This window comes from Jatropha curcas, chromosome 3 (assembly GCF_041381405.1).
Source record: "Jatropha curcas cultivar XTBG-Jc1 chromosome 3, XTBG_Jcur_1.0, whole genome shotgun sequence".
Classification (NCBI taxonomy): domain Eukaryota; kingdom Viridiplantae; phylum Streptophyta; class Magnoliopsida; order Malpighiales; family Euphorbiaceae; genus Jatropha; species Jatropha curcas.
The window spans coordinates 8,093,732-8,213,599 of record NC_143153.1 but is presented as its reverse complement, the minus strand read 5'-3'; the positions used below and the strand labels follow the sequence as shown (position 1 = coordinate 8,213,599).

Below are 119,868 nucleotides of genomic sequence, written 5' to 3'. Positions count from 1 at the left end.
AATTTTAATTCTGTACAGTAGTTTTACCCAGAAAAGAAAACCAATCAAACAAGAATGAAGAAATAAAAAAAAAAAAAAATGGTTAGAAATCGTAAATATCTATATATCTATATAAAAACTGAAACAAAAAGAAAATTTAAGGCTCTTACTCTATTTAGCATCCTATTTTTTCTTTTCTTATAAATTTTTGAAATTTTTCTTTATTTTATTATATCGTGATTGGCCAACTTAATTAGTTTTTTCAATTAGCGATAACTTTTAAAACCTAATTTATTTTAATCATATAACCTAATCCAATTAAAACTTTACCTAATCTATTTTAATCATCATCTAACCTAATCAAACAAAAACTTTAAATTTATATTTTTTTTTCTTATCTATATCGGTAAACCTGTCTATCTATATATACACATTTTGTATTTAAGCGAACAATTAGATTTTCACGGGTTCTAGGTATATATTGTGTTTTACTATCTTCTGCTTTCATAATTCAATTTTTTTTTTTTTTTCACTTTGATGAGTTATTTGTTACATTTCCTTTCTTTACGTGATTTCCTCTATTAGTTTTGCCTATTATTTTTCTTAATATGCGATTGATTTTTTAACAACAATAATCAATAATGTTGATAATGTCATCATCTATATAAGGGCACACCAAGTTTTTCTTTCCTAAGCTAATTTGTCTTGCGTGTATGGATAGTGCTAATTGGGTCCTGATTATATCTTTAACTCATTACTCATTAGTGTATTTTAATGGTTTCTTGCATATGATAATTGGATTGCAGGTGGTTGGTTTAACTGAGAAGCTGCAAGCCAAAGAATTGACAGGTCCACGCTGCCGGGACAGAAGACCGACTACTCACTTCAGATGACTACACCCAATGCACCTGGTTTGGGCAGAGCAGTTCATGGGCAAACAACGATGTCTGTTTTTGGTTCATATAACTATATGCAGAATTCGTCACTGGCAATGTATATCAATTGTGGGGAGATGGAGACGACAAAGAAAGTTTTTGGTTTTGTGAGGGAGAGGTCTGCGGTTTCTTGGAATACTTTGATTATGGCTATTTCAAAAATGGGTTTGCCCAATTAGCTTTGATGGTTTTAACCAAATGATTATTTTGGAGTGTTAGATTGATTGTGCTAGCGTAGTTTGTGTTGCCAGATTGTGGGTATTTGAGGGAATTGGAGATGGGAAAAAGGGCTCATGCATTAATAGAAGAGAAGGGTTTGGGTAAGAAAATATAAGTTAGAGTTTATTCATGTAAAAGAAATGAAATTTGCAACATCTACGGAATATCTTATGGAATTTAAATTTGATCTTTTTCATTCCAATTGAGATTATTAATGAACTGATAAATAGAATGAGAAATGTGTGGCAATTACCTCTTTATATAATTCAAACTAATTAGACTAATAAGAAACTATGTAATTGCCTCAAATAATTCATCTTATGACAATGATTTAAATAGTCTGTTCAAGAAAATTAATTAGGAATGAAATAATTTTATTTTTCCTTATATACACATACATATAGTTAATAATTAATTAATTAATTAATTTTATTATTAATTTTTTTAATAAGGAATGGACAAACCCCCTCCAAAAAAAAAAAAAAAAAAAAAAGCAATAGAAATTGCAACTTGATTGGTTCTCTATAATAATGACATTAATGAAAATAGAATAAAAGTGACAAAAGGTATCAAAAATATTGATGGATATGTATATAACGTTTAGAACTAATTAAATTATCTTCAGCTTATATTTACTGTTTTTGAAAACAAAAAGGCACAAAAAAAAAAAAAAAAAATCTAAGTCTTTTGCCTATTAGTATTTCTTTTTTTTTTTTTTTAATTTTAATTTATCAATTTACGAATAAATTATATAAAATTTTAATAAATACATCAATCATCAACTTAAATTCTCAACACTTATACAATGCTTAATTTTACATTCAAATTTTCAGTATAATTAAGTTTCAAATTAAATTCGCAATCTAGGAAAAAAAGTATTAATTTGACTTTTGAAATCATTAATTAAATCAATAATTTTCTAAATTCAAATAATCATTAACTTACGATTAAAAATAGGTTAATAATTGTTATTAATAAAAACTTTTTCAATACAAAATTGCAAATTGATGAATTTTCATAGTAATTCAATAATAATCATCAAATAATAATATTTAAATACCGTGCGAAGCGTGAAATCACGACTATTCTAAATATATTTGGCACTCAAATGTCGAATAAGCAAACCCTAAGCACATAATCATTTGAAAAAGTATTTGTATCACTGTAAACTCCTTTTTTTAAAAAAAAAAAAAAAAAAACCTTTCTCTAATTTAATCTCTCTTTTCTAAGTATTTGAAGTTAGGGGTACTCTAGGTTGAACTCATGTGCAACAAGAATAAGTCTCTTTCTCACACAGTTTTAAGGATTCATTTTTTTTTTATGAGCTCGTTGCATTTAGAAATAATATTTATAACATTTCTGAAATTCTCTCCAATTAATTGAATTCTAATTAATAACAAAGAACTCTTATATTTACCAAGTCGAGCTAAGCTTATGAAAAAAAAAAAAAAAAAAAAGAAGAAGCCAAAGATAGTCCTTTTCAAAGATGGGTTGATAAGGAGATGAGTAAAACATGTATGCTTGTCATGAACTGAGCTAGCCTTTATTAACAAAATGATTTAATCTTTTATATACGGAATAAACTCTACATAAAATCATCAACTTGTGCAAAATAAAGGACAATAATTATAAACATACCATAAATAATTTATTAAATGTAATCTCAGTTTCAATAATAAATAATTATCAAAAAGCTATAATATTGCAAACACATGATTGATAGTATAAACTGTGCTTTCATTAAAAATACTTATTTATTTATTATTCTATTCATTTTTTTCATTACGAGTCAACTTTCACGTTATGTAATTGATTATTCTTTAATAAGATAGAAAAATTTATCATTTAGGTTAACATTAAAATAATATGTTCACATTGAGATTAAAAAATAATTGTTCAGATTAAGACAAAAATAATACTTTTTTTTTTTGTTTGATTTAAAACAATAATGTTCAAACTGTGGTAACACATCTAATCCTGATCATCTTATTTTGCCTCTGGTAATTTCTTTCATATTTTTATTTTCATAAAAAAGAAAGGAATATTAAATCTTTTTTCTTCAATTAATTATTCGAAGTCAGCTCTTAAGTTATTGACCTTATCATAATTCATAATTAATTGAGTGACAGTTTGTTAATGACACTGTCAATGGTCTCTAAGTACTATAAAAATCTGGGTTTTTATGCAATCTAAATCATAAGCAGTTATATAATTTCCAACAATAATTCTTTTTTCTCTTTAAGAGACAATTAATGGCTATGCAAAAGCTTCTCTGGCTTCTCCTTCTCTTGTTCTTAGATCCCACCAAGGCATGGGGTTTGCAGAACAGGTTCTATAGGAGGAGTTGCCCTGGTTTAGAGGTTATTGTCCATAGAATTGTTGCTAAGTACATTTCTAGAGACCCCACTCTTGCTGCCCCTTTGTTGAGAATGCATTTCCATGATTGTTTTGTTAGGGTAAGTCTCTTCTATCCGAATTGCCAATTTTTTTTGGCTATTATAATGTAAAAATCATTCTATCTTTATGGTATGACCAATTATAGGTTTTTTTTTTTTTTAGCATTGGATAAGGGGATTTAAACCTAAATCTATTGTCAGGTCGTATATGCACTTACCACTAGATTATATTCTTGGTGTGCTTAATTTGATTTCACTGTGTATTTTTAATTTTGATTTAAATTATATCTTTTAACTTTTAAGTTAAGTTTGAAATAATCAATTAAATGTTTGATAAAACTGCATGAAAGTAATTTTTAAATAATTTAACTATTTGGTTAACAGATATAAAGTCAAAGATTTTGCTTTTTAAATTTATCAGGATAATACGATCTTTCTTTTTGTGTAGGAGTAATTTGAAAATAAACAGATAATTAGAAGTACCTTACTTATTTTTTTTATCAACAAATAAATTTTATTTTATTAAATAAATATATTCAAAAAAAATTTAGTAAAATCAAGGAACCCAAATGTAACCAAACCTAACTGAAAGTACTAAGTGAAAAAACCGGAAGAAACTCGACAACAAAATACAAATTTCTCTTGCGATAAGAAAAAATGAATTTAAAACCAAAACTAAATCAAATGAAAGTATCCATGAAAGTGAAAAATTAATTATGACCCAATCTTCATATATCTTTAAACCAATTTCCTAATTTTTTTGTACTTCTCTCCTCTCCACTCTTTCACGGATCTATCTATCTCTCACTCAAACTACATTAAAATGGAAATAAGAAATGCATGTTCTTATATAGAGTCTAACAAATTGTAGTGTTTTTGCAGGGATGTGATGGTTCTATACTATTAAGTTCTACAAAGAATAACCAAGCCGAGAAAGAAGCAATCCCAAATCAAACCTTAAGAGGCTTTCAAGTAATTGACGCAGTAAAATATGAATTAGAAAAATGTTGTCCTGGTGTTGTTTCCTGTGCTGATATATTGGCCTTAGTAGCTCGAGATGCAGTTTTAATGGCACGTATTCATGCAATCAATTTTTCCTGCCTTAAATTGATTATTTATATAAAAATAACTAATTAAACAAATTTTATTTTAGATTGGAGGACCATTTTGGGATGTTCCAACTGGACGCAGAGATGGAACAGTGTCAGTTTCTACAGAGGCTTTAACACAGTTACCATCTCCTTTCGCTAATATAACTCAACTTAAACAAAATTTTGCTGCTAAGGGTTTAAGCGTAAAGGACCTTGTTGTTTTATCAGGTGAGTGCTAAAACAATCAGGCTCGATTTGGTCGACCCTAATAGAATATACTACAAACGTAATTAAATGCATGTTAGTGTAATGTTTATATTAGAAATGCATTTATCACGTTTTGCATTATGTTCATTACATCTTACCAAATAAAGTGTTAATATTTAAATCCGAATGGGGTAGCTCAGCGGTAAAAAGCACTTACGAGATTGATCAGTATGGTTTAGGTCATGAGTTTAACTCTTCACAATGTAAACTCTCCCGTTCATTTACTTTCGAAGGCGAGCGAGGATTAATCAAGTTTATTATTTACCGTAGAAACGGACATGCGCCTGGACACCTCATGGAAGTATAAAAAAAAAGTGTTAACATTCGAGATTCAATAGAGAAACTGCAATAAACTCATAAAGCCAAGATGGTTTTGTCCAAGTATGAGAAATATATAATTATGTTATCAACTATAATTAACGTATGAAGTAATATTTTTCATTGACAGGAGGACACACCATTGGAATAGGGCATTGCTTTATAATCTCAAACCGGTTATACAATTTCACTGGCAAAGGGGACACAGACCCATCATTAGATCCAAAATATGCAGCTCAGTTAAAGAAAAAGTGCAAGCCAGGAAACACCAAGACAATAGTAGAAATGGATCCTGGAAGCTTTAAAACCTTTGATGAAGATTACTACACTATTGTCTCTAAAAGAAGAGGGCTCTTCCAATCTGATGCAGCTCTTCTTGATGACTTTGAAACTAGAGCTTATGTTAAACTCCAATCTCTTACTCATGGATTGTTTTTTGCTCGCGATTTCTCTGAGTCAATGATGAAACTAGGTCAAATCGGAGTTCTCACTGGTAAGCGAGGTGAAATCAGGAAACGTTGTGCTTTTGTAAATTAGTGACTCGAAATCCTTTCAGAATAGAATAAAATTGTCCTCATATAATCAGGTGATGGATTTAAAGAATTATCAATTTCATTTTGTATTTTTTTTTTCAAATTACGTGTGAATTTCATTGTATTGATAATGTACATCTGCAAATTAAAGTGGTTGCCTCTGGTTGGCTACGAGGTCATTGAGAGAGGAAATTATTTGTTTTACTTTTTCCCTCAATCATTTCTATAATCTATCTATCTATACTTTTATATCTATATCTATGTATCTATAATATTAATTAATTTACTTATTTATACTATATATAAAAGTAGAAATAGGAGAAATAATGAAATTTCCGATAGCACCCTTAATTAAATTTAAGATATCATAAAATAAACTTAGTCATAGCCTATTAAAAAATTACATTTTATTAGAATACATTTGTAAAAATTATTTTTAAGCCAATCATTTGTGGCCTAATAGTCTTCTCACTTATGTAAGAAGTGAGAGGTCTCGAGTTCAGATCCTCTCAACCACAAGTGCTTTTATCAATTTGGTGAGTGGAGGATTATTTCTCGATGTAAATTTTTTTCTATATATATATTTTTTTAGTTTGTAAAATTTCACTGGATATATTTTTTAAAAAGTAAATTTTCAAATAAAATTTACATAATTAAACCTCATAAACAGTTGAAAATTTTAATTTAAAAATATATATAATATTTTATTGATATATTTATATATCTATATATATTGAAATATTTTTTTTGTTAGGTGAGTTTTGAAAGAGTTTTATTCTTAATAATAATTTTTTGTTTTCTTTTTCGTTACTAAATAATTTGTAACTACAATTGTTTTAATTTAGTAAGAGATTTATATCCCCTTGCAATAAATAGATGGTCTATTGATGATTAATCATTTTTAATTTGTCTTGATATTTTTTCTCTTATATCCTAAATTTATTTGATTTAAAAGAAAATAGTGTTTAGGAAACTGGAAAAAAAAATTAGAACTATATAGCTCTGTTTGGATCACTTTTTGGGGTTTCAACAATTTGTGTGTATATACATATATTCCTTTCTCTAATACACTAGGTAAATACCGTAGCAAAAATGATTTCGATTATTAATTCAAATCATCATCTCATTTCTTTTCTTTTACCTAGCAGTAAAAAATAATTTATTATTATTTTTCATTATAGTTGTATATAGATATTAATTTGGGGTTGAGGGCAGGAGTTGAAAATTGAGTGGTAGCTTGATTTTATTTTTGGGCATCTATTAGGATTTTAAAATCTGCATTTATAAATTAGGAATTAAGGATTAAGTCTAGAGATTGGGTTGAACTTTATTCTAAGACCACTTCATTATATAAAAATAGAATTAAGTACATAAGAAGTAGTATTGCAAGTAATTGTACAGCAAAGTGCAATAAAAATTAACCATTTAGTATTTATTTTAATCTAAACAAAACTTATGCTTTAATATTATATAGATAAAAAAATAAGTATATAACGAGCATAGTCAACGTGCAACGCACGTCACATAAAAGACTAGTACATATAAAAGTACGAATGAGGGGGACCTTGGATTTCTAAAATGCTCCAGCTAAGTTTATGAATTGACAAAAATATCATTACTAATCCTATTCTAATTATGATATCAATTTATTATTTTTATTATATTAATATTATAAATTTAATCTCATTCTAATTAAAAATTTGTCTTATCATACCACTAAATATATGTTTAGTTTTAATTAATTTTGGCTATCAAGAATTTGTTCCTTTTGACTATCAAAAATTTGTTGCTTTTGAATATCAAGAAATGTTACATCAAGCTTTTGCTAATTTGAAATTATTGAGTTTCTAATCAAGTCTTTTTATTACAGTAAGTATAACCTTAACTCTTTCTCTATTTATAAATTAATAGAATAGATTTTATTTATAGTTCTTATAATTTAGATTTATAGATTTATAGATTTTTGCAATTGTTTAGTAATCGTGAATAATTACAAGCTTACAAGTTTTTCCTCTTGAATAGCATTATCATAAAATATCTTAAAGAGATGCACCCTCTTAAGGATGCGTGATTTTCTCAAAAAGTTTGATTTGAAAAGAGTCAAATCAACGGGCTTTGTTCATTTTATTAAAAATTGGTTTTCCTTATTAACCCATTCGTTTAATCCTCGAAAAAAGATTTTCTTACTTTGGTAATAGTTTTATTTTTGGAGTCGCCATCCTTATCAGGAAAAATACTCGAATTAGTCGATTCTTTGGAATCGATTAACTCGGTTTTAAATCAAAGATGGAGTTCGAAAGTTAGGTACGATAGGGGAAGATGTTAGGCATGTCTATCGACCGGGCTCCTCGTTGTCCAAAGATTCACAATTGGTAATAATGTAATTAACTAAAATTGAGATGTAAATCTTTTTTATGCAGTTTTTTGGAAAACTATGTCAACATTTAATTGAGATACAAAGCATAAAGACGTAAAGTAAAGCAACCACAAAGAAAGAGAGAGAAGAAAAAAGTTATAAACCATCCCTAATTCTTACAGTCTACCCATTACCCTCCAAAATTTTCAATTCTCCAAACTAATTATCATATAAGCATTTAATGAGATCCATTAAGATCTCTTTACATTTTGCAATAACAAACACTAAAACACAAGAATAAAGATAAAGGATTCATACAAACAACATAAACATAAGGATAGATATTATGCTCAGAACTAAACATCATACATCGTAAACATCATCACTCACACATTCACAAAATGAAGATATGATGCATGTAAAATATACAAGATTGACGAACAAGGGGTTAGCACAATAATAAACTAAAATATTAAATTTAAAGGCATAAAATTAAATGGACAGAATAATAAAATCCTAAAAAAGTAAATTGCAATAATTTAAAGACATGAATTTAAATGGTTAATTAAGATTTAAGCTCATGGTCTTGATATTCATCAATCATGGCTCTCAATCTTGTTTTATTGTTTATTTGATCCATTTGTGACCAAATACACATCCCAAACCTTTTAAGGTTGGAGCTTGATCATTGGATCTCCGAAAAAGGGGCGTTTATTGATTTTTAACCATTCTAGATCTCTGAAATGAAGGGCCTAGCACCACAATGGGCTATGGCGTGCACCCATATAATAACGCAAGGCCCTTTCCGGATCAGGAAGGTTCAGATGAAGAATATGTCAAGAACAGAGGATCTAGGCGCTCATGTGGCGCAAGCCACAGGCCTGTGGTGCACGCCATATGCAGTGGCTTGTGCCATTGGCTCAGGCTATTTGCCATAAAGGCACAGAGATCCTTTATTGATTGATCCTCAATTTCCCTCTCAAACAGACCCAAAGGAGGTGTTCAAAGCACCGAAAAGAAAAAGAAAAAGATTAAGGAATAAGATTAAGGTCCTCAGAAACTACCTTGGATGCTTTCTTTCAAGATTTGTTAATAAAATGGATGAAGAAATCCAAGCATTTGGTTCTTGATCCAATAGTCTGAGATTCAAGATTAACGAATGTGTTTTTATGATTTTTGATTGATTAAGCAATAAAATCTCAACTTAGATAAAAGGTAAACACTAGTTGCCTTTGAATCTTTAGATTGAGTTTTAAAAATGCAAGAATTTTCCTTTAGTCCCAAAAATCCTCCCTTTGGGCTCACCCCCAATGTCTATTTATAGGCATTTGAGGGTGAGTGGCCCCATTTAGGGCTGACATGGCAAACAATGCCACTGTTTGGCCCTATAACGGGATTAGCCCACTTTTACTAAAGTGTGCCCGAAAGTGTGCTAGGCGGGCCTCACACACTTCTCGGGCCCAACTTTGTTGCATAATTCCTGGTAACCGGAAAAGTAAAAATGGTTAAACACCTAAATAATATCAGCCACAGACCATTGATCCGAAAATCGGGGCGATCGAGAATCCTGATCCAATTTTATACAAAAAACAGTTTATCATCATTGAACCTTTTAGGGGAAATATTTGAGCATCTACAGTTTGCCTCCACTTTGATAATATTTTACTTTTTAAGTAAAATGTCAATAAAGTGTAAAGTAGACGCGTAAGTAAGAAAATACTTACTTGATTTGTGTTAAATGACTTTGATGGATGAAGTGTGCCATTTTGACGGCTTTATTAATGTGAATTTCCATTACGGCGATTTTTAGGTGGGCAAATTATGCCGTGGTAATTGTTGGAGACTGACTGCGCCAATCAGCGGCTTTGATAAAATACAATGGTTATCCTTCGGAAGTGAGATTCTCCACATGGGACGACTTCTGGGGTGCGCCACTTGGGATGACTTCAACGGATGAATGAGTACGCCACTGAGGATGACCCGGTTCTTGAAATGCTCCTTTCGGAGGTTGTCATTTGGACATTGAAAGACTAAATGAGATGCGCAACTTGGGACGGCTTCAGGGGTGTGCCACTTTGGACAGCTTTAATGGATGAATGAGTGCGCCACTTTGGACGGCTTTAATGGATGAATGAGTGCGCCACGTTGGATGACCCGGTTCTAAAATGCTCCTTTCGGAGGTTGTCCTTTGGACGATGAGAGGAAAATGAGATGCGCCATATGGGACGGCTTCAAGGGTGTGCCATTTTGGACAGCTTTAACGGATGAATGAGTGCGCACTTTGGACAATCTGGTTTCTGAAATGCTCCTTTCAGAGATTATCCTTTGGAACCTGAAGCCCACTATTTTGATCATTTGGATGATGTGGCGATGAGGGACTTAATTAATCAGTGGTTATTTCACGTTATCAATGCAAATAGTGCAAACTTCACTCCGATAACTAGGCTGAAAGGGGTTACACTAAGATGAAAGTGAAGAAAAATGAAATGGAGGATAGCTCAAAGCATGCTGAGGTTACTATGAGGGAGTAAGAGGGTCAATATAAGGTGGACATTGATGTTGGGAATGCCGAGCTTGAAAAGCTGAATGAAAAAAAATGTTCGTAACTTTTTGTTCAAGTATTATGCATTTTCCTTCTAAGTTTTATTTAAGATAGAATTTTCCTTTATCATGCCGAAATACACACTTAGTCGTTCCATCGGGTGAACTATATATGTCCGAGCTAATGGACTTAGTTATAGGACCGCTTAGGTTAAATGGGTGAACGACATATGTCCGAGCTAATGGACTTGCTTATAGGACCGCATAGTTTACCTAGGTGAATTACATATGTTCGAGCGAATGGACATGCTTATAGGACCACTTAGCTCCGAACTGCGCAAACGACATATGTCCATGCTAATGGACTTGCTTATAGGACCACTTAGGTCACCTGGGCGAACTACATATGTTCGAGCGAATGGACTTGCTTATAGGACCACTTAGGTCCATTAGGCGAAACATACATTAGGTGAAAAAATCTCTAAGTAAGATCCTTCAAGAAAAACTTAATGCATCATGCCCCCTTTATCTTTGAAAGGCATGACACATTAAGTGAAAAAACCTGAGTCTTATTATTATTCAAATATAAAGTTACTTTACATATTATTGAGTGGAGATACAATATGCTTTTTTTAGATTATCAGCATTCCATGTCCAAGGTAACTCAGCCCCTTCAATCTTCCTTAGCTTGTATGTACTCGGGCTTAACTGCTTTGAAACTTCATAGGAACCTTCCCAGTTCTGTCCTAGTTTGCGCATGCCCACTGAGCCTTTTTTTATCTCTGCCTTTCACCATACTCTTTCTCCTTCTCTGAACTGTCTGTTTTGAACTTGTCTGCTAAAGTATCTTCTTACCCTTTGCCTGTATGCCTCATTATTCACAATGTGTGCTTTGGTGCACGACAGTAGTATACTTTTGGTTTTTGTCATATGCACGTCATTTACTAAAATTCTCTTTGGTTGATCATATGAAAGATCTATTAGTAGAGAAGGTTACAACAATTGGGCATGATGAAGTTTTTGAGTAAGTCTTTCATAACTATCGATGACATCTGATTCCTTCTTTCGTCTTTACTTTTTAGGTTGTGTTGTGTGGACTATTTTCTTCATATCCATTATCTTTATTTATTCCATTTATTTTTGGATATGAAGAAGTTATTTGACATGAATTCTTGTGTTCTTACCCATTTATTAATCTGTTATCTTATGTTTTTCTATCTTAAAAAAACTAAAAAAAAAAAAGAGATATGATATATAAATCTTATGATAGCTAAAGTTTTGTGGTTAATTGACTTCTTTATTATGACACTTTTTGAACTGCTAGTTGGTAATCCCATGGGTATTCCTGCCTTATAATCAGCAAATGATGTATGTTTCCATCAGACATAGTTGAAAGGGAAGTAGGATTCCATGCTTTTGGGACTTCCACTAAGATGCAAGGTTTGTTTCGCAAGCTATATAAATGCGGTTAGATGTTATTACTTTTTAGATTGTGTTCCATTTCTTAAATATTTTACCTTTCTTAGGTAAATGCTAGAAAATCTAGAAGACAAATGACCACTAATATCGATATGAATAATTTCTAAAGAGTTTGACTGAGTGGATCCCTTTCTTTTAGATAGTAAGTTTACCTATAAAACAATCAACACAATCTTCAAAATATTTAAGAAACCTTTATTGATGATTTTTCTCAATTTGGATATATCTACCTCATTAAAGAAAATCTAAGGCACTTGTTATGTTTAAAATTTTTAAAAGTAAAGTTGAGAATCAACTGGATAAAAGAACCAAAATTGTGAGATCTGATTGTGGTGGTATATTATTATCATTTTCAAGTCTTTCAACTCTTTTTTTAGAAATATGGCCTAAACATTTATGCCACACAATGAAAGACTTTTCTTTGGTCAAAGGTCATTTACAAATCGCTTTATCAACATGCATGAAAAAATTTTCAATTTGCCATAAAAACACTTTATAAAGATCATTATAAAGATATGCATGCCCCACAATAGAAGAATTAAAAGACAAATCGATTTTTCAAAACCAATAATTAGAAAATAACCTTCCAAATCAAGTTTCTTAACTGAAATCAAATTTCGTCGCATAGATGGTACACAGAAAATATATTTTGAAAAAAGACTGAAACCAAAATCTAAAACTAAGGCAACTTCTCCTACGAATTCAACTTTGACTCTATACCTTTTTTCTATGACAAAAAATCTTCCAAGTTCACTTGGCTTCCATTTATTTTTGAACCCCTGCAAGGTATTACAAATCTGAATATATACTCCAGTATCAATCCACTAGGAATTAAAAGGAACATTGCCAAAATGGGATTTAAAATAAACGCAAGCAAAAGTGTTACCTTCTATATTTTTTAAGTGGATCTTATATTTTGTGCATTCATTTCCTTATTCTTGCAAAATCAGCACTTCTCTTCTTTCTTTACATTAGCTTTAGGATCAAGATTGTGAGACTAATCATATTTTTCTTTGGGACCTTTATTATAGTTACGAACCCTCCTTTTCCTCCTATGGATATTTTGGGTAGAAGGTTTAGGTTGTAAAACAACGAAAACACTTGCTTCTTTCACAGCATTATAAGCAGTTTTTGTCAAACTAAATTTAGAGGGTAGAATATTAAAAAATTGGTGAACATTGAACTCATCAGGGAGGACAATTTTCCTGGCAATAAGTCATTTTTGATAAGCAAAAAATATGCTTTCGGAAACAAAATTTTTGCTCTTACAACTTTCTAATAGTCTCCTCCTTATCCATTGCAAGATAGGACTCATGTGCCTTTTTGCATATATAATAAACTGTATCTGGATTAACCATAAATTGAAAAAAATCAACTATGGATGTCTTGTTGTCATTTTTGAGCAGAGGCTTGATTGCATTTGAGTGAGATCTAATAATCCCCTTGTTTATTTTTTTTCTGCACGCATGAAGCGGATGTGCCAAGTTCAGCAGCCAAAGAATAGATTATCATTCTACATCGTAAGGGGATTTGCTTTATTCTCTCTAATGTTATTTCAACACATTTACTACCTCTATTCCAAGGGCGTTTCATGACATTTATGTTTTTCTCTGAAAATAGCATCGTATTTCGCCAAATTTTGTAGATTGTCTTCACGGAGATGTTAATGTGGACGCTGCTTTTTCATATGTTGTCACATTTAGTATCTGTTCTTTCATCTCAGCTAATAATATTGCGCTTACATATATTTTAATGTAATCAAGTCTATTTTTCCTTTTGTTTCCTCTTTTGTTCTTGTTAGGAGCAACACTTTTAGCTTGGATTGAGTGTAAATCAGTATCAACACGTTCTTCTTGTGGTGCAGAGTTCAAGTCTGGAAGTACATGAGTTGTAGCCACTTCTACAACAAAGTTTCTAGAATAAAAGGAGTTCCATTTAGCTTGATTAGTTCTGATGGGTTTATGATTGATAGGGGAAGGTTCATGTGTAAAGTACTGCCTAAGTTAGGAAAGAATAAATTTCAATGTAAAGAACAACCCATTCCTTACATGTTTATATATGGCCAATTTTGTGGAAGTTTAAGAGATAATTGCATTGCTCATAAAATTGGCTCCAAAAAAATTTTTATAATTGCGCACATATATACTAAAACGACTACTAGTTTCATGTAAAGGGAAAATGAAAATTTTCATACTGAAAACTTTTACCAAAGTAAAGTTTAAATTTTGCATTAAATTTGCATAATGTGAATATTTCCCTCCCATAGTTTTACCGAGAAACAATAGTAATTAATGCATTCTTGAATAAATAAAAATGTCAATTATAGTTTCTAATACCAATAAAATGTATCTAATGTAAATCAAGGGCAATTTACGCATATTTTGAGGCTATTATTTAAGTTAAATTGTTTTATTAATCTAATCAAATTTTCTATTTCCTCTAAAGTAAGAGAACAGATGAAGTATTTTTTTTTAATTTTTAAAGTGAAAATATTATTCTTTTTATTATATTACATTATATAAATAAAATAAATAAATTACTTGTCTGAGCCCCAAAATTTAGAGTGGGAAGCTAATCACTGTATACCAAAATCGGTATGAATAAAAAAATAAAAGAGGACTAGGCTTACTATTTTTAAATAATATTTAATAAAAAATTAATATTTTAAAATAATTATAAATAAACTGATTATAAAAATATTAATTTAAAAGAAACAATTTAATTAGTAGTTTTTTTTAGGTTAATGGAGTCTAAATAAATATAATTTCAAATCAGCTAGAAGCTAATAGGAAAAAAACTTCAAAACATAGTTGATGGAATTAACAGCTATTAGGAACTTCTATTAGTTATAAGTTACAAAACGCTTACATCCTAATTGTTTAGTACAAATCAACTATTAGGTGCATGAATTAATTGAACCAAATGTCTGCTTAATCAGTTAATAGCTAAACTAATTCCATTAGCTATATTTTGGAGCACTTCGTATTAGACTTTATAACCTTAAAAAAAATTACTAATAAAATAATGGTATTAATTTAATATTTTTTATCATTTCATTCATAGTTATTTAAAATAATAAATTTTTATTAATATTATTCAAAAATTTTAAATTATTCTTTATTTATGTACATTAAAATAAGAAATAATATATACTTAAAAATTTTAGAAATATATATTTATACTTGATGGTGATTTTCCATTTTAATAGCAACCACTACAAAAACTTTACCAAACATTAAAATTCATCTTCTAACTGCTAACAACTACTAGCTATCAACTATCAACAATAGGTATTAGTAGGGTGTGCATATCAACTGACCAAACCAAACAGACTCATTTTGGTTCGGTCAACCTACTTGATAGGAGTTGACTTGATCAGTTTACTCAATTTGAAATAAACCTACTATTTGGTTCAACTCTATTTAATAGGAATTAATTGGTTAGGCTTAAAATTGAGCTGATATGCCAAAAAAGATTGGACCGACTTGTTCAGTTCCAGTCGATTCGATTTAAATACCAACTTGCTTTTAGTTTGGTTTCACTTTTGAAAATTTAGGTTCTGCATTTTCTACTTTGATTCTGTTTAGTTTGAACAAAATCGACAATTTGCTCACCCTTATGTTATCAACTAGTATAAACGACTAAGTTAAACGGGTCAGAACAACTAGTAAGCCTACATATTATTGTAGGTAAACATTTAGAAATCATTGTATACATGACTCACCCTATACTTTTTACAAAAAAACACCTTTTACCATCTTCAACTTTTACTTTGACCTATTAAATGTTGAAGAATTAGTCAAGTTTAGTTATTGGGATTTCCTATTCGTTAGGCCATTTGTTGCTATTATTTTGCAATTTCAGTTGTTTTGTATGCCTATTTAAGATTGCTTCTTGTTGAATAACATCTAATGGAGCATTAATTTCACTTCTATTTTACTCTGTGCCTAGTTTGTAACAGTGGTATTAGAGCTTATGCGATATAATTATGAGTATTTTGAAAAGAGAGAGAGACAAACACTTGTGAGAAAGAGGGGAAATAATTTAGAGTGAAATTTAGCAGCATTTTCACTAATGGCATCCAAAAATTTTTGTTCAGCCAGCTATTCCTCATTTCTATGGTCACTATGATCATTGGAGCATGCTAATGGAAAACTTCCTCAAATCTAAAGAATGTTGGCAGATTGTTAGTATTAGAATAGAAGAACCAGCAGGTGGTGAGGTGTTGACAGTAGTAAAAAGAGTTGAATTGGAAGGGCTGAAGCTAAAAGATTTGAAAGCAAATAATTTTCTCTTTCAGTCAATTGATCACAGCATCCTAGAAATAATTCTGAAAAAGAAACTTCCAAACAAATTTAGGACTCAATGAAAGACAATTACAAAGGTTCCTCAAGAGTGATACGAGCACAATTTCATGCCTTAAGAAGAGATTTTGAAGTTCTACAAATGAAAGATGGAGAGTCTATTGCCAGCTACTTTGGCAAAACCATGGGGATAGCAAACATAATGCGTTTCCATGGCAAAAGGATGGAAGATGTCAATGTTGTAAAGAAAATATTATGCTTACTAAAACCAAAGTATGATTATGTTATTTGCTCAATCGAAGAATCCAAAGACATAGACAGGCTCTCACTTGATGAACTCCAAAATTCTTTATTGGTCCATGAACAAAAGGTGCACGAAGCTCAACAACATATGAGCAAGGAACAAAGGCGTCAACTCTTCCTCCATCCTCAAATTCTAGAAGAAGAAGTAGAGGTAGAGGCAGAGGGAGAAGTTATAGAGATGGGAATTGGTAAAACCACAATTCCAAAGGTGACCAATTGCAAAGCAAAAAAGGACAAGATGAGCCACATGATAAATCTCATATTGAATGCTACATATGTCATAAATCTTGTCATTGTCGCTTTGAATGTCATACTAAACTGCCTAATGACAAAGAGAAGGCGATGAAATCAAACTTTACAGAAAGTCAAGAGGTAGAAACACTATTGATGGATGTCCACTCTAATGAAGAAGCTGACTCTGATGTTTAGTATATGGATATTGGGTGCAGCAATCACATGTGTGGTAGTAAGTTCTTTTTCTCTCATTTAAATGGAAGTTTTCATACTACTATGAGATTTGGTGACAATTGTAAAGTAAATGTAATGAGAAAAGATAAAGTTAAAATTAAATCCAAGAATGGTTTTGTAGAAACTATCTCTAATGTATTTTATGTTCCTGACTTGAAAAATAATTTGTTAAGTGCTAGTTAGTTGCAAGAAAAGGATTATGTGATAACTCTTCAAAAGAATGCTTGTGAAAAGGGCCATTATGCAAATAAGTGCAAACAAGTGGTTCCCATTAAAAATTCAAGCTGTCCAATCTACCCAATCGTGCTTGTTAACAGAATTAACGAATCCTTCATGGCTTTGGTATTTTCGCAATTATGGCCATATAAATTTTGGTGGATTAAAAACTCTCCAATAAAAAAATATGATGATCGATCTTCCTCATATTGTCTTTCCCTCTCAGGTTTGTAAAGAGTGTGTTGTTAGCAAACAACCTCATTTACAATTTCCAAAAGGTCAGTCATGGAGAGCAAAGCACGTGCTAGACTTGGTTCATTCCGACATCTCGAACCAAGTAATCCAACTTCGAATAAAGATAAAAGATACTTAATGACCTCCACTGATGATTATACTAAAAAATTTTGGGTTTATTTTTTGCAGAAGAAATCAGAAACTTTTAATGCAATCAAAAATTTCAAAGCTCATGTGGAAAATGAAATAGAAAAGACCATTAAAACTCTCCAAACTGATCGAGGTGGAGAGTATTGCTCAAAAAAATTTGAAAGCTTTTGTGCATACCAAGGCTTTCAATGGGAGCTCACAGCTGCCTATACACCTTAGCGGAATGGTGTATCCGAATAGAAAAATAGAATAATCCTTAATGTGGTGCGAAGCTTGCTAACAAAAGGCAATGTGCCTAAATATGATGGAATAATCCTTGAAATCAAGCATACCTAAGATTGAGTTCAATGCTACTGTTAACCATAGAGGTCTTTAAAGCATTACACAAAAAAATAAAAAATAAAAAATAAAAAAAAGGATAAATGAATAACAAGTCAACAGAGATCGGGTTTTGTTTTTACTAATATATCTGTATCATATGATTTTGAGGAAATTTTATATCAATTAATTAAGCAGAACTATTTTTATTTAATTTTTTTTAATGCTATATATATGGAACACACAATATTTTGGGAGATGGTCAAATTAAATTTCTTATATACATTTTGTAATTCTTAATTGTTATATTGAAAACAATAATACTTTTATTTTCTAAAGTTATAGTTACTCATTTTTAATCAACTAGTTGAATTATTCACACTGATATAAATTTTTCTAAAAAAAAAAAAAAGAACAGTCATTAATCCATTTTCATCTTCAATCCGATTTTAGAAACATTAACCTCTATAATAAATTTTGTTTTTGTTCGAAATTTATATTAAGACATGTTTGTTGTGAAAGTACAACGCTTCAAAACTATGTTCAAGATGCAAATAATGGGAACGTGAGTTCCAAAATCTCATTAGTACTTTAAGTTTTTTTTTTTTTTTTTTTTTATTGGAGAGAGATTTTTATATTGGTGTTATTAAAATATTATTCACGAATACTATTCATAATGATAATCTTTCCATTAAAATATATTGGGGGTGTGAAAATTTATGAGAATAGTTGTGTAATTTAGAATCATTTAATGTGAAATTGGTCATGCATTAGATGATATATATGTTGTTTTCTAATACATATAATATAGCTGGAAGGCAATGACAGTGGATGAGAGAACAAAGCATAACAAGAAACACACTAGCGAGCTGTGTAAAATATCCGATTGAGCTGAACCAAAAATCGAATCGACTCATTTCATTCGATTCAATCAACAGCTCAAAAAAGATTCTATATTTTTAACTTACTCAGTTTAGATTGAAATTCTTGATGATTCGGCTCAGTTTGTAAAAACTAATCAATTAGTCTTAAAATCGATATGAAATAATAAAAATGTATTAAAATCGATCTGAAAAATATCTTAATGTGCAAGTAGGTGAGTTTTGTTTCGATTCTTAAATTGTGTATAACCCAAAATGTGGAAAGTTGAAACAAGAAAAGAAAAAAAATTTGCTTCATGATTGGAGGAAGAAAAAGAAGATAAAGGTGCAAAAAACATTAAAGCACAAGGCATGAGAGGATGGTTAGGCATAATAGAAATTAAAATAGGGAAAAGGTTTGTCAAAGCAAGGTTCTTTTAGGGGCTGCAAATAATTTTCGAAGAAAAGGAATTCCAATATTCAAAGGGAACCTTTGTATATTGTGTTGCTAAGCCATTTGGAGCTTTTTCTTGTTCTTGATGCGTGGCTTTAAGATAGCTTTCTTGTGCAAATGTTTTATTTGGTTAAAAAGGCATAGCTAAAGGTGTTTCTTAATTTAGTTTATTTTCTCATTGTTAGTATACAATTGTTATTGTGCTGGTGGGTTGGTTTGTGTAGAAAAATTAGCAATGCTTATGGCCCTTTTTATTTTTTTATTTTTGGTGGGTGATGTGAGGTTCTCTATGTAATGGTCAATGAATCAAATACCATTTTCACTTGCCAACCCCAATATTATTTTTCTAATAATTAAGATATTTGGGTAAGATCAAACCCTCATAAAACAAAGATATTTCTATTTCAACATAATTTAGTCATGATGCTCAACATTTCTTTTCTAAAAAATAGGGTAATTTTTCGTTGCTAACTTCTGACTTTTTCCTTTCCATCTTCTCTATGATTTGTTTTCAATAACAACTTTTTAATTACTATTTGATGAAGTAAATTTTTGAGCAATACTGTTTTACATATTTATGGAATTTTGAAAAATTCAAAAGAGATAGATAGAGAGATAAAGAATTTTCAAAATGTATAAACATAATGTTTATTTTTCAAATGTGTCTACTAGTTTTAGACATCAAAATTACATTATATTTTATGTAGTAATTAAATTTATTTCAATTATTTCTCCGTTACCTCTCGCTTTTCCAAATATAATTTTTAATTCAAATTCGAGAAACATCATCAATTCACAAATATGCATTTATAGAAAAATCATCAATCTAGTTAACATAAGTAAATTTAAACTTTAATAACTTTGAACAAGATAATCAAATAAATAGAGAATTAAAATCTATTTCTAATAATCAATAGATCATTTTTTTTTTCAATATATAAAAAAAAAGAAGTAAATTGATTAAACATGTAAGCAACTTAATGTAATAAAACTACATAAATGAAGACATGAAACACAATAATATAAATTTTTTTTTTTTTTTTTTTTTGATGATTTGAAGTATAAGAATCAACTCACTAACATGAACATCTTCTTTTTCTTCTCCTTCTTCTATGTATCAATCGATCGATCGATAGGACTATCAATCCAATTGAAGCTTCCAACATGAACAATTGTTTGAAACAATTGCGGTATTCCTTGTAATGAAAGATCCTTAAATTTTCCAAGATTTGGGTCATAAGAAACAAGAATTCGACTTTTATACTCCAACAAAACCTCTCCATTCTTTAAAACTCCTAAAACACTAACAACTCTTCCCTTCCATAAGTTTTTCCAAATCTTTAAAAATGGCCTTCCAAGATTTTGCTTCAACCCTTTTGGCATGTAACTTCCAATGCTATATTCTTCAACCCAAGATTCTTTCACATTATACTCTTTCATTACCCATATCTCTATTCTTTCATCATAACAATAAACCCCAGCTGAGAGGCACCCTTTTAACACCACAAGATTATAACTCCGCTCACCCAGGCGACCCCACTCCGGCTTTTGAACCTCCTCGAATTTCTCATCCGCTAAATCAAATGAGATTATCCTCCGAACTGGATTGTACCTTATAATTCTGCTTACCCAATGAAGTCTTCCACCAACTAAAGCCTCCGCTGGCCGAACAAGCTGATAAGCTATTTTACCTAAACTCCGCCACTCACGGTCGCCGAGAGTTAAAATTTGAACTTCTGATTGTGTGTAAACAAGTCTTCGAGCACGAGGATGACCGCCGCCGCCATGGCCATTTCTGTAGTAAATAATCTTTACTATTTTGTACTGATAGCTTTTGGGATCGAATCCGAACCCGAAAACCACTTCTTGGTCTAAATAGTTTAAAGATTTCGGTAACTCTAAGTAATTTCTTGAAAAAGGATTATAAATATACACAGAATCATGATACAACGAGTCAGCTAAACAAAGCAAACTATTACATGAGCCTACCACGTCGAATTCCGGCATTACAGGAGAAAACGGCGCGTTTAATCTCTTAACTTTGTCCTTCTCCTGGTCCGCAGCAAAATCTATAAAGTAAAGCTGGTTTCGGATAGGAAAATGGCCGTGAAGAACTAAACAAGGATCTTTCTTGATTGTACTAGAAAGATAATGAGAAACAAGATTAGGATCTTGGGTTAAGGTGCGCCAAGATTTGCATACGCATTTGAATTGTACTAACGAAGAGATGGGTAATCTAGAAAGAATATCATATACAATTTCATTTGGAAGATCTTCAAAATTGGCGTTGATCCTCCGTCGTTTTCCGCCGGACATGGTGGTGATGGAGGAGGAAAGAGAGAATTGAAATAAGGGTTAAGTTCAGAATTGGAGGAATATGTAGATAAACATAGTGGACTTGCTGTGGTGTGCCCACTCAAGTGGGACCCACAAATTCTTTGTTGGTAGTGTCCGTACCTACTCAAGTGGACTCACAAGCTTACCCACAAATTCTTTGGTTGGTGGTGTCGGTGCCTACTCGAGACTCACATGCTTAAAAAAAAAAAATTAGTAGAAAATGCGTTTTATACGCGTCTTCCTCTCCTATTTATAGGAGAGGATTTTCCTCATTTTATATATACCAACTGAGAGAATGGTAGAGTTTTCAATTTTAAGAGGGTTCTTTAGAAAATAGTAAAGATTATTAGGGTATTTTTTTTTGGGAAATACTTGTGAGTGCCACTATTTTGTATTACTCTCTAAGCCTACTATTTTTCATAGTGGAAGAAATATTTGGAGTTGGTCCCGTGGACGTAGCCCTAAACAGTTGAGGGTGAACCATGTAAATTTTTGTGTGTCCCAATTTTTATTTTTTCGCTGCGTAATTATTCTCGTAACTTTATTGCCGATATCCTAATAAGTGGTATCAGAGCTGAAGGTTTCGGTCGGTCCAACCAGATTGATAGCTGTACCAGATCTGTGGATATATTTTGAAAATAAATATACCACGAAAACGAGAAAATTACGACGAGTCCGTTGGTGCAGTCCGCTGGTGAAAATAAATAATCGACTTAGTGATGAATAGTAAAATAGTAACTCGTGGTTGATGGTGAATAGTTACTATTGGCGTTACTGTTGCTGAGCCCGTCACTGTTAAGCCCATCACTATTCACGTATAGTACTATTCACGTATAGTACTATTCACGCATACAGGTACTATTTACGTGCACAGTTACTATTTTTGTATACTAGTACTATTCATATATACGGTTACTATTCACTCAAAAGTCATGGAAGCTAGAACGAGCAAAATGATCAGTCTAAATGGCGCAAATTACCATATATGGAGAAATAAAATGAGAGATCTCCTTATGGTAACCAAGATGCATTTGACCGTGTTTGGTTCAAGCAAACCGGAAGACAAGACTGATGAAGAATGGGCTTTCGAGCATAAACAAGTTTGTGGTTATATTTGACAATTTGTCGATGATAATGTATACAACCACATTTGTAACAAGACTCATGCGAGAACATTATGGGATAAGCTTGAACAGCTATATGCCTCAAAATCCGGCAACAACCAATTATTTTATTTGACGAAGCTGATGAATTTCAAATACCAAGAAGGTACTTCTGTAGCAGATCACTTGAGTGAAATACAGGCAATTATTCACCAGCTGTCATCTATGGGCATAAAATTTGATGATAAAATCCTCGGCCTTATCGTGCTCCTTACCAGAGTCATGGGAGACTTTGAAGATATCAATAACAAACTCTACACCACATAGTGGAGTTAGCTGGGAATTTGTTAAAAATGTTGTTCTGAATGAAGAAATGAGACGTAAAGCACAGAATCCTTCTTCATCTCAGTCAGACATTTTTTTAGCAGATGCTAAAAGAAATAACCAGCCCAGAGGGAGGAGCCGATCTAGAAGTTCAACTACAAGAGATAAGAGCAGGGGTAAATCAAACAGATTTGCCAATATTGTGTGCCATCATTGTGGGAAGAAGGGGCACATTAAAAGGTATTGCCGAAAGTTCAAAAGTGATCAGGAGAAGATCAAGGGCAAAGCAAAGAAAGAAGAAAGCAGTGATGATGAAGCCAATGTCATTGCTGAGTTCCAACTATTCTATCAATCTTGCAACCCAGGAAACCAGTTGGGTAATTGTTAGTGGGGCTACACTTCATGCAACATCTCGGAGAGAAAATTTTTCATCTTACACACTAGACAATCTGGGTGTGGTCAAGATAGCAGACGGCAAACTGTTGAAAGTCGTCGGTAAGGGAGATATTTTCTTGGAGACAGAAAATGGTTCGAGATTAATTCTAAAAGATGTCGTGCATGTACCAGACATGCATTCTAATTTAATCTCGGTTGGCAGACTTGATTCTGAAAATTTCTGTAGCACCTTTAGAAATGGTCAGTGGAAACTCACAAAAGGTTCCATAGTGGTAGCTAATGGAAGGAAAGACCCAAAGTTGTATGTGATGCATGCGAAGCTCTCCCGAGATGCTTTTAATGCAGCAGAGGATGACAGTACAGTTGAATTGTGGCATAAACGGTTAGGCCACATGAGTGAAAAAGGAATGACAACTCTGGTAAAAAACAACGTGCTATCTGGATTGGATAAAGTCCATTTAGAGAAATGTTCTGATTGTATGGCAGGAAAGCAGAATAGAGTAGCCTTCAAGATTTCTCAGCCTTCCAGAATGAAGAATGTGTTAGATCTGGTACATTCAGATCTGTGTGGACCATTTCAAGGATGAATTTCTTTTAAGGGGGGAAGAACTGTAACAGACTGATTTTCTTTTAGTGTCGGTAATAATGAACTCAAAATCCACTAGGAATTAAAAGGAACATTGCCAAAATGGGATTTAAAATAAACGCAAGCAAAAGTGTTACCTTCTATATTTTTTAAGTGGATCTTATATTTTGTGCATTCATTTCCTTATTCTTGCAAAATCAGCACTTCTCTTCTTTCTTTACATTAGCTTTAGGATCAAGATTGTGAGACTAATCATATTTTTCTTTGGGACCTTTATTATAGTTACGAACCCTCCTTTTCCTCCTATGGATATTTTGGGTAGAAGGTTTAGGTTGTAAAACAACGAAAACACTTGCTTCTTTCACAGCATTATAAGCAGTTTTTGTCAAACTAAATTGAGAGGGTAGAATATTAAAAAATTGGTGAACATTGAACTCATCAAGAAGGACAATTTTCCTGGCATTAAGTCATTTTTGATAAGCAAAAAACATGATTTCGGAAACAAAATTTTTGCTCTTACAACTTTCTAATAGTCTCCTCCTCATCCATTGCAAGATAGGACTCATGTGCCTTTTTGCATATATAACAAACTGTATCTGGAAGCGATTGTGATTATCTCAAATAATGGAACTCCATCGATTTGAAAAATCTAAATGAAGCAACAACAAACGCGCATCTCATATCTAAAATCAGATATGTCGGAATCGATTTTTCAAATGATATTGTAGATATTGTTGTCAACTTTAGAGATCGCCATCAACCGTAGAGATTGCCATTAATAGATTTTTCAAATAATCTGTCGAAATCGATTTTTTAAATTTTTCGGCAAAAGCCTTAAATGTATAACAGTTCTGAGACGAAGGGAGAAGATCTCAAATGTATCTTTTGATATCGTGGCTAAGATTGTTTAGCAAGTAAGAGGTTTTCTAGAGTGAATTTTTTTGGATGGTTTCGAAGGAGTATAAGGAAGATGATGGTGGCAAATAAGATTCTACAGTAGCTGGGTTTGAGACTTTCTGACTCTTTTAGTTTGTTGCTTGAAGGAGATAGAGATAAAAAGGGCAAGTTAGTAATTTTAGACACCCAGATCATATGCTGTGCATTTGAGCCTACATGGCTTACTTATAATCAGCCTATTCAGCATATTTACTATTATTCTGTAGGTCCCAGCCATCCTAGTGGTAATTCTGATTGTCCATGTAGACAATAGACACTTAATTGAAAAATTTTAAGTGGTTTAACACTTGATTGCAAAACTTTTCTGATCAGGCACTAAAATAGAAAATTTTGAATAGTTCAGGCACCAAATTTATAATTATTTCTATTTTAATTGACCTATTAAACACCTTTAACTTGTAAAATTAGATCAATTAAAAGCTATAAAATAGTCAAAAAAAATGTGAAAATTATTGTGTCAACAATTATATTAATCACATACCAAATTAATATTTCGCATATAATATCCAAAAACCTTAAAATTTTATTGCTAGTATGACAAGGTGTGAAACAATTATAGAACATGAAGTTTATAGTGCTACAAAGTCAATTTTAAAATTTTGGGTGTTGATACAAGATTTTTTTTTTTTTTTTTCTACAGTTGAATGGTAAAACTATGTATTCCGCCAATTAAAAATTGACAAAAGGTAAGGGTTTTTAACTCAAATCTGTAACCGCATAACATTTATACATCTTAATTACCCACTAAATTTAGCACATCAAAGAGAAATAACAATTAAATTATGTATAATATTTTTATTAAATAGATGTCATTGCGTGAAAAGTGTAACCCCATTTTTTAAAAATATATTATATAATTTATCGCCGATAATTTCACATTTCACTTACAATTAGTAAGAAAAATCATGAATTGAACTAATGTTGAGCTTTCGATTTCATCAAATCGAAATATTGAATGATCAAAAAAATTGAAATTTTTTAAATGAAAATTGGGGAAGTGTTTTTCTCCAAATATTATATAAAATCAAAGTAAAAAAAAAAATCAAATCAACTCTATTCAGTTTATAATTTCAGGTAGATTTAAAATTTTTTTTGGTGCAACAAAAACCAAATTGATGAATAAAAAAATTTCTATTCTTTATTTGTCTTTTTTTTTTTATAATATTGCCGACCCAAATTCCACATCAAAATCAAAGGAAAATGTAAACAAAATTTAAAATTAACATTTAATCACAAATATCCCGAAAAATATTGATCACAAAAAGTCAAAGAAATCTTCATAATAGCACACCAAGGCATAGTCTGATAGTAAATGCATTACGACCTGATAATAGATCGGGGTTCGAATTATCTTCCCAATGCTCAAAAAAAGAAAAAAAGAAAAAAAGAAATCTTCGTAATATCAGAAGTTCAGAACATAAGAGGTTCCCCAACCCTAGTGAATTGCACATCTGAACCTTCTATGACATAGTACTTGAACAACTTGTGATGGTCTTGCATTTTCCTGGAAAGTCTCCAAAGAGTAATATCATTACTGTGAATTCCCCAAATTTTGCCAATCTTCTCCTTCAATTGGAAGACAGTTTCCTTATTAGGGTTAACCTTGACATTGATTTTGAAATTTGGACAAGTGACTGTGATATTAACATCACTTTGATCGCGAACCGGTGCGACCTCAAGAACAACCCCAGCTATGGAGCCAAACTTATAACGTTTAATGGTGCAGAAATCGAATAATCTAGAATTGTTGTGAAAAAGTGTTTGTCTACATACTGATATGCCTGTAAGTTCCTCTATCTTCTCTTTTAGCTGGCCTATTGTCGCGTTTCTGGACATTGAAATTAGAGGCTTCACTTCTGCTTCTTCTCCATCAATTAGGAATGTCACTTGTTCATCTTCCATGGTTAAAACTAGTGCTTATCTAATCACAAACTGAATTAATAAAATCTCATTTAGTCCATTTAAAAAAAATTAAAAAGCTTAATTAAACATAATTAAATTAGCTTTTGCTGACTATTTAGTTCATTTAGGCATAGCTTTATTAATTTTGTTTCACATTTGGCAAGAGAATGAACAAGTGAAACTTTTTACAATAGGATTCCAATTGTTTGAACAAGATTTCATTTGATTCAATTTTTTCCCCTTTTTTCTGTCATTTCTAATAATATAATATACAAATTTGTGTAGATTTTTAATTTTGAACAAATAATATAATAATTTAAAAATATTCTTGATACTTAAATATATGAGATTTGATTTCGATGAGTAAAAAAAAGGAAATTTTAAAAAAAATGGAATTTTATTCTTGTAAAAAATAAAGAAATTCATTTCTATTGAATTCCAAAAATAGAGTATATAGCACAAATAAGTAAAAATTAATAAAATATAAAATAAAGTCGGATCGGATCACATACCTCAAGCTTAATAGATAAAAGCATCAAGAACCTAAATTTTATTCAAAATAAAAAATATATATGTAAATGATTAGTCCATAAACAATATATATAATCTAGCCAAAAAAATGAAGAATAAAAAAAGAAACATACAATATGAAAATATATTAGGGAAGACCTGTGAAGGAATTTGAAGGTGAAGCTTTTTTTATCAGTATATGATCTGCAAGCCAATTTCTAATACTGAAATTAATGTTTAATTGTGGTAAAAAAATAATACTCCTTCCTTTTTTTACCCCACCTTGACATTTAGGTTGTTACACAATAAAACAGCCCATTCACAAGACAACTGTAAGGGCCCTACTACCAAATGTTATCGCTTGATTTTTCTTTTTCCGTTTAGATTTGCCAATAAATAATATGGAGTTATTTTTAATTAATTAGATTTTCAAATTAATTATTGATGCTAAAATTAGAAAAATCATAATTCTTAAATAAAAGTCTTAATGACTATCTGTTTCTTATTTTTCCTTTTTTTAATTTTTTAATTTTATCGATTAATATTTCGGATCTATACCCAATCGGACTCTAGAGAAGGTCAAAATTGACAAAAAAAAAAAGATAAATACAAAGTATTGATCGATAAAATTACAAATATTAGCTAAATTTGAAAAAAAAATTAAAAATTTAAACTCTTTTTTTTTATTAAGAAAAAAAAAATACATTCACCTTTGTTGCTAATATTGTTCTTGTCAATATGTCAGTGTCATTGGCAAGTTTGTGTAGGATTCTCGTATGATGGAGAAATAATGTAGAGAATACTTAAAGTGTGATGAGCATTTAGTAAATTTGCAACTAATATGATGTCCGAAAAATTAATGATGCATGTTCGATTCTCGTATATAGAATGAACTAACTAACAAAAATGAGTTAATTCAATTCATACCTTATGTATGGTTGCTTTTTTTTTTTTTTTTTTTTTTTTATCATATCATCCAAAAATCAAACTCTATTACAATATATGGTAAGTTACATTTATAAAAAGAATCTTATTCATTAGATAAAGTGATACGTAATTTTTAACATGGACATGGTTTTCAAAAAGAATTAATAGGTTTATTTAACCATCTCTCTAAAAAGAAAATTATAATTTGAAATATCAACTCAAACTATTAAATATTTAAAATATTTTTTTATTTTTGTTTTATGAAATAAAATATTTACTTTATCTTTTATATATAAATATATTGTTTTTATTATTTAATGTAAACTAAAATAATGATTCAAATAATACTAATTTTTCATTAAGCATCGATAGTTAAAATTTACCTTTTTCAATACTAAAAATTGTTTATACCATATTTAATTTTTATATATTATGGACTTGATTTGTAGGTTTATAATTTATCTAGACTTAAAATTAATTGATTAGGCCTTTCAATACTGAAAGCCCATAATTAATTAATTTTATGCAAGTATACGGAGTTTAGGTGGATGAATAAAACTGCTCCAAACACATAATCAATCCCCAACAATCAACTCCAAAAACTCAAACTCAAGATCAAACTCAACTATAATTTTTCAAGCAAATAGCAGTTTCAATTTCTTTTATGTTCAATATAATTTCATTTTCCAAGCATTCTCAAATTGTCTTTTATATTCCAATCATTATTAATACATTATTTCAATTTCAAAATAATTTTTATTTCCTGTATAATTTTTCTAGAATTTCTAGTTTCTTTACTGTCTATTAATTTCCAACAGTTAGTGAAGCATTTATCACGGAGCTAAAACCTTCAGTTTTTTTATTAAGAACTTCAGGTGGCGCAATTTATTCTATAGTTGGTAAACTTCAATACCTGGCACACTTAAGTTGTTAGTCAACCGTAATTGTTTTACAGTGCGAATAAAAATTAAAATAAAATTTTATCAAATTAACAAATTAAATTTGATTGAACACTCCATAGTGGCTCTCTTTACTTTTGAGAAAAAATCAAACTAGCAATTAAATTAACCGTTTACAGATATGGAACATAGATTAGTGTTAGAGATAATAGCAGTTCGGGTTCAAAATCAAAATCAACCACTTGAGTATATCTTCTGTTGTAACTAATTTTTTATTTTGATTGGTTAGTTTTGTATTGGTTGTTATAGGAGGTCAGTGTACATAGGACTCTCTTGTATCTATTTAAGCAACTCTCATATCAGAAATAAATAAAACTCTTTTATGGTATCAGAGCGTTGATCCAAATATTTTTTTTTCTCTTTTCTTTCTTTTCTTTTTCGTTTTCCTTCTTCTTTCAGTTCCTATGGCTTCGATAATGGCTTCTGGTAGTACTACAAATATTGTTCATACCTCAGGTCGTTCTCTTGTATCTATCAATGGAAATCAGTTTCCATTAAAACTTAATGCTACAAATTATCCAACATGGAGAGCTCAAATCTCTCCTTTACTCAAACGTCATAGCCTTATGGGTTATGTTCTTGGTATTGTACAGATACCCTCTGCGTTTATTACTCAAGAAGGGAAACAGGTACCCAATCCTGATTTTGAATTTTGGGAGTGGCAGGATCAATTGATTCTTACTGCTCTTCGGTCATCACTCTCATTCTCAGTTATGAATGTGGTTGTTGATGCTGAAACATCGGCTGAGGTGTGGAAGAAACTGCAGGTGGCCTATGCAAATAAATCGGCTACAAGAATCTTATCACTCCGTGATAAGTTATCTTATACAAAATGAGATTCTCGATCAGTTTCAGACTATCTTACTACTGTCAAACAGATTGCAAAGGAATTATCATTGTGTGGAAGTCCAGTTAGTGATTTGGATTTGGTTGTTCAGGTTCTGGGAGGTGTTGGACCAAAATTCTGCGATATCGCTACTGTAATTCATGCGCATGATATTGTGATATCATTTGATGAGCTATAAGATAAATTGTTGGCTCATGAACTATATCTTAAGCAGATGGATCCCTCTTATGATGCTGCTCCAATTACTGCAAATCATGTTCGAAAGTTGAATACAAATAAGTCTTCTTCTTCGTCGAAACATGGCTCATTGAATCGTATAGCAGATGGACCTATGGCAGGTGGACTGATGGCAGGTGGACCTATGGCAACTGGTTTTTCTGATGGCTTCTTTAGAAATAAGTTACAATCTGGTGGTTATCAAGGTTCCAAGATGAGGGTTCAATGTCAATTTTGTGAACGCTTTGGACATACAGTGAGACAGTGTTTCAAGGCTATAAATTACTTTTGGAATATGTTGAATCAACAGCCGCAACGTAATTTTTCTAGCACCCAAGCGAGTGGTGATTCACCATGGTTGTTGGATACTGCTGCTTCGCATCATGTTACAAATGACTTGCAAAATCTCTCACTTCATGCACCACATGAGGGGAATGATGAACTACAACTAACAGATGGTTCAAGTTTGTCTATTACTCATGTTGGTTCTGGTACAATTCCTTTATCTTACAAATTGTGTTATCTTTCCAATGTTTTGTATGTGCCAAAAGCCAAAACAAATCTTATATCTGTTCCTCAATTCTATGATTCTAACCAAGTTTCGGTTGAATTTTTTTCTTAGTTTTATCCTATTAAGGATCAATTCACGAGGGAGGTTCTAATCAGGGGTCTGCTTGATCAAACTTTTCATAAGCTTCATCCGTTTCGAAACTTGAAGTCTTCTGGCTGTCATCATGTTCGTCTTTCGTCTGTGTCGTGCCATCAACGTCTTGGTCATCCCAATTCAAGGATTTTCAATTTTGTTTTGTTGAAATTTTCCATTCCTGTGTCTATTGTTAAGGAAAGTGTGTGTGATCCTTGTCGTTATAATAAAAGCCAGAGGTTAACATTTGGTGATTCTTCCTTAAAAAGTAGTCCTCTTGAACTGATATATTCAGATTTATGGGGACCTACCCTGATTACTTCAATTGATGGCTTTAGGTATTATATCATTTTGTTGACCATTACACAAGGTACATTTGGTTATATCCTTTCAAAGCAAAGTCTGAAGTTTATGAACTTTTTCCTGTCTTTCAAAAGCTTGTCGAAAATACTTTCAATTCTACAATAAAGACCATTTATACATATGGGGGTGGTGAATATGTCATTCTTAAGAAATACTTTTAAAATTTTGGCATAAATCATTTACAAGCCCCCACCTCATACACCACAACATAATGGTGTTGCCGAACGTCGTCATCGGCACTTGGTTGAAACTGGTCTCAAACTGTTTCAAACGGTAAGTTTACCTTCCTCCTTTTGGACCTTTGCTTTTAAAATCGCTGCGTATTTGATAAACCGCATGCCTACACTAATTCTAAACTATTTGTCTCCCTATCAAAAATTATTTGGTCAGGTACCTAATTATTAGTCTCTTCATGTGTTTGGGTGTCTTTGTTATCCCTATTTGAGGCCTTACAAGAAGTCTAAGTTTCATACCAAGTCTGTTCCGTGTGTTTTTCTATGTTACTCTTCAAATACAAGTGCGTACGTTTGCTATAATCTCAGTCAGAATAAGTATATTGAGTCACGGCATGTTATATTTATAGAGAACACCTTTCCCTTCCAAGCTCCACAATCTCAAGAGTCCTTATCTTCGTCGAGTTTGTATAATGTTCCTTCTTTTGAACCTCTGTCCATGACTACTCAATTCGTTCCTACATCAGTTATGTCTGTCTCTTCTGCTGTTCCAAACACAATGCCCACCGTACCCATTCATAACCAACCTATTTCGTTATCTTCTCAAGCTTTATCGGGTTCAACTGCTTCTTCGTTACCACCTATACAAGTTTCTGCTCCTTCTACCATAACTCCAACCGGCATTGTTCCTTCTTTGAATACGACTATAGTTCTTCCGACCGTGAATAATCATCCAATGATTACGCGATCAAAGAATAATATTCGAAAACCAAAAATATTAAATCATGTAACCAAGCACTGTTTTCCTGAAGTACCAAAACCAACTACAGTAAAACAGGCTTTAGCCATTCCTAAGTGGCATACTGCTATGTCGGCTGAATTTAATGCTTTGATTGATAATAAAACTTGGGTACTTGTTCCATCTGAGTCTCCTCATAATCTGGTTGGTTGTAAGTGGATTTACAGGGTTAAAAGAAATGCAGATGGTTCTATACAGCGACATAAGGCCAAGTTGGTAGCTCACGGATACAATCAGAGACCAGGAGTTGATTATACTAATACTTTCAGTTCGGTGGTGAAGCCTGTTACAATTCGAATAGTGCTTACCTTGGCAGTTTCGATTTCATGGCCCTTGATATAGCTTGACATTAATAATGCGTTCTTGCATGGTCCCTTGCAGGAGAAGGTCTTTATGCAAAAATCGCCTAGGTTTAAAGATCTTTCCAAGCCCAATCATGTTAGTAAGTTGCTTAAGGCTCTTTATGGTTTAAAGCAGGCACCGAGAGCATGGTATCAAGCTCTTCGATCGTTCATAGTATAGTATGGGTTTCAGTTATCTCAGTGTGATCATTCATTGTTTCTTTATCGGCAAGGATCTACCTGTTGTTATTTTCTTGTGTATGTGGATGATTTGATTATAACAGGGAATGATTCAAAATTTATCTCTTGATTTGTACAAGCTTTAGGGAGCAGATTTCCGTTAAACCCTCAGACATTGTCATTATTCCTTGGTGTAGATGTTCATAAAACATCGGATGGCTTATTTCTCTCCCAGCATCATTACATTCGAACTCTTCTGGAAAGAGGGAATATGGATGGTGCTAAGGTAGTGTCTACTCCAATTGTCGCAGATAGTAATTTGAAGAAATCAAAATCTGGGTCTTCTGCAGTGGATCCTATTTCCTTTCGAAAGTTGATTGGCGAGTTGCAATACCTTACTTTCACACGACCGGATATTGCATTTACGATCAATAAGTTGTCACAGTTCATGCAACATCCAGACACCTCTCACTGGCTAGCTCTGAAATGATTGCTTCGATACCTTAAGTCCACCATGGATTTTAGTATTCATATAACTTCTCAGTCGAAGATAGTTTTTCATGCCTTTTCAGATGCAGATTGGCAAGAGATCCTTCGGATAAAACTTCAACTATGGGGTTCATTTTGTATTTTGGGAAAGTACCGATAAGTTGGAGTTCTAAAAAGCAACGTATAGTTGCTAGGTCTAGTACAGAAGCGGAATATAGGGCAGTGGCTTCAACCGCAGTTGAAGTTCAATAGGTTAAGTCGTTACTAACAGAACTTGGTTATACGGTACCATCACCAGTCATCTATTGTGATAACATATCCACAATGTATACATGTAAAAATCATGTCTTTCATTCCAAGGATCTTGAAATAGATATTCATTTTGTTCGTGATTTGGTTCAAAAAGGAGATCTTCGTGTGACTCATATATACAACAAATAACTCATATATATATATATATAATAAAAGACATAAATCGAAGTATTATTCAAAAAAATAGAAGAAAGATTAAAGAAAAATAGGCTAGATAGAAAGGGGGTGACCATTGGTGAAGTAAAACTGGAGAAATAGAAATTGGGATTTACGGGTTCTGTTTGTTGAGTGGAAATGGAATTAGAGTAATGAGCAAAGGATTCAAATGTAGTGTTTTTAGCAACAAAATTGGAGAAAATAAAACAAGAATAAGAGGGAAGCTTTCGTGAGATCATGATGGAAACCATGACTGATGGTTCTAGGTAAGAAGAGTAAACGAGATTGAAAATTAGTGTTTACGTACATGGCTTAGGGCTATAGTTTATAAGATAAAATTTGCATACACACGAACTATACATCTAGCTAATCAATAAATGATTTTTAAAATATTATTATTATTATTTTCCTCTCAGTAAATAGTTAGAAATATTTTTTTAATAAAAAAATTATTTTTGATTGATTTTGTATATGGATAAACTCTTATATCGGCTGCGAGTTTCTCTAATATAGAAGTGGTCCCAGTTATATTTAGTTCGATTCTAATTGATGGAATAGATTGTACAAATTCTGTCAATTATTAAATAAAAAAAAATCATCCTTTGAGTCATGCACGTATAAGTAGTTGTGAGCCTATTTTAACCTATAACAAAGCCCCTTAAGGGATGTCAAAATAATAATTCAATTTCATTTAAAATTACCTTTAAATAAGATACTCTAATGAGTCATGAACATAAAATTTAACGAAGTTTAATTATTTTTATCTTATAATTCCAATTTCAATTAGAATTACCTCTAAATAAAGTACTTTAATGTGTCATGGAAAGAGAAATTAAACAAATTTAATTACTTTCTCCTTGTAATTTAAATGTGAGCTTATATATAATTCCAATTTCAATACTTGCACTTACAGGGTGATGTTGTAGAAATTAGGATTGTAACTCAATTATATAAAAAACAATGTCAATTTTATACTTATAATTCTAATAAATTTCTAGTTCCAATTTTATTGGAATTAAAACTTAATTTTAATTATTATCACCTTATAATTCCAATTTCGTCTTGTAATTCTAACTTCAATTATTAGAATTACCTCTAAATTGCGAATCTAATGCTTCATGTACAAAGGAAAATCCAAGAAATTTAATTTTCACTTTATAATTTCAATTTCATCTTATAAATTTGATTTTAATACTTGCACTTATAGGGACTGTTATTCCACAAATTTTCTTGGATAAAAACCTCCAAATATGCAGGAGGAAACCAAAATTGTAACAAAAAAATCAAATCGTCACTTCTAAATAAAATATCCTAATGTGTCATGAAAAAAGGAATTAAAGAAATTTAATTACTATCATTTTAATATTGCAATTATAGGACTAATGATATCTTAATGCTACCAACTTTGTTATATTAGTGAGGATAATCATATTGTAGAATAAAAATCAAAATTGTGTCAATAATTGTAACTCAATTTTTCCTAATAATTCAAGCTCGGGACAAATTTAAAATTAGAGATATTGTAGTAAATGTCACTTTTTGAAACTTATTTTTACCGAATGTCAATTTGATTTTAAGATTTAAATTATTGTCATTTGTGATATACTTTTGCTATTGTCTCCTTTTTTTTATTAGTAGGCCATTAATTTATTAATATTTCATTGTTTTAATATGTTAGTGTTCCTTTTTATATTAATTTCCTATTCCAGTGTTTTAATCTATATTAGTGCTTTTTTTTATTAATTTCCTATTTTCACCATTATTTTCTTTTTTTTTTAATATGTTAATAATATTTTTCTACTACTGTTTTTCCGGCCCTCATTATTTTCTGATAGTTCTTTCTTCTTTTGTTGTCGTCCATTGTTTTCTTATCGTTCTTTCTCCATTTGTTGTCGTTCTTCTCATTATCGGTGTTGTTCCATGGTTTCATTTTTTATTCACAAGGTAAGTTAATTTCTGTTTTTGATATGTTGTTTATTGTTGAGAATATCTCTATCAATTTTTTATATAATCAGTAACTAATGTAGAGATAAAGTAGGACTCTCGATTCTGTTTGAATCGATACAATACAGTATATATGTATACAGTGTATTTACTTGGTTTGATACAACGTATTTACATGGTTTGATACAATGTGTTAATTGATATACGTATATCTATTCTGTATTTAATTTATTTTACAGTATTTATTGATATAGTATATATATAGTATTTACTTGGTTTGATGAAATGTGTTAATTGATGTATATATATCTATTATGTATTTAATCGATTTTACAATATTTACTGATACAGTATATATATATATATATATATATACCGTATATACCATATATATCGTATTTATTGTTAATGTTGTCTCAGTCACCAGTCGTCAGTAGCGTTACCTTTTTTATTGTTTCCTTTTCTATTGTTTCTTTTTTTCAGTATTTCTTTTTTTTTAGTGCTTCCTTTTTTCTTTTTCTTTTTTTTTGTTATGTTTCCTTTTTTTGGTGTTTCCGGTGTTTCCTTTGTTTTACTGTTTCCCATTTCTCTTGCAAGATCAGTTTTGGTATTACTAAATTTTTTTGATCAAATTTATTATTATCTTAATAAGTATTTTTTTTTATGACATTTAGTCAAAAGTGAAACCTTAAATCTGATACTTGCTTAAAAGCCCTTTAAAATTATCTTCAATAAGTAAATTGGGTCCAAATTTATTATAGGAATAAAGGTTAGATAGGCCCTTGAACTTGCAAATCAGGATAAAAAAGCTCCATTTTGAACTTTTGGGCCATTTACATCACCAATTCCCATATGGTCAAACCGTGTTGCTACCACAAACTTGAGAAGCGATTGAACGTGGAAATTTAGTTCTCTTGTAAGCTACATAATCTTGAATTGAGAGGAAAAAACCTAACAATTGTTCCCTATAACCTAACGCCTCTTAGGGTCTTACAATTATAAGTAACAGAAAAAAGAAATCTGATGCAAAAGCTGTTAATGGCTATGGAAGAGTAAAAATTTACAGTACAATTTACCTATTTTCTGTTCGGTGTTGTAGGTTGTATGTTGATTGTGGCTGGTTTCTACGCAGTTCTGTGGGGAAAGACGGGGAAATGAAGTTGAAAGTTATTGAAGAAATATAAGCAAGAAAGCAAATTAATGACCTTGAATTGCAGAAGCCTGCAAAATCTAATGGCACTAATGGACTTTAAGCTAAAGGAGAGAAACAGTGAAGCAAGTTAAATCATCTATTTTAGTAATTTGAGTTTTAGTCCTTAATTAAGTAATTAGATAATCACCATTTGAAGTGTGTGTTGGGTTGTAGTTTTAGAAGAGATAATCTATAGGAATAGACCATTACTAGAAACTAAGATTACTCCATGGTCAATTACTGTCAACATTATAAAATTAACAAATTTCATTCAAAAAAACCCCAATTTCATTCATCATTGACACATTACAAAGTAGGGAAAGATTGAGACACATTACAACTTCAATTGGAAAATGTTCAATTCAAGCATTTGCCTATTCTATCTGAGCACAAAATGTGCAGTTCCTACCTATGGCAATCCAAATATTTAAGCTCCTCCTCCTGACAAGCAAATTCACAACTATATGAAATGACAACAAGTAATAAAGAGTAAGTAGAGTATCGTTCTCACGAGTATTGTATATCAAGTATCAAAATTGTGTTAACCTACTATTATCTAAGCGACAATAAGAATAATAATTGTAAAAATAAAAGAAATAAAATAAAGCAATAAATAAAAAATCAAGCAAGTAATTGTTGAAAAGAAATCAAGGTTTAAAGGTTATTAGGGATTTTGACTTCATTTGATTCTATCCAGTTTATCGTATTTGTTTGATAATCAATTTCAATTATTCAAGAAGGAGAAATAACTCTAAAATCGCTAATAAGCTTTCTCGATATTTTATTAGCTATTTTAACCCAATTCAATTACCCATCTCTCACCGGCGCAATCAAACATAGATTAAATCATTAAGTACTTATGATTATTCAAGAATCCATAAATTAAGGCCTTTAATTTTATGAAAACCCACCACGAGTCAAACCATCTAACTCTCGCATCAAGTTGTTATTCTTATGAAATTTATTACCATGTTCATATCAAAAATTCTTCTCTCGACAGTGATTAATAAAATAGATCAATACAGGAAAGAAACTCTACTTGAAAGTATTAAGATCAATAATAAATTTTACTTGAATAAAGGAAATCAAATCTAATATTATATTGGAGTTGAATTTAAGCTACATCATATCTCTAGTAACAATATTTAGTTCGACATAGTAAATAAATTAAACTCAATTAAAATTATAAATAATCCCATAAAAAATAATAAACAAGAGCAAGTGTGAAGATATTGTTTAAATAATATTATTAAATAAATATGCATTTTCCTTTTAGAATTTAACCATATAAAATGTCTATCTCCTTTCTAATTAATAGACTTTAGAAAAGAAAAAAAAAAGATATTTCAAAAGGAGAAAAAAAAAAAAAAAAACTTAGCTAAGGAAGTTCTCTTCTAGTATGGAGGAGCTCATGGAGGAAGTCCTTCATTCTTAGATACTTTTATTAAGGCTGATATAACTTTTTTTTTTTCTTAATATTATTTCAATGTTGATTCTCAAAAAAAAAAAAAAGAAATAGAAAAAAACAATTCACTGAAAAATAGACATGAGTAACATGCAACTTTTCTTTAGTCCAATTGGTTCAATATATTTTCTTTGCTAAAAAAAAAAAATAACATAAAATAATATTGTATATAATTTTAAAAATTACGTCATTAATAAAAAAGATAATTTTTACTAATTAATTGTAGAAAATAGCTAAAAAATTTAATTTACTATACTTGAAAACTTTTATAATTTTCTTTATTTGAATTATTTTTACTTAGATTTTTTCACTAATTTCAAAAAGTAATTTTAAGATGTTATGATATTAATTTTATCTGCAAATATTGGTCTCCTTTCATTATCATTTAACAAATGAAAGACTTGTTTCAACGGCAATATGACATAATGAAATTCAAAAATTCAAATTAAAGTCTCAAAGCCATGCATTAATTTTGTTTGTTGTAGCTGCTGTTGCCAAATGCATCCTTTTTATTTTTTATTTTTTTTATCTCTTTTCTAAAATTGAAGAAGAGAGAAAGAAAGGGAGTGTCTGAATATCAAGCTCAGGTTAGGTGTCTTGCTTTTATCTAATTAAAACTTTGCTAATAGTGTTTGAATTATAAACTCTAATTAAAACTTTGCTAATAAATTAACTGTTGGGATATCCTCCCAAGTCCCACATCGGATAAAGAGGAGAAGTGGAACCAAAATATAATAGTTCAAACCCAACCCATTAGTATGAGGCCTTTTGGGAGGTGCCCAAAAACAAATCCGTGAGGGCTTGGCCCAAAGCGGACAATATCATACTAATTCGGGGTTGGATGGTACGCGCGGTCCTATCATTAACAGCATTATAATTTCTATATAAAATAAAAATTTAATAAAGCAACTCGCGAGGAAAATGAATATTATAATATCCTATATTAAAAATATATATTGTTTATAAATTATATATTATAAACTGGCAAAATAACATGCGCAAAGCACGGGTAGTTCGTATTCAAATGAATTCTAGATAGAATTAGAACTCATTTTTAAATGAAATTTTCATGTTCGGAATAAATTCAAAATTAAATTTCATTTTCTTTTACTTTCTAAAATTCCTACTATTTCGAAAAATTGCTCCATATAACTAGTGATGTTGTTTATAGAGAGTAAGTAGCAATTAGGCAATAAAAAAAACAATTTAAAAATGCTTATCAATTGTGGATTATCAAAGTGTCATCTTTTGTTTAGGTACAATTTCATGATCTTTTGTTGCAACCACACCTTTACTACCTCCATTAGCAATGAATTAATTAAATAATGTGCCTCTAATATTTAAAGCCTAATTAATTAATTTAAGCCTAAAAAAACTACAAATCAATTATTCAATCCCATAATTCATAAAAATTAAAAAATCGCGTAAACAATAAGAACTATATCTCATATATCTCTGTATATTCTCTATACTATTTTTTATCATTTTTATTTTTATAATAAGTAATAAAAATTATTGTTAATAGTAGATTTTGCAATATAATTTTTTAATAGTGTAATTGATTTTAGAAAAAATTCATTTAAATTTTTTTCTAGAGTTATCTTCAAATACTATTAATAATTTATTATAAGAAAAAAAAAATAAATTAATCCTTGAGTTATAGTCAAATTAATACACGACTATCTATTTTTAAAAACTAACTATGAGGTTTCTAATTTATGATTTCGTTACCACATTGGTCATTCTGTTCAAAATAACTATGTTTAACGATCAATTGAAATTGGTATCTAAATTATAGTAATTGAGCTATTTGACTTAATGATTTTTGTCAATATTTTGATCATTTTCTTGTAATTTTCATTAACACTTTGATGCATTTGTTTTGTATGAAAGAATCAAAGTATTAATTAATAAATTTAAAATTTAAGGATCTCATGTTTAATTTTACTGATTTATTTTTTTCCATTTACTATTTATTAACCTATAAGAATTTTGAATAAATTTTGATTCAAATTAAGTCATTGGGAATATGAATCCTGTGAGTGGGTGTATATGGGACTGTGGGAATCTCAACTCGTTCTTGAAAACTCTCCCAAATTTTTCATTTTGAAAAAAATTCAATATTAATTTACGAGTCTCATCTTGAGTCCTGTTCTAAAAGTAACTATAGGACGAAACTGATTTTTTCATTAAAATCGACTTGTATCGATCTAAGTTCCGTTTCATCCTGTCCATCTCGAAAATCGAGATTCCCATCCCATTTTTTCTTTAAAATTCTAGTTGCTTTTTTTATGAATTTCAAATTATGTCTATGAAAATTATTTCATCTTTTTTATTTTTAGTTTTTTTTATGACACCAATTGCTTGCTAAGGTAGTAATAATACGAAAAAAAGCATTTTTTCTAAATATAAAATGAATCAATTAATTAAATAAAATTTTTAATATATGTTTTTCCTTTGTTATTCTACTATATTTTTTGAATAAATATTAAATAAATAAAAATGAAAAGACTAATCAATACAAGAGAAAATATTAACCTTAATTAATTTGATTACTGAATTAATGGTTATGCCTAATGTTATTATTATTTATTTTTCAGATAATATTCATAATTAAATTAAGTAAGTATCGAATTTAAATCAGTTTAAAGATAACAATAACAAAAATAAAAACAATTACAAGTTAAATTTTATAATATATATATATAAAGTTGTTTTATTATATTTAATTCTTTTATTAACTAGAAAATAACTACTTAAAAATTTTATATTATAATTTTTAATAGTAGGTCATCAATGATTAAAATTAATTATTTGATTATTTTTTTAATTCAAATTTATATAAATGAATTTTGTTTGATTATAATCAATGAATATAATAATTTTATCTTTTTTTTCATCAAAAATAATTTAATAAGACTATGGAAAATTATTGATTCCCAAACTGACTTATGCCATCTTGTCTCGTCTCAAGAAATAGGACAAAATGAATTGGGACTATATACTTATTAGAATCAGATTAACACTATATTTTTTATCTTCACATATTTTGAGATGAGACTAAAAATTATGTAATTCTCGATGCACAACCCCCACAAATACACGTAAAGAACATATGTTATCAAAACAAATCTGATTATCTAAAAAGCTATTCCTTTTAATTTGTCTTTTTCGTTAAAAGAAATATAATCAAAACTTTTTATTTTAAGCAAAATGTTTAATAATCAATTCTTCGAGTATTTTTCCACCAGCAGCGTTAGGTACGCTGTCTTGCTTCTTTGTCTGCTTCTTAATTAATTACTGCTGAGAGCGGATTATATTTGTTAACTAAAACGCTTACAAAACATTTTCCATGTGAAAGACAGCAATTGACTAATTGAATGTATTTTGTGTCTCAGTAAACAACATTTGGTTCAAAATCTGGGCCCTACATCTGCAATTTCAAATCATGATCATCCACTCCCATCTACCTTGATTAAAATATTAGATCAACTCTGTTTATTATCTTTCTTGTAATTGCAGGCAGAGATCTTAAATTTCTTTAGCATTAGGAAAAATCTTAAACTAAATAAGGAAAATACTTCTATTTAATCTTAATTTTAATATCATACACGATTACGGGTCAATAATAGAATATTTTTAAAGATTATGCTAAGATTATATGAAAATTTTTATGGAAAATACTCCATGCAATGTAAATAAATTTTGTTTTTTTAAGAAATTAAAAATATTTTCCATGCAATCTTCATACTTGAAAATAAAATAAAATAATATTTTTAATTTCTTTATTTATTAAAATCTAAAATATCAGTAAAATCAATTTAAAAAAGGCATTTAAGAAGGATATACTCTGTTTTTTTTTTTTTCCTAAGATAAGTTTTGTCATATATTATTTATGTAAAATGATATTTATGTAAAACCTTAAAATAGTAAGACTTTTAGGTTTCATACATTGACTTTACATATTACATAAAAAAATTTGTAATTTATTTTATATACAATTTAAGTTTTTCTTTAATTAATAACTCCCAATAATCATCGTAAGCAAACACAAATAAAACAACATCATATGAAGAAATTAAGGTTTGAGAATAACTGAAATCAAGTGCTGATCCTTGAATTAATTTAATAGTTGTGAATTTTTCTTACTTTGTAAAATAATTAAAATTAAAATTGTGGATTGTATATAAAGATTTGAATTTATTAATTTTTTATATTTATATTCAAATTCAAAATTCTCTTTGATAAAATAGAAAATGCTTCTTCTTTCTCTTTTTTTTTTTTTTTCTATTTCTTTAATCAAGTTACATAAAGTAATTCAAACATAAAATTTTACAATAATTATTAATAAAATTATTCATTCACTTTTTTCCTAGATTAAGATGCTAAAATTAAACATTAACAGAAATAATCACTATAATTATGAATAAAAATTCTTGAATTTCATAACTTTTAATGCTATAGCGCCAAAGTATTAAGTATCTCATACATAGGTATGAGCAGTCACATTGAAGAGTTCCTCAATCATTTTCATTCCAACCAAACGGTTAAGCATTCCCAACTACCTATCAAACTTGGACTATCGACACTTCCTTTCAACTACCATTCCCGCACCACCCACTCTTCTCCTCTATCAATTAGCAACCACCATTATAAGCGCGGTTTTGGTTCACATGGAATCAATCATCCACATCCCTAAATTCTTGAGTCTTACAAAGAAAAAAGAAAAGAAAATTCTCTCTTTACTTTCTTCTCATTTTCTGTGTTTGCAGGTTCAAATTCCTTATGGCTGACTTTGATCACTCATCTAGTGATGATAATATCTCTGCTGACTCTAGAGGTAGTAAATAATATCAGATATATCAATAATAATTCCTTTATTATTTGTCAATTTTCTTTTCTTGCCCTTATGCTATATGGGTTTCTTTGCTGTCTATAGGTTTTAATTGAGGTTTGCTTTCTTGGTTTTCTTGTTCTGAAGATACCCCAATGGAGTTAATGGTTATTTTTTGCTGATTTTTTGGTTTTGGGATTCAAATTGCAGATGAATCTAGCCAGGACTCTAAGCCTGAATTTTCAGAGGATGAGGAAACCCTAATTGTTAGGATGTTCAATCTGGTTGGTGAAAGGTAGGCTCAATAATTCTTTTTCTTTCCCATTATCTATTTTACTTCTTGCCTTGTAATGGCTTGCTCAATGAATGGAAATTGATCCAATTTCTATAAAAAGATTTCATTTTGTTATTTGGTTTTAAAAGAGTGAAAATTTTATCATATATTCATATCCTTTTCGTGCATATGAATTAAAATTAGCTAACTCTTTTCATTTCCATGAATTCTCAATAGAACTAATTCTTGAGATTTTATAACAGAAATCTCACATTTTAACAAAGAATATTTTTCTGTTTGAATATCTGAAATTTTGCTTGAAATGATATTTTGTAGTATAATTTTTAAGATTATTATTAAGCTTGTATTTAATTGTCTATCTTTCCTACTTTCCTTTCTTTTTTCACTTACCTTATTGTTAAAAAATCAATTCTGCAGGTGGTCTCTAATTGCTGGGAGGATTCCAGGAAGAACAGCAGAGGAAATTGAGAAGTATTGGACTTCCAGATACTCTATAAGTCAATGAAAAAGCCCAAAAGAACTGAATGGTTCTTGCTGCTGCTGCTGCTGCTTTTGTTGTACTTTATTATAAGGAGCATCAAAATTTTGGATGTTTTAAGGGCTTACTTTGCCAGGCAAAGCAAAGAGAAGGAACTGCAGTTATGACTTATGATATGTGTTTGTTCAATGCTTCTTTACCAGAAGCATTTTGGTAACTAATGATTTTGTGAGCTTTTGGCTAATCTGATGGTGGATGTAAATGTGCATGTAAAACTCTTTATTGATTGGTTGTGGTGAAAACTTTTATTATTATTTTTTATTGCAATCAGATGATATTATGACAAACAAATTCATAGTTTGGTCTTGGTTTGAGACATGGAAAGATTCAGTCTAAAAACAAGAATTTGATAAGCTCTAATCAAATTGGGAATTTAGAATAAGAGAGAGAACTTGAGGCGAGAAACTCAGAGGCAGTTTATTGATTATGAACAAATCAGAACAAACTAACAGATGACAGAAATGTCTAACAAACATTGCGGAGGTGGCAGTCTTAGGCTAAGGTCCCCTTCCTCCAAACGCAGCGTTTCATCCATTCACTTCAACCTAACAAACGTTGTCGTTTCTGCAATTACATTCTCACTTCATAACAACACCTCCTTAAGAAATCTTTGACCTCAAGGATTGCAAGATGGAAACCTCAACTGAATGTGATTTGCAAATTCCCATGTGGCATCTACAGGAGAAGAATTGGCCCAATGAATTAACCACTGGGTGGTACCTTGATTGGCCCTTTTAACAGTTCTTCTGTCAATAATGGCTTGTGAAAATGGAGCTCAAATTGAGGAAGTTGAGAAGAACTAACAGATGAATGAGCTATTTTACGAGGGAACTAGGAAAACGTTGTGGATTTGAGCTTCATCTGGTAACTGAAGTTTGTAGATACCTTGCCAATATAGTGATACAATGCTGCATGTAAGATTTCAATTTCAAATACACCATGTCTCCAATCTGAAATTCCCTTTCACCGTGATGTTTGTCAACTTGCATTCATTCTATAAGAAGCTTGTTGTAGTTGCTATTTAAGGAAAGTGAATTGTATCTTCCCTCTCCCTATTATACATGTCCACATCTGCTACTTGAGATTCATTTGGAAAATAAAGTAAATGTGGAGGTGCAGAGATGCCATATACATAAGTCTTGAGAATGAGAAATATGATAGTAGAGAGAGACAAAAGGTATTGTACCAAAACTCTGCAAGTGAGAGCCACTAATAACAAGTATGAGGAAGGTGACCAGCCGCACCCTAAGCAAGTTTCAAGACATCAACTAAAGAGTGGGTAATAACCTCAAATGAAATTGTTACATCTATTCAGTCATCCTTAGAAGAAAAAAAATTTGAACATCAATATCAAATAATAATATGATCCCCTTCTGATAATTGTAGTAGTTGACCAGAAAAAGAATGTAACATTAAAATACATAAAAAAAAATACAAATTTCAAAATACACTAAGATTTGGTTTGGTTTGTATTTTTTTATGGATTAATTTCGTTTAATTTTTTCAAATTGCTACTTTAAATTTGATTTGGTTATTGCTTTAAACCGAATCAAATCGTCGCACGAACAGCCTGACCTCCGGGTCGAAAAGTAACTCAAAAATATGAATCATTTAAAAGATGATCTTTTATTGAATGGATTTAGAGGACCGCTGGATGTGTTTACCAACAATATTCAATAAATGTATTTCAACCGTTAGATTAATTGACAAAATTAAACAAGTACAGGTCAGCTCTAAGAAAATCGATTGAATGGTGCCCTAATTTATTCACTGCCGTTTTCCTTCTTTAAACAAGAACCAACGTGTCTCTCCGCCATCTCCTAGAAGCAGCAACAAACAGGTGAGCTCTCTCCTTCTTCTTCTTTCTTCTTTTCCATAATCCATCATGCTTATTTACGTTTTGTAGTAGTATACAAAATTTTATTTACGTTACAAATATTTTAGTATTCAAAATGGGCAAGAAGCGAAAAATCAGTGAAACAGAGGTCACGGCCCCTTCAAAGAAGGATGAAAGTGCTCCAGAAAGGCCTCAGCGAACACTCCTTGGCTGGAAAGACAATGGAAGTGAAGTTAAGGAAACTGAAACTCAAGTTTTTAGGAACAAAGAGAAGGTTTTGGTCACATGTTCGCGCCGTATCAATTACAGGTAGAAGATTTTAACTCTTTTTCCTTCTTATATTTCTGGGTTTTAAATCTTGCAGTAAAACTATTTATTGTTACAGTGAAATACTTTAACTTTTTTCCCTCTATAAATTTATGGGTTTTTGTTTTCATGCACTGTTTTTTATTGTTTTGACATGTATATTGATAAATTGGTCAGGTATCGGCACTTGATGTTGAATGTGGTGTCTCTTTTGCCTCATTGTAAGAAGGATAACAAAGTTGAGTCCAAAAGTAGTAAAGGGATGGCACTTAATGAACTTGTTGAGCTGAAGAGTTGTTCTTCGTGCTTATTCTTTGAGGTGATTTTTGAATAAATTTATTTTTGTAAGTTTTGATTTATCGAAATTATTTTAGTTGGTTATAGAATAATGGGTTCATTTCATATGTGTGTTCCGTGTTTATTGCTATAAGTATTGGAGAATGCTTGTAACATGATAGTGGTTTCATTTGCAAATCTGCTCCTTTTTTATTTTTTTCATGGCCTGGCAATTTTGAAAGCTGTAGCTTTATGTTTTTGATAAAATACCATATTGCCTGACAAATATGATTATGTTGCCTTGATGTTAGGACTCACACAATATTCTGTATTTTGCAGTGCAGAAAACATAAAGATCTTTATTTATGGATGGCCAAATGCCCTAGTGGTCCATCAGTGAAGTTTTTGGTTAATGCAGGTAATATTTTCTTTTTCGAGTCATGTGTTGTTTTCATTGGCATTTTCTCCAATAGGGATTAGTTGTGTTCATCTATAAGTTTTTCTATCATTGCAAATTAATTAAATTTATTTATTAGTTCCTATGGTTATGTGTTAAAAGGACTCAATCATCATAAGTTGTTTTTTTCTGTTCTTTCAGTGCACACAATGGAAGAATTGAAGCTTACTGGAAATCATTTAAAAGGGTCACGGCCTCTGTTGACTTTCTCATCTAATTTTGATAAAGATGACCACTGGAAACTGTTGAAGGAAATGATAATCCAGGTGTTTATATTTTGTTTCCCCTCTTTGAATCAACGTTTATTCACACTATACCTTATAATATGGATGAAATGGCTGTTTACTTATTTTCTTAAAGAACAAAATTTAAAAAATTCATACATGTTTCCTAAATATCCCAGCCAATAGCTAAGTTGATCAAGAAATATTCTCAATTCAAATATGGTAGCTGCAGTAGTGAAATATTTTAAATGCCTCTCTCTATCTCATACACAGAAACATGTTAATAGCTTTGTCCAGCGTAATTAGGGAAATCATCTTGGTGGATAATTAGTTTGTGGATTCACTGATCTTGCTCTGTTACTGGCAATGTTCTTCAAGGCAATCTTTTAAGTTATATGCTGATTGTGAATACCTTGTGAAATCTATTAACTACACATGATAAATTTTTATTGCATGGAATCCCAAATCACTGAATATTCTCGTCTCAGGTTTTTCAAATTCAATTGAGCTTTCTTTGCAAATTACATTCTGCATTGATTGCTAATAGTTAAATGTTGTTTTGTTATGTAGGTATTTCTGAGGTGCTTTCATATGCTACTTAAAGTATTTAGTTTTTTGTTTGTTTTTTCTTAGATATTTGGAACACCAAAGGAGCACCGGAAATCTAAACCTTATCACGATCATGTCTTTGTTTTCTCCATTGCTGATGATCACATATGGTTTCGCAATTACCAGGTAATTTGGACCTCGTTTAGAGTTTTGTGGCCTACTTCCCTTGGTACATTCTTGAAAAGATACGCAGTAATAGAGCCTCTAAAGCTCAATGATAATACCTTCTATTCCTGTGCATTGTTATTTTACACTATACATTAAGTTGTTATCTTACATAATGACAAATATTAATAAGTACCTTCCCATCCCTCTTTTGGGGCCCTGATGAGCTGGAACTTTACATGGTAAGGGGATTGAATTCTGCTGTTTGTTTTGTGGCGTGAACATGTTGCATGCATCTTAGTTATAATTTCTTTCTTTTGGGAGAATATTTGTGTTGTCTTTCTTTAGTATATGAATAAGTTTGTCTAGCTGATTGTGAATTGTGGCATTAGTTGTAATATGGATTGTAATATGGGTTCAATTGGAGTGCTGCATCTTATGCATTTCAATTTCTTAGTCCGGGATTTCCTTATCAGTAAAAGGGTACTGGACAAGAGTATTCCATTATTAGATTGCTCAAATTTGAGTATTTGTCTTCAGAGTTCTTGACATATGTCTTTGTCCTGAATTATATATCGATCGATCCATGTCCTGGCCATGTCCTGGGCGTGTACGCTCTGCAACCAATTAAAGAGTCCATTTTAGTTGCAATTGTAGGATGCTTGATATCTCTGTTCTGCTAGTGGCTAGTTGATGTGTTCATTTGTTTTCATTGTATCTTTTATATCGTTGCATGGGCTAGCTTGAAATGGGAGGATCTATAATGTGGATATAAGAGGCCGGTAGTTGCCTTACAATGCTGTTAATGGCATTGTCAGATGTGATGCGAAAAATAACTTGTGAATCTTGTCCACTTAAAAGTGGCATCCATCATAGTGAAATCAACACTATTGAACAATGGTGTATTGTGTTATTTCCAAGGACTATCATCTTAGACAGCTAATGGGATCTTTACTTGCTATTAGACCATGCTACATATAATTGCTGATGATGATGGTAGAATTACTTTTCTTGGACTTTATGGATGCTTTTGAAGATCCAGGATGATTCTACACCGAGTATTTTTATGCTACATGGTCAATGGTGTTCAAAATCATTGTTTCTTACGATCATGAAGCTTCCTCTTTTTGTTTAATCATAGAAGTCCGTGCTCATTTTTGTTATTCATTTTTACAGATATCTGTACCTCATAACGAATCAGATAAAGTTGCTCGAGGAGGCCTTGACAAGATGACACTTGTTGAGGTTTGCATTGATTTGTTTTAGATTTTTTTTTATATTTTTTTTAAGTGAGCAAGCTCTTTTTGGTGGTCTGACAACTTGGAAAAATGGCTATATACAGGTTGGTCCACGATTTTGCTTGAATCCTATCAAAATATTTGGTGGCAGCTTTGGAGGCCCTACACTGTATGAGAATCCATTCTATGTATCACCCAACCAGGTCAGAGATTTTTAGTAGCTAATATTGGTTTTGGCACATAAGCAGCATAGCATCTGTTTAGTTAGCTTCTTGGAGAAGCAGTTGATGCTTACTATTACTAAATTAACTTAAGATGTCTATTCTTATTGCAAGTAGTATTTGATGAACTATAATGGAATGTAATATAATGTAATCAAAAGCATTTTTATTTCGTTACAGCTTATTAAACGTAGCATAAGTATTTTTGGTTTAACTATTAAACCATAAAACATCTTGCTAAATGTAAGGTGTCTTATGTAAAAGAGTTATAACATATGAATGATAGTGCAAGCTAAGCAATTCCTTTTTTTTTTTTTTGGTTTTCATATACTCAACTGCTGTGATCATAACCCCCTGTTTGTAGTTTTCCATTTAATAATATTTTGAAATTAACATGGCGATGCTTCTGCTCTTGATACTTCCAGATTCGAGCATTGGAGAAAAAACAGAAGGCTGGGAAGTATGCAAAGAAAGTCAAAGCCAAGAAGAGGAGGAAAATGCACGAGATGTCAAATCCTTTGGAGCCTGATGAATTTGCAGACATGTGGAGGGAATGAAAATTCCTAATACCAGTTTTGTTTTTCCTAATACCAGTTTTGTTTTACTTAATCATATTGTATCGAGCGTGATTTTGTCCGCCTTCTGTTGTTCTCGGCTTTACTTAGTTAAAAGATTTACCCCCATTGAATGGTAATCAGATGAAAATTTACAGAAATATGCCAAAATTATACTGCCTTGTTATGGGTTGTGGAGTTGTGCACATATTTGTTAATCTGTTTCCCATTTCCCTTCCCTCCTTTGTTTTGGCAAATATAAAAATATCTATGTATTCAAATTTTGATTTTATCCTTGTAATTTATGATTGCTGGTTTAAAGGCTCATTAGAAAGTCTACTGTCTTAACAATTCAGAAAGTTGTAGAATGTAACTTGTCACGTTCCCTAAAAATTAAATGACTCAAAATTTACATTGAAGTAATTAACTCATTGGATTATTACTTACCACTCCTTCAATTTTATTAAATTTACTAATTTTATTTTCTTTTCCATTTAGATAACACTTTTAGAAAATTAAACGAGTATTATTATTTTATTTCAATTTTATCTGTGTATCCTTATTTGGATATTTGCACTTAATTATATTTGAAAAAGATAAATTAGTTAATTATCTTTATTTTTTAAAAAATTGATATGATTTGATCTTTTTCTTAATTCTGGTGAAAAATCAAAAACCGATAAACTTAAATGGAAGGGAGGGAATACTTAATATGATTAGAATAAATGCAGAACTAACTGAGTTAAAAATCTAAATTTATGATAGTTATGGATAAATAAGGACCAGCATTTTTTATAATATTACTAATATCCAATTATTCTAAGTAACTATACTGATTTATCCCTAAATTTAATTAGTAATTTAATTAGTTATAATTGTATCCTCCACTAAACTTACTCAAAATTTTCATTAATTGGTTAATTAAGCGTTAAACAGGAGCTATGAGTTCAATACCATAAGCAAGTGCGGCAAACAGTTGTATAACTATTTTGTATGAATGACACAGAGAAATCCATTGATCCTTTTCTTTACAACTTGATAGTTCTAGAAAATTATTAGTGATTGAAAGGTAATCTGATGGTTGAATATGGAGAAGAGGATCAAATAATATTAATTTTTTGATATTTAGATTTTAAGCATTTTTAAGATAAATTCACTCGGAACCTTAATGATCTCGTATAGCTGTAGACATTAACGAGCCAGGAATTTTTTCTTGTGAGGCGAAAATATATTTATCATTTCATTTGAATAAATATATATAGCAAAAGTTTTTTAATGAAAATAGTATAAATAATCACAAAATATTAAAGATACTTGTTTCAATAGGAAATAATATGATTTCTTAAATTTTTCATACTAAAAATTACAATGAAATAATTACTATTGCTTAAAATTTTAAAATATTATTATAATTTTAAAATTCAATTTCCATTAAATTAAAGTATTTTTCTGAGCAAAGATAGAATCAGTTTATGTGTTATATTCATTGATATTCCAAAATATCCGTGTACATCATAAGATAAACATAATCCATAGTCCCTAATCCCTCTTTGGGCTCCGTTTTTGTTCAACATTTTTATTTATTTATTTATTTTTGGGTCACTCATGCTTGCTAGCCCCTCTTTGAATTCCACCATACTTGCTCGCCTTTTCTTTTTTTTTTTTTATTCGTCCTTGTTTGAGATCAATGCCCGCTTTTGCATTTGATCATATTTGTTCTTCCCACTTTAAGCTCAACCATGTTGGCTTGCCTTTCTTTAGGCTCAGGTTTGGCATGCTTGCTCAACATTCTTTAGGCTTGCTTTCTTTAGGTCCAACCTTTTTTTTTTAGAGTTTAGCTTAGATAATCAGGTACTTAGTCTTTTTGCCCATTTAAGACTTGAAGTGAGCTACTAAGGCTATTAAGTTATTCACCCATTTAGGGTTCGATATAGCGAGCAACAAACTCTAAAGTTTTTCATTTGCCTAGGATTAGACACACGTTTCCCCACTTAACGCCCAGGGAAAGGTGCATGAATTTTGTAAGGGTTCTGAAAAAACTTAACAAGTTAGATAATCTTTTTCCTATGACCTCAAAAAAATAACTATGAATAATAAAATATATGGACATTGCTCTCTTTTTTATTTTATCAAGTTTTTTTTATCTTTATCTAATGGTACCGTAGAGTTTGACCTGAGTGGCTTCTTGCTCTCTCATTTGAATGGCTCAACAGTGGCATCTTGACAATTATCATCCTTGGACTTGCACTTTAGAGACTCCTTTAGGCTTCACTTTAGATTAATTACTCTATGTCCTTCAACTGAAAAGATGCCCTTATATAACGTCTAATGTATTTCTAGAATATACAGTACTTCGTCTTGTCTTGCTATGTGATGGTGTGATCGCTCATCCTCCTGAGGTAGTTGAAATGGACTCTACTTTGATTCCACCAAATTCACGTTAAGATCTTTGTTCTACTAGCATCGAGTGGGTTGTACTCTTATCTATTCAGCCCAAGTGCTCGGGTGAGAAGTGTTGCCCAGTTGGGTTCTGATTCCTAAGATTGCATCTATGAGGTGATGAGATATTTTGATAGTAAGTGGTTGCAGAGTTGTCAACATTTTGATGAGTCGCTCCAAAACAATAATAGAATTATTGTAGGCTTGAGTGAGGCTATTGCAACATAGCCATCAATAGCTCCCATTAGAGTTGCATTGCTTCCATTGTCTCTAAGAGAATTTACAACTTCAACTCTTTGACCACTGTTGTCATGTCTTCAATATCGGCATTATCTAGTGTCTTTTGCATAGGGATTTGTGGATATTTACATGATTCAAAAAAACGAGGTGTTGTTTCATGCTCATCACATTAGTTAATGTGGTAATTCTAAAAAAATATTAATGATTAAAAGTAATTTGATGGTTGAATATGGAGAAGAGGATCAAAGAATATTGATTTTACGATATTTAGGTTTTAGACATTTTTAGAATAAACTTATTCAGAGCTTAGTTATCTTATTTAGGTACTATGAATAGGTTAAGCTAGAGTAGTTGTTAAGCAATCTATGAAATTTTAAGGATAGATAAGGGATAAAGAGAGAAAATCTCTCCTCATTGGTGGCTATTACAAATATTTAATTGGAAAATAGTTGTAAGTTCCTCTAACCTTGGCTAAATAACTCTTAGGGCCTCATATTATAGTTAAGTCCTTGTATGTTTTACTATTTGGTCCTTATTTTATTTATGATTTCATCACAACTATGTGTTCTTTTTATCAAAACAAATACATAGCAATAGAATCTTGTTCATTCAAACAGAATCTTATTCATCTAAATAAAATCTTATTCCCCTTTAATATCTAATTTATCAAAGAAGAATTTTTTAAAATTATGTCCTGCAAAATGTTTCAACAAACATTCATTTTCTGCTATTAAGTATTATATTTTAAACCATAATCAAATTCATAGTTAATAGAATAAAATAATAAACTAACCATTCAGAGATAAAAAGGCGGAGACCAAGATAAAAAGGGCGGACGCCGACTCTTTCTAAATGTTTTACTTTGTTAGTGTCATTGAGTTTCATCTTGTTATTTTGGGAGGGCAACCGGTCTCATCTTGATGAGTAGAAGCAACCCAATTGAGAAATCAAAGTATTGTATCATTGCAATTTCTTTGTGCTTTATAATTCGCAATTCCAAGTATGATTGTTGATATATGAAAGTGCAGTGACCCCTTTAGATATATAAATAACATAAAAATAAAAATATAATTTTATTATTATATGGTATTGCTAGAAATTTCATACAATTTATTTAAAGAGTGATCTAATTTAACATTTATTAAAAAAAATATACTGAGTATTTAATAATTTAATTTATTAAAATTTATAAAAGCCTTCTTGAGAAAAGCAATGATAGCGCATTAACTGGAAGAAATAAAAAGAGACTTCGGAAAGGCATTAACTGTAATTAAATAATAATGTGGTGTGAATTTTTGGATTGTTTGGTTACAATGTCATGATGATAAATAGTCATAGAGATGGAAGCAAAATTGCCACATACATGTACGTAATTGCTTTATTAATGAAATGATCATGTAATTATTTAAGCTTTAATAATAATTACTTGGTATCTTTATAGAAAATAATGTACTAGCTTCTACTGCCTTAATATTGAGTTTGTATATGTCACATTGATGCTAAACATTACTATTTGAGAGATGAAGTTCTTTTTTTAAAGTCATTTGATGTTTTTTAAAACATAATTTTGCGTTTTTCTTAATATTTGTTGTTTTAGTACGTATATCGCTCTTTTGATATTCTCATTCTGATGTTAACTTATTTGAAATGAATTATTTTATTTTATCTAACATGATAACGCAAGTCAATTCTATTGATAAGTCTACTGCTTTACTTTCAAGTATATTTGTGATACTTTCACTAGCAAGAATATCTCGATCAATTTTTCATTTTGAGATTGCTAATTAGATACTATGATTTAATTTAAATATTTTTTTATACTATGATTGCATTTTTATAATTGCAACTAGCTAGGGAGATACTCTATGCATGTTTTATTAGACAAGAAATCTGAAACTGTTTTTCATTATACTGTGTGGATATTGAGAAAAAATTATTTATGGCTACATTCCTTTAGTTTGTGAGGACCATATTTTATTATTATTATTATTATTAGTAGAGAATTTTAAGAACTATGCAAGTTTACCAAATTATATCTTAATCGAATAATACTTAGAACTACACTAGAAAAAGCTAAGTAGCTTTGACAAGGTGAACAAGGCAATAAGCAAGTTAAAGGTTGCTGACCCTATCAAGTGAGTATTTAATGCTAAAAATGCAGTTAGAATGCATAAATGAATCGGTTACCCGAGCCTTGGCGCTCATCACTACCAAGCCGGGTGCTCATCGCTACTGAGCCACAACACTCATTACTACCGAGCCACGGCGCTCACCACTATCGAGCCACGATGCTCATAACTATCGAGCCGGTCACTCATCACTATCGAGCCGAGCACTCATCACTACCAAATATCAGTGTTCTTCACTACTGAGCCTCATCGTTCATCAGAGTTTATGTGCTTATAAAAGAAAGAATACCCGAGCTTAATCATCTTTGAGTCTTAGTGCTTATCATTAACCGAGTTCTATCATCACTAACTCATTTCATCATGAAATTGGACATAAATATTCAATTTTTATTGGGGAAACATTTGATAGAATAAAATAATAAGCTAACCACCAAAGATAAAAGGGCGGCCAAGATGTAAATATCTTATCTAAGACATCTACACATCAGTTATTAGATATAATGGAGATAAAATCTCCACTATATCAAGATTTATGTCGGCAATAATCTTCATTTATAGGAGACCTTACAGACCATAAAGAAGAGGCCAACATTCAGATCATAGATCAATTTTGAATCTATCAATAGTTAATCAAAATGAGAAAGTAGAATTGATAAGGTGGAGGAGGATTATGAAACAATTGAAAGTCATTATAGTCTAACTTATTAAAAAACTTCATTTAAATTTGTGAAATGAGTTGTGTATAGAATTATCTATATAATATATAAAAGGAGAGTAGTTTGTTTTACATGGAAACCAAATGTAAGTATCACAATTTACCATTTGACAGTATTTTGGATTATAAAATGACAAATGTTAGAATTCTAAATTAAGTTATTGGACTGATTTTTTTTTTTAAAAAAAAGTTAAGTTTATTGATAATTGATCTAATCAATATGTAACCTAGAGCTAACCTCCTCTCATTTCAATTTATTTATCGTAGTTTTCATTAAAAAAAATCTCTCTTTGATGGGAAATAATCTCAGAGTACGACAAAAATGAATGACTTACCAAGACTACTGAATATGTTTTTAGTTGTGACGAGAGTATTTCTTATCATTCATTAATAAAAAAAGACACAAAAATAAATTTAAAAAAAACACTTATTTTTTCTTGGTAATAAAATAACACCTTGATTGATTAGCTTGTTGTATGAATTAGTCTCATGTACCAGGAGTTAGGTGCGCGGACGGGAGCGTACGAGATATGATAGTTTTTAAAAAAGTAGAATATCCACACACTTAGGACACACTACGATAAATAAGTATAATACGTTAATATTTTAAATAAATAAATAATCATTTATAATAAATCATAATCATAAAATAAAAAATATTAATTTTTTATTTTAATATAATTATTTAAATTATTATCATTATTAAAAAATACATTAATAGTGTGTGCATTTCTTAATGCGGGTCATACATTAAGAAGAGACATCTTAATAAATATAATGTTATAGAGGCCAAACGAATAAATGTAACATTATAGGTCACACAATAAACTCAATGCCACCTACTCGTTTATAGAAAATAAAACCAATAATTCAACTTGAAAAGCTTATGAGTAACTTAAAAAATTAAAAAAAATAAAAATAAAACTTAACTTTTCAAATAAAAATATTATTCATAAACAAGCTTAAAAACTTAATGAATTTTGAGCTTTATACTGTTCTCCAATTCCAACTGAAGCTACTTCCAAAACTCAAACTCGATCTGCGTAATGTTGAACCATTCTCAACAACTGCAATCTTTTGACTACCATTCATCAAATGATCAAACACACGATGAGAGTTGATAGATAAGAAAGGTCTGAAGGCGGCTACCGTCAAATTGATTGAGAAAACCATTAGGATAGAATCGAACAGTCATCTATCTTATTTATATATTACAAGATAGCCTTATCCTCTTTAGTTTCTCCTCGGGACTTTCAATTCCCACTTCTTCTACGTCTTGTAACTCTTCGTTTCTGACCACATCCCCAAAATAAAGGATTCTTATATTATTGGCCGATCTGGTTTTTAATTCATTTTTGATACGGTGAAACTAACAGAATCCAACTAAACTTACCAGTTTTTCACATGTATTCTTATACTTTTGACAACTGAGATTAATCTTATTTTGCATTTGTAGTACACTTATAGAACTTTTAAGCTAAATTTAAATTTATTTTACCTATTGAATACTCTTTACAGTAATTCAGTTTTGATTTCAATTTGTTTTGATCTTATATATTTTCTCTGTTCTATTTTATTTATATGGTTTGACAAAACATATATATTAAGAATTTAAATAATAAAAATTATTCAATCTTTTTTAACCCTTAATTATTAATAAAATTTTTTCATTTAATGAACAACCATAAAGGTTATGAGAGAAAAAAATAATTATTTAAATGTATAAATTTAAAAACTTTGCAAATATTTTGAAATATAAAAAAAGGAATAACAAGCAAACAAAATGGACAGAAAGAGTAAAATGAAAAAAATTTATAAACCAAATTAATTTCATCCAAAAATTAAGTTAAAATTAAAATTAAATCAGTTCGATTAAATTCATTTGATTGTATAAACAATTTTATTTTATTTTTATAAAAATTTAATTTATTTTTCAGGTTGAATTTCTATCATATTGAATATGAATTACATTTATAATATCTGCGATCAGTCTGCTTTGAGTTTATTATACTTGAGTTATATATCAATACAACATAATATTAATAATATTTATTGAATGAAATTATTTTATTTTATCCATTAGATCAGATTAGACGGTGAGTGCCTAATAAAAATAAAATATTGGATAATGAAAAAACTATGCTCTTACCATTTTTCTTTTGTGGATTTGTTTCTCTCTTGAGCGGTAGTTCAGTAGTTTCCTTTTTTTTTTTTTTTTTCCTTTTTTTCAGGTGCTTTATGTGAATAAGGCCAAAAAGAAAAATATTAAATGTTTTTTTATTAAAATTTTATTATTTTCAGATTATCTATTTATTAATCAAAATATTTTTTTTCTTGTATGTTTAATAAATAATATAACTCGCGTATTTAACTTATACAACTATATTCAAGTGAATTTTATTTATAAAGGTCAAATTTTAAAATTTAGAGTCATTGCTATTGAAGAAATTTTATCTATTACCATTCTTCCTCTCATATTAAAAAAATATATGCAATTATATTCTTTGGCTTAAATATTGATTTTGACAGTTAAAATTTCAATAAATTAATAAAATGAGGAAAGAATACATTTACTTTCAATAAATTTCAATAAATCATTTTGAGTAATATCAGAGAAATAATTAAATTACTTTCCTCGGAAAAAGAGAATATATATATATATATATATATATATTAATATATAGTGCTAAATTAAAATTAATTAAAAAATTTTATCTATGCATTATAGGATTTTTAGCCTCAGTTTACATTTGATTAAGGTTGTCCATCTGTCATGTCCTACCTTTGCCACGTCGAAATATTTCAATATCAAAGATAAAGTTGGGTGCAAATATAATATTAGAATTCATGCAAATAGAAATTTTTTTTCAGATAAAAACAATATTATCAATTATCCACTTTTTTATCTAAAATTTGACAATTGCTTCAAAACCCATTCTTCAAATGGCTTCAAAGTTGCCTTCTTCCGCTTTCTTCGCACCTAAGTTTCGGTCTTTTAGTAAGGTTTGAAGCATAGTTATTAAATTGTTGAGTCGGTTCAATCCGTCTTCTTTAGCCATAAATAAACCGGTTTAATTTATTTTTCTTTATAAAAATGATTCAAAAGCAAAATCAATTTGGTTTAAAATTGATATATTTGCCTCTTGGCCAATCCACAAACTATAACACCAGAAATGCTGCAGTCTGCAAAATTGGTGATGCTATGTGAGACCTTCACTTCTTCTCGCCCAAGAGCTCCATCGTCAGCAGAATTTTTTTATCTGACATTTATTTTTGGATTATACAGACATCAAACACACTCGGGTGAAAAAGGGGTTTCAAGAAATATCCCAAAGATCACTAACCCATCAGTAAATTTTTCAATTTAAAGTTTTCTATAATAAGAGAAGAGTTAAATTTGTCTCCGTTCGGCAATAATTTTTTAGTTGACTTTTAACCTTGTGACCTAAATTTATTAATTGTAGTATTTTTAAAGGTTAAAGAAGTTTTTTTTATCAAATATTAACACTCTAATCTAATGTTTAGTGTTTCATAAAGAATACTTAATTTTTTTTTGACAATTATATTTATTTTTTTCTTGAATTTAACTAATTAAATAGTTGATGTCATTTTTTATCATTTTAAATTAAATAATTATTTTTACAAAACACTTCTAATTTAAACTATTGCTATCTACTAAAAGCTAATAGCTAATAGATTAGTGAAACAACTAGCTACCACAACAACTAACGACTAATAAGATAAATAGTATAGTCGAACAGACTTTTGTCAAATAAAAAATTTTAGTTTGCTATCCTAATTAAATAACTAATCAAGTTGATTACAATAATTAACTTGAGCATCTTATAAGTCGAAGAATGTATTTATTATTGTTAAATATATAGTTTGAATAACATTTTATGAATTTAAATTCATTTGTTTTGATTAATGAGATTTTGATCGAAATTTCAATTCAATTTGAAGTACCATTAAATTAAAATTTATTAATATTAAACTTTATTAAAATAATAAATATTTTTATATAAAGTTTAATAGTAATCAAATGGGATCGAATGAATTTCGATTATCAAAAATCTGATTCAAATCAAATTCAATTATGAAAAATAATAAAATCCAGCTAAAATTGAGTCAAATATAGTCTTTAGTCAAAAATCCAAACAGTAAAGAGACAAACAGTTAAACAACAATAATATTTACGAAATATTTTTCAAGAAATATATATGAAAAAAAAATCGAAGACAAACAGAAAAACAGAAATCAGTTATATAGCTAGAAATGGTGACATCATAGTAAAAGAAACGAGACAAGTTGCATGTAGTGGGGATGGCATACGTGCCCTGCAAATGCACCTCCCAAGGGACATATTTCATACTCTTTCTGAAGATAACAATTGCAAATTTATTTTTATTTATTTATTATCAAAGATAAGATTTTAATTTGAGAAAATAAATTATTACAAGTGGAAAAATCATTTTCTTGGTTTTTGTATTTCTTTTTGTCTCTTTTCCATTCCATCCTTCGGTTATAAATTGATGAGCTCATTTAGCTCTTTTACATGAACTTCTCTTAGTTTACACTCAGATCAAACCTCACACTCTTCCCTGCAAGTTAAAGCTTTAGCCATGGCCTCATCTTTCTCTGTTCCTTCAATGGTATGTCCAAATTACCCTTCTCTCTAGCTATTATTAATAATTTAGTTTTTAATCTTATTGGTGATTATTTGCAATGCATTTCCTTCATATATAGTTTAATTCTGCCACAGCATATATATATATATATATATATATATATATATATACTTCTAATTTTGTTTTAGAAGGAGAGATTGAGATTTTTCAATCTCTTTCATATATAGCAAATAGATTAAATGTTTTTTTAATGTAATTAAACAAAATTTAATTAGATGGTTGCTACACCATTTAGAATAAGCGATCTCAGAAGTATCATGCAATAATCTAAAAATAATACCATCATGAGAAGGATTAAAACATTATTTGTGAAGAATTATAATTTATACACTTTTATCTTTTATTTAATTATATTGTAGAATTAATATTTTTATTTCATTTCAAGTCGCTTCAATTTTATTTTTGTCACTTCATATGAACTTTTAGAAAATTACAGAATATTAATTTTTTTAATTTTACCTTATCTTTTAATATTTTCACTAAATAAATTTATTATTTAAAAATTATTATAAGATAGTTTAATTAATTAAAATTATTTATCTTTTTTTTAAATTGAGATTATTTAACAATTTTCTTGATACTTGTATAATTATTTTAAAGGGCACTTGAAATGACGAAGGCAATAACTTCTAGACATAAACATGCATAATGACATTTATGCATCTGTCTATGTGGCATTATATATATATATATATATATATATATATATATATATATATATATATATACTTTATTCTTATCTTTTTAAGCAATAACATTCGAACGGTCCAACTGGGTCCATTAGCTTGTCAGAGTTGTTACTCCGGATCGGCCCGGACAGGCCTGTTTCCGAAATCGGACAAATTCAGCCGATTTTACTTTTGAATTACTTGAGGAAGAAAACTTCAACTATGACTATGACTGAATCGAATAAAAAAATATTTGTTACTCAGTGACTAGTTCAATAATTACTCAACTTTTTTAAATTGATTTAACTCTAATTGAAATTTGACGTCGATATCTCTTGTTTTAAAATAATTAGTTGTTTTTACAACGTGGCAATGCATGTTAATTACACTCGTAATTATATGTTGATTTTTTATACTTATTTAGTTTTTTATTTATATAATTAAAGTATAAATTTTTATTTGGATTGAGATAAATATAGTGGATTTTTATATCTACAGTAATTTTTTTTTAAAATATATATTGAACTGTAAAATCCCATTGAAAAAAAATTTGATACATTTATTTCTCCCTTTAAAATAACAATTTAAATAAGAAATATGTCATTTATATTCTCTTCAACATACTGATTCATATAGTTTTTGTTATACGCTAGTTGTTTTTATTTTTTTTGTTTAAGCACCAAATCGATTTATAAAAATCATCATATAGCTTTTATTTTACATTTTATAATTAACTTATATGTCTTGTTAATAACTTTCGCTGTAATCTCTTTCCGTAAATAAATATACTTTAACAATAGAATAAGAAAATAATCTAATAAATCAAATTAAATATTTATAAACAATGCTAAATAATTTTTATTTTTTAATTAAAAAATTTTAACCATACCCTTTATTAAATTAAAATCTTAATTATCTAAATATATTTATTTAAACTAAATTCAAAAAAATAAAAATTTATAAATTGCTCATATTTACACATATTCATTTAAAATTTAAAATAATAATGTTGAAGATAAATTACAATAATAATAAATAAATAATAATAACAATAATAATAATAATAATAATAATAATAATAAATTATTATTACAATTATTAAATTATTATTAATAATTTATATAATAATATAATGAGATAAAACATAATTAGGAATAATAATATAATAATAATAAAATTTTAAATTTTCAAATGCTTAATTATCTCTATGTTCTATTAAAAAAATAAAAAAAACCAATCAAATTATAGAGATATTATATATATTTTTATGTTAAAATTTTTTTAATCGGCGATAACTAAGATTATTTTAGAGTATTTTAAATTTTACAAGAATAATATAAGAAATCTCATTATTTCTCTCCTCATTCTCACTTTTATATATAGTATAGATAGATAGATAAATATAGATATAGATTACTTCTAAATTAAAGTTATCGGTTATTTTTATTTTCTTAATAATTAAAAGTTGCTTTTAGGAAAAATATTTTGGAAATCATTGGTTGGTTGATAGCTCTGAGGAGACATGTTTAGTAAATTATTGGTTGATTAATCATTTTTTTTTTCAAAAAAAATATTTTCTTAGCTAGTTGCAAACTGTCAATTTGATTTTTATTAACTAAAACAATTAAAACTAAATAAATCTAAACTTTTATGATGTAAAAACTCAATTGAACCAATTACTTTTAAATGAATTGATTCTGTAATTAATTTTGAAGTTTTGATTCATTTTTAGGTAAATTTGGTTTCAATTTTAAATTTAATGAAAACTGAATCTAATCGAAATTAAAATTAAACCAAATAGATTAATTTGATCTGGTTCGATTCAGTTGGTCAACGGATTTATGCTCAACTGTAATTTTTTTTTTTTTTTATGTTAAAACATTTTTTAACCCATATTAAAAATATTGTGAACAGATGATGGATGAAGAAGGGAGATTCGAAGCAGAAGTTGCGGAAGTACAATCATGGTGGAACTCAGAGAGGTTCAAGCTAACCCGAAGACCATACACAGCAAGAGACGTTGTAGCACTGAGAGGAAATCTCAAACAAAGCTACGCCTCAAACGAACTGGCTAAAAAACTATGGCTAACTCTCAAAACTCACCAAGCTAACGGCACTGCTTCAAGAACCTTCGGTGCACTTGACCCAGTTCAAGTCACCATGATGGCTAAACACTTGGACTCCATTTACGTTTCCGGTTGGCAATGTTCCTCCACCCACACTACAACGAATGAACCAGGCCCTGACCTTGCTGATTACCCATATGACACCGTTCCAAACAAAGTCGAACACTTGTTTTTCGCTCAACAATATCATGACAGGAAACAAAGAGAAGCAAGAATGAGCATGAGCCGCGAAGAAAGAGCAAGAACTCCTTATGTTGACTACTTAAAGCCTATAATCGCCGATGGAGATACTGGGTTCGGTGGTACTACTGCAACTGTCAAGCTCTGCAAGCTTTTCGTTGAAAGAGGAGCAGCTGGTGTGCATATAGAAGATCAATCTTCTGTTACTAAGAAATGCGGTCATATGGCTGGGAAAGTACTTGTTGCTGTCAGTGAACATATTAATAGGCTTGTGGCGGCCAGGCTTCAGTTTGATGTTATGGGTGTAGAGACAGTTTTAGTTGCAAGAACTGATGCTGTCGCGGCGAATTTGATTCAAACAAATGTTGATTCGAGAGATCATCAATTTATTTTAGGCGCCACAAATCCGAACCTTAGGGGGAAAAGTTTGGCTGATATGTTAGCTATTGGTATGGCTAATGGAAAAACTGGAGCTGAACTTCAAGCTATTGAGGACAACTGGCTCGCAATGGCGCAACTTAAGACCTTCTCTGAATGTGTAATGGATGCTATAAAGAGTATGAATAATATTGGAGAAGGCGAAAAGAGGAGAAGAATGGAGCAATGGATGAATCAGAGTAGTTTCGATAAGTGCTTGTCTTATGAGCAAGCAAAAGATATTGCTGAAGGATTAGGAGTCAATAATTTGTTCTGGGATTGGGATTTGCCTAGAACTAGAGAAGGGTTTTACAGATTTAAAGGGTCTGTTATGGCTGCTGTTGTTCGCGGCTGGGCTTTCGCTCCTCACGCCGATCTTATATGGATGGAGACTTCAAGTCCAGATTTGGATGAATGTACTAAATTTGCTCAAGGAGTTAAGTCCAAGCAGCCGGAAATTATGCTCGCTTATAATCTTTCACCCTCTTTTAACTGGGATGCTTCGGGCATGACCGATCAACAAATGAGGGATTTCATTCCTCGGATTGCGAGATTAGGATTTTGCTGGCAGTTTATAACGTTGGCAGGTTTTCATGCTGATGCTCTTGTGATTGATACATTTGCCAAGGATTTTGCAAGGAGAGGAATGTTGGCTTATGTTGAGAAAATACAAAGAGAGGAAAGGAATAATGGGGTTGATACTCTTGCTCATCAGAAATGGTCTGGTGCTAATTATTATGATAGGTACCTCAAGACTGTCCAAGGAGGCATCTCTTCCACTGCTGCCATGGGCAAAGGCAAGTCTCTCTTTCTCTCTCGAAATATATTTTTATATTTCTCCGAATATCCTTATATATCAAACCTTTGACTTTTCAGAGATAGTCCGTAATGGAGAAGTGTTTTTCTGATTATTTGTTTGTTGTCAATCTTATTTTGCAGGAGTGACTGAGGAGCAATTCAAGGAGAAGACATGGACAAGGTCAGGGGCGACGGAAATGGGCAGTGCAGGAAATGAAGTGATTGCCAAATCAAGGATGTAGGGGAGGCCAGCTTTTATTATTTGGAATATTATAACCAGTTCTCATATTGATGAACTGGGGATTAAATAATTTGTGGCAATAAATTTATAAGCGATTGGGCCATCCTGGGCTCATGTTTACTCTATTTTTCCGTTTTCACAAAGCCATTTGGTTCTTGTTGGCATTTTGGTTCTTTCAGCTCTCCAAAGCTTTTGTTAGAAATTGAACCTATTTACTGTTTGTTGTAACTTTCTTTTATTCATTGTTTTTTGTTGTAACTTAATTGGTTTGTTTCTAATGTTTTCCATACAATCGAAGTGCTTTTTTTTTTTTTTTTTTTTTTTTTCATTTCTTTCATTTGCGGACTGTATTAAACTTAACTACACATGATGCAGAGAGATGAGAGTATCTCACCATTCACAGGGGAGAGAAACAAATAAAATAACAATAATGAAAATCACCTATTAATTTGGTGTATGAGGAGTCATATAACGTAAGTAGGTAACTAAATGTAGTTTTCATTCTTTTTTTTTTTTAATTGAATAGTGAGATTCAACTTGGACCCATTTTATAAATAAAAATAAATAAATAAATATTTAATGCAACATAGATAAAAAGTAAAGTCTTTACTAAATTACCTAATTTGGTAATTTATAGACTCATATAAGAGCGCATCAATATATCTTTTATGTAAACAAAAAATACTTGTCTGTATTGAACTTATGATCAATTCTCCTGCATCCATCAATATTAAATTGACATGTTTAAAGAGAAGACAGAGGAAAAGCAAAAAAAAAATGCACTGACAAACAAATTCTAAAGCCTAAGAGACAGTACAATATATCATATACGTTGGAGAAATTGATGTTCTTGTTGGTGGTTATATGCGAAGAAGAAGAGATATCAATAGGGTTAGCTATTCAAATTTTAACTCAGGCACCTTAATCCTTAAATCAGAACTAATGATCAAATGTCATCCTACTAATATAGGAACATATAAACTATGAGCCTGATGCATAAATTCCCCATGTGCTTTTCATTAAAAAATAAATAAATAAATAACCTTAATTTTAAAAATAAATTCATAATGCCATGAATCATAATAAATAGAAAAAATTAATATAATATGAATTAAATATGGATTTTCATATTAGTATTAAGTTATTAGATCATTAATTCATACATTAGATTATTTTTCATATTTTATGTATATGAAAATTGTGTTAAATTTATTATAAGATTAATCATATTATCTAATTATAATAATATGTATAACTATTAAATTTAAAATTACTTATTTATTTAAAATTTATGTAAAAGAAAATTGAACATGTTCAGAAATCTTGCATATTTGCATATGGTTTTACACAACTAAATTTGAATGTATGAATATACTGTCAATGAATCATTAGCTCACTTCTTTTAATTTTTCATTTTCAAATTTTCAATTTACATCACAGGAGGTGATGGGAATTTCTTTTGACAGCATGGAGTAGAAAATGGGTATCCGATCACTGGACCAACAAAATCTCCTGTTTACAACCTTTAAGAACCCATACGGGGAGATGTCCCTGTTTTACTCTGCATCTTCATAAACTTAAAACTTAGCTCCTCATGATAAGCCATAAATCTCCAAACAAAATCTCCTTAAATTTAATCAAGTTTGTGGAGAAGCTAATTGATTTAATGCTCCTAAATATAACAAATAAAATTTGCAAGATGTACCTTCAAGTAGAAAGCCACAAAGGCTCCGAAGAGAAATTCTTCTCATCTCGGGCATGTGCAGCAGTACCAGGTGGAGGTGCATGCACAGTAATGGGGAGAACCCACTCGCTCTTGTCTCTACCCTCTACCAGAAGAGGATGATCATATCTGCATTTGGAAAGATCAATAAAAATTTAATACAAAAGAGATGCGAGAGGCAACTATACAAATCTGAAGAATAAATCTGCAAATTTAACTTTTCCAGTATTACTGCTGAAAAGACATAACAATCTGAGTTGGACATACATCTTTATCAATGCATGTTTGGATGTGGGTCTGTAATTGTTTTCCATAACTGACAGTAGGCAGAACTAATGAAAATGGCATGAATAGCGCCGATCTTGGTGGAGAAAAACATAGGGATGGGAAACTCTCACACAAGTTTACTAATTACCCATATTTTGGTCAATCCTCAGCAATGTCAAAACCTACCGCTAAAAGTAATATGCCCATAATCAACATTTCATAAGTTTTCCTCTTATTACATGTAAACAGGTAGCTAAGTAGTTCTCCAGTGACTTTGATATCTAAATGATTTAGGGATTCAACTTGGCAATTCAACTTAGCAACCAAGAGCATGTAAAAACCAATACCAATTAGATATTTTTGTTGTTCCTGAAAATAAATAACAGACAGCTACAATCCAACTGTCTCTGCCAGCAGCAGCATACAGTAATTGGATATTGAATGCAAAATCTATGATCAAAGATCGAAAGAACCCTTGCAACAAATGCTTCATTAAATGCTATTTGGAAATACCTTGTCCAGTCCACATTCTTTGGAGTGGTAAAAAATTCAAATCTTAGAGCCCATTGCACAGAGATGTGTGGAGTGGAAAAGGACATGGGTCCATCCATGGGAAGTGAAAAAAGAAAGCTGGTCTGCACCAAATCTGCCACAACCTCATTATGATCACTCTGAACCTGCAAGGATGATGGGATAGCTAAAATAATATTTTAAGTGTGTCAATTAGCAGATAAGATTTCTATGTTTACTACTGCCAACACGCCTGAAGTTCACAACATTAAAATAAGCAGAAAGGAAGAGGGAGGGGAGGGGGTGAGGTGCCGGAAGATCTTCCAGCTACATATTTCTGTTTTAATTTTTTAATTTTTTGGTGTCGCATAAAAAGTGTTTGGCTCTTCTAATTTGTCTAGTTCGTACGTCTGATCAATTTTTCACTCTAAGCGATGATAATTCTATTAGAAGATAGAGAAAGTAGGACAATGCTCTTTTTATTGATAAGCAAAAGAAAAAAACATGCTTGAATAACAAAAATCAGAAGATAAATATATGTACACTTAAGACTGGAGCAGTTTAGTTTTTTATCGTCTAAAATATGTATGTAAAGGAAAATACACTTTATGCACATTTGTAAAAGTTCTGCATATCACTCTAAAAGAGTACAACCTTTTTAAGCCAAACAACTTATATACTGACAAACAAGATGTTTAACTCTCTGCTAGTTCACTCTAGATATTATTATCACCCTGCCTTCGATTAGATACTACATGCAAAGACCATTCCCAAAAGTCAACTGATTATTGCCATTTTAAAGTACAGGATACTGCTAAGCAAGCTCTCTGCTATTTCCATCTCGAGAAAATTATGGAAGTAGATTTGATTAGATGGTGAAATGCAATAATTACTCTCATTCCTGGAACTGATTGCTGTCACTTAAGTAAAAGCTTTCATGGTCGATGCCTCTCTATCAACCATGTGGAATATCATAAAATGGCAGGAGTCAAGGAAATTGGGTAAAATATTAAGCTGTGAGGAAAGCATCATGCCACAAAATATACTTATGATTAGATCTCAGCACCAGATATGAATCTATTAAATACATCTATCACAATTACTGAAATAACCAAGCAACAATAACTACGATTGTTTTTGCTTACCATGAGTTCCTTTCAGTTCTCAAAATATCGAACACAATAACTTGGTCTTTGAATTGGGAATAATATTAAATTGAGATTCTAACATAACTAAAACTCTGCACAATTTCTATATCAGCTTTTGGACATGCAAACACATTTAATAAGAATATACATGTAGCACTTGTAGGGAGATAGATGTCAATGCAAAAATAGTAACAATCATTCCCCCAAAAAAATGTGTTAATCAGGAAAGTCTATTATTTTTTCCAAAGTATAACTTTTATGGTATGTGATAAATCCATCAACTGAGAAACATTGCATATACCCAGACATACCTTTGTCATTGTTAGGGAATTCCTGCGAGAAGGATGAACAAAACGTCGGTTTATAGTCTCTGAAGTTTCCAGAGTTATTGAGACCTACAATATATCAATCATCCTTCCAGTCAACTTCAATACTATAGTAGTTCCCAGTTTGATACATCTAAAGCGCTTGATGCAACACTTGATGGGCTGAAAGCATTAATTGACCGTGCAGCAGTCTAAAGGGATCAAACTCACACTAAGATAGATATTTTCAGTTTCACAACTGGTTTCACATTTACATACATCTGCAGTCATATTTTTTATTGCTTGTCATTGGCCGTTACCTCAAGGCATCTCCTAGATCCTTCTTCATGAAAAAATGTGAGAGTTCCACCAATCTGTCAGTAAAATAGGTTAGTAAAATTAGGAAAAATAATGTGAATGTTAAATCTCTGAAAAACATGCTTAAAATATACATAACCCGCCATTACCATGTCACCGAAGTAATAAGTGGAATCAGAATTCTTCGGAGAAAATCTAAGCAGAACTTGATCATCCATCCTTATGTTATAAGACCTTCCTCGAATGAAGCTTTCAGCTGCAGAAAATGTTGCAAAGTTTACCAGCATTGCAAAACTTGTAAGTTAACAGTTATAGGTATATCTAAAATATATGAGAAGTAGTTTTAATATTAAAAGGAAAAAATAAAAGTCTCATAATTTACATTGAACTGGTTCACTGGTTGGTATAACAGGTGCAAAGGATTCCCCTAAAACACCATCTTCAGATTGAGGTTTCAGAATCTTCTGCTGCTGACCTGAAGAAACAATAGATGGAAACTAGTCAAGTGATGAAATATTTGGTTCAAAAGATAATGATGGTGCCAGCAGAGGCAATAACGAGGCTATCAATGGCAGCAATAATAACAATAATGGCAGTGTGCAGTGATGAGAGTGGCAGCAGTTTCACTTCAGCGGTGGCAACAGCAAGCAAAGCTTGAGATGTTCTCTGTTGGTGATAACCACGTCATTGGTATGGCAGCAGTAACAATGATAGTGGTGGTTATGTTATTACCAGCAGAAGTAGCGTACCTTTTCCAGTAATAGTAATAGTTCTGAAGAAGATACAGATTCATGCATATTTTCTTTTAAAGCAAATGAGAAACAAGCAAAAAGCTTCACAAGGGAATAAGATAGAAAATAAGTTTCAGTTGTTTTTCAAAAATCGATACAAATTTGAAAACATGGAAACTGTTAATTCTAAAAAAACAGAAAAACAATTAGAAATTCAGTCTTCTGTTTGTACAGAAATAATTTCCTGCACACACCCATATTTCTAAGTAAAAAGGACCCTAAGGTACCCCTTTGAACAGGATTTCGGTTCAGTCTGTGGTCATAGAGTTATCAATTTAACATGAACAATTTGTTCTAGGGGCACAGTAATCACCATCTAATTTGTAAGTTGTGTGCCATATTAGCAATGAAACCAACATCCTTCTTTTCTTTTTGGTGCATTATTAGTATTAATTAACATGGAGTATAGACCTTTTAGCTATATGTAGTAAACAATGAGTTTAATAAATAACAAATAAATATTACAGTTGTTATAATCACTAATTCAGTCTCCACTTACCTGAACTAGAATCATATAAAACCTCAGCCACAGATAGTCGAGGAAGTGCAACATTTGATGACAAACTTGTACGTCCTGTTTCAATATTTGAAGCATCCTTATGTGAAGACCTTGCTGCAAATGATTGCAAGGACAAAGAACTACCAAACATCTTGTCTATGCTTTCTTTAGTGGGATTGTAGGAAGAAATGGAAGAGACTTCATCTCTGGAACTGTCATAACCTTCCTCAACTCCATCTTCTAAATCATTTACTCTAGACTGTATCAGAAAACAAATTGAATAACTCAATCTATCAAATTTCAAATAGCTAGCGGAAGGAATTGCATGGGTGAATGTAAGTTAAAATGACACTGAAATAGAAACTCCAAATACACAGACTTCATATATCATATATCACAAGTACGATCCATTCAAAATGCACAATGAACTGCCTACCCATTCAGAATCTCCATCCATAGCTTTCCAGTATACATCCAGTTGGAGGGTTGTAGAAGGAACAATTGCTGACGACATCAATATACAAATGTTATAGTCTTTCAAGGGATATATAAAACAAATAAAATCCAATGTCTCTTACCAAAAAAGATCTTCTAAATGCAATATTTTATATTAATATGTAGAAATGCAGTTAGAATACATAATAAATATTAAAGTTATAATCATTTGCAAGAAGCATAAAAAGAAAGACAAAAACAAGGATCAAGAAAAGTTTTACCTTAAGGTGCAATGTATTTAATAAAAAAAATATATCCTTTGTGTTCATCATGGATATAATCAAACAAAAGAATTGAAAGCCAATATTTATAACGATGGAAGGTCAAGAAAGGGAAAAAAATAGAAGAGCAAAGAAAGAAAACAGATGTTAATAAACAAGATGACACAAACTCCTGCACAAATTGTTGATTGTATGTCTTAAACTTGTAGTGAATGGAAAAACTGGTTTATCAGTATTTCTTATTCAAGATGCAATGGAGTATAAGGCCATATTTTCTGATTTGTACAACAGTATGGCTAGCATGTTCACGTTTTAGATTTCAGGCCAAGATGCATACAACTCTTGGCAGAATGATACTTAACATCACCGAATATTTATCCATCTGCAGCTGCAATCAACTTGGAGCTTCTTAAAAGTATCTGCAGAGTCTAAATCTCCAACAACAATGAACTCTTGAAGTTTCTTGGCATACAAATTTGTAAGTCTATTTCCAACAAGAATTTGTTATTTTTTCAAATTTTGCACAAGCAGCTATTCAGCTGAGTTAAGGTCAATATACATGAGTGTTATATGTATGGTCTTAGGTCACTTGTCTGCTGATTAAATTTCTCAAATCCTAGATAGTAATTAATTTCTCAAGAAGTTTTAGAGACAATGGTATCTCAAAAACCAACCAATGCAATGATAGCAATTACCTCTCTTTTTCTCCTCAATCCTTGCGATTTAATAGATACTATCACCTGAATTCTAATAAACCCCTTTGATTGTGAACATTACCAAAGCAAGCAACAAATAAGTTCGTGGTTCAAGCAAATGGGAAACAGAAACTACTCACCATCATGCTGACCTTCTTCCATAAGCAGGCCATTGCTCTTCTGAGTCACCCATATTTGTAATGGGACACGAGCTTCCTACCAGAAGTATAACTCCATATGAGAACTTGAATTCAAAAATTGAAAAGCCGTAAGTGATAAAAAGAATAAAGGGTTTTCACCAAAATCAATGCATCTATGCTAATAAGAGCAATACTAGTTGCTAATAAATGGCAACAACATAAAAAAAACTAAGTTGCGTGTCAGGAAGAAGCAGAAAATTGTCTTTGATATTCTATCAATCCTGTCATGTTCCGTGATAATAAAGGCATAAACGTCCATAAATAAAGCATCAAGGAAGCATTGTAGTTGTATTGCATGAGTGGACCACCAGAGTTCACAATCCACTAAAAAGGTTGCACTAATGTGATAATAAAGAAAGACTGAGAAATGGCCCCAAGAGACTTAACTCAGATACAAAAAATAACTGTTCGAGCCATTTCTTATCCATAAACCAAAGTTGAACAATTTTTTGAGAATAGTTAGGGAGAGGAGGAAATACTTCTTCTTGATACTCTTACTAATTTTAGACAGTTCCCAGGAATTGAAAGAGGAGTGCCTTTGGGTTCGAGGAAAGGTATCTGATCTAGCTAATAGTTAGCTCTGGAGACTTAAATTTTGGTATAGAAGACTGCTTCTTGAGAATGGTATTATCTTATACACTTTGTTGACTCTCTCTTTTCTGCACCTCCATGAAGTCCTTTTAGTATTTTTTTCCTAATCCAAGGAGAGAGGAAGGGATAGAAAGGGAGAGGGGAGAGCAATGGCAGGAAAGGCCTAATGAAACATGCTAAGCATCATATACAACTCAATTTTTTAAGCTAAAAGCTCAACAGTGTGACCTGTATGCTACATACATGAAAAATCTTATACATAATTAGAAAAGCATCGTAGAAAAAAAAATATCATGTGAACTATCTGGATATTTGGCATGTCACTAGCAATCAACATATGATATTTAAATTTTTTTTCCAGGCAACACATTAGACATTTTCTTGAGGTGATAATAAAAATTAGTACATCAGAATAGCAAAAATCAATATGTCACAATAGCAAATTAATCATACATGGAATTGTGACCACAAAATCAACCACAAGAACAAGTGTGATGTAATACATGATTAATTTAAAGCTAATGCACCTAGAAAGAATATGTAATGCATGATACAAAATTTAAGACATCACTAAGTAAACTAACACTTATCAGCAGTAAAGTGCCAAGAAATTCAAACCAGTCTGATGGATAAATAGCTGGAGACAGTGCACTGAGTTATCCATGCCATCAAATAGCTAGAGACAGTGCACTGAATTATCCTTGTGAATAACAGAGACAGATAGAGAAGGCAAATAGAAAGAAAATCATTTATGGACCCTCAAAGCAAGGGAGATAATCAAGGAAACCCACCAGTTCAATGAGATCTTTTGGTGAACCTGAGGGAGACTGCCCATTTTCCAATATCAGCCATCTTCCAAATAATGTACCTTTAACATAGTAAAGATAGCGAATGGTAGCACCACGATATGATGGTGGTATAATGCTAGGTAGCACAGCTCGCACAACATCTGTGGATTGCATAAAGCGATTTGCTTAATGAATTTACAAGAATGAACTATTGGTATTAAATAACTTGAAAAAGGTAATATAATGTAACTAACTCATTATATTAAACATATATTCAGAAAATCAGAATATAAGCATAATGTATCAGGATTACAACAAAGCGTGCTAAAGCATGAAACAGTTTGTTAGCAGCCTTTTATTCACAAACACTCTTGTGCAGAAAACAAAACTAGTTAAAGTGCGAGAACAGAATGATTTCCCTCTATCAGCCAATAATTATATAGTACTAAAGGAAAATTCAATGAAACAAACCAGAGGGCTTGGATAATTGAATTCAGTTTCAGGCAACCAAGTCAAGTAGGATTAAAACTGGACTGATTTACACAAGTTCAATGATGTTGTTGTACAGAATAAAACTAGCTAAAGTGGGAATAAATAAAATGCCCTCCGAATGCACATTGTTAGCACCTTTTCACCCAATGATGATATAGTACTAAAGAAAAATCCACTAAAACAAACCAGAGGGCTTGAATAATTGAATTCAGTTTCAGCCAACCAAGTCAAGTAGGATTGAAACTGGACTGATTTACAGATGTTCAATGTTGACAACTGTAAATATAATTATGAAGACAATCAACAAAAGGATCCATTTTTATCCACTTAACATTTTTTAAAATAGAAATCATAAAGGTGAAAAGAGCGGAAGACTAAATAACTATCACTGTTATGGTAATCAATGTAAACGAAGAAAAATAAAATAAAAATAGAACCTTATCTTACATGTTTTTGTGGCACCAGAGGACAAAATCTGATTAGAAACTAAAGATGATGTTGAGCAGTCCATAAAGACATGTTCACCTGCAAAGGTAAGAAAGGAATATAACCACTAAAATAAAAAATAAAAAATAAAAAGATCAAGATATTCAACATTCTTTATTTTCCTCCTTTCATTTTGCCAACCAAAATTCTATTGACATCACAAGTCTGAATGCAAAAACAAATTCCTGGCTACTTCTATTAATTGTATTTGGTAAGTCGAAAAGAGGCCAAGAGGACTGTTCAAATTGATTATAAATTGGGAAAAATGGTAAGAAGAGAGAGAGAGAGAGAGAGAGAGAGAGGGGAAGAACATTGGAGTAATCCGCTTTGCCATGGTTTGTTGACAGAAGAAGTTTAGGAAAAGAAAAATAAAATAGAAAGTAGCACATGAGATTACAAAAACTTGTCACTCCAAATTGAAAAGAAAGGGGCGGGAAAACGAGTCAATTTTCCATATAACTATATAATAATTTCTCCCAAAAAATAGTGGGGCAATAATTGTAATTTTATCATTGAAGAACAATTTTAACTCACCTCACCCCCAAAAAAAAAAAAATCTAGAGAAGACAAAATTACTTTCCTACCTCAACTTCATTTCCTTCTTTCTTATTACTTCCACATCCCTTTTTGCCTGATCTTACCTTAAAAGTCCACAACATTTTTTCTGGCAAATCAAATAGTCTTCCCTTTTAAAGACAACATATGTGACAAATATTAAGTGAAAGAAACAAAAATTTGTGAATGTTAAGTACTTCCAAAAAATGGCCTAATACATAGATTTGACCCTGAACTTTGGTTGATTCCCCATGTGGCCCCTTCAACTTTCCGGGTGTTCAATCATGACCCTGCACTTTCACATCTCATTTTAACGAGAGGTAATGTTATTATTGCAATGTGAAAGTGCAAGATTATGATGGTCTCTCGCAAAGTTCAACGGGCCACAAGGATAATTGCCGAAAGTACAGGATCACATTATGCATTAGGCCTTTAAAAAATGTAAAAAGGAAGACTAAAATTGGAAAATTTTACAAACCTCTACGCAGTTTACTTCCAGGCAAATGCTTCTGAGTAGCAAACCATTGAGGATCCAACTTCTCGATACCTTTAATTTCAAACCCAAGCTTCTCAATTATCAATGAACTTAAAATGCTTTCTGAGGTGCCATTATGGATGTTAGATATCTCAATAGTAACCAAAATGGAATCACCAGGCCGATAAACATCCTTATCTGTTTGCAGTTTTATTGTTGGTTCCAGCTCCCTTTTAAGAGTATCTGATGAGTTATTGACCTTGTTCGAACCCACACTCCCAAAAAATGAAAATCTAGGTGTCAACATACTGCCAACTATTGTCGTTGATTTTTCCTTCGTGATACTTCTATTATTCTTCAAGTTCTAAATTAATTAATGGTGCAGGAGATGAACAAGTTTAAATAGCAATCACAACATTATCCTGAAAAATTAAAGCCACAAAAATTATCAGATATTGAATTTTAGATTACCTATTATGAGAGGAACAATCTATGGAAGCCAAAAAAATGTGCACAACCATAAGACTACACTATGTACATAGATGACACCTGAGTTCCTTTTGAACGGTGAAATAGAGGATGAATGGTAACAAAATTCAAACAAGAAGCTGCCACAATTGCTGTCTCAAGAAAGCAGGAGGTGATAAAGATACTAAGAAAGCACAAAGAACTAGCAAGAGCAAGAGGTGACAACCTAATAAAACAATGAAGACAGATAATATGAAGCGAGGACAACAAGCAGACAGGTGAGCTAACAGTAGTGACTCTCCCCAGCGCAATCGAGCAATTTTATACACGTACATTAGAGCTCAATTGGGTTTTGAATTGTGAAGCTACGCAAACTACGGACTCGCCAATTTACAAACAGCAACAAAAGGGAAAACGAGAGATTGCAACATGGTAGGAAAAAATTTAGCCGAATGAACATTAAAGAAGTTCAAGCAATTAAATGGACTTCCAAAGTAAAAACCGTATTATGCAAGCAGTAGCCTAATGAACAGGGAAACAGCTTAAGCTGCTTACTCACTCAGTTCACACCCGGCAGCAGAACAAAAGCATAATTAAAATAATAACGCTAAACCTAAGGAATTAATTCTATTAATTTTTTCTTGCATATTCAGTATTAGAAAGTAAACAAAATATAAAAACCACAATAAATCTTTCTTTTTGCATATAAACTTTGAACCAAACCAAATCCATTTTAGATTAACACAGAATTAAAAGAACTTTAACAGTAAATTAGTACATACAAACTTCATTTGCTCCCAATGATAATTTTTATTAAACAAAAAAAAAAAAAAAAGCATAACTCTACTTCCAAGCAATTATGGAGGGAATACATGCAAATCAAAGATCAATACCAAATTTTGCTTAAGCAATTACATTACATTACATTCCAGAAATGTACTACTTGAAGTTGAACAATAACATTAAACTCTATTCATAACTATTTCTCTTGTAATTTTTGCATCAATTGTTCAAATAATAAACTTAACTACCACTATTATTATTATTATTATTAAATACAATTTCATTATTTTCTCCAACAAAAAGTAGACCAAAATTAAAACAAATTTTACATGTTCTGAAAAGAAAAAAAAAAAAAAAGGTTTCCGTGATCTGTTACCTCTATCCATTACTTGATCTTCGAGAAACGAATCCGATAAGAGTGAAGAGTATCTCTTCAACTCTACCACTGGATTCTCTCTTAGAAACCAAAGAGCTCAAGGTAGTGCGTTTAATGACAAACTAAAAAAAGGAAGAAGAAGAAGAAGAAGAAGAAGAAGATGATAATTAACAGAAAACGAAAAATTAGATTAGAGTGGAACAAAAAGAATGCGTTTTTTCTTTCAATGTTGGGCTTTTCTATGTCTTTGATGGAAGAAGGAGATCAATAAGAGGAGTTGGCAGCAGCGAGAGAGAACGCAGGCTTTTCCGTCTCTTAGAGAATAAAAAAAAGAAAGAAATAAAAGAAAAGTGGGTTCTTAATTGACCAAAAACCACTAGGCCTACTGATTAAGTTAAAAACTGGCTTTGACTGGAACATGGCATGTTTATAAATCAGACAAATAAAATTAAATATTTTTAAAAATATTTTGATTTTATTTTTTTTAAATATATGTTCAAAGATATTTTTATTTTAATAAAAATATTAAATTTATTATTTTGATTCATAAACTTCTAAACTCTTTTCATAAGCTCAAAATACAGTGTAAGCTCAAATTCCCTCTGGCCATACAATGCGAAAAATACTCAAATTGTGGCCTCAACTTGCACTCTATATTCAATTAATTCATTTTTCGCCTTTTCCAAAAAAAAAATCATTAATTTACAGAAATTGAATTAAATTATCTAGTTTTTACCTTGTGCCAACATGCTTGCAATTTATCCAAAAATCAAAATTTTTTTTTTTTTATAATTTATCTTCTCAACTTCCAAAAAAATTTGAAAGTAATTAGATCGGACTGATAACGGGTATAATGATACTGGGTATAACTGATAAGAACATATCAAGAGAACCAATTGGGTCTAAAACTCACTTGTACATATTGTGCATATCTAAGTTATTATTGGCTTTTGTATAATCTGATGTAGCATTGTAAATATCTTGAAATATTTGTTATTTTCACACAATACAAACAAAACCCAATTAAACTTGCTTTATTTTCTAATTTGAATTTTTTTAATTTCTCTCATCTTGACTTGTTAATTCACCCTATCCTAAGACACTCTTGGTAGACACGGACCCAACAGACTCTCTCCATTTGATGTATTAAAAAAGTTTGTTTTTGATACAGATATGAGTTAAAATCTAAAAGTTCTTTTTTCTCCTTTTATGGGCGGCCAGCTCACTGGTGGTTATCTTTTTTTCTTTTTATTTTCTTTTTTCGTTTAGTTTTTTTTTTTTAAAATAATTGTCAAATCTGTATACAGATACGAGTTATTGTCATCCGATTATTTGAGATTTAGCCCATATATTGAAATTTTGTTATTAGATATAATTATAATTTATTGTTGTCACTGTTATGGTAATTTTGTCTAACGTCTTTTATTATTTGAATAATTATGAAGAAATAAGTGTAAACCTTCCAAAAAAATTTAAAAGTAATTAGATCGGACTTGTAGGAAAACTATGGAGTACATGAATAGCTACCAAGTGCAACACAAATATTATGCTTTGTCTACTCTATATATTTCAAATCAAGATTGTGTTTTTTTATTCTTTGTATAAATGGTTATTATTAGATTTACTATATAAAAATATAGAAACATATTAATTTGTAGAAACATATTGATCTGTTTCTTATATCTGTATACAGTTTCCTTTTAATGAAAATTCTAATTTGATTTCTTCTAAAAAAAGATTGCCCTACGAGATTCAATCATTTTTATAACACAAAATTTACAGTCATTATGAAATTTTAGTGAAGAGTGAAAATTTTATTTTTTAATAATATTTTGATGTCAAACTTGACATTTCTCGCTCTAAAGAGTACATTTTTACGTTTATGAATAAAAAAAATTATAAGAAAATAAAATAGCTCTTTTCGATTTTTAGAAAATAAAAAACTAAGAACACCCAAATTTGAGATCTTAAGATCACAGAACCTTTGAATTTTACGGTTTGGTTTTTTGGTTATCCTAAAGAGATGGTACAAATCTAAGGCAGAGTAAAACGCAGAACGCAATCACATAATTATTTTTCTAACTGCAATACGCAATCACACAAAACAGCGGCACTTCGTCAAATTCCAGTAACAATGGAGGAGAAAGACAAAAACAAAGTAAGCAGTGAGGAGAGATGGAAAGGAGCCATAGCCAATCTAACGGAGATGGCTTCCAATTTGGACTCTCTCCAGAAACTATTACTCAAGAAAGCTGTCTTTGTTGATGAAGAGACCTTCGCTAAAGCTTCCCTAAGCTCTGAACAAGCCCGTACAATCAAGGTATGTTATCTCTCTCACTTTTTTAATTTTTTATTCTTGCAAATTTTCTATTTTATCAGACCTAATTTTCATGATCTGAGTTTTCCATTTTAGAATAAGGCTGATCGTAATGATGATATGTTGATTTTGGAAAACTGGGTTATTCTTCTCTTAATATTCTATTGTTATGGAAAACTGGGTTATTCTTCTCTTAATATTCTATTGTTAGTGTCTTTTTGTATATCCGAGAATGGTGAAAATTGTGGTTTTGTAGGTAATTGCACTGATTTGAGTGTAATTGCAGAAATATTAGGAGTAATGCTTGAGATTATAGTGAATGGTTTATTAATTGACTCCAGTGATGTGGTTTGCCATTAGGGGATACTAGGATAGGCCCTTCTTGTTCATAGTGATGGTTGAAGGTTAGAGGGTGTAACTGATCATACTCACTCAACACACTATGCTTTTTGAACTTGACTCAGTTTCGGAACTTAGGGATTGAAACTAGGATTGAACTCAACTTGTTCTTATTTTCACATTCTCAAATTCAAAATATGGGATGAATTTGAAATACTTGAGCTCAATTCAATCTCTAGTAAAAAGTTAGCTAAATTTATTAGTTATTTTGAATTCAATTTATAGGTAAGGGATTAGTTAATAGTTTGTTTCATAATTATACTTTGTCTTCAGTTATTTATTGTGTATTTGTTTCAAAATCAGAAGCATAAAAGAATAATCAAGATAACAACACGATTAAAATTAAGGTGAACATGTTTAATGATTTTGAATTAAACTGTAGGATGACTCTTGGTTTTTGTTAATGGTGATGAGCTAGTGACTATTTGTACTTGATAAGAAATTGAAGAAGCTGATTGAGAATCATTGGGATAGTTGAAGGCATGAAATTGTGATTGTTAATACAAACAAAACAAAGGAGGTGAGGAATTGAGGACGAGCTCTCACTCTTGATTGGAGAAGAAGAGGGTTGGTTTATTGAGGGATTTGATTTGTCTAGAGAATTTGATAGGGATAAGTGACAGGATTATGTGTGGAATATCTGATTGGGTTTTGGAATAACTATTCTGTAGTTATGTTTGAAATTTGCATTCCATAGATTTGAGGAATAACTTTTCTTCATAACCTAAAGCTGCATATAATTATTCCATGTTGAACTGCTGTTCTATTCTGTTTCTATTCTGTGAACCAAACATGGCCTTAATGTTTGGGCCTTCTGTTAATATGTTTGTATAAAATGAGTACGAAACGATTCATTATTAATTAACTTAGATTTCAGCAGAGCTATGACCAATTGACTAGCGTATAGATATATCTCATATAAGTAATTGTATGTGTAGTCAATTAAATTTCATTGCTTACTTCCATATTTTACTGCATGCTGTTTAATCTTTTTTGATATCATGGGCTATCAGCCTCCTGTTTTGGTCTGAAATTTCTGAAGGGCCTGTCAAAAGTTTGTAAATAATGCAGTTTATATTGTATATAGGTTCTTGAACAAAGGGTAGAGACTTTGGAAAGAGAACTTGATGCTGCCATTTCTGCTGCTGCTCGTGCTCGTGCAGAAAAGAGACAGGCTGAGGCAGCACAAAAAGCTGCAGAACTACGTGCACAAGAAATTACAAGAGAACTTGAGAACACCACGAGTATGTGCACCAACTCTATTTTGAAAACATACATCTGTGTGGGATTTTATGCTCTAATAGTTAGAAAATAGGAAAAACCCAATAGGTAGAGAACTCAAAAATGGAAAACAAAAAGTTGTTTAGAATAGAACTTCTTATTAGAATTGAACTCTTTGTTGCAATTTTTTACATTTAGCTTTGATAGAAGCCTATTTATACAAGAGTTCATAAGTTAAACTATAGTTATTAAAGGCACACCTCTGGCGCGCCTTACTTAAGGCTCAAGAGCTTGTGCCTTAGCAACTTCACTCAGGCTATTGCTTCTAGGTAGAGGCATGCGCCTTTTTTGCTCCTAAAGGCTCAAGAAAGGCCCACCTTTCTATTTTTTGTTTTCCTGAACAAGACACACAGAGTTTTCTTTCAATATAAAGTTGTCTAACCCACATCCGCAGAAATAAAATGCAATACAAAAGCCAGTGATGTGCTTTGTGATCCAGCCTCCAGTTCTTCATGTAGTTTTAGCCAAAAGCCCTCCAAATATGCCTTTCTCAACTGCTTACATAAAATAAATAAAATACAACACAAAAGCCAGTGATGTGCTTTATGATCCAACCGCCACTCCCTCATCTAGTTTTAGCCAAAAGCCATCCAGATATGCCTTTCTCAATTTCTCTTCCTATATTTGCTTTCTATTTTGCTTTCTTTTTTTCTTTTTCTTTTTTCATTTTCTTGATTCTACTCTTGTCTATATTAACTCCAATATCTTAAAATATAACTTGTTATGTTGCCATTTCTTTCCGGATTTATGTGTGTTTCTTTCCATGTTTTTCTAATTTTTATCCTGTTTTTTTGATATCTTGAAATATAATTTCAGATTTATGTGTTTCAATTTTTTCTTTAATTATTGCGCCTCACTTCCTAAGGCGTGCACCTTAGGCTAGCACCCAGGCTCCAGCAGCCCTTTGCACCTTGGTGCGTCTTTAATTACTATGAGTATTAAATAAAGTAATTAACTCTAGTTTGAAACTTAAGCTCTAAATATGCAGTAAGAAACTTGTTTTAAGAAGGCTATCTAATTCTATCAAATGGCAAGTTTTAAAACTAAAGTTTTACATGCACTTAATTTGGGAACTCTTCATTTACTCTTGAAATTACTAAAACATAAATGCATTTAACAAAATTGGTTAATATTCTAATAATCTGTCATAGAGAAAGGGTAGGAAAACAACTGTAGCAATCCCCTAAAAGTTTAAATCTGAGCATCACTTTTCTATATCATACAATGCACCTCAGATGACTCAAGCACCAAATCAATTTTATATGTTTCATCTTTTGCACCTTAAATATGGAGAATTAGCCATTAGGCCAATATTTTTATTTTTTCCATTGATGAATATCATGCATTTAAAGTAGGAACTGTCCCTTCATCAAACTCCTATACTGTGGAACTGAAGTGCAGCTGAAAAATATGTTATGATTCTTACCATCGCTTACAATATTGGATGACTCTTTATGAAGACCAGTGGGTGTCTTCTACTCATTGTATAATGTCATGAATTTCTGGACATTACAAGTCTCCTTTTATGTATTAATTATGGTTAGGGTAAAAGCTATTTTGAATTGCAACATTTGTGAAAAATTTGAAGACAGCTGTTTTCATTTTATTTGAAAATCTCCCTTTTACCCAGGGTCTTTAAGTGTCCCTTTAACCAATCATTTTGTGCACTTAATTGTGGTAATGACTCCTTTTTCCATTGACAACCCATTTATAACGAGCTTTATGATGTGGCAGCCCTATCACCTTTAGACATTTTAAATATCCTTGTTGTTTTGTTTCTAGGTTCTGGTTCATGTCTTATAAATAAGGATAATTCAAAATGAAAGTTATTACTTGTGATTGACAATATAATTTATATATGTATTTGGATGCAGAGGTATTTGAACTGCACATGGAGGAGCTGCGTGCAAAGCAAGAGGAAATATCTAAGCGTGATAATGAAATTAAGCTTTTGGAAGCTATAATTCAGACACTTGGTGGGAAAGAATCACATTCTTCAAGTGGGTAACTCTATACTCCTTTTCAATTTTGCTTTATTTTGTCAATTGGGAAACTGAGGGTTGTAAAATTCTGGGCGGGTCTAGTGTTGTACATTGTTTTATTGCTGAAAATGAAAGATGCAAGAACTCCTTAAGCACTTCATCAATTAGTACAGTGAACCATTTGTTATTTGCTTGATTACATGATGAATAACAGTTGCGGTGTGGGATTGAATTCTCAAGAATCAAAACATGGTAAAGTTTGAAAAGAAAAAAGAACAAAAAAGGATAGTTGTGAAGTGCTGCAACATGTATGACTCTGTAGAGCTTAAAGTGTACTCGATGACTTCCAAAACAGGCCTTATATGAAGTTTTGGTCATAATTTAATTTTCTGTGGGACTTTGTTAAGCTCCTTGGGAACCAAACTGGAGGGTGGGAGTTGCTTTGATGCTTGATTTAATAATGTTCTTCCCATCTATCAATAAGGAAGGAAAAAAAAAAAAAAAAAAAAAAAAAAAAAAAAAAAAAAAAAAGGAAAAAGGCTTACTTCTAAAAATATTTAGATTTTTCAGTCAAACATATAAAAAATTATTTAAATTCCTTTTTTTCCCTCTAAGCTCGAATAAAACATAACAAAATAAGGTAATTTTCATCCTTCCCTCTCTTCCTCCACATTTTTATTTTCGGCCTTTTATCATTTCCCTCTCTCAAACTAAACTAACCCTATTGGTTTTAATTTTTAAAACATAATCAGCTTCATAAGAACTCAAATTTGATTTGAATTGAATTGGAATGGCATTACTTTCAGTTGCATTCTCGAATCTGACATGGATTAAACTAGAACGCCATTCTTGATGCATAGAGGTGATGGCAGCACATAATGCATACAAATTACGAGAAGTTCAATGGGATATTAGTTGCATTTTGGATATGTTTTAAAGATAAAAGTCCCATTTTTAGTACATGTGCTTACTTTGATAGCCTGTTAAACAATTCCATTGACGTTTTATTTAGGTGTAAAATGACTGGAAAATAGACCTAAAAATAGAGTATTAACCTTCAGTTGATGACCCAGTTGGAGGTGATCTATTAATGACCACATTGAGAATTATTTCAAGAGCAATATTGTAAAAGGAGGTCATATGCTTTTCAAAATACCTACTTTGCTGTGTTTATCAAAAGAGAACGTTCAATTTTATTGCAAAACAGTCTACCAAGACCTTTGGCTAAAAGACAAATTGATTATTCTTGGAGACATCATCCATTGAGGTGATTGTTGAAAACCTTACTATGTCAAAATCCTAATTGAAGAATCAAAAACCATCCAAGGCTTATTGAAAATGAATCATACACCATATACAAAATAAAAAAAGAAACCCTAAAGAAGGGGAGAATTGAGGGGACTACAAAAAAGAGAGTAGCATACAACAATTAGGAAAATTCAAAAATAAAGCAGCAGAGAAGTGGGATTACAAGGAAAAAATAAAGATCCATGGAATTTTGGAGGTTGAGATATTTGATGTTTGGGGATAGACTTTATGGAACCTTCCCATTGGCAGTTGATTATGTCCCTAAATAGTATAGGTTATTGCTACACCAACTAATGATGTGAGAGTGGTGATAAATTCTTGAAGAAATTTGTACTTACCAATATGGGGTGTCGCGAGTTCTTATCAGCTATAGGGGAACTTATTTTTGTAATCGTTTTCTTGGAAATACTTTTGAAAAAGTATAAAATCACCCACAAAGTAGCAATCCCCTATCATCCACAAACCATTGGACAAATAGAAATTTTCAATCAAAAAATTTAGGGTATTTTGTAGAAAATGGTGAAAAATGCCGGAAAATACTGGCAATAAAGCTAGACGATGCTCTTTGGGCTATAAAATGGCTTACAAAACCCCGATTGGAATAATACCCTTCAAACTAGTGTTTGGAAAACTATGTCACCCAGCAGTAGAATTAGAGCACAAGGCTTTTTGGACGATCAAAACACTAAATATTGATCTGAAAGATGTTGGTGAACGAAGATTATTGTAACTTGATGAGCTTGAGGAATTAAGAATGGATTCTTATGAAAAAAAGCCAAAATATACAAAGAGAGGACCAAAGCATGGCAAGGTAAGCACATTCGGAGAAAATAATTCAAGGAGATTCAGCGTTACTATTTAACCCCGCTTGAAGCTCTTTTCGGGAAAATTAAAAGTCCTATTGGTCTAGACCCTTCCAGGTAATAAAAGCATTTTCTTATGGAACAGTCTAAATTCAAGGAAAATTTTCCAAACCTTTCAAGGTCAATGGCCAGTGTTTGAAGTCATACCTGATCGAGAAGGTATACCATAAGGATGGAGCCACTCCTTAATGGAGCCACTAGATTAATATAGAACAACTGAAGGTCAAGCTAATGACCTAAAATTAACGCTTATTGGAAGGCAACCCAATAAATTTTTATTTATTGTTTGTTTGTTAACTTTTTCCTTTCTTTTATTATTATTTATTTCATTTTATTTATTTTATATTCCATTATTTTAACATTTCTCTTTTTTTACCATTAGCATTTTCAATAATTAATTGTCCTGTATAAAATTGTTCTCAAAGATGAAGAGGTGGAGCACTACGGAACACTGACATAATGGGCTTCTAGAGGATTATTTCACAAGCTGCCACATGTCACCACAAGAATTCAAAAAAAAAAAAAAAAAAAAAAAAAAAAAAAAGAGAAGCACTGGGTAGAGGCGATAACATTTAATTAAAAATGAAGGTCCACTTTCCAGATGCACAAGGTCTGCTTTCTTACTTAACAACTGTCCACTTTTTGTTTTAATAAAGAACACGTGTATTGCATGCATAAATATTATGTGTTATATTTTTAAGTTTCTTTTCCTTAGTACTATAGGTATGTACACTCCCTCCGTTTCAAAATTTAAACTCCCTTTCGTGTTAAAACAATCGGCCTGCTCTAAGCCTTTCTTTTTTATTCTTCAACCAAACCCTTCCCAATGATGCCTCAAAAAAAAAAAAAAAAAAAAAAAGAGGAGAGGTGAATTGAATTTTCTAAAAATTTGAATTTTAAAAATAAAATCAGAATTTTGTTGCAGTGGAATTAAAAAATATTTGTGAAAGTTAGTTATCAAGTTTGAAACTTCTTCATAAAACTTATTGCAAGTCTAGAAAGACTTTGTGAAGAACAGTTATTGCATTTAGAACTGCTTCACAAAACTTAAGCAAATTTAAAAAGACTTTGTGAAGAATCAGTTATTATATTTAGAACTGCTTTACAAAGTTTATTGCTATTTAGAAAGATTATGTGAAAAACAGTTATTATATTTTAGAACTGTTTCACAAAACTTTAAGCAAATTTAGAAAACTGATTATAATTCATATTGTGATTTATACTGATTGTGGGAGGACATATTAGAACTTGGTATAATCACAATATAGAAATCCAGAGTTCTAATGTTCCACAGATATAAAGATTGGTCACATTTGGAAACAGAAACTCATTAATAACTTTGCATTTTTGAAAAGATTAACAGTTGTGTAAATAAAATATAATCAAGCAGAACTTCAGAAAATAAAAAAAAAGATAAACACAGAGATTTATAGAGGTTCGGCGCTAGCTCGCCTACATCCACTTTCCAAGACTAATTTTGAGATCCTCCACTATGTTATATTTTTTTAAAGGTAAGAGACAAACCAACTTTATAAGGAAATAGATCAACGCCTAGATCTAACTTTTGTCGAACTAGATTTTCCAAAGGTTCTGGTCAACTTCAACCCTTTTTGTTTTTGTAGAGTACAGAAACTCACATCAAGATATTAAAATCTCACACAAAGAGAAGGTCGCTTGATAATCTATTACACCATAGTTGTTCACCTAAACTATTACACAAAAGTTTTTCATTTAAAGTTTACAATAGATTACAAAAATCTATATAGACAGGGAAAACGCAATTATAAGCATAGAAATAACAGAAAACAGAATTAAAGTTTAGAACTGTTCTTCAGAAAATGTTGTCATCAGTTTTCTTTTCTCTTGAAAAATATTTCTTGAAGATAGAAGAAAAGAAATAAGGAGGTTTGAAGAGAGAGTTTTGAAAGATTTAAAAATTTTATTTAATGAACTCTTACTCTTACAATAACCTCAATGTTTTCAAAAGAAAAAAAAAATGTCACGTTTTTAGAAAATGATGATCTTTAGTTTTAAAAACTATTTAGATTCCGAAAATAAAAAGATATACAAATCTTTTGTAAATTCTCAATTACTTGTTACCAAAAATATTTAAGTCAAAATCTTTTTCATTTAGGTAAGTAGAATTAAAAACAAGATTTGACTTTTCTTTTTAAAGTAATTTCCGAAAATAAAAGATATGTGAATTTTTTACAAATACTTGATTATTTGTTGCCAAAAATAATTACGCCAAAATCTTTTCATTTAGGTAAGTGAATTTAAAAGAGCAAGATTTAACTTTTCTTTTTAAGGCAATTTCCAAAAATTATTTTGAAAGAAAGAAAAAAAAATTTTGTGCTTATAAAAAAAATATTTTCTCTATCTTACAATATATCCATAGATACTAACCATACAATATATCTTTAGATACTAACTACTAAAAAAATCTTCAATAATCTTCATAGTATTCAAAGAATCTTGAATTTGTAGAGACTTGCATTCTTTAGTAATTTCCATAATTAAAACTCTGCATAAAACAATTTTAGCACATACAAGAATATTAAATTTATTTATTTTGCATAATCATTAAAATCTCCAAAAAAAATTGACCATTGAGCGAACAAACTCATCCATTTGGATGTGAATAAGAATGGTAATTTTTCTTTCAAAACAGCTCTAAGCTCAAAAATGGAAAGTAATGAAGCTGGGTTATCTTCAAACATGGAGACCTCTTTTTGGAACAAGATTTGGAAGCGGCCAATTCCTCCTAAAGCCAATCGGGCACATAATGATTTTTTACCAACTAAATCCAATCTCCAGAGAAGAGGAGTAGATGTTGATCCTATTTCTGTAAATTGCGGTGAGGCAACAAAGGATGTTTTCCAATATTGCTTGGCTGCCCTTTTGCTGAAATGGTTTGGAGTTCATGTCCTCTAAAGATTAAATTAATATTAATGCTTCTTCTTCTTCTTAATTTCGGTGTTGGTTAAAAGATGTTTTTCGTAGCTTGGTGAAGGAACATTGTCATTGTTGTGTATGGTGTTATGGACTAGAAACTCGCTGGTCTTCCAAAATAAGCAGATGACCATTCTGCAAGTTACTCAACTAGCAGTATCCTTATTCATGGAGTTTAGCAAAAGTGCAACAGAGCTTTTTATTTAACCTTCATTTAGTGAGGAGAGCACCCGGCTACTAGTGTTGATTTATTATTAAATATAATATCATTCAAGAAAGATATAAAACACAAACCCATTCTTTCACAAATGAGAATATAAAGAAATTTAGCTCTTTAACTGCAGCTTTTAATTTCTTCAAGTCTTTTAGCACTGTTGGCTCAAGAGTCAAATTTTAATCTCGGAATTTTGATGATTAAAACAAAACAAATAAATTTAAATTATATTATTTGTGCTAATATTATTTTATGCAGAATTCTTATGGAAAGAAAACGAATAAGGCAAGTCCTACATAGTGTGTGAAGATATCCGAAGACCCTAGTATTTAGATTTTTAGGATACATTGTAGGATAGAGAGAAAATTCATCTATAAGCACAAAAACTAATTTTTCTCTCATCAAAAATATTTTTCGAAAATTAGATTCTTCAAAAATAAATTATTTTTGTTTTCGAAATTCCTTTAAAAGAAATCAAATGATTCAATTACCTAAAATTAAAGAGATTATGTCTCTAACGATTTTGGTAATAAATCGTATGTTTTCTTTTTCGGAAATTATCTTTGAAGATCTAAAGAATTTTTAATTTATTCTTTTACCTAAAACGAAGAAAGATTTCATTTTTCGTTTTTAGTAAGTAGTATCTTTTCGAAAAATATTTTCCAAATAAAAATGCTTTCGAAATCTCTATGTTTAAAGGAAAGGAAGATCGTCTTTTATTTTCTTACCAAAAGGATAAAACAAATTTTTGGTAATTAAGATTTTCGTATTTTCTAAATAAGGAAAGCAAATATTTCTGATTTCAAAATAAAATATCCACTTTCTAAAAACGAGAGTCACAAATCTCTCTATAAAAAGGAGCTTTCACGCTTTGAACTAAGTGGAAGAAAGAGTTTTCGTTTTAAGAGTATTCACCTATTGATCACATCCTTTATCTCTCAAAACTTACTCTCTACCCCCATTTTTTTTTTCATCTTTACACTTCACGTTTTTATTTTTAAAGAGAAAAGAATTTTATAACTACTTTTGAAAAACGGTTCTGTGTTCTAAATGATTTTCTAATATGAAAAACTGTTTTTCCTGTGCTTATACTTGTATTTCTGTCTGTCTATTTAGATTCTGTAATCTTTAGTAGACAGGTCTTTATCTGATAAACAATTGTGTAATAGCTTTGGTTAGAAGCTATTGTGAAAGAGGTTATCAAGCAACCTTCTCCGTGAGAGATTCTAATGTCTTGAATTGAGTTTCTGTACTCTGCCAAAAACAGAAAGGGTTGAGGTTAACTAGAACCTTTGGAAAATATAGTGGGATAAAGGGTAGATCTAGGTGTTGATTTATTGCCTTGTACTGTTGGTTTGTCTCTTACCCTTGAAAAGAGATAACATAGTTGAGGATCTCAAGATGAGTCTTGGGGAGTGGATGTAGGCAAGTTAGTGCCGAACCATTATAAATCACTGTGTTGATCTTTTTAATTTTTGAAGTTTTGCTTGATATTGCTTTACTTACACTTCTGTTTATATTTTAGAAATGCTAAAGTTGTTAATGATTCTGATGTTCTAAAACTGAAATAAGTCTTATCTTCTCTGAATATTAGAATTCTTAAATTCTGATAAGTGAATATACCAAATTCTAAACTGTTCTTTTATTTACAGTATATTTCACTACTTGGGTTTCTAATCAGTTTTCTAAACTTGATTAAAGCTTTGTGAAGCAGTTCTAATTTCAATAACTGTCTCACACACAGTCTTATATGATTTTCTAAACTTTATGAGGAAGTTCTAATTACAATAGCTATCCGTCATCAAGCAGTTCTGATATTGAATAAGACATTGTGAAACAATTCTAATTAATAGCTGTACTTTACATAGTCTTTCTATTTTTTATGAATAGAACATTGTGAGGGAGTTCTAATCCATAATCTATTCTCACAAGTTCTTTATTTTTTCCGCTGCACTTGAAATTCTATATTTTGTTTTAAATTCTAAAATTTATATTTTTGAAAAACCCAATTCACCCCCTCTTGGGTTGTGACATACATATAGTCTTGGGTTGTGACATACATATAGGTTGTGCCATACATATACAGGACCCACAGGCACTCCATTCCATTTGTAATGCCTCCATTAGATATCCATCCAAACTCCAATTCAAGTTTTCTGTATTCCAAAATGAAGATGAATCGATACTTAATAAGCTGAAACCTCATTTCATTATCAAGAAGATATTAAAATTATTTATTCAGTTTAAGATAATTCAATAGAAAACCATTTTTAAATCAACAATTAATCAAAAGAATTGAATAAAAAATGAGAAATATAATGAAGGTAATTAAGCAAACTTTCAACGGTTGAGCTTAGTGGATGCATGATTAAGCTTTAGTTGATTTGATGAGTAGCATCCTTCGATGATAAAATAGAAGAAGCTACTGATGACTTCAAAAATATAAAACCACTAATTTCATTGTTTTGTTTGTTTGAATAAAAAAACAATTATAGGACTATAACATTGTTGACAAAACTAGCTTTTCATTTTAGTCCATTACTAGTAGCAGCTTCATATAATTGAATAAAGCTTTTTTTTGCCTAAAAAAAAGAAAGGTTTGCAAGTATTGCCACTTTCAATTGCTCATAACCCATCTAACCAAAGGCTAAAAGAAGAAGAAGAAGGAGAGAGAGAGAGAGAGAGAGAGAGAGAATCTGGGGCGCTATTGTCCGCTTCTTACCCTTGAGAAGGTCCTGTCCCTGAGTCATAGGAAAGTTTAGGATTTCTTGAAGCTGAAACTCTTTTCAACTTTTAATTCTTATGCTTGCATGGAAGAGCAACTTGCTTTCAGATTACCAAAGCAACTTGTTAATGCAATTTCTTACAAAAATAAAAGAAGATATGTAGAACAAAGAAAAACTGTTTTATTTGCTTCTGTTTCTTTCTTGTTTCTTGCTAAAACTTCGAATGTTTCTTTCTTTTTACTATAAATGCTTTGCTTCGGTTTCTTTAAACATGCATGAAGTTCTTTTAACATGTGTTTTAACACTTGTCAAGTGGATTTTAATTTAAATCTACTTTTTCTTTTTCTCTTTATAGGTTTTACGTAATAAAGATAAACTTTCTTACATCTTCCACCGTCTAAAGTTAGTGGAAGCATATTTAACTAAGTTAAACATGTGTCTATACACATGTTAAAAGAGGGAAAAAAGAAAGTGACAAGTATAGTCCGTCAAATTTTAATCTGTTGCGTCAAAATTAACCCATTAATATTTTGATATTTAAAGTAAATATATATTATTTCTGTTTCTGTTAGGCATCAGCTCTGATACCAGTTGTGAGGTCCTTTCAAAGAATTAAGAGAAAATAATTATGAAATTGTTAGGAATCAGGTCTGATACCAGTTTTTGGGCATCAGTTCTGATTCCACTTGTTGGGTTCAACCAATTAAGAGAAAAAATTAACGTAGCGGAAAAATAGAAATGGGACACAAAGAAATTTACGTGGTTCACCCTCAACTGTTTAGGGCTACGTCCAGGGACAAACTCCGAATCATTCTTCCACTATTAAAAATAGTAGGCTTACAAATATAGAGTAATACAAAAATAGTGGCACTCAAAAGTGTTTCCCAAAAACACTCGAAATTATCCTCACTATTTTCTCTTCCCAGTTTTAGAACCCTTTCTAAAACTGAAACTCTCTAAATCCCTTTCTTTTCTTGTGTGCTTTGATGAAGCGAATTAACTCCTATTTATAGGAGAGGTGGACGCGTTAATCACGCGTCCACCGAAAAACAAATCATCTACAGAAAAAAATTTTCTTCTTCCTTTTTCAACTGTGTGTGGGTCCTACCACGTTTTCCTTTCTTCTCTTTTTATTTATTTATTTCAAATGTGGGTCCCACTGAGTGGGCACTGCACAACAAATCTCCCCCTGCACACTCAAGTGGGGACGTTAGCCATACCAGCTATCTTTCTGCAAGTGACAAGTTTCTCTGTAGGTAAAGCTTTAGTCATCATATCAGCGCCATTATTATCAGTGTGAATCTTTTCAATCTAAAATAACTTCATCTCCAACGCATCACGTATCGAATGATACCTCACATCAATGTGCTTTGACCTTGAATGAAAGGTCGAATTCTTGCGGAGATGTATCGCGCTTTGACTATCACATAGCAGAATGTACTTCTCTTGTTCTACACCCAATTCTTGTAGGAATTTATTCATCCACAAGAGTTCTTTGCTAGCTTCTATAATGGGAATATATTCCGCCTCAGTGGATGAGAGTGCAACGCATTTTTGCAATTTTGATTGCCAAGAAACTGCTGCTCCTGCAAAGGTCATCAGATATCCAGAAGTTGATTTGCGTGAACAACATCACCACCCATATCTGCATCCGTGTAACCATCTAACACAGGTCTATTATCACCAAAACATAAGCAGATTTTGGAAGTGCCCTTAAGAGACCTGAGAATCCACTTCACTGCATTCCAGTGTTCTCTACCTGGATTTGAGAGAAATCGGCTAACAACACCAACAGCATGAGCAATATCCGGTCTTGTGCATACCATGGCGTACATCAAGCTGCCAACGACGGATGCATAAGGAATCTTCTTCAGTTCTTCTTTTTCTTTCTCACTTGAAGGACATTGACTGAGACTTAATTTGAAATGACCTGCAAGTGGAGTACAAACTGGTTTGGTATTGCTCATATTGAATCTGTTGAGAACTTTCTCGATGTACTTCTCTTGAGACAACCACAACTTTCTCTTTTTCCTGTCTCTAGAGATCTTCATTCCGAGAATTTGTTTTGCCGATCCCAAATCCTTCATGGCAAAGGATTTTCCAAGCTCTCAATTTTTTTAGCATCATAACTCTCAATAAGCATATCATCCACATATAATAAGAGAATTATAAAGTCGCCTTCTGCAAACTTTTTCACAAACACACAATGATCAGAAGTAGTTTTCTCATACCCGTGATTTACCATGAAAGATCAAACTTTTTGTACCACTGTCGGGGAGCTTGTTTGAGGCCATACAAGTTCTTCTGCAATTTACACACCAAGTGTTCTTTGCCTTTGACTCTGAATCCTTCTGGCTGCTCCATATAAATTTCCTCCTCTAAGTCACCTTGGAGGAAAGCGGTCTTTACATCAAGTTGCTCGATCTCCAAATTCAAGCTAGCTACTAAACCGAGCACAACTCTAATAGAAGACATCTTGACTACGGGTGAGAAAATTTCTTCAAAATCAACTCCTTTCTTCTGACCGAATCCCTTCACAAACAATCTTGCTTTGTACCTCGGCTGTGAGTTGTTCTGTTCAGTCTTCAACCTGAACACCCATTTGTTCTTCAGTGCCTTCTTACCTTGAGGCAGTTTCACCAGCTCATAAGTTTGGTTCTCATGCAAGGACTCCATCTCATCGTGCATGGCTTTCCACCACTCATTCTTTTTATAATCTTCCATTGCCTCCTGGTAGTTCTCTGGTTCTCCCCCTTGAGTCAACAAGTCATACTCATTAGGAGAATATCTAGTAGATTGTTGTCAGACTCTATTGGATCTTCTTAATGTTTGAGGAACTTCCGGTGCTGGTGGTTGAACATGAACACCATAATCTTCATATGGTTCATTCTGATTATGAACTTTTGGATTTTCTAACTCTGGCACTCGTTCTTGTGGAACATTATCTTCATCTCCAATTTTTCTGCATTCTATTGGAGGGACTCTCTGTATGTCTGTTGAGTCTTCATCAGATCTAATGGCACTCTGCTTCAATATCTTCAATAGTCTGATCTTCAACAAATACAACATCACGATTTCTTATAATCGTCTTCTGGATTGGGTCATAAAACCTATAGCCACATTGGTCTTGGCCATAGCCAATGAATACACACCGTCTAATCTTGACATCAAGCTTAGACCGTTCATCCTTCGGGATATGCACGAAGGCTTTGCAACCAAACACCCACAAATGATCATAGGAAACATCCTTTCCTAACCATACTCTCTCTGGAGTATCATACTGTAGAGAGAAACAGGGTGAACGATAAACTATTGTGAGTAAAACTTCACCCCAAAATCTCTTAGACAACTTTGCATGTGAGAGTACACATCTGACTCTCTCCATCAAAGTTCTGTTCATCCTCTCAGTCAAACTGTTCAGTTACGGTGTCTTGGGAGGTTTCGTTTGATGTCGAATGCCATGCTCTTTGCAGAAAGTATCAAATGACCCAGTGTATTCTCCACCATTATCTGTCCTGATACACTTCAGCTTCTTGCCTATCTATCTCTCAATCAGGTTTAGAAGACTTCAATGTGTATACCCAGGTCTTCCTAGAATGGTCATCGATAAATATCACAAAATATCGATTTCCACCATATGACATTGTCAATGGTCCACACAAATCTGAATGAATCAGATCTAATACATTCTTCATTCTAGAAGGAGGGGTAATCTTGAAAGCTACTCTGTTTAGCTTTCCCGCTATACAATCAGGACACTTGTCTAGGTGAACTTCATCCAATCCAGGTAGTACATTCTTTCTTGCCAGAGTTTTCTTACTCATATGGCGTAGTCATTTATGCCACAATTCAACTGTACTATCATTCTCCGCTACACTCAAAGTGTCTTGGGAGAGTTTCGCATGCATCACGTACAGCTTTTGGTCTTTCGCTACCACAAATGAACCTTTTGTGAGCTTCCACTGACCATTTCTAAAGGTGCTACAGAAACCTTCATCATCAAATCTGCCAACCGAGATTTGGACACATGCTCCAAAGCCCATTCCTCATCAGTCTTGTCTTCCGGTTTAGTTGAACTAAACACGGGCAAATGCATTTTGATTACCATAAGGAGATCTCACATTTTATTTCTCCATATATGGTAATATGCGTCATTTAGACTAATCATTTTGTTTGTCCATTTTGACTTATGCAGAATATCATCACCAACATAAACCGTATACATGAACAGTAGTATGCGTGAATAGTGACCATGAATAGTAACAGTATACTTGAATAGTAACTGTATGCATGAATAGTAACTATACACATGAATAGTACTATGCGTGAATAGTGCTGGGCTTACTTCAAATGGACTCAGCAAACAGTAATGCTAATAGTACTGTTCACCAATGGACTCGTCGTAATTTTCTCTTCGTCGTGGTATATTTATTTTCAAAATATATCCACGAATCCGGTACCACTATTTGACCGGCTAGACCTATCGAAACCTTCAGCTCTGATACCACTTGTTAGGCATCAACTCTAATACCAGTTGTTAGGAATCAGGTCTGATACCAGTTTTTGGGCATCAGTTCTGATTCCACTTGTTGGGCTCTTTCAACCAATTAAGAGAAAAAATTAACGCAACGAAAAAATAGAAATGGGACATAGAGAAATTTACGTGATTCACCCTCAACTGTTTAGGGCTACGTCCACGGGACAAACTCCGAATCATTCTTCCACTATTAAAAATAGTAGGCTTACAAATAGAGAGTAATACAAAAATAATGACACTCCAAAGTGTTTCCCAAAAACACCCGAAATTATCCTCACTATTTTCTCTACCCAGTTTTAGAACCCTTTCTAAAATTTAAACTCTCTAAATCTCTTTCTTTTCTTTTGCTCTGCTTGTGTGCTTTGATGAAGTGAATTAACTCCCATTTATAGGAGAGGTGGACGCGTAGAACCCTTTCTAAAATTGAAACTCTCTAAATCTCTTTCTTTTCTTTTGCTCTGCTTGTGTGCTTTGATGAAGTGAATTAACTCCCATTTATAGGAGAGGTGGACGCGTTAATCACGCGTCCACCGAAAAATAGATCACCTACCGAAGAAAATTTTCTTCTTCCTTTTTCAACTGTGTGTGGGTCCTACCACGTTTTCCTTTCTTCTCTTTTTTTTTATTTATTTCAAATGTGGGTCCCACTAAGTGGGCACCGCACAACAGTTTCTAAATACTCGTGATATTTAGAATTTCATCTCCTTAAAAAATTATTGAATTTGTCTAAATTATAATAAATTATTGAGTAAATCGATTATATTACTTTTAATTTCATATATTCAAACACCAAATTTTGAGGAATTGAAGCAATAATTATTGATTATATATAAAGGGTAAATATGAAAAAAAATCTATTACTTGTTGAAATCATAAATGTGACAAGTATTTTGAAACATAGTATTTTTCTCAAATGTGATAAATATTTAGGAATGAAGGTAGTATTGCTAGTATTTGTTACATTTGAAATTTTACATCCCTTAAAAAAATCTTTAAATTTATCTAAGTTACAATAAATTATTGAGTAAATTGATTATATTACCCTTAATTTAATATATCCAAACATTAAATTTTGGAGAAATTGAAGCAATAATTATTGATTATATATAAAGGGTATGAAAAAAAATTATTACTTTTCAAAACTATAAATGTGACAAGTATTTTGGAATGTAATACTTAATGTGATAAGTAATGAAGGTAATATGAATTTGATGTAACTTATTTTTATAATTTATACATCATTATAAATTGTAACTCAATCGTAAACTCTACTGCCTGGTTAAATTTCAGGATGTCTAATAACTTTGTAATTATAGTAGAAGTTTAACTCTATTATTTTAATTAATTAACAATTAAAATAATATTTATTTGATAGGAGAAATCTTCCGTATGTGTGTATAACTTTATAATTTAATATCTAATTAATTAGCAATAAGAATATAATTCAAACTCTCCGATATTATAACCCATTCTTTTGAGCTGGACCAGAATTAGGACTTGACTAAAATACACCAGTGAGTAACTGTATTATCTCATCGTTAATTACGACTCTTTAATTTCTAATAGCTGAGAAAGCGTTCCCTTTCGAGTGTTTAACGGGAATTTGTACTAGGACTTGAACTCGAGACTTCTAGTTAAGAGAGAATACATATTTGTCATCCCATCTCACCCCTCAAAGGTAATATTCATTAAAATTTAATATATAACTAATGTATAATTACATTTTTAAAGAATAATTTCATTATTCATAATAACATCCTACACATAACAATTCATCTTTTATTGTGCGGATGCATTGCTTGTAATGAATCTTTTCAATATTATTTTAAATAAAAAATTTATTTAGTTTATTATTATTTAGTTTATACATACTTTATTATTTATAATTTTAAATTTATAAATTGTATTAGTATTATTAAAATATTCATTTTTCCATGAATCTCACTGTTGTCGTACATAATACTTCATAGTTTATAATTTATAATTATAAATTGTATTCCATATATATTAAAAGTGTCTGTTTATATATATTTTACTTTATTTTATATAATTTAATTAATATATATTATTAATGATTAAATATGAAGTTTTAATTATTTTTTGTGTATCCTATTTATTCTTTAAGTTTAAATAGAATTAATTAATTAATTAATTAATAACTGAATTTTTTAAAATTTTTAATCTAATACTTGAGAATAACTTGTATTAATAAAATTATTTAGTTATATATTTAAGTAGAAATTTACATAATCAAGTCAGCTACATATTCAAAGTACAATAATTAACAATGAAATTTTTATTATTTGAATATATTTCAATACTGAGTATTGATACCTTTCTATTATCAAATACATAATAAAACAAATATATAAATAGAGATTTTGAAATATACGATGGGTATCAATATATAATTGAACCCAATGATTAGCAGGAGGGAGGTTACCGAATTCATTGTATTAAATATATATATATATATATATATATATATATATATATAATTTTTCTGAAAAGCAGTTGTTATCTTATTAACATAGATCGTCGAATTCAAGAAGAGCTCATAAAGCATAGATCCCATAAGTGCGAAGAGCGAACCGAAATGCACCGACAAAGATATTTAGCTCATCACATACATACAGCAATCCTATCCTCACTTTTATAATAATTTTTCAATTTCAAAAATAATGATTTAACATATAAAAGCTAGTTAGGAGTTTGCTAACTTTTTTTTTTTTTTTTTTACCTAGGAGAGATTCGAATATAGATCTGATCTTGTTGCGACCGCGCGTACTCTCATCCAACCCCAAATTAGTATGATATTGTCCGCTTTGGGTCAAGCTCTCACGGATTTGTTTTTGGGCACCTCCCAAAAGGCCTCATACTAATGGATTGGGTTTGAACCATTATATTTTGATTCCTCTTCTCATTTTTATTCGGTGTGGGACTTGGGAGGATATCCCAACAGATCTATTACTAAATTGTATATGCACGTACCACTAGATTATATCTTGGTATGTAGGAGTTAGCTAACTTGGTAATTAATTTTCTTATAAAATTTTAAGTCTTGCTCAAGTGGGATATGGGATATTGATAGATAGAATACAATATTTTTATAAATAGATGACAACTCCATCATGTATAGTCATATGATCTTCATGCTTCTCCGTTCTTCTCGTATTTGATCAAGTGCACCTAACAATTCCACCTATAAATAATAAATCAATTAAAACCAAGGATAATTGCTCTTTCAAAAATTTATAACATATAATTAACAAACCATATTAACCAACAAATTAAAATTTGAAATTATGATAATTCAAAGAATTGAAGAAGAATTAAAAAAAATATCAAGAATCGTAAAAATGCAGAGGAGAAGATTGAAAATAAATTTAGAAAAAAAAGGATTAACCTTGAAGGTGGAAAAAATATAGAAAGGAATGGGAAATCCTTATATGATAAAGGAAAGCCCAAGGGTTACTCTGAACAATCTCTGAAGAGCGAGATTAAAAAAAGAATTTATGCATATGCCCTAGACATACAATTTGAAAATGTGTAAGTCCATTCTTCGCAAATTTGAAAATTTTCACCTGAAACAATTTGTTAGTATAGAAAATCCTATATGAATAAATCCTCCTATATAAATAAATTCTCATTGCAGTACCATGAGAATCACAATGGATGACACTTATCTGAGAAGGTGCAAGCCTCGCACACCTGAAAAAAGTTCACATGAGCAATAATGTCAGCAATACCGAGCAATACCATGAGAGGGATAAAAGTTTTTTTAGTTATTTATAGATCGTAAGAGATAAATGTTATCTAATAGCTAGCTAAGCTATTAGAGTTTGTAATTTAAATAATTTATTAGTGTAGATAATCCTATATGAATAAATTGATTTTTAGAAAATATTAAAATCTAATTAAATCATAGTGAAACTAAAAGAAAACTCAAAAATTTGTAAAAAAGAAAAAATAGGAATGCTGAATGAAAAGAGCGCGTTAAACTTATTTTTTGCTTCAGAATTATACATTTATATAGATTCTTATTATTATTCCTCATTCATCTTTGGAATTTTTTTCCTGTGACTTTCTAATTTTTTTTCTATTCTTTGCAAATGAATTTAAATTCACTTACGAGTTTGTAATTATATAATACTTATTGTTGGACACCTAATGCTCAACAAGTTCACAAAATGAATATTACGGAGATGCGAATGTTGAGATAAATGTAGTCACACAAGGTTGGACAAGATTAGAAATGATCATATTGAACAAAATGCACAAGTAGTAGAAGTTGGAGACAAAATAAGAGGACGCTTGAAATTGTATGATTATGTATTACGTAGACCCTCATATGTCCTGATTTCGTAAATGCGATACTTTATTAATAACTGGTACTAAAAAAGAAAGAGATCAATCTAAAACTGCTTGGAAGGAAGTTGTCGCTAAGGATTTACCGTCTTTGAATATTAGTAAGGATATAACTATTATTAGAAAATCTGTTATTAAATAAAATTAATCTTTAGAAATCCTCCTTAATATTCATCATTATTCGATTTTGTTATTCTTTAGGATTGATATTGTAACATATCCTTAATTTGTAGGAAAGCCTTTACGTTAAATTGTACATATATGACTGATCAATGTAATTATCTTCTATTTTAGTTCTCTTTTATGTTTACTCTTTTATGGTATCAAAGCCCTCTCTCTCTCACGAGTAATTTTTTTCTCTCCAACCATGTTACCTAAAACTTCTGCGCAACCTTTCTTACAAAACTACTACCAAACTTTTAATCACCATTAATGTAACCACACAACTCCCTCTCGAACTCACCTCCATGAACCATTTCTCATGGCGTGCTCAAGTTATTTGGATGGCTATGCTTCTTCTCCTCCCGAAACTCTGACTCAAAATGATGTTGTGACTAATAGCCCTGATCATACTCTCTGGGGTAAGACAAGACAAACTAATTTTACATGCTATAATTGCCTCTCTTGATGACACCATTGTCCCTTAGATTTCTTCTACAGAAACTAGCCATGAAGCATGGATTTGGCTAGCGAGACTTTATGCCAGAAGATCTAACGCCCATATTATATATCTTAAAGATAAGTTGGCACAAATAACTCATGGCACCATGTCTGTTGTAGACACTCTTACTATTATTGAGAAGATTATTGACGAGCTTACCATCTTTGGAGCTCCACCATTTGATATGGATCTGCTTGTTTATACAACCTAGGTCTTGGGCCTGCAAACAAAGATATTATCTCCTTCTTACATTCTCGCGACAACTATTTCATTTGAGGAAATGTTTGAGAAACTTCTTGACCATGAAATATTTCTTCTACATAATGAACTATTGCGATCTAAATCGTCTCCGCCAACTGTTAATATGACAACACAATCTCGTTCATCTAGTCATCAAGTGCGACTTTCTCAAATGTCTGGGTTGTTACCCACTCCTAATGCTCACCCTCTTGTATCAAGTCCTGTTATCTGTCAATATTGCGATAAACATGGCCACGAAGCTAAAAATGCTTCAAGCTATTCTTAACCACCACTCCAATGTGGAATCTAAGACAAGTCTCATATCTTGCCTTACAACTAGGATCCTAACATCCCACTACGCTCCGTAGTCCCGGTGTCCACATTAAGGCGCTCTGCTTGATTGCAAGTTAGAGGACCAGTGATTGACTTTGATACAAATTGTTATGACCTTGTAAAAATCATACCTCAAAAGCTAGAAATTGAGGTTGAAAAATCCAAATTCATATGAATCCCGCGTTGAAATCTCATACTTCCAATGTGGGATCCAAGACAAATCCAATACTTTGTCTTGCAACTAGGATATTAATTCAAACTAAAGGAACAATTGAACACCTACAAACTTTAATTAAATATTCAACTTAAATAATCTTATTTCCACCGAATCCGTCAATTCTTAGATGGAAAATCTTCGTATGGAGGAGCTGAATTGATCGAGCCTCACCTTGAAGCTTCACGTGGCCGGAGTCGCTTGGCATCGCCGGAGAGCGAAGAACGAGAACTATCGATGGAGACAGTCTCGTTTCGCGCCATTGGAGGCTCTGCTAGCGCGGAAGGAGGCCGGAAAATGGACCAGCGACTCCAGGGAAGTCGATCGCCACCTCGCTCTCGTTGAGCGATGGCCAGAAACTGGAAGAAGGGAGGAGTCGCGCCTGCCTCGCGGAAGAAAAAGAAGAGAGGAAAAAGAAAGAAGGTAAGGCGGTTTCTAGCCATTCCAGTTCGATTCAAAGCGGTTTGGTCTGATTCAACGATTTGACTCAATTTTTGCTTGGTTTTCGAATTTTTCACTTAATTTTCGAAAATTTCAAACGGGTTTACGGGTCCAGTTAATTTATTTTAATTGATTTAATATTTAACGTTCAGTATAATTCTTATGCAGCTTCAAAAATCTTGGTTAGGAGCTGCCGTACTATACTTTGGGCGTCGGCCCAACTCACGAGTTTGGACGCGGATTGAGATTATATAGTACTTACAGCCCACATATTTTTAATTTAATAAAAAATTCAAAACTTTTGAAAATAAGATTACGAGGTGTTTCAGTCATATACAAAGGTAAATATGAAAAAAAAAAAAATATTACTCTTTGGAACTACAAATATGACAAATATTTTTTGGATCAAAATATTTTCTCATATATAAAACAAATATTATAAAACTGAGATAGTAATAAATTTGCTTTATTGATTTGATAAACACATTTCAGTCGTATGAATATTACTTCTTTAAAAAAAATTATAAAATTCATTTTCATTATTTGCAAATATTAAAACTAATCATATAATTATCCTAAAGGAAAAACCTTATTTAATAAAATAATTAATTGAATAAATTAATGTGTAGTAAATTTATTGGTATGGTTATTTTATTACTTTATTACTTTCCTATTCTATCCATTCCATTATTCCTGTTAATCAAATACATGAATGTAATTTGAATTCCTATTTTGTGATGTATATCAAACATAGTAATAAGAATTATATTTTCTATTATATTCCATTACATTCTCAATAGGCTATATATCATAACACCCCAAACTTTAGAAACTTTTGCAATTTCACTTCATTTTGACATTTCTACCAATTTTATACCCTATTTCGACCTTTTTACTAATTTTATTCTTATTTCACATTTTCTAGCAATAGCACCCTTAATAGTAGTTGAGGATGTAATCGCACATAAAAAAATATTTTCATTAATTTGTAGATCATCATGTGACACTAATAAAATTTTTAAAAATTTTTATGAAATATTCAATTAGTCTACTCAATTGATGTTGCAAGATTAAATTTTTAGTTTTTGAAATTTGCAAACTAATAATTTAATAAAAAAATTTTTGTTACTTACCAAAAAAAAAAAAAGAATGGCATAAAAATTAAGTTAATAAAATACAATTCTTTCAGTTGTATATTTTGTTTTAATATTTTATATATGTTAAGAATAAAAAAAATCCTAATTCTTATAAATTTTTTCCATTTATTTTCCATTTAATAAAAAATAAATAACTTGTACATTTTCAATATTATATTCCTAAATCTATAAATATCTTACTATAAAATTGAATATAATTTAATATTTAAAGTACTTTTTTGAAATTTTATTTTTATTATTAATTGTTTATTCAATAATAAGATAATATACTTAAAAAAAGATAAAAAAAATACGTTTTTTATTTATAATTTCATTTTTAATTACAATTATTGCTACAAAAGGTCAAAATTAATAGAAGAAAAGTCAAATAGAGTGAAATTATAAAAATTTATAAAATTCAGAATATTCTGATACATTAGCGTTCGCTGTACCATTTTTTACTCCTTATTAAACATAGCCTATGTGGTTCTGCCCCTCACATGTTCCTAAATTCTTGTTTGGGTCATCAATTACAGAATTATGGGCGGCAAGTGAAGCACCCAGGGTCAAAATATTGTTTCAATTTATTTATTTTTTTTTTAGTTTTACCCTTTTAATTGTTCATTTTTCTCTATCTCTCTAGGTCCATTTGTTTCGATAAAATAACTTGAAGTAAAATATTTTCTACAATTTTTCATTGTTTGGGGGCGTTAAGGAAAATAAGTCAATAGAAAATATTTTCCTGATTAAAGTAAAATTAAGTCATTTTTAAGGAAAATGACTTTCCATCTTCAAGAGCATAAAACATTTTTCCGGATTTTGACAAACTTATTATAACCTTATAAATCCATATTTTGTTAATTTATTAATCATTAGTAGCCACTGCTACCACTCACCGTTCACTGCCACCGGCCACCGTCGACCACCACCACGGGCACTGCCTGCGACCACCACCACGGGCACTGCCTGCTGCCACCACCGTCATCGGCGACTTTCATAATTTATTTTTCTTTTATTATTCTCATATTTAACAATAAAATTTTTAAATATGAAATTTATATTATTAGTATTTTTATTTTTATAGTCTTATGAATTAAAATTTTTAATATCTTTAATTAATTTTCAAATTACAATCAAATAACAGAAAATAAGTCATTTAAAAAATATTTTTCTTATTTTCTAAAAACAAATTGAATTGTAATTTCGACTTTTAAGTCCGCCGTTGACCGTGAATATTCCTATTTAGTACTTATACACACGAGTGCAAACCCAGATGGTCTTCAACATTGGATAATGGATGACGATGGTGGAGACTAGCAAACAAATTATTCAAACAAGAGCAGCTAAGCAGGTAACAAGCCAAACAGCCCTTAAGCAAAGACGTTATTTTTAGTTTATTTATTTTGTTGTTTACAACGTCTTTTTGTCATTATGGTTAGTCTTTGGTGGTCTCCCACTCTTACTACACTACACAATTCGGCATTCAACCTTGGCCGGCCAACCAACATCACAGTTTCCTTTTCTTGACGACATATAAAAATCATAGCGTGTCCATTAGTTTCCATTTCTTTTTATTTCCGTTTCCTTTCAAAAGAACTATCTTTTTGACTCTTTCTTTCTCTTATTCTGGGATTTGATCAAGATGAACGACTTACTCACGGTAATTCAATTTCATTTCTGGATTCTGCATATGTATAATTTGTAATTTAATTGATAACTGTAGTGTATTGAGATGATTATATTGCAATTACTGGAAAATTATGTTCTTCAGTTTAATGCTTCATCTTTGTTGGTTTAATGGTGATTGGAGCTGGGTTAGTCCTGCTTAGTATGAAATTACCTCTATTTTTGGTTCATACCATATAGTGTCCCCACCTCTCGTTTTTGGAAGTGATTTTTCATTTGAATTTTGAATGTGTAATATCTTTAGTTGATTGAGGAAACTAACCCTTTTTTCAGTACAAATGAATTTGTAAATACTAGACTAATCCTTTGTTTAGTATATACATATATAATTCTCTCACGTCAATTCTGTTTTTCTTTCACCTTTTGATGAATTTGTAATGCATCGAATTTCAGGATTCATTTGTTGGTGATGCCGAAAAACCTCCCAACAATATTGATGTTGAAATGGGGATGCGACTTCCACGGAGTAACTCCGACATGGGAATGGAAGCTTTCAATAAGGAGGTATTGTCTTTCGAGCATGGTCTTCTTCTTTTTTAAGTTAAAATTTTAGTATAATTAAACTTGTGAATGTTTCATGAAAAGCCTGTTCTTGTACTACACAATATCTTTGATAGCTTTCCTATTTGTCTTTATACTTGTTCTTTCTTTCTTAGATACGAGAGGTTGAGAAACAGGTTGACAAGGTCTCCGCACTTCTCAAAAACTTGAAGGTATGTTTAATGCTATATAAGTGAAGAAAAGAGAATAGAAAACAATATTTTTCATGATTCTTCCTATAGAATTTCTAATGTTAACTTCTTTACAGGAAGCTAATGAGGAGTCAAAGACTGTGACAAAAGCATCCGCCATGAAAGGTAAAGCCTAACCTGTAGACCTGAAGTCCATATTAAACTTGGTTCAGGGACTTGATGGTTGTTTCTCTCTAAGAGTACAGTTAAATCATTGCAGTTATCAAGAAGCGAATGGAAAAAGATGTTGACGAAGTGGGTAAGATTGCACGGACTGTCAAAGCCAAACTACAAGCAATAAACAAAGATGTAAAAACTTATTCTTTTTGTTGCTACATTAAACTTTTCTTTTGTAAGAATTTCAAATTTTTGCTGATTCCTCTTTTCTGTCTTCATTTCCAGAATTTAGTCAATCGACAGAAACCTGGATGTGAAAAGGGAACTGGTGTCGACAGAGCTAGGATGAATGTTACAAAGTTTGCTTCTTGTGAAAACTTTTTAATATTAGATTTAGACATTCATTTTCTAGAACAAATTTCATGCATCTACCAATCAATAATAATAATAAAAAAAAACTATCCCTTTTAACAGCAGGGTCTTTTTATGCTTCTAGAAAACAAAAATTTTGATACTGACAAGATTTAATCGCAATAATCATTTCTAGCACCATCGTGAAAATTTGACAACACTATCAAAATGCTATCCGTATGTGGTTAATTATTATTTCCAGCAGAAAGTAATAATGCTGCTAAGTCAAATTCTCGCTCTATTGTGTATGCATGTGTGTGTGTGTGTGTGTGTGTGTGTGTGTGTGTATACTGTGAATATCTGTTATTTAGTTATATGTCTTTGTTTTGGATCACAGTGCCTTAACAAAAAGGTTCAGGGACTTAATGACCGAGTTTCAGGTAAATGTATATATATGTACATATTAATAAAGTAAATAATATATGTACATATTAATAAAGTAAATACAAATGTTTTGTTTGTTTTCTCACGTTTATTATTTGGGATCAGACTTTAAGACAAAGAATCCAAAATGAGTACCGTGAAGTGGTAGAGAGAAGGGTCATTACAGGTTTCAAAACTTTGCTTCCAAATATCAAACTGTATCTACTTCCATTCTCTTAAATCTCTTCGTCCAATTTTATTAATAACGTTTTTCCAATGGTTTGCTATGAATAAGCAGTTACAGGAACCAAACCAGATGAAGAGGTACTGAGATAGTAGTTTGAAACTAGAAACTATGTTCTAATTGGTATAGATATTATAATAATTGGCAAATTTTACTGACTGTTAGACTATTGACCACCTGATCGAAACTGGAAACAGTGAGCAAATTTTCCAGAAGGCAATTGAAGAAATGGGCAGAGGACAGGTATATAAGTCTTGCATAGTTTAATGTAATTAAAAAATACTCTTCCATGACCCACGCAATTTTAGTTTGTAATTCTACTGTTATGTCTTCTATCTCGAGCTTGTAATTTTGAGCCATGGTTGCAGGTGCGAAATACTCTAGAAGAGATCCAGGAGAGACATGATGCTGTGAAGGAAATTGAGAAAAAGCTACTTGACTTACACCAGGTATATCTGCGACTAGAGAGTATAAACTTGAATTCAAACTTTTCTAACATGAATTCTTATTTGTCAGATTTACCTCGATATGGCTGTTCTTGTTGAGGCCCAAGGAGAGATCTTAGATAACATTGAAAGTCAGGTTGGTTGAGAATATTTTCCTATAAGTTATTTTACAGAAAGAAACGGAGATTAAGAAACGGAGATTCAATATTGTGATTACAGGTGACAAATGCAGTGGACCATGTTCAAAGTGGTACTGAAGCTCTTAAAGTTGCAAAGAGTTTACAAAGAAGGTCAAGAAAATGCATGATGATTTCCATAATTCTACTCTTGATCATTGCAATTATAATTGTTCTTTCTATTGTGAAACCTTGGAAGAAGTAACTATAAGATTAGTGTTTTATTGTTACAAATTGCTTTATATGTCTAATAATTCTCCCTCAATTTATTTATCCTAGCTTCCCTTTTGGAGATTGTTTATTAACAAATAATGTAAGAAATCATGTAGCAATATGGGTTCTGATTTCTTAGCAAATAAGCAATGATACTTTTTTAAAAAAATGCACTGTTGTCAGCAGTTACAATTGTTTTAAATCCATTAAAAACGGTACAATCTATTATAAAGCCCATTAACAGACATTAGAAAAGTAATACAAATTATATTGAAATCATTACATAATCAGGGATTGAATTAAGTTAATCAAATTCTTGCAACTATTTATATGAATCTTCTCCTTTATAATCCAATCTACCACTAGTTTGTTAGCAAGCTTTATGCCCTAAAAAACAAGTACAAATTTTCATACACATCCAGAAGTTAAAGTCTAATAAGTTTCATGTCAATTACTACCTCTATTCTATAATATTTTCCACATTTAAATTTCACGTCCCTTAAAAAATATTAAATTTGTCTAAGTTATAATAAATTATTGAGTAAATTAACTATATTACCCTTAATTTAATACTCCTAAATCTAAACACCAAATAATTATTGGGGGTATTTTAAGGGTAAATATGAAAAAAAAATTTATTACTCGTTGAAACAATAAATGTAATAAGTATTTTGAAACAAACTGTTTTTTCGAATATGACAAATATTATGGAACGGAAGTAGTAATAGAAAAGAAAAAAAAAAAAAAAAGAAGTGTCTAAGTCCTAACTATGTCAATTAAAGTATTAATAAATGTCCATCCGATCCCAATGCAATCTTGACTGGACTTAACTTTATACTTTCATGGACCATACTAGTTGGGCCTATCTTAAAAAAGACAGTACTTGTACGTTGGACTCTTCTTATCTCCTCTTCAGTATTCATTTCTTTTCAAATAAAATTTGAGAAGTATAATTTAAAAAAAAAAAAAAGAAAAAACAAAGATAAAATACAAGTCTTAATAAGATCTTTGTTGGCATTATAAATAGACTTCTATATTAGCCCATATTTAGAATCCATTTCTGTCCTTAATTATCCAAAATAATTTAAAACACAATTAATTAAAAACAATCTCTATTTAAAACCGTAAATTCCAATCCCATGACACAATCAAATTTCTAGGCCTATAATCTTTTCTCAAAGAAATGGCAAATGGAAAATCTTCCCATAGAGGCCTCAAGATATGTTGTGGTGTGACAACAATTTTGCTGATTGTAATTGTTGTTGTATTCACAACCTTAGCATTCGCCTTATTCAAGCCTAAAAACCCAGAAATCACTGTTGCTCTTAAAAATTTTCTACCAGCAAATATTGCACTCAATGGAACATTAGACATGGTAATTACAGTTTATAATCCCAATTATGGCAGCTTCAAGTTCAAGAACTCTACAGGCTATGTTAATTTTCATGATGATGTCGTCGCGGATGTTCCAATTCAGGAAAATTATGCTCCTGCTCGTTCCAAGATTAATATCACTACTACTTCAAATTTTATGGTAGACAAGTTAATCGCAAACCCTAATTTTTTGGTGGATTTGGGACAAGGGAGTTTGAATTTTACATCAACTGCAGTTTTACAAGGAAAAGTGAGTCTGTTCAAGATCTTGAAATTGCATGCCACAACTTATAGTGCATGTTACATTGATGTGTTCATTAAAAAACAGGATGTTCAATCTACTTGTTTTTCTAAAATTAAGCTATAGTTGTCTTAGAAATATGCAATTCAATTCTATCACATATAAAGATGTCGATTTAGTATTTATGTAATTTTTTTTCTGTTTTATTTAAAGTAATTTTATTTACTAATAGATGATCAGATTAGTGAAATGGACTGTATTTCAAGCGAACTTTATCTAAAAGATCAAGGATTCAAAATCTGTTATCATATTATTAAAAAACATCTTGGTGAAAGCATCCTAAAAGAAAATCGGTAATAAGATAAAAATATTAACATTAGAAAGTAACGATTTCTGCACTAATTTTTCCCCTCTATTTTTACATCACATTCTATTTTGATGACCAAAGACAAGAAGAGAAGATATTGATTAACTAGGAATTGAAAATTTTCATAATAATGACTTGACAAATTTGGCTAAGAAGAGGCAATAATTACTGACAGATTACTTGAAAAACACAAGAACTTAATTAGCCAACAAAATTGAAAGTTGGGGAAGACCAATTAATGGTAGAAAGAAGTTAAACCGCACAAGTCCAGTCCAGGTAGTGAAATCTGTCACGATCACTATTCACTACTAGCTATGAACTTATTTGGTCTTGCTTTGTGTGCTTCAGACCCAAGAATTAATCATTGCCCTCAAATCAACGAAGCTCCTTAAGAGTCCTGAAATCAACAACTGAAGAAGCCAGAGCCCGTGTCTTGGGTAGGTATATCTATTTCTACTCTAATAAATATTGAAAAAAAGAAAAAATATATATATCTTCAATAATCAATACGTAATATTTCAAGCCTAATAAGATATTATCTGCTTTGAACTCAACTCGCACAATTTTATTCTTGGACTAGAGCCTCACCTTTAATCACAAAACGCGTTTTTGTAAATAAAAACTTACCCAACTCGCACAATTTTATTCTTGAACTAGAGCCTCACCTCTAATCACAAAACGCGTTTTTTCAAATAAAAACTTGCTCATCTTTATGCAGTTTATCAATAATTATTAAAATCTCATCCTGATGTAATTACGTGAACTTGGAAAGAACTATAGAATTGACTAAATCGAAGATTTGCAGTCACATTGAACGACTGAAAGTCATTTAAAGACCCTGATGAATTGACTTGATTGAAGATTTGCAGAAAAATTAACATCTCCATGTGCCCAGTGAAGGCTTTTTTTTAATTGTTTTTGCATTTTACCAATCATATTGATATAGTTGGTCTGACATTTCAAACAAGTACAAATGAAGAGGCCCCTTTCATTCAATGATTATTGAAAGAGAGAACATGCCGTTGTTGAATGTGCTTAGCTTTGCATCTATCCATCAATGGGACTGGTTTTTATTTGGTACATTTCAAGACATTAAACTTTAACAGCCTGTCCATCACTTGCAGGGATTTAATTGCAATGGAACAGAAACTTTAACATTTACATACCATTCAAAGAAAAAAATAATTATAAATATATATTTGTTATTCGGACCCTATTACCAAAGACGGGTTGATTTAGCTCAGGATTTATTTAGTCATAATTAAAACTCTTAAGTCCCTCCATACAGATATATTTAGTGAGGATCGAAACCGAGAGCTCTTCTCATATGATCAACCTGCATTGCCAACTGAATTATAATCCGTAAATAATGTATAATTTGTTTTTACATGGCTATACTTTGAAATCAAGAGTTTATATGGCTAAACCTTTATATCATCTTTTTATTAAATTAAAAAATATATTATAAAAATCTTCATAGTTTTAGTAATTTCAAATATTTAATAATTCATTGTGTCAATTTCAAATATATATAAAAAATAAAACTCAATCGGATTATATCCATTTTAGCTAAGCAATTAATGAATTATTTATATTTGAAAAATCAATAAAATTTAAAATTGACTAAGAAAATCCATATCAAAACATATCTAGGATGAAAGAGATAATGTATCAAACCTGAGTCTCAAAGAAGAGAATCTAATAATAATAATAATAACAAAGATTTTGAATTTCTATCCTAAAATAAATAAATAAATAAATAAATAAAATTATGGAAAATAGAAAGCTAAACTACCCATTGTATTGTATCTATGACTAGCAGTTGAATATATAATAAGAAATACGTATAATAAAACATTAGAGAGGTGGAGAATGATTGAATGTAGACCGTATCTTAAACTTCATTACTTGTATTTTATATGTATGTAGTTATTTATTTATAAATATTTGAAGATACTCAAGATTTTGTTTAAAAAGATTATTATGTTCTTTTTAATTTTTAATTCTTATTCTTTAGGTAGTTAGAGGCCGGCAAAGATGATGATCCTTATGCAATGTTTGCAAGCAACCCACTAATATATACATATAAAATAAAGTTCGCAGTCTACTAATTGTAATTTAGTCAAGCTTTTTTTTTCTAATCCGTAAATTAATATTCCTTGTTAGGCAAGGATGTGCCTAACTTTCTAAAACTAGGTTTACGGTTCATATAGTAAATATTTTATTATTTTATTATTGTTATTTTAATAAAAATATAATTTTTTTACCATTAAAAATAGTAAATTTTATCAGTTAAAAATATTAAAATTATTATTTGATCTTTTCTGGTAAAAAATTGGGCCTTTTTACTTATTTGATGTAAAAGTAGAGTGATAATTGTACAAAAAAATCGATTTTTTAAACCCATATTTAAGAAGCAAAATGAACTTATTCCACAATTAATTATTACCCTTATGAAAAATAATTCTTGCGCATTAAATATTAGTCGACACGGTGAAGGAGAAACTTGTTTCACTGACAAAAGCAACACTTGAGAAGAATAAATATATATATATATATATATATATATATTGAATCCATCGCATCTTAAAGAAACACCAATGAAAATATATAAATTATCATAACAATTTTATCGTTGGTGCCTAAATAAAATCTTTTGGGTTTTTCTATTTCATAGTTGTTACTTTCCAACCTTAAACTACTTCTAACTTTTTTCTAGAAACAATAATTAAGAAACAAAGAATATTGGTGCATTTTTACTCAAAATATTTACCAAAATACTACTCCTTTAGTCGCATAATTCTTGTTCAACATTTTTTTTTTTTTACGTATTTTCTTTTTTTCTTTTTTTTAAAGTGAATAATATTTAAGTTTACTATAGTATTTTATTTTTATTTAATATGTTTTTTTTCAACGAATATAATAATCAAATTGCTATATTATCATTAATGAAATTTTGATATAAATAAAATTAAAATATTAATCTTTAATCTTTCAAAAAGACTCTATTTAATCAAATGTTTAATTACGGTTTGATTAATTTTAATAATAATTTGATATGGATTATTTACTTTTCAAAGGATATTAACATAAAAATATATTAGGAGAAACGATGCAAAATTATAGTTTAATTATATTCAAATAAATTTTCTTAATGTGTGTGCAAATCAAATTAGGACAAAAATTATAGAATGGAGTGAGTAAAATAAACTATTTTTTCAATCTATAGGGACTTAATTGACAACGTAGGCCGAGTATGTGGGAAGAGTTTTTAATTTCAATTTCCACTAATCACACATGTGGAGAGGGGCGAAGAACCTTAACTGTAACTAAGTTTCGAGCTAAATTAGGAGTTCGCACTTTTTTCTTTCTCTTTTTTCGTTTTTTTTTTTTCTTATCTTCTCTCATTTCGTCGATAATGAAACAAAATTTTCTTACAGTGTCCTTCCATTTTGCAACAAAATCTCAAAAAGAAAGAAAGAAATGTGATAAAAAGGAAAAGACATGAAATTAGAAGAAATAATTGAGTAAAATAAACAATTCTAATCATAATAGATAGGCAAAAATTATTTATTTAAACATTTGATTGAAATAGAAACAAGTTAAATACCCATAAAGTATCAGATATATGTACCATTGCACTTGTGTAATATATATATATATTCTATTTTTTTTGGAAACATTAAAATAGAAAATATTATATTCAGTTTAAAAATAAAAAATATAAATAATACATGGTAATATAAAAAATATTAAAATTTTTAATTGTCATTTTTACATTTCAATAATAATTATAATGATATCGAAAAACCGGTTTTTACTATATAAAATTATCGGTATGGATGAATTATCAGCAAGTGTTACGAATTGCAAGCTATCACAAACCGTCTAAATCTTTTTATTGCTGAACCAACTACTGTTGATAAATTTTAAAATTAGGTGATTTAGAGTCATAGAACATAATGAATTTATTTAAAAAAATTATAATAGAAGGTAATAAATTTAAAAAAAAAATCATAACTATTCGCATAATTTTCTTTGTCACGGGGCATGTTCTTTTTGGTTAAAAGTCAATAGAAATAGAAATGCATTCTTAGCTACCACATACATGATATTTGATGCACATGCTAAGCAGTAATCAATTAATGACTAATATACCATATCTAGTGGGCCATCATTTTAGAAATTTCAATCACAAATTTATTAGTTTCTAAAAAAAATAAAATTGATCCCTTCTACTTCCCGAAAATCACGCCAACAATGTCATCTAAGCCTTTTTAAGTTTCTTAGAGAAGTAATAATTATGTTAGGCAGCCCTATCCATAGATAATAACCCTTAATTTCTCTTTTTTTTGTTTTTTTTTTGGTAAGAAACCCTTAATTTCTCTAATGGCTTCTTTCTATTTTAATTTATTAGGTAGATGAGCTAATTTTTTTTTTATCTAATATATCCTCATTAAACCTATTGTCCAAAGTAATTATAACTCCACACTAAACAATATATTATCTAATCTCAATTGAATATTGATGAAAGTTCTAGGAAGACTAAACCACATTAGGAAAATTGAACGATAATAATTAAGCCTTCAAGAATATTATGGAAGTTTTGTTATCTAGTTTTACAAAATTTAGAGTATTAATTAATGGGGAATTCTAGTAGATGTCATATTTTGAAACTTATGTTCAAAGACTATCAGTTTGATTTTTCAGTTTAAATTATTGTCTGTTTGGATTTGTTTTTACTTTTATGCTCTTTTTTTATTTTATGCTCTTTTTTTATTTTTTTAGGCGTTAATGTTTTAATCGCTTAGTATTTTTTTTAATTTTCTATTTTACATTTTTTCTATTTTTTTTTTTTTTTGATATCGTCTTTTTGCAGCCTCTATTATTTTGGGCGTCATTTTTTCTCATTTTGTTGCCATCTATTATTTTCTTATTGTTATTTCTCTTTTTGCTTTCGTTATTTTCAACCGTCAGTTGTTTTTTTCATTATTGGAATTGTTCCACAGTTTTTTTTTTATTTTATTTTTTGGATTCTATTTTCCTTCTACGATTTCATTTTTGTATGAGCGTATCAGCAACTTAGTTCTTGCCCGAAAAACTATCACCACCATGGATGTTATTTATATCCTGTACAGATAAGATAGGACTCTCGATTCTGTTTGAATCAATACTGATACTATATATATATATATATATAGTATATACACCATATATATCGTATATACCATATTTACCGTTGTTATGATCATTGTCGCTGGACATCATTCTCGTTTTTGAATAACATAAGTTGTATAGGGGATTGCTCTTATAGATTTCGTGTTTCTTTGTGTTTCCTTTTTTTAAGATTTCCTTTTTATCGGTGTTTCCTTTTCTTCGGCGTTTCCTTTTTCTTCAGCTTTTCCTATTTTTTAGGGTTTTCTTTTTTTTTTTTTAGCATTTCCTTTTTAACCAAATCTGTTAGTTTCATATCGTTGGAGGTTACTTTGGGTATTTTTATTTTATTTTTGACCAAATGTGTTAGTTTCTTAATATTTAATATTTTATGAAATTTACTAAAAACTGAAATATTGAATATGACATTTGCCTCATTGCCCCTTAATTAATTTTCTTAATATATGTGCTATAGCAAAAAAGAATAAATATTCAGGAACAGAGAGAGTAGTTTATAATTAGTTGAATACATAAATTCATCCTTGTATTCTTTACAAAGAACTTTATATGACATTTTCAACTTTTACTTTGTTTCATTGAAAATTTCAACTTACAAAATTGAACCTATTAACTATTTTATTTGATGCATTGAACATCTCATAAATTTAAATTCATTAAGCAATTATTGAATGATTAAAAATATAAAATTATTGTTTTAAAAATTATGTCAATCACGTACTAATTCAATATTTTTAGTATGGGATAAAAGTCAATTTGATTTTTGAACTTGTTTATTGGAATTAAATAGGTCAGACTTGACCTTTTAAGTCAATTTAGTCTTAAATTTGTTTTGATTTTTAAAAATTAAATTATTGATTTAATTTAACAGGAATATCCATATCAAAATTTTTCAACACTTCTGAATAAAAGTACAAAATCCATAAAAGTATCATTTTTTCTAACGCAATAAATTTTTAAAACATATAAAATAATTTTAATTTGTTCAGCATAAGAATTATATAGACTTTCAGTTTTAAAATATTTAAAATAGTACATATTTATGAACTCAAAATCATAGGTTAAGATAAAAAGGGATCAATATATTTCGTGTATGATTTTCTTCTATTCTATATTTTATTATTTTATTTAATCAATTACACAGCTTGATTACAATTATAATTTAGTTAAATGTCAATACAAAGATTCTATTTACAAGTGCTCTGAAGAATTAGAGGAAAATTGATCTAAAATATTAAATCTGATCTGTTTAATCATTTTAAACAAGTTCAAAATTAAATTGCCCTAAAATATAAAAACTGACCTCTTTAATTCCGCGAAACATCAGGGACCAATTCTTTTTTCATATACAAGTCAAAATTTTTAATATTATTATTTTTACTATAAAAAAATGCATAATTATCACAGAGAGTGAAGTACAAGATGCCATAAAAATTCCTTTGTCAAAATTTAAAGATTAAATTATATATTCAACCATTTATAATTAGATAATTTGAAAATAGGTCATTCTATATATTCTCATTTATATGGAAAATTAACATATATCTATAAATAAAATTGAATCATATATATATATATCGTTTTACAGCATAATATTTGAATTCAATTTGCTTGTCAAGCATGCTTTTTTTTTTTATGTTGATTGACTTGCAAAGTATGCTAATTCATAGACGTGATTCTTTAATTTTTTTTAATGCTTTTTTTTCTTAATAATGGTCTCATTTCTTAGCGGATGAATATATTATATGACTGGAATAGCTTATAGCTAATTGTTATTTCCTTTTCTCTCTCAACATGTAATATGTTTCAACTCAAAGACTCGATGAAAACTAAATGGAATTTGAATATTTGTAAGTCCAACGAGAATAACTCATGACTCAAATTATTAAAATGAAAAAGGGAAATTCATAACGTGAATTTAAAATAAATCTATATAATTTTTTAAATTCTATCATTACTGAAGATGATAAAGTGTTCCAAATGCATATGATTCGATCTGACCTAATTTAAATCGAATGATGAATATACGAAAGTCATTTTGAGATAATTATCCTAACAAGGATAGAGGGAAGTTGATGTTTTAAGTGTTTCATCTCAAACTCAAATTTGAAATGTGTATATGATTTTTGATGAATTTATATTGTATGATGATTATATATCCACTTAGAAGAGATTATAAAATTAAATCACACATATTATATTTAATGATTAAAAAAATGACAATAATAACTATTTATCTCAATCGCATCACATGAAGATTTATAAATTTTACGTGAAAGTAATGCCAAAAATTGAAGATTGGTCAAGAATTTCAATATTCTAGATTGTATTTTAAACAATTAGTAGTTAAAAAACATACTAAATATGTATATTTTCGCTTTCTCATACCATGTAGTGGTTTTGGATTTGGTTAATAGAATATGATTAATCAAAATATTTTGCTAGATTATATTTCAGTTTGATGAAAATATGTGAATGGTAAATATTATCTTTTAAATTATTATATGAATTCAGATTGAGCGGACATGGGATCTTAATCGCTTAACAAAACGAGAGCATTTCCAATGTCAATGTAGATTGCTCTTATTGAATTGTCACATCAAAAAAATAAAAAGATTTTTAAAAATTGCTCTCTAATGATAATATCTATTTGGTATGTTAAGCTAATGTGTAAAATAATAAAATAAATATTATCAACTGCACTTTCTATTTTTAGAGGGTTTAAGTATTTATTACTCTATAATGATTGGTTGAAAAGTAAATTGTAAACCCAGAAAACGAAAGAAGAAAGAAGAATGAGGATGTAAGAGAATATGAAAATAAATACTCATATTGTGTAACAGACTCTCTAAAAATAAAAAGTATTATAGATTATGTGTATTTTTTTTTTTTTACACATCAGCATGACATATCAAATAGACGTTTGCATTAAAGAATATTTTTTAAAAAATCTTTCCATTTTTATTAGGATGTTTTTCCTGTTCAGGTTACAACCGAATTGAAGATGAAGTAGGAATATTGGAGTTGGCATAGGCATTCCTAATACCTACCTTAAACGTGCACAAAACTCGACATACATCCACTAATACAACACAATTTATGTCTATAATATATTAAACCATTTCATGACTGCCAGCCTGTAGGAGGCATTCGTGTATCCTTTGGCTTTTTTATACTCACCTCTTTGTATAATATAGCTAGGAAGCTTCTCACTTCTTCTTTTTTTTTTAATCTTTTTTTTGTTCTTTTAATTATTAGGTGCTAAATGTTACTATAGAGATAACTCTTTTTTTTTTTAATATCATTTGAATCTAAGAACATCATTGTCCATATTTTTTATAAAAATAAAAAAATAAAAAGATTAATCAAATTACATCGGATTGCTAAAAATATTTTTACTAAAATACAATTTTTTAATATTTATGACATTTATTATTCAACCAACTCAGACACTGAAGTTAGATAACTTACTGATGATTTCAAAATACATTCTTGTATTTTGTATATAATATAAATATAATAGTCTTGATAGAAAGTAGGTGTGGTGATTGGAAGAACTTTAATCCGCAATGCTAATTAAGCACCACAAAATAATAATAATAATAATAATATTATTATTATTATTATTATTATTATTATTATTGATCAACAAACTTTAATTAATTGAAAAATGGAAAATTATGAGGGTGACATGCTTTTGTGATTGAATAGTGCCAAATGCTAGCACGTCATAAGCGAACACGTGTTAATAATTAGTTATATTAATTATTTAGATAATGAAACAGTTTAGGGGGACACTTTGCATTGGATAAATGGCTAATGATGTCTCCACTCATAGAAATATATAAAAATAATGGAGGAGAATCTAAAGGTGGACATGTTTTTAAATGATCCCTATCCCTTGTTTACAAGTTATACCATGGAATAGTTTATGGATATATGTTTTTTTTTTTTTTTTTAAAGGATCAACGTGAGTAGGCTGTAAATCAACCGAGCCTGGTGGAGCTCTCGTGAGCTCAAACTCGCTCAATAACAATATTTTTAAATTTAAGTTCAAAAATATAAAAATTCAGTCTGACTCGTTTGAAAATAGTTAAGTTCAAGCTCAGCTTGATAACCGTAAAATGAAGTCATATTGATGTAGGTTTAATAAGTTTCAGCTCATTAAGTTAATTTGTGATTTCAACTCGGGTCACTAAAATTGCCTCGTGAATTTGACTCGATAAAATTAGTTTGTGAATTATGAACAAAAGCTTGAACTTGACTCATTTATTAAATGAGTTTAATAGTTTAACTTGTTTATTAAACAGGCTTCATAGCTTAACTCAGTAAGCTTATTGAACGAATTTTTATAAAATTGCACTTTTGAGTAGTTCACAAGCAACTCATCTCATATACAACTATAAAAATGAGTTTTTCATTTGTATTGAAAAAATAAATATTTTAATATAAAAACAATAAAAATATATATTAGAAGTATTAAAATAAAAAATTGTTTAAATATATTCCAATGTTTAAAAATGGAACTCTGCTCGCTATCTTTTTTTTTAGCCACAAACTATCCTTTATATGATTGAAGGAAACAACAAGAATGAAACAAAAACAAATCTATGCTTCTAAATATAGATTAACTTATCTAAAAAGATACGAAGTTAGTGACTAGAAAAATTAAGTAAAAGAAAAAAAAAAAATACCATCCACATATAAAAGAAATGGCCAGCAACGGTTTAAAGGACAGAATTTTGAAAAATAAGAAGAGACAGAGAGGTAGTTAGGGCTTTTTTAACCTATACTTATGGTTGATTTTTCAACCTAGATCATTATTGATATTCAATTCAAGTAATTTGGATTATAATAACTTATTCTATCAAAAAATATTATTTAATTCGAATGGATATGCGATTCATCTTCATACATATTATTGCAATAAACTATTTTATTATTATATAATCAATTTAATTTACTTTTTATGTATAAATAAAAATAAAATTTTTTAGCCAACAAGGTGTTGGTTGAGGTAATAAGTGACCTCAATTTTCATAAGATGAGAATACAAGTTCGATTCTTGGAGAGTTTGATCCCGGTTATAAAAAAAAATAAAAAATTAAATTAGATTACTACACTCTACTCAATTAGAAAAATTTTTAAGAAGAAAAAAAAAATCTAGAGGTATTATACAAATACATGTGGATACCTATACCCTTTGCTAGGACACTGTAATGAGAAAAAGAAAAAGGGTCAATTATTGATTGATGTCTTGTTAATTTGTAGTTAATATAGGTTATTGGACATGTGATCTACCACTTCCAAAACTTAAATCACATCAAACATATTAGTGGTTGTTAAGTTAGATAATTGATTGATTACCTAACTTCATAACCCCTAATCCTTTTAAAGCCAATTGTTCAATGCATTTTATATTCTTTAAATTAGATGATAATTAATTGTTAACCAATCAATTGGACATACATGTACTATGGATGTAACTTCCC

The 119,868-nt window shown here is 30.4% G+C and overlaps 9 protein-coding genes, 1 long non-coding RNA gene and 1 pseudogene across 17 annotated transcripts; 8 read left to right on the top strand and 3 right to left on the bottom strand.

Annotated features, from left to right (window-relative positions):
- The first annotated feature begins 3,385 nt into the window (after window positions 1–3,385).
- Window positions 3,386–5,742, top strand: LOC105645409 (peroxidase 27). The gene is made up of 4 exons (XM_012231010.4): window positions 3,386–3,589; window positions 4,412–4,600; window positions 4,683–4,848; window positions 5,336–5,742. The coding sequence occupies exons 1-4, from the start codon at window positions 3,386–3,388 to the stop codon at window positions 5,740–5,742; spliced, it is 966 nt and encodes a 321-aa protein (XP_012086400.3).
- Window positions 5,743–16,038: 10,296 nt separating this feature from the next.
- On the top strand, window positions 16,039–17,313 carry LOC149497470 (uncharacterized; annotated as a pseudogene).
- Window positions 17,314–20,257: 2,944 nt separating this feature from the next.
- Window positions 20,258–21,790, bottom strand: LOC105645381 (F-box protein At3g07870). Its single transcript, XM_012230971.4, has one exon. It carries the CDS (start codon window positions 21,735–21,737, stop codon window positions 20,532–20,534), a length of 1,206 nt encoding a protein of 401 aa, XP_012086361.2. The 5' UTR covers window positions 21,738–21,790; the 3' UTR covers window positions 20,258–20,531.
- A 4,585-nt stretch (window positions 21,791–26,375) lies between these two features.
- On the bottom strand, window positions 26,376–27,615 carry LOC149497469 (uncharacterized). Its single transcript, XR_016320201.1, has 2 exons — window positions 27,539–27,615; window positions 26,376–27,056 (listed from the first exon to the last, which is right to left on the bottom strand). It is a non-coding gene; the product is annotated as an uncharacterized LOC149497469 (long non-coding RNA).
- A 15,598-nt stretch (window positions 27,616–43,213) lies between these two features.
- Window positions 43,214–44,476, top strand: LOC105645380 (MYB-like transcription factor ETC1). Its single transcript, XM_012230970.4, has 3 exons — window positions 43,214–43,382; window positions 43,587–43,671; window positions 44,089–44,476. The coding sequence occupies exons 1-3, from the start codon at window positions 43,328–43,330 to the stop codon at window positions 44,174–44,176; spliced, it is 228 nt and encodes a 75-aa protein (XP_012086360.1). The 5' UTR covers window positions 43,214–43,327; the 3' UTR covers window positions 44,177–44,476.
- Window positions 44,477–45,899: 1,423 nt separating this feature from the next.
- LOC105645379 (ribosome biogenesis protein BRX1 homolog 1) lies at window positions 45,900–50,328 on the top strand. Its single transcript, XM_012230969.3, has 9 exons — window positions 45,900–46,049; window positions 46,154–46,355; window positions 46,530–46,671; window positions 46,968–47,046; window positions 47,227–47,351; window positions 47,943–48,044; window positions 49,200–49,268; window positions 49,366–49,464; window positions 49,908–50,328. The coding sequence occupies exons 2-9, from the start codon at window positions 46,162–46,164 to the stop codon at window positions 50,037–50,039; spliced, it is 942 nt and encodes a 313-aa protein (XP_012086359.1). The 5' UTR covers window positions 45,900–46,049; window positions 46,154–46,161; the 3' UTR covers window positions 50,040–50,328.
- A 9,772-nt stretch (window positions 50,329–60,100) lies between these two features.
- ICL (isocitrate lyase) lies at window positions 60,101–64,969 on the top strand. The gene is made up of 3 exons (XM_012230968.4): window positions 60,101–60,211; window positions 62,830–64,435; window positions 64,578–64,969. Exons 1-3 carry the CDS (start codon window positions 60,182–60,184, stop codon window positions 64,676–64,678), a joined length of 1,737 nt encoding a protein of 578 aa, XP_012086358.1. The 5' UTR covers window positions 60,101–60,181; the 3' UTR covers window positions 64,679–64,969.
- A 966-nt stretch (window positions 64,970–65,935) lies between these two features.
- LOC105645377 (immunoglobulin) lies at window positions 65,936–77,235 on the bottom strand. Of its 4 annotated transcripts, none has more exons than XM_012230966.4 (14): window positions 76,864–77,232; window positions 75,240–75,658; window positions 74,168–74,245; window positions 73,232–73,389; window positions 71,790–71,865; window positions 70,675–70,742; window positions 70,239–70,497; window positions 69,331–69,423; window positions 69,098–69,204; window positions 68,951–69,004; window positions 68,637–68,720; window positions 67,181–67,344; window positions 66,383–66,529; window positions 65,936–66,244 (listed from the first exon to the last, which is right to left on the bottom strand). In XM_012230966.4, the coding sequence occupies exons 2-13, from the start codon at window positions 75,541–75,543 to the stop codon at window positions 66,385–66,387; spliced, it is 1,590 nt and encodes a 529-aa protein (XP_012086356.1). In that variant the 5' UTR covers window positions 75,544–75,658; window positions 76,864–77,232; the 3' UTR covers window positions 65,936–66,244; window positions 66,383–66,384. The 4 variants fall into 4 exon arrangements, with proteins under 4 accessions (XP_012086356.1, XP_012086357.1, XP_012086354.1 ...); XM_012230967.4 differs by having other exon boundaries at window positions 65,936–66,238; XM_012230964.4 differs by having other exon boundaries at window positions 65,936–66,529.
- Window positions 77,236–78,791: 1,556 nt separating this feature from the next.
- LOC105645376 (tropomyosin) lies at window positions 78,792–85,562 on the top strand. 4 transcript variants are annotated; one of them, XM_020683771.3, is made up of 4 exons: window positions 78,792–79,183; window positions 80,667–80,823; window positions 82,735–82,860; window positions 85,445–85,562. In XM_020683771.3, the coding sequence occupies exons 1-4, from the start codon at window positions 78,998–79,000 to the stop codon at window positions 85,471–85,473; spliced, it is 498 nt and encodes a 165-aa protein (XP_020539430.1). In that variant the 5' UTR covers window positions 78,792–78,997; the 3' UTR covers window positions 85,474–85,562. The 4 variants fall into 4 exon arrangements, with proteins under 4 accessions (XP_020539430.1, XP_012086351.1, XP_012086352.1 ...); XM_012230961.4 differs by having other exon boundaries at window positions 85,439–85,562; XM_012230962.4 differs by lacking the exon at window positions 85,445–85,562 and adding an exon at window positions 83,057–83,380 and having other exon boundaries at window positions 78,793–79,183.
- Window positions 85,563–103,955: 18,393 nt separating this feature from the next.
- On the top strand, window positions 103,956–107,282 carry LOC105645375 (syntaxin-132). Of its 2 annotated transcripts, none has more exons than XM_012230959.4 (13): window positions 103,956–104,186; window positions 104,915–105,025; window positions 105,178–105,234; window positions 105,330–105,378; window positions 105,473–105,561; window positions 105,655–105,728; window positions 106,118–106,160; window positions 106,270–106,330; window positions 106,442–106,467; window positions 106,553–106,630; window positions 106,756–106,836; window positions 106,904–106,969; window positions 107,053–107,282. In XM_012230959.4, the coding sequence occupies exons 1-13, from the start codon at window positions 104,133–104,135 to the stop codon at window positions 107,212–107,214; spliced, it is 951 nt and encodes a 316-aa protein (XP_012086349.1). In that variant the 5' UTR covers window positions 103,956–104,132; the 3' UTR covers window positions 107,215–107,282. The 2 variants fall into 2 exon arrangements, with proteins under 2 accessions (XP_012086349.1, XP_012086350.1); XM_012230960.4 differs by lacking the exon at window positions 103,956–104,186 and adding an exon at window positions 104,280–104,495.
- A 1,115-nt stretch (window positions 107,283–108,397) lies between these two features.
- Window positions 108,398–108,997, top strand: LOC149497468 (uncharacterized). The gene has a single exon (XM_089719821.1). The coding sequence runs from the start codon at window positions 108,406–108,408 to the stop codon at window positions 108,961–108,963; it is 558 nt and encodes a 185-aa protein (XP_089575947.1). The 5' UTR covers window positions 108,398–108,405; the 3' UTR covers window positions 108,964–108,997.
- The last annotated feature ends 10,871 nt before the right edge of the window (window positions 108,998–119,868 follow it).

What these genes read in the sequence shown, in the direction of transcription:
- LOC105645380 (XM_012230970.4), top strand. Translation starts at nt 43,328, where the DNA reads ATGGCTGACTTTGATCACTCATCTAGTGATGATAATATCTCTGCTGAC. An exon ending in TATCTCTGCTGACTCTAGAG is followed by an intron (nt 43,383 to 43,586) that starts GTAGTAAATAAT and finishes TTCAAATTGCAG; the next exon opens with ATGAATCTAGCCAGGACTCT. An exon ending in TTCAATCTGGTTGGTGAAAG is followed by an intron (nt 43,672 to 44,088) that starts GTAGGCTCAATA and finishes TCAATTCTGCAG; the next exon opens with GTGGTCTCTAATTGCTGGGA.
- LOC105645376 (XM_012230961.4), top strand. Translation starts at nt 78,998, where the DNA reads ATGGAGGAGAAAGACAAAAACAAAGTAAGCAGTGAGGAGAGATGGAAA. An exon ending in AGAACTTGAGAACACCACGA is followed by an intron (nt 80,824 to 82,734) that starts GTATGTGCACCA and finishes ATTTGGATGCAG; the next exon opens with AGGTATTTGAACTGCACATG. An exon ending in GAAAGAATCACATTCTTCAA is followed by an intron (nt 82,861 to 85,438) that starts GTGGGTAACTCT and finishes TTGTTCTCAAAG; the next exon opens with ATGAAGAGGTGGAGCACTAC.
- LOC105645375 (XM_012230959.4), top strand. Translation starts at nt 104,133, where the DNA reads ATGACGATGGTGGAGACTAGCAAACAAATTATTCAAACAAGAGCAGCT. An exon ending in TGGAAGCTTTCAATAAGGAG is followed by an intron (nt 105,026 to 105,177) that starts GTATTGTCTTTC and finishes TTTCTTTCTTAG; the next exon opens with ATACGAGAGGTTGAGAAACA. An exon ending in AAGAAATGGGCAGAGGACAG is followed by an intron (nt 106,631 to 106,755) that starts GTATATAAGTCT and finishes CCATGGTTGCAG; the next exon opens with GTGCGAAATACTCTAGAAGA.
- ICL (XM_012230968.4), top strand. Translation starts at nt 60,182, where the DNA reads ATGGCCTCATCTTTCTCTGTTCCTTCAATG. An exon ending in CTTTCTCTGTTCCTTCAATG is followed by an intron (nt 60,212 to 62,829) that starts GTATGTCCAAAT and finishes TATTGTGAACAG; the next exon opens with ATGATGGATGAAGAAGGGAG. An exon ending in CACTGCTGCCATGGGCAAAG is followed by an intron (nt 64,436 to 64,577) that starts GCAAGTCTCTCT and finishes CTTATTTTGCAG; the next exon opens with GAGTGACTGAGGAGCAATTC.
- LOC105645377 (XM_012230964.4), bottom strand. Translation starts at nt 75,543, where the DNA reads ATGTTGACACCTAGATTTTCATTTTTTGGGAGTGTGGGTTCGAACAAG. An exon ending in GGAAGAAGGTCAGCATGATG is followed by an intron (nt 70,743 to 71,789) that starts GTGAGTAGTTTC and finishes TGATGTCGTCAG; the next exon opens with CAATTGTTCCTTCTACAACC. An exon ending in CTTATTACTTCGGTGACATG is followed by an intron (nt 69,005 to 69,097) that starts GTAATGGCGGGT and finishes TTTTACTGACAG; the next exon opens with ATTGGTGGAACTCTCACATT.
- LOC105645409 (XM_012231010.4), top strand. Translation starts at nt 3,386, where the DNA reads ATGGCTATGCAAAAGCTTCTCTGGCTTCTCCTTCTCTTGTTCTTAGAT. An exon ending in TCCATGATTGTTTTGTTAGG is followed by an intron (nt 3,590 to 4,411) that starts GTAAGTCTCTTC and finishes GTGTTTTTGCAG; the next exon opens with GGATGTGATGGTTCTATACT. An exon ending in GGACCTTGTTGTTTTATCAG is followed by an intron (nt 4,849 to 5,335) that starts GTGAGTGCTAAA and finishes TTTCATTGACAG; the next exon opens with GAGGACACACCATTGGAATA.
- LOC105645379 (XM_012230969.3), top strand. Translation starts at nt 46,162, where the DNA reads ATGGGCAAGAAGCGAAAAATCAGTGAAACAGAGGTCACGGCCCCTTCA. An exon ending in TCGCGCCGTATCAATTACAG is followed by an intron (nt 46,356 to 46,529) that starts GTAGAAGATTTT and finishes TAAATTGGTCAG; the next exon opens with GTATCGGCACTTGATGTTGA. An exon ending in TGAAGGAAATGATAATCCAG is followed by an intron (nt 47,352 to 47,942) that starts GTGTTTATATTT and finishes GTTTTTTCTTAG; the next exon opens with ATATTTGGAACACCAAAGGA.
- LOC149497468 (XM_089719821.1), top strand. Translation starts at nt 108,406, where the DNA reads ATGGCAAATGGAAAATCTTCCCATAGAGGCCTCAAGATATGTTGTGGT.
- LOC105645381 (XM_012230971.4), bottom strand. Translation starts at nt 21,737, where the DNA reads ATGTCCGGCGGAAAACGACGGAGGATCAACGCCAATTTTGAAGATCTT.